Consider the following 144179-nt stretch of genomic DNA (forward strand, 5'->3'; position numbering starts at 1 on the left):
AGTGCTTATAAAGTCTTAAGAGAGACTGAAGAAACTTAAAATAGTGGACTCTGTCTTAGGATTCGCACGTGCTGGCCAAATTGACTCTAGGCGCAGGGATACTGAGGAAACTAGGAGTAGTTTGCATGGTCTCAACTATACGAAGTTGGTAGTATCTTTGTATAGCAGTTTAATTCTAAGAGTATTCAAAACTGGACTAAGTGTCATTGCTGTTTTTATTTTTTTTTATTTTTGCAATTGCAGTTTCCTCGTTAACAATCTTGTTGTGTCATTTACTTTAGTTTCGCATTATAATTGTTTAGTTATAATAAAGTAAATACACTGTACATTAATCCAAGCACTTGATATTGATCTTATAGTATATCGGTCTTGTACCACAACTATTATCAAGTGATTATCTTGTTATTGTATTGTATCGACTTCTTTGTCCATAGACGATTACACAAGGTATCATACTTATAGGTCGATATCGAAAAGATTGTGGTATTTGGTACCCTCGTCATTTCAGAGAAGATTTAAGGCCCTTTCTTGTAGTTGTAGAGTCCTTGTCCTAAATAAATAATGAATTTAGATTCGTACTTTGCTCAAACCCTAATTATATTTTCTTTTTTTTGTCAGACTTCGTCAAGCATGCTAGGTAAGCTTTAAAGGCGTGTCTCTAACTTGTAGAGTTGATATCTTGTGAAATGACTAATGAGAACTGGTTCAATTTCTTGTACTAATTGAACACCTCTTTTCTAAGAAAAATACTCACATTCTGGACTAAGAGTATTTTGGTCAAAAATATAAGGACCCACAAGCTGCTCAATCTCATTTGACTAGTTAAATGACAAGTTGTTGCGTAATTACTTAATTATAAAATTTGATCATTAATTATAATTATTAAATTGATGATTTTTACAAACTAATAACACCACTAGATAGATCTCGAACAATTATGAGAAATGGGCTGCTAGAACGCGTCAATCGGATACCGAAAAAGGAAGATATGACACTCAGAAGATTAGTGCAAAAGTTTGACTTTTCTTTGACTTTGACCTGACCTGACACCGACAACAACCTCCGAATAGTCAAAAGAATAGCTGACCTTCCCTTGCCTTATAAATTGAGCTATCCCTTAACTAATTCACATAAGTGGTGATAGTAGTATGGTGTACTAATAATTTAATTTTAAATACCATTAGTTTATAACTTTATGAAGAGAGTTATCTTCATGCAAATTAAGGAGGAGTTGTTGGGTAAATGATGAAGAAGCAAACTAGTTTATAAGAGTGATTTTTGTGGGTAGATATCTTGTAAGTTTAAATACTATTTTGGACAGAAAGTAGGGAGGCTTAGTTGTGAGAAAGAGTTAGGAGGTGTTGGAAATAAAATAAAGAAAGGTTTTTAGTTGATTATGGTGATGATGATTGCGATGATGATGGAAATAAAATAAAGATAAAGAAATTATAATATAAATTTGGAGTTGGAATTAATGAGTGATTTAGTTTGTTTCAATTGAAAAACAGGATAAAAACTAATGAAGTATATTGTTATAGACCATCATATGATCTTCCTGGTGATGGAGATGGATGATGAATATGACTTGACTTATAAATCAAGGTTGAAATGACGAGGGTATCAAGTACACCACAATCTTTTCGATGTAAACCTATAAGTCCGGTACCTTGCGTGATCTAATATACACAAAAACTGTCAAGAAGATAACAGCCACAAGATATACACTTGGTATATAGTATCTAGTTCGAAACCGAACCTTAAATTATGTGGATCAACCCAAGTGTTTGGGATTAATATACAATTATTTTAATTATAACTTAAACAAATAATAATGTGGAAAGTGAAATAAAAGCACATAACAAGATTTTGTTAACGAGGAAACCGCACATACAGAAAAACCCCGGACCTAGTCCAGTTTTGAATACTCTTAGAATTGAACTTATATACAAAGTCACCACCAACTTCATATAGTTGAGGCCAAGTAAACTACTACCCCTAGTTACCTAGTTTCCTAAGTATCCATAAAAATACAACCAATCTGGCCAACGTAAGCGAACCCTAAGATAGAGTCCACTACCTTAAGTTGCTTCAGTCTATCTGAAGACTTTATGCACCCAACCCTTTCGATTGTCTTCCAAACAATAAATGACTAATATGTTCGGTAACAACTCTCGTATCACATCAATCATAGATATGTGTGCCGAGCGTGATAGAGGATTTTCTGTTTAAAATCAATTAAACTCCTTTGTCGGGTTTAGATCTTCCAAGAGATGGATTAACAAGTTAATCAGATCGAGTCAAATAGAACTACCAGATTCGTATACTTAAGAGTACCACCAAATGATAGCTTGTCGATTTAAATACGACTAACAATAACAAGTTTATCAAAGAGAATCACAAATATTCGAACCAATAAGAAAAATATTCTTGTCTTCAAATATTCAATGGTCTTCTATACCTGTACAAAAAAACTTGATTTCAACTTATGATCGATCACGCACAGAATAAAATCTATTAATAATGGATGATCACAAGTCAACGCCAAATCTAAAGACATATTTTTAGTGACCTTATGTAAGAAGATAACTCTCTCAATAATAATCAAACTAGGTGCAATTAGGAGTTAACAAACCGTTAATCAATCAAATCAATAATTGAAAACTAAAATAACAATGCAATTCTAGTTTCCCATTGTTAGAGCATTGCTCGGCCGAACTCGCATGCGTTGCTATCTCAAGCATGTTTGTCAATGTTAGTGATAAAAACTATAAGTCTTTATTTCTAGCCTATTTGTGGATGTCTCGGACTAGGACGTAGATAGTGTAGTTGAGCTTGTGTAACTTCTTCGACAAAAGGTATGTGGAGACTTGAACCTACCTATCACTTGGAAAGTCTATTTCTACTATCTCCTATATTGAGACATAAGTCGTGTTACGATATAGTTTTCTCTATACACATTTGAGATTTCGAGGTGAGTATATCTCGCTTACATATTTCTCGAAATATGTGTCGGTAAGCTTTCTCTTCGACCAAGTTCATATTATATCATGAGAAAATAGCCGAGTAACATATTACAAGGTTTGTGTGATACAATCATTTGGTGTAAGACTTGGAAGGTTTCAACAATGATTATTTCAATATCTTGAAAATTGCTTTGATGCTAATAGTGTGTGAAAACGGCTATTGACATTATAGAAGAATGTTTCAATGATTGATATAAAGAGTTGATGATGTAACCATCTTTGGATATAAGCATATATAGTATGTTCGCATATTAGTGTATAAGTCCATAAACCGAAATCCAAGAGTATGCATATGTGTGTATACGCAATTGGTGAAGGAGACATGTTAAATATGAGAACCCGTACGCATACGGGCGGAAGTTATCGAACCGAGAATTTCTGCTATCTTTCGTTTTGGAAAAACTCTTAACTAGTCACCTTAGGTATGCGTGCCCGTACACATACTGGCGGAAGTTTATTTCTACCGAGTTTGGGAACTTTACAAACTCAAAAACCGGTTGCTTAAGTACGCATACTTCAGCTGGTTACTTTGTCAAATCGGTCAAGTCCGTGAACTTAAACATTTAAATCATAAGGAATGCAATCTTTACAAACTGTGGCTATAATGTTCATGATTGATTCAAGTGAATCAAACCGATTTGATTTCGATTGTGTTTTCTAATCAATTGAACAACTCTTAACTAGTTTCATTTGAATCATTTGAACTAGTTACGGTTAAGATGAATAAGGTTGATATGAGAGCAATCATATGGCTAACCTCGGTTAACTATTTGTGAAACAACATGGTGTACACATTTAGGTACGGTTACATAAACCTAAACGAGGGTAAATTTCATTTGTGTGTAACAAGCTAAGTTCGATCTAACGGTTGAAAGAGATATTATCTTGGTTGAATCAGGTTTTTCATCCAACGGTGAATATTGAATACTTTGTTACCAAGGTAACTTGGATCGCAAACCCTAATTTGAAAACTATATAAAGGAGAACTCTAGCAACTGGGAAATCTAATCCCCACACCTCTTGTGTGTTACTAGTTGCATAACTAGAGTTAGTTCTCCTTTAACTTTAGGTTTCTTGTCGAGACCTTGTAGGTTAACGACTTCAAGATTTCATTGGGATTGCGAAGCCAGACCCAACTATTATCTTTGTAGTTGCTTGATCTGATCTTGCTGTTTCTATCGAGTTGAGTGCAATTGAAATAATTGGCTCGAGATTTTATATCTCCAATAGGAAAGATAGAAAAGTAATCACAAACAAACTTCGTCTCATCGTTTGTGATTCCACAATAACTTGTTTCGGTAGTCGATTAAGCTTATTATGAGGTGATTGATAATACTAGGTTGTTCTTCGGGAATATACGTCCAGTATATCAATTGGTTCATGTTCACCTTGATTTATCTAAAGACGGAACAAAAACTCTTGGGTATTTCTGTGGGAGACAGATTTATTCAATCCTATAGACTTTTCTGTGTGAGACAGATTTGTCTATCAAGTCTTCAACTTTGGGTCGTAGAAACTCTTAGTTGTGGGTGAGATCATCTAAGGAAATCAAGTGCATAGTATCCTGCTGGGATCAGAGACGTAAGGAGTGCAACTGTACCTTGAATCAGTGTGATATTTATTAGGGTTCAACTACAATCCATTACGAAGTTAATTGGTAGTAGGCTAGTGTCTGTAGCGTCTAAATACAGTGTGATGTTCAATCTGGACTAGGTCCCGGTGTTTTTCTACATTTGCGGTTTCCTCATTAACAAAATTCTGGTATCTGTGTTATTTCTTTTCCGCATTATATTTTGTTATATAATTGGAATATCACAGGTTGTGCGTTAAGATCAATCAATTAGAATATCCAACCTTTGGTTGTTGATTTACATTGATTGACACTTGAACATTAGTCTTTAGTACCGTTCATGTAACTCATCTTATTTTCAATCAGGCTTGCAGATTTCTATTTGCTGATCGCGAATTGAATTAAGAGTTAGAGATATTAAATTCTTTGATATACTTTAATCTAGACTGAGTCTGACTGTCTAGTTGATTCTCTAGAAAGTGTATTCCAGCAAGTCCTCTCAGATTGCCAAACGAATTATTGGGTGTGGTTGTTAGACCCCCGCATTTTCAATTGGTATCAGAGCAGGAAAACACATTAAAGACCTCATAAGTCTGTGTTTGTAGCGATCTGATATGGACAAAGGTGCTATCTCTATAAACGTATCACCAATCTTCGATGGCTCTAATTACTTATGATGGAAAATTTCTATGCGTTCCCTTCTTCAAGAGCGTGATTTTCAATCATGGGTTTATATAGTTAATGGTTATGATGGTCCCATTGTGGCAGTAGGGAATGTGAGCGTTCCAAAGAACATTGGTGAATGCAATGCTGCCGAGATACTTGCTGCAAAGCAAAACTCTGACGGTTTGAGTGCCATCATACATGCCATTACCCTATATCTTCAGCACCATGTGACTACGTGCACTAGGTCTAAAGATGCTTGGGATATATTAGAAACCGTATTCGAAGGTAATACCAGTGAAAAGGAAGATAGGATTCAAAACCTTAATTCCGATTGGGTGAACCTTCGTATGGCAGATGAAGATTCATTTGATGAGTTTAATCACAAAGTGTCTGAAATTGTTAATGCATCTTTTTCATTGGGTAAGACTATTCCTGAAAAGGACATTGTGATGAAAATTCTCAGATCGCTGCCATCTAGTTACGATTCTAAGAAGCATGCCATCGTTGAAGGAAATAACCTTGATGCTCTTTCCAGAAACACGTTGGTTGGAAAGCTAAAGATCTTTTATCATGAGCACACATCCAAAATCGGAAGGTATGTTGCCTTCAAAGCACAAAAGAACACTAAATTACTTGACTAAAGTAAAAGTGTTTATGTCTCTGAGGATGATCTTCCTGAGATTGATTCGTCATATGAAGATCTTGACAAATCAGTCTCTATGATCACAAGACAGTTTAGGGATCTTCTATTGAAGAGAAGTAAACGGTTTTCAAGAGACAAACCTAGATCGTCAATTAAACATCACAATCGCGTTCCTCGTAAAAACAGGGATGTTGACGAGGCTGATGACGAGGATATGCCATAGTGCTTTAAGTGTAAAGGTTTTGGTCATTTTGCGAATGAGTGTCCAAATTGTAGAAAATATACTGGAAACAAAGGTCTTGCTGCAAATCTTGATGAAATGTCTGATCACTATGATTCCAATGAAGACAAAAAATCAAGTGTTGCAGTTCTTTGTGAAGATATCGACTTTGATAACTGTAGCAATAAATACATCAATCTTGATATTCTTCCAGAAAGAAACTCAACCAATCTGGAAGAAGAAATTAACCTTTCTGTTGGAAACTCTCTGTCTGATTTTTCAGGTTCCACTTTGTGCCTAACCGCTTGCACATCTCGGGAGTCCGAATCAGCGTATCCATTGACATGTTCTTATTGTTCAATCAAGGGTCATGAAATTTCAAAGTTTTTCAAGTATAAACACAAGATGAGACATGTCAAGAGACTTCAACGAAGAGAAAATCGCATAGCAAACAAGTTCAAACTTGTTCAAAAAACCGCTGAGGTATGTAATATTTTATCCTCTTCAAAGAAGTTGGTTTCCAAAGATAGGTCAAGACCACTAGAGAAAATAATATGGTCTAAACACTTTGATAGACATGGATCTATGAATTCTTTTCAAAAGGGTCATGGTAGACAAATTGTTGTTCACCACAGCACAACTTAATTGTGTTGTCTTTGTGCATCTTGTCTCATGTGCCTGATTAAAAAGAGACAAGAACTTGCACACTTCAGGTTTAAAAAGAAAAAATGAACTTTTTTTGTTTTACTTTTCTTAGATTTTCCGAATGATTTGGAATTCTTTCATATCTAATTGATATTGGAAGGAACCTCCTTGTTTATCAAAAGAGGGTTATTCTCGACTATTCCACTCTTTTTAGGGTCGTGAATCGAGCGTGCGTGAACCTATATGGTTAAAAGGTTTTATAACCCTACATTCCTTTTTCCTTCTCTGAAACTTTTTCATCTTAAGACTGCCTGTTGAGTTTATATCGTGATTTTCTCTTACAAACCCCTACACGTATGGAGACTCCAAGCATCATGCGTTCTGATGGAAAATATGTTAATATGATTGTTAAGCCATCAATCATGAAGGAAAAAAAAAAGCTCAGTTGCCTCCAACCTTGAAAAGAAAAAGAAGGAATGTGAGGAAGCCAAGAGTTGTTCCTTCAAATTCTCAGAAGTTTTCTGATGTTCTTGAAGAGTTGAAGGAAGTAAGGAAGGAGATTAGGCAAATAAAGGCTTTTGTTGTGAGAACTCTCGAAATTCAGAAGGCCCTGGTTCGACATATCCAGCCTAGAAGGTTCGTTGGAATCGACTCCTTTCTCCATGAACCCTATGTTCCTATGGTTGTTGACGACAAGGATTTCGGGAATGATAAATAATTCTTAAGAGGTCTCAGTGTCTAGTAAATATTCTTTTTAGTTTTTAGAAGAATAACTATGATTTGGAATAGCCATTATTGTGAGCACACATGGCTATGTCCAACGAGTTTCATCTTTATTGTTTTTAGATTTATTTATTTAAATTCTAAAGTATTTTTTGGAAGATGATTTTTGCAATTTTAATCGTTATGATTTTATATTTTTCAAATTGTTATGGGATATGTTGTTTACGTCTGTAAACCTGTGACTATCCCATACTTGTTCAAAAGTTATCTCTATTATGTCGATATGAATGTATTGATGGAAGATAGAATAAACTTTTGACATTACAAAAGTTAAAGCCTTTTATGTCATGTTTTGATAAAAAGAAAGGATAAAACTTTTGTTTACAAGGACTAAGTCTATTATATGTCATTGTGCAAATAGTGATGAAAAATAGAATGACTCCTTGTCTATTCCGCAGTATTTGGTCGATCTCCGATCCACAATCTTTGTGCATATACAGTGTTGTTCCATAAGGTTTCTTATGTTGAGCACAATTGACTGAGTTGTTCATTCTTATGATTAACTTAGTTGTTCCTCCGTAAGGTTCCCTATGTCGAGCATGATCAACTAAATTAATCATTCTCTTTTGGTTATTTTAGTAGTTTCTCCGTAAGTTCGCTTATGTCGAGCATGACCAATTAAATTGATCGTTTTTTTATGGTTAATTTGGTTGTGTATTCCAATTGAATTAATCATGGATTTTCTTGTGATTAATTTGGTTGTCATTTTTCGATTAAACTAACTATGGATTCTCTTGTGGTTATTTCAATTGAATTTTCTTTTGATACAAATTCATGTTTTCATGTGATTTGGTTGTCCAAAAAAATCCTTATTTTCTTGTGAAAGTAAGGTCGCCTTTGTTGTTCCTTCGGGGATGACATTTTATGGGGGAGAGTTCTTTTGAACTTGTGCTTGATTGCGAAATCTTTGTGGGGAGTGTGGCTGTGGAATTTTTAGGGGTTATCTTGTATCTTCATTAACTCATTGATGAATGCATCTAACTTCGGTTTTATGATTGCATCTAAATTTGTTGGTATGTTAATACACCTTTTGGTCATGATGTATCTCCGTGGAAATTTCATTTGGATCCCACTAGTTTTCGTACCTTTGCCAATTTTTTTGACAAAAAGGGGGATAATTAATGTGTAGTTCACACTACAAATACATATGGTTTTACGGATCATTATGTAAGGGGGAGTGGCATTCATGTTGAGATATGTATTGACTAAGGGGGAGTGATGCATATCACCATAGTGTTATTGTCAAAGTTGTGATACAATTGAACTTTAATGTTTTATAATAATACTATGACGTTGTATAACAATGATTGAGAGCATTTTGTTTTCTCATTGTTATAGCTACGGATCTCCAACAACAGTGATGCTGAACTTACAACCTTTAGGATCATAGAGTACTTGGAAGTGACGAAGATTTCGAGTCGCGTTGAAGATGCCAATGAGATCAAGCATGTAGACAAGAAGCTACATTTTTTTTATCTTTTTTGTAATCCATATGTATTGATAGTTTTGTCACTAAAATTGATAAAGGGGGAGATTATTAGAGCATTGCTCGGTCGAACTCGCATGCGTTTCTATCTCAAGTATGTTTTTCAATGTTAGTGATCAAAACTATAAGTCCTGATTTCTAGCCTATTTGTAGATGTCTCGGACTAGGACATAGATAGTGTAGTTGAGCTTAAATCTCTCGACGTTCATCTCTTGAAGACGAAGAACTACTAATGGGAGCTTGTGGAACTTCTTCGACAAAAGGTATGTGGAGACTTGAACTTATCTATCACTTGGAAAGTATATTTCTACTATCTCTTATATTGAGACATAAGTCGTGTTACGATATAGTTTTCTCTATACACATTTGAGATTTTGAGCTGAGTATATCTCGCTTACATATTTCTCGAAATATGTGTTGGTAAGCTTTCGCTTCGACCAAGTTCATATTATATCATGAGAAAATAACCGAGTAACATCTTACATGGTTTGTGTGATACAATCATTTGGTGTAAGACTTGGAAGGTTTCAATAATGATTATTTCAATATATTAAAAATTGCTTTGATGCTAATAGTGTGTGAAAACGACTATTGACATTATAGAAGAATGTTTCAATGATTGAAATAAAGAGTTGATGATGTAACCATCTTTGGATATAAGCATATATAGTGTGTTCGAACATTAGTGTATAAGTCCATAAACCGGAAGCCAAGAGTATGCATATGTGTATACGCAATTGGTGAAGGAGACATGTTAAGTATGGTACCCGTACGCATAGGGGCGGAAGTTCTCGAGCCGAGAATTTCTGCTAACTTTCATTTTGGTAAAAATATTAACTAGTCACCTTAGGTATGCGTACCCGCACGCATACTAGCGGAAGTTTATTTCTGCCGAGTTTGGAAACTTTACAAACTCAAAAACCGGTTGCTTAAGTACGCATACCCGTACGCATACTTAAGCTGGTTACTTTGTCAAATCGGTCAAGTCCATGAACTTAAACATTTAAATCATAACGAATGCAATCTTTGCAAACCGTGGTTATAATGTTCATAATTGATTCTAGTGAATCAAACCTATTTGATTTCAATTGTGTTTTCTAAACAATTGAAAAACTCTTAACTAATTTCATTTGAGTTATTTGAACTAGTTATGGTTAAGATGAATAAGGTTGATATGAGAGTAATCATATGGCTAACCTCGGTTAACTATTTGTGAACCAACATGGTGTACACGTTTAGGTACGGTTACATAAACCTAAATGAGGGTACATTTCATTTGTGTGTAACAAGCTAAGTTCGATCTAACAGTTGAAAGATATTAGCTTGGTTGAATCAGGTTTTTCATCTAACGGTGAATATTGAATACTTTGTTACCAAGGTAACTTGGATTGCAAACCCTGATTTGAAAACTATATAAAGGATAACTCTAGAAACTGGTAAATCTAATCCCCACACCTCATGTGTGTTACTAGTTGCATAACTAGAGTCGATTCTCCTTTAATCTTAGGTTTCTTCTCGAGACGCTGTAGGTTAAAGACTTGAAAACTTCATTGGGATTGTGAATCCAGACCCCAACTATTATCTTTGTAGTTGCGTGATCTGATCTTGTTGTTTCTATCGTGTTGAGTGCAATGAAATAATTGGCTCGAGATTTTATATCTCCGATAGGAAAGATAGAAAAATAATCACAAACAAACTTCGTCTCATCGTTTGTGATTCCACAATAACTTGTTTCGTGAGTCGATTAAGTTTATTGTGAGGTGATTGATAATACTAGTCTGTTCTTCAGGAATATACGTCCGGTTTATCAATTGGTTCATGTTCACCTTGATTTATCTAAAGACGGAACAAAAACTCTTGGGTATTTCTGTGGGAGACAGATTTATTCAATCCTATAGACTTTTCTGTGTGAGACAGATTTGTCTATCAAATCTTCGACTTTGGGTCGTAGAAACTCTTAGTTGTGGGTGAGATCATCTAAGAAAATCAAGTGCATAGTATCCTGCTGGGATCAGAGACGTACGGAGTGCAACTGTACCTTTAATCAGTGTGAGATTGATTAGGGTTCAACTACAGTCCAGTCCGAAGTTAATTGGTAGTAGGCTAGTGTCGGTAGCGGCTTAATACAGTGTGGTGTTCAATCTGGACTAGGTCCCGGTGTTTTTCTGCATTTGCGGTTTCCTCGTTAACAAAATTCTGGTGTATGTGTTATTTCTTTTGCGCATTATATTTTGTTATATAATTGAAATATCACAGGTTGTGCGTTAAGATCAATCAATTAGAAAGTATATTCAAGTAAGTCCTCTCAGATTGCCAAACGAATTGTTGGGTGTGGTTGTTAGACCCCCGCATTTTCACCCACCAATGGTAATAATGGACGTTTTTTGATCCCTAACAAGTCTTTAAACCAGGTGATGTACGAGATTTCACCTAATTAGGTTACTCTTCTCTCCAAATTAGTATTAGAGAATAGTATTAGTCGGCTATACCAGAAACAACTAAGATGAAGTTTGCATGTCTTAGGATAAGTTTGTAAGAAGAAAAAACTTCACTATTTATAGACCAAAGTAGTTTGGACACCAAGGAATTTCCATAATCTAAAATATTGTTAAGATGTACAATAAAGCACCTAAATTCGGTTTTGTTTATTCCCAACCAATATCCAATTGCATAACCAAAATCTTCATGGACAACTCAATATTAGCTAGCACTTAACGAATATATCTTTCCATAGGTATGTTTTGATTGCTGGCAAAACAAAACATATTAATTTTGATAGTCTCAGAAATATTCTCTACTATTTCGGTTTAGGATCTCACCTTGAGTATCCAGGAATATCTTTGAACAATTAAGAAATAAGATTTCAGCACATGTTCAAATTTCGCATATGTCGACATCTTGAATTTTCCTATGTTGCAAACCAAATTTCCAAGTCACACACACCCTAAAGTGTATGTGGCTTAGAGAAATCGGTTTTTTCTATTGGGACTGGTTCTACCATGTCCCCCAAAACAAGTTAGGATCTGTTCCACCCTAAATCACAATATAGACAGGGATCGGTTCTACCTTGACTCCAACATAATCTAAGATCGGTTCTATCCAGATTCCTTATAAAGGTTAGAATCGGTCCAACCTTAAGATCATCAATGAAAACCGGACCATCAATCCTCTTGATTTCCTTTCAACTACGAAACAATTTCGTACGTCTACTTCATTAAACTCGGGTAATTGAACATAATATTCTAGGTATGAAATCAAACCTATGTTCACTACACAATCTAGTAACGAGTTACAAAGATTATGCCGATATCGTAATTACGAAGTTCAAAAGATAAGCATTATACTCTGTAAATAAATATACCAATATAAAGTACTTATCACTATTGATATGTTGTTCCTTGACCCTTTGATCACAATACGAATATCATGTCTCTTATACTAGAGTTTCATGTATATAATTTCGTATGTTATGTTTACAATCAGAAACGACTTGAAAGCTTACGATATAGAAATTAAAAAAATTCAAGTCATGAATTACTAATCTCAAGTGGAAGGACGCTATCATCGTCGATGTCGACATGTCTTCAGAGTAATACTTGTATGTCGCAATATTTCTAGACTTCCTAGTCTAAGCTAACTAAGTTGACTCTAGCAATCTAATCAAGCGACTTATGAGTTTTGATACTAAAATATGACAACCAACTTTCACATACCAACGCATGGTGGGTTCAACCGAGCAATTCTCCAAAAAAGGTACCCTTTTATTTGATTCTAGTATGTTTATCATGTTTTGTGTAGTCTTTAGATACTTCAAACAGTTTAGAATCAATCAAATATGAAAAAAAATTAAATCATGATTTTGTACGGGAATTTATGTTATTGCCCTGGATGTAGAGATTTTTTAGGCACCTTGATGAGAAACAACTCTATAAAGATAAGTTTTAGTTCATTTTTGGTGGTTCTGTGGATATAAAAGTTTGTATTATCGGTTAGGAAACGAGTGAGACATGGTTGTTAGAAAATGACTTGTCACAGCTTAAACCATGTGTAATCAGCCATGAGTAGTCATAAGTTTTTACATTTATGTATAGGTTTGAGTTGGATTTTGAATATAGTCAGTAGGAAAAACTTATATAGGGGTCTTAGAGATTCTAATGAGTCATCAAGTGCTCCATTTAAATCTAATCCGAGTCATATCGAAACCTTCAAAATATTCCCCTTGAGCTGTGTTTAGTGTTAAAATCACTTAAAAAAATTTCAAGTTAAGGTGAAGACAATGACTGATCAGACTAGCTGACTCAGCTATCTCATTTGACTGGGTCAGACCAGTATGCGGGCTAGTCGGGTCAGTTTACCAGTTACCGGGTCGGTTTTACGGGCTAGGGTTAGGGCCAGATTTCTTATTTTGGATTTCGGATCCCTTCTGGTCCGAATTAGCTTTCGTTTCCTTCTGCAAAGTTGTAGAGTTATTTGACTAAGAAATTTCCAGTGACACCAATATTGACTCCATTGGGATAAGTAGATATTGATATATGCCAAAAATAAAAAATAACAAGTTATAGAAATATTGATGAAATAGAACCGTCAGTAATTTCACTTTCCCCATAACTGTGAACTTTTATGATATTGTGCTATGAACATTGCATGAGTATGTTGGATAAATCCTTAGGATTAACAATATGAATTTATTAATAAAAATCGAGTCCAAGGATGAACCAGTAGACTGTGGATTTCGAGGTAGGCGTAGCTTGTCATCAAAGGAGGTGGGAACTATTACAACCACCATGCAATCATTAATTTTTCTTAATCATTAAGTTTTGTTTTTATTTGCAAGCATGATGTATCTAAACTACTTTCAAGTAGGGTTGTGTGTATTGAATGGGTATGTTTGTGTTACATACATTGTGTATTTTCCACACGGGGAGAGTCTATGGTTTCCAGTAACTCATTGCTAAGCTGATTAGGGGCTTAAAATTATACAGGCCCCGAGGGTTATCTGGTGGCGGCTGAGGTGTCCAATATTATAAATAAGGGTGTAAATGCTTCCAATATATTATTTTATATAAATATATAGATAGGATTGAAAGGTTGTCTGGTGACAGTCGAGGTGTCCAATATTATAAATAGGGGCGTAAGCTTTCCAATATAATAAATAGGACGTAAAAGCAGTCAATAATATATATATATATGGGGAGATTTGTCGTATGTATGTTGCGTTTGAATGTTCGGCCTTATTAGTAAGACTGGGTTATTATAACGTTATTTTCAGAAGAAATTATTGTTTCCTGATGTGTTTAGACACGCTATGAGATTGTTATGCGGAGGAGAGTCAGAATAACATCTATTCCTTTCTTAAATGTTATATTCTCGGTAACTTGCTGAGTGCTAGGTGCAAATGATGTTAAATATATTTCTCTGTTTTCGAAGCTAAATTAGTTATTTTTTAGAACTGTGAAGCATGTTAGTAATTACTTGAGATTTATATGTTTCCACTGAACATCACTTTGGGATGATATGCTCACTCGTTTCCACTTTGATTTTCAATATCATAAGAGATGGTGCACGTGAAGATATCTGTCCTCGTAGCTTAAACCGTTAACGATCTATTAATGTTTGTGAATCAATTTATGCATATACATTTTATGCATACATTTTGTAAAACACAATACATTATTTTATTTCTATCACTTAAGAAATTTTTATTTATAATTATACGAGTGTTAGATTTTAGTGGTTTGAGTTACTTTATGTAGTTAAGATTTTAGAACGATAATGTAGATTTTTAATGCCTCCTAGCGTAGATTAATCTCCTAGATTACTAAGTAGCTGGATTTTGGGCCGTCCCCGCTTCTGGGAGATTATTTTTATTTATTTTACATTGGAGGAGGTGTGAACGCCTCCAGACTGGTCACATTGTGCGACATGGAATTTTGATGTGTTTTAATACTCCAAAATTCATTTAATTTCTTGAAAATTTATAGCTTGAGCTTCTCTATTTGAGTCAAATTCACTTAATTTCTTCCAAAATTCCGACTTTTTGTATTTTTCTCAAATTGTATACTCTAGAAAACCAAAGATATTACATCCATGTGAATGGGGCTAACGTCGTGAGTAAACAGAGAACTAATCACCCCTTTTGAAAGAAAACCATCCTCTTTTAGAAACATCTAAAATTTTTAACTAAGGATATTTTCGTCAAAAACTCTAATGAGCTCACTCTTGAGAAGAAGGGGAAGGCTTGAGCGTCATCTGAGGTTGATCACATCGAGCCTTAAAGCCTAACCTGGACTAATATTGGAATGTGAATAGCTTAACTTTCTTTGTTTGGGCCAGATTCCTCTTTCGATCTGAAGTAGAACTCATATCGCGGAAAACCCGTTTACTATGTTTAATGCTTGAATTCATTTCCAGATCGCTAGATTTTAATCATGACATGAACATTATCACTCAACTATGTCAGTTCTTTGCTTACGTGATAGTTATGTTTGTAAAACGATAGTAATCTTCAACCTGATGATGTGGAAGTTAGTAATAGTCTTGAACTTGTTGTTATGGAGAATTATCTTTCGTCGGTCATTGAGGTATCATTGGTAAGCTTTACTCTTCATTCTTCCTCGACCAATGACGTGTTGTAGCCAATGGTCGTGGAGATATACGACTGAAGATAATGTGCTTTTGAAGTTTACTATCAAAGACGATAAGGATATTTTTACTTGGTTTTATAAAATTCTTTGCAATGTGTATGAGGAATCAGTTTGAAAGGGAGTTACTGCGCGACTTATTAAATGAAAAAATCACTTTTCATTTAATAAATTAGATTTAAAATTAACAACGTTTTATCACTACGTTTTTGAGAGGATAGTTGGGCATTTACCGATCATTCACCATCTTTTTCCTGTAATTTATTCTGCTATATGTATTTCTACGCGCTCAGTTGTTTCTATACGCGCGAACGGTTCACATACATAATGGTCAGCCGTTGTGAGTTGCAATAACTGAAAACAGTTACAAATTTGTAACAGTAGTGAGTCACTGCGAAATATTTCGTAACGATCATTTTTAGATGCAAATTCACAACGACTTATAAGTCGTAAAGAATATCGTTGTTAAAATATAATTTTGGTGTAGTGCGCCAGATGATTAGACCTTGTGAAAGATTTCAACTAAAGTGTTCAAATAAATTATAATGATGCGTATGTTATTTAGTGGAAGTTGTCTTTTCTAGCTGCCAATGACGTTAGTCATAAGAAATTCTTCTTTATCTGGTGGATCAAAATTCTTCCCAAAATCTCGTTCTTCCTTTGGTGTCATGCGTGTCAACAATTAGTCTTCAAAATTAAAGTATGGTTATCCCGAGCTCTTGTTTGTTAAGGCGGCCTGATGAAACTACCTCGCGTCTTTTTCATCTTCCTAGGAAATCTGGTCTTACTCTACTAAGGAGGTGGATTGTTTTTCACTGCGCCTTTAAATGTCAAAAATACATTATTGTCTTGGCACTACAGTTTAGGAGCCTTTGGAATCCAGTTCCACATGTTATCATGTGGTGTTATTAGAGGCAATATAACTTTTAGATTTTAACAGGAGAACTCAGACTACCGCTCAGTCATTAAATGGAAAGTACATAATCAATTCTCGGTTTTTGTTTTCCGAAGTATAGATTCATATAAAAATGTGACGTCCAACTGGAAACATTTGTTCTCCAAATCACCTTGATTCTTTTATTAATTTATTTCCTAGTTGCTTTCTTACACTTTTACCGTTATTTATATATTCCACGGTAGATGGTATTCTCTTATACCTAATGTAGTCAATCTCGTTCTCTGACGGAGAAAATCACCGACACGGCCGGGATCTCACCAAGACAAGTTTAACATGTGAAAATTTAGTACTAAATAATCAGTCCAACCATAAATATATTGCCTAGTTTGGGGCCTAGGGCATGTATTTGGGGGGCCTGTTACTAAATGACAAAAAGGGGTCATTAGAAATTAATTATACATAACTCCTTATCCAACTATTCTCTTTCTACTCATTTTACCACTACAAGAAAATTGGTATATTGCAACACGTGAAAAGTGTGTCAAGAACCCCCTTTTCATGTGGCAAAATCCTTTTGCCACATAAATTTTTTTTGCCACACCCTGTGACAACAACCTGTGTGACAAAAAGTTATTGCCGCACCTTAGGTACACTGCGGTAATAGCTGGGTTTTTTACCACACCAAATGGTGAGGCAATAAGATGAGGCAAAAAAGTATTTTATTATTTTTATTTATTTCTTTATATTCATAAATTTATTTCTTTTAATAAATCTTTGGGGACACCAACTATTGAGGCGATTTTGTTGTATTTTGGGCGCAATTTTTGTTTCCCATTTTGGTTTTATTTTGTTGTATTTTGGGCGCAATTTTTGTTTCTCATTTTGGTTTTTATTTCCGTATTAATCTTTCCGATATTATACAGTTCCAATTTTCTAAGTCGTTCCATGAAAATAAGAGATGAAAAATTCATAAGAGAAAAACTCTCTCATTTGCTATATTGATTTTATTGAGATACAAATTTAGCACATTAAATTAATTTTCTCAATACATTAGATAATGATGCATCATATAGAAAAAAGACATAATTTTAGGGGAAAAAAGAGAGAAAAGGGGAAACAAAACTTCATGCAAATCTTCTTCTTCTCCTCCAAATCTTCTTCTTCTTTTTAAGGAACCTTTTCTGCAAAACCAATGTTCAAAGGAAAATTATTATTTTCATAATCAAGAATCATTCTTAAAATCTATCCATATTAAAATCATAACCAAAAAAAAAAAAATTCTATACATAAAACATAATAGTTGAGATATGAGAATTATCTAGGGATGCAACATCGCCGACTTGATTAGCAGTATGCCTATGCCGTGATTTTTTTCTTCATAAACTAGATTCAATTGGTTAATAAATGAAAATCAATGGAAATTAAAATTCAAGGTTAAACATTGTCGATCCCAAAGAAACACCGAAAATGTTTATATAAAGTAAAAAATTCCAAATCAAATATTACATCTCAATTAAATAACTCCTTCGATTCTTGAAATTGTAGTAAAGACTATGGATTCTTTCAATAACTATCATCGGACCATTAAGAAAGTTTGGTAATCAAAAAACATTCCAAAATCAAAATCACAAACAAATTATTGCAGACACTATGGATTGAATAACCTAAGTTTTTTATCCCTATCAAGATAAAAACTTTAAAACTTATTTGGGAGACTACCTTTGATTAGTATGAATTATGAACCATTTCTCTTGGATATGAAAGGTTCCTGCAAGAAAAAGGGAGAGAGAACCCCGAGAGGGCATATAGAGAGAGAAAGCATGAGAAAGGGATATACAATAAAGGTTGGACTTTCACTATTTGATTAATATAAATAAATGTCTAATGTTTTTTCCTTTTCTATTAAATATGAAAATAATTTTTTATTTTTGGTAGTTAGGGGAACTAAATTAATATACTTACCTTTTTGCCGCACTTAGAAAAATGACTGCGGCAATAAATCAAACGTTAGTGTGGAAAAAACTAAATGTTTTGCCTCATCAATGGTTACCATGTGGCTATAAATGTGTTTTTGCCACAATATAATCTAAATGCAGCAATAGAAGTATTTTGCCACATGCCCTCAAATACACGGTGTGGTTACAAAGTGCTTTTCTTGTATACCCCTAATTAACTAGTATTAGTTAATCCTTTTAGGTGTTAATTAATCATGTTAGTTGTGAGATCAACTAATGTAAATGGATCTTCAAACCATCAAACAAGTGGAAACTTTTGATTTTTATTTTCTTCGAAAACACTACCAAGAATCGGTTTACGTTCATGCAGTCTTAAGCCGATTCTGGGTTGGTGTTTCCAAATTTACAAAGGACATACAAAATCGGTTCAGGTATGCATATATGAAATCCGCTAGTCATATATAAACCGATTATTGTATTTTCATAATAAAAAGAATTCATTCATACTTTCATTCACTTCAAATCATTTGAATGCCCTTTTACAGAGTAAATGAATGAACTAAACGAAGCTAAATCCTGTGAATACCCGTTTACGGGGAATCTACTCCTTTTCGTAGGAATCACGAATGCACTTAGCACGTGCATCAAGCCTTTCAGCCCCTAGGAGACCCTAGTGGACGATTTATAGTCTCGTGAGGGTTTACATAGAGATATACCCACAAAATTTACACAAAAACTCCCAAAACTATCAATCTTCGTTTGAGGAATCCGAGTCCGATTCACCCACCATAAAATCTGGTATTTTGGATACCTTGAAGTGATAGCTTTCATTAAATGTGAATGCTTTTCCTCTTAGTAGCGCGCTTTCACGACTTCATGCTACAAAAACACGACAAAAACAAACTTACTTTGTTAGTTACAAATTCATAAAAGTAGATTATGTAGAATAACCCATAAAAATACTTACAAATTGTTGAAGGGACAAGCTAAAGTGTCTAGCATTCCAAATCCGTTGCTGGATAGCTACGAAAGAAACTATCGCATTTTCGATGAATTGGTGCGTATTACCGATTTTTGAAGACTTTTTCTCTTCAGGTTCCCATATCTTGCCTAAATTTTTCATATATCCTCGCCCAAAAGGTTTCGGATTCTACCCTTACATGGGATTGATCTATAACTCAACTATCGTCTTTGATGATTGGCAAAACTTCAGCTGAGTCAAACGATAACATGCTTGTATGTGGAGGTGTGAAATGATTAGTTATAGAATATATGGAGTGGGAGTGAATAGAATGAGCAAGTTTGAGGCAAATTGGGTCCAAGGATGGGGTCTCTATATATAAAGAAAGACCTCGATGGCTAGTTTTTTCTAAAAAGGTGAAATAATTAAGCACAATTGGTCCTCTTGAATATCCTTAAAACCTGATTATTGTTTGATTCCAACAATAATCGGTCATTATGTGTAGCAACATAAATTGATTGTTCGTCTGTAAAAAATTGAAATTTCCACCGACAGTAATCAATTTATATATCTGCGCATGTAATCTGATTAGAAAAAAGATACAGAAAAACTGCATTTCTGAGGCTTGAAGAATCGGATTATACTGACACCCACATAAGACGATTCCCTAGTGAAGCCTCAATAATCAGTTTATAGGTGGAGTCGTATATCCCGATTGTGTGTCTATATTTGCAAAACAAAGTAAAAAGCATGCATGAACTTGTTTTGCCCTTAACCCATTATGCACATAACTATAATTAAAAATGTAAGTGCATTAAGTTCATAGACCTCTTAAACTATAATCATAAAAAAAAAGCACCATCTAAACCACTAAAAGTATTAAAAACTTAAAACTTAACACTAAGTATAATGTATAGAAGAGAGCATCCACATCATGGAGTTGAAGCATCACAATCAACACCAGGAGCAGCAACAACACCATCAGGAGCATTGGCAACTGCATCCATTTCTTCAAACATACTATTCAAATGCATGTTGTGTTCCCTCCGAGGTTCAATCACATCCCTCCATATCCTGGCAAACCTGATGAGCTCAATATGAAATCTTCCAATGCAAGCTTATCAGCCAGCGCCTGCTCCATACGGGTCTCACATCCAAAGTCGAACTTGTAAAAACTTCTTAGTAACATGGTCTGTGGTGTCCTACCAACATACTCCTGTTTGAACTATCGAAAATAAAAAGTTAAGTGTCCGAAGTTCATATCTACGAAAAAATAACTACTTCAACAATCGGTACATAGGACAACATATGTAAGCCGACCCTAACCACAAAAACACACAGGAAAATGAAGGTCCCACGATAGGTTTATATGACACATATATAAAAACTGATTCCTGGATGGGAATCTGAACATACAATTTCCAAAATCAGTATACGAACCACGTAAATAAAAACCGATTGTATGAGCACAGATTTCACAAAGAAAAAAAGTATCAGATTCAATTTATGTTGATGCACTTATAAACAGATTCTGATGATGTCTTTTGATATTATGATTTCAACCCAGAATCATTCAATGTTAATCATCCTATAAACCGATTCCTCTGGATGCTCTTCATGGAACGAAGCCTAAAATCGATTGATACGATGGATCTACATAAACCGATTCTGGGTAAGTCATAGATTTTCATTTTCAAAATTGGGATTTTAAACATGTATTAATGAATAAATGCTAATAATAGAACGGGTTGATGGAGATTTACCTTTTCTTGGTTGGATCGAAGATCGTTGGAGAAGAAGATCAAAAAAGGATTTTTATTAAGGTTTAAGGAATTTGGAAGGATTATATGTGAATTGAATTTTTTTTTTGTTTAGTTTTTTTTTTACTGAAAATGGTAATGTATTAGTATTTATATGGATTAACAAAAAGATTTTTTTTTGGGCTAGATTGGTCTTTTTATCAAGTTTGGCACTCCATAGCCATTAAGGATATTTTTGCTACACAACACAAAGGAAAAAGCAACTACAAAGAAATAATATCGCCTTGGATATGAGACACGATACAAGAAACGGGTTTAGAAGAGAACCATCACATATTGGAATGATAGTTTAAAGCATACTTAGAAAGAGTATGGACCACTGAATTCCCATCTCTTTTGTTGAAGATTATGTTAAACTCTGCAATTTTCTTTAGTTGAGCTCTAATTTGAAGAACAAGCTGATGCAGTCTTCATGGAATGTGGACTTTTCCATTAACATTCTGACCATCGTCTCGGCATCACTTTCAAAGATAACTTTCTGTTGTCTGGTCATTATTGCAAATTCAATAGCTAATAGGAAAGCTCTTGTTTCAGCCTCTGTAGGGTTTAGCACATCATGGGACATAGTGCCACAACCTTTGAACTTGATGTCATAGTCTCTTGCAACAACAACCCAAGCTCCTTTGAAATTTTCGAACGTCGCATCCATATTAAGCTTGGTCCAATGAGTTTCTGGTGGACTCCAATTAGTCGCAGGCTACTTAGGAAGACATAGCTGGACTTCCTGTTCTTCTTCAGGAAGAAGAGGCATGTAGTAATTGAACCAATACACAACTTCTTTAATAATACTCAGAACTTGTTGGTCTTTGTTGTCGAAAATAATGATATTTCTATTTTTTCAGAGGGTCCACATAACACAGTTGCTCATCTTGAATACTTCAAATTATTTAGGATAAAGCTGTCACGGTGTCTTGATCTTATACGAGACAAGACAAGCTCCAAAATTAACTACATTGCTTGTACCATATTTCTTCGAGTAACATATTAACTAGGACTAATGGATAGTTTTTACTTTTGTTTTCTTTCTTTTCTTGTACCAAGATTAAAAACAACAAAGACATCATTTATTAAGGGTGAAAACCTCATGTTGTATAACTTCTAAGAGCAATTCTTATGGAATGAACAAACTCAGAGTTTGTTCATTTTGCTCCCATTATGAAATGAACAAACATGGAAAATGGATGTTCAAATGAACAGATTTGTTGGTTTGAACACCGAGTCGGAACAACCAGCGCTTGTCTTTGGAAATGACGGGCGTCATTTCTACTAACGTTGGCGTCTGAAAAAATGACGCTAGCGTTAGAAGTTCAAACTCCCGTGTTAATGCCACAAACGCTGAGTGCAACTCCATTTCACGAGATTTCTTTTACTACAACTCACATGCTACATTTCATTTTTATATTCTTTAAATTATTATATTATAAAAATCTTACAACTCTTATAGTTTTAAAACTTTTATTATTATTATATTAAAATTAATGGGCGGGAAATGGAAGGAAGTAGTGCTAATGATTGAAAAGTAGCCCTGGGAAGCGCACGACTGATCTTTCGACGCCCGTGTTTTCTTTTTAAACTCCAGCATTTGTCTCCAGCTCGCGCGCTGGGTGCTTTACCATAATGGAAAAGCCAGTTTGGCCCTCCACCTGATTCAACAAAAAAATGGATTTGGCCACTGCCATAGGAATCGACTAAGTTTAATATATTTGCCTTTCATTAAAAAGAAAAAAAAATCACCTATTTATTTTTCTTTTTTGCAGCGACGCGAATCGTAACGGAGTCTGATTTGAGCCACGAGCCACTTCTCCGCAACAACGAAATGCCCGCAGCCGCGCAGCAGTGCATTTTATTACTAATTCACGCGAAGGACGCCTGTCCATAGTTCCATCCGTACATCACTATTGCTATATGTTCTCATCCTATCCCCTTATCCTGTGTGAGATAGAAAAACAAACAAACAAATACCTCTATCTGGTTTCAAGTTATTTTACGAGTCCAATTTTCTAGGTTTTTTTTTGTTTTGTTTATAGCACTCTTCTCAGATCTCTTTCTTTCCAGTTGGGTTCTCTCTGGTTTTTTCTTTATATTCTTCTTTACAAATCTACTCTGATGGCTACTCTACTGGAATCAATCACAATTCCTAGATCTTTTGGATTTTCAACAACCGTGTCTGGTCCAACGATGGCCTCATCGATTCGTGCTCTTTCAGGAAGCAGAAATGTGAGTTCTTTTGCGGGATTTAATGGGTTGAAGATTCAACCTTCTAAGCATACTTTAGCATCGGTTGGATTGAAAAATGCTACTGTTATTCGTCGAAAAGGAATTGTTTGTGAAGCTCAGGATACTCTTGAAGGTTAGGGTTTGACTCTCAGTGTTTTTCTCTTTCTTTTTTATTTGAAATTTTTAGAAATGGAGTTCTTTTATATTGCTTCATGGTTGTTTCTCAAAATGGCGAGATTTCAATATTTCATATTCTACCAAATATATCATGAAAAGTTGAGCATCTGTGTAGATATCTGAGTTATTGCTGTAGCTGTAGATGAAAATTTCCCTGGATATTAATTTAACTTTCGGAAAGGAACTCTGGAATTTTTCTTAGTTCTGCAAAGGATTAGCTTGTGTATCCTAGGCATTTAATTGTATATTGCAGTACGAAAGACGTAAGTTAGCTTCTGTTAGTAAAGAAAGTCTCGGCCAGCCATCATAGGAGGCCCTATTGTGGTGACTAGAAGTGGTTCCTGTCAGTAAGAAAAGTAGTGCCTCTAAGCAGGAGCCAGTAGTTAACGACAATTTCACCCGCTGGGGGTGGTTGCTAGTTCTGAAAGTTTATCGGAGTAGAGTGGTTCTCATAATTAAGGGAGTAAAAAGTTCGAGTGAAGTGCCATTCCAGTAGTTAACCATAGATAGCTAGACTTTAGATAAGTTGTTCATTCATTCAAGACTTAATATTTTGTTCAGTAAATTGGAAAGGCTTTGAATTGAGTTAAAGATTAAGTTCAATTCCGTGTATAATATTCACAATTCGGATCTTCTTGTGGTGGATGGTTGGGCAATATTTTGATCCTTTAGTAGTGCCGCCTGATCTGACTGAAATAGAAATGTTATTTCTTCAGAGTTGTGATACCTTTTTATGGTGCTTTCAGATTTCTATATAACTAATGATACACCTATTAGATATAACTATATTATTAACGATTTTGGTTCTGAGGTTTGATATTTTAGGCTACAACTTATGATTTGCTAAGCCCCTTTTCATAGAATTTATAAGCAATTGCCTTTCCTGAATCATTGCATTTGCATCCCCGTTTTTTTTTGCCGAACTTGCAGTGTAAACCTTGTTACTGTGACCATTGCCCAACCACCACTATCCCTGGACCTCAGACTTTTCTCCAGTGTATCTTGTCTGAACTTATCTTGACTAACTGGGAAAGTGTATCTGAGCATTCTCTCGGTCTTATTTAAACATGGCCAACTCTGATGGCTGTAACTCAACTGTCAATCCTCATTCATTGGCCGTGACATCATAATCCTAGACTTGTCATGTTTTTCTTTTGAGGTCTAATACATATAAGATGTGGTAAGGCATGCTGAATTCAACTCTAGAGATACGGTGCATGTTTAGCATTTTAAACTTGTATATTCAATCATGGATATGGATACGTCCGCTGTGTACTGGACAGCTTAATAAATATTTGAACTATTGAAATTTTATTTTTTATTTCAATTTTGCAGTAGCTGCAGTTACTGAAGCAGCATGGCAGTCTCAGGTCCTTGACTGTGATCTCCCTGTATTGGTTGAGTTCTGGGCACCTTGGTGTGGGCCATGCCGAATGATCCATCCTGTAATAGGCGAGCTTTCAAAAGAGTATTCAGGTAAACTTAAATGTTACAAAGTGAACACTGATGAGTGTGCTGCAGTTGCTACCCAATATGGAATTCGAAGCATACCAACTGTCATAATCTTTAAGAATGGAGAGAAGAAAGATACGATTATTGGTGCTGTACCCAAGACTACACTAACAGCCAGCATCGAGAAGTTCTTGTAGGAGCATTATATAGGCATTTGTTATGTTTATGGTCCCGCGACATTTGTTAAGGTTTCTTAGCATCATCATCAGTAAAGCAGGCCTAATAGATCTATATGAAGATTGTGTATAGTTAATGAGGTTGTGATTTGTCGATTTCTTTTGTATCAAGGCATCTCTGTCCCTTGAATTGATATACATTGAGCATCTCTTATTATAACGTTAGTGGGACTGTGAAAGAACAATTGCAATTCTAGCAAATAGGGTGTCAATGGAACCATGCTTGATGCTTTTCTCTGCATCTGAATCATTCCATGGAAGTTATGCACCCTCTCCATGTCTATTTTTTTTCCTATTTGGATCCTAGTATAGGAATAACTCTCAGTTTTTATCTGTCTTCTCATTACAGTAACTAAATGATAACAGGGTGCAAGCGTTTTAAGTAAATTTCAAAATGCTAGTCATTTGGACAGTGTTGAATCTCATCAAGAACACAAAAACAGACATGTTCTTTGCAGTTGATATATGAACGGTGAACCAGCTGAACCTCGCCTTTTAAGCTTCTTTTATTTTCCTTCGCTGAACAATTTTAGTTAATTGTACTCTCAAATTCACATTCAAAACCTTCTCACAAATCTATAATAACTTCAACATCCCGAGTATTCTTCCATCCAGAAAATAAAAAAGCCCAATGCATTGTATTGTTGTGCAACTGTGCATACGCATAGGGGTAAGCAACGGACGGACAGTTGCGGATTAGGGGTCACCCGCAACCAAACCGTCAAAGTTGCGGATTTGGGAATTCAAACCGTGACCGGCCCAATCACCCGCGGATTTGCCCTCTGCGGATCAGCGGATTTTGCGGGCCGGTTGCGGATTAACCGCGAATTTGATCACAAGACATCAAAAAAAAAAAACAACTAAGTACAGAAAGTTACAAACTAGAGTACAGACATAAGATAGTTAACAGTTACATTGGTTCCTAATTCAAAAGTTACAAACTGCTGTTTGTGACATTGGTTCCTTCGGCTTATGATTTTTAACACAAAAGAGTACTAATTCAGTAATTCAAAAGCAACAAAGGACATAAGATAGTTAACAGTTAACACAAAAGAGTACTAATTCAAATGCAACAAGTCTGGTGCAAAGCCATATGAATCTCTGATGCCAAAAACTGAAAAAGAGACCTTGGATTCGAGTACTAGTTTATTCAATCCATGATAGATATGTCTGGAATTTCCTGCAAGATTTCTGCCGCATCTGTAAAATGAGGAGGAGTTATAGATAATCAGTAAACACTAAATTTAGGCATCATTATGATCATAAGTTCCTAATTTGATCTGATATATCATAAGCCGAAGGAACCAATGTCACAAACAGCAGAAATCTTAAGGGGAGCAAAAATAAGCAATTCTCAAGCAATAGATGTGGCGCAGTTTCACTTAAGCATAATATTGACAATCTCTAAGCATGTTCAATAACAAATTACATATAATCAGGAAGCAATTGCGGCAAACAAAAGATATTTCTGAGTCATAATCAATCAAAATTGGGATTTCGCATTAATAACCGCAACACATATCTGAACTAAGCACCATTGAGTATCCGGACTACCATTAATCTAGTTGAGTCCGGACTATTAACAAACAGATATAAGGCAGCAATAAACAAGAAGAAACAAAAACCAATCAGCATTGGTTAGTAAAGACCATTTAAAAGGGCTGATCACAACTAGACCGCAGACCCAATCGACATTGAGGAACAACAAGCCAAAATTTTAAGATTGATTATGACTAATCAAATTTCAAGGAGACTAATAAAAAACACAATTTTGCGAAAACAGACAATGGCCTAAAATCAAGCCAAACAGTAGCAGACATGCTAATGTCCTAATACCACAAAGGACTAAATTTCATGAGAAGAATCCAAAATTCAGTTCAATATCCAAAGTATCCTAAAATCAAGCAGTTGTGATCAGCCCTTTTAATTAAAATATTCTGAGTATGTACATATGTGGTGCAAGATGCAGAACTATATAAACAGTAAGAGAGAGAGACCCACTGTTTGTACAACAAAAATTATGTCCATCTTATAAGAGAGATACATGTCAAACATCCACCACAGCAAGGATTCCCACTACCAAATTCATTCTCAGTGTACTACTATTGCGTCTACTGTCCAATATTCAGGGGATCTGTAAGTAAAAAATCACTTATGCACACGTAGAACCACAAAGACCTTGCAACGGGTAGAAAACTGCATATGAGCATGTAGATTATGATAATTTACTCCCACTGATACCAACAGTCAGAAAATAGTGACATATATCCTGATGCATTTCTTTCTTTTTTTTCTAACACATCCACGTTTGGTACCAGAAAATAATATTGCAAACCTTTGCCAATGTCCGAATAAACATGAACCCTATAATATACTTTTAGTATAACCCTAATTAGATACATCTGCTCATCAACAAAGCCAACTAATTTAGCACAATAACAACAATAACTTGTCATTATATTAAACACACAGTCACAAACAAAATTCATTTTCAAACCAAAAAACAATAACTTGTCATTATATTAAACACACAGTCATTAATTAGATCAACTAACAAAATTCATTCAAATAACAAACCCTAATCTCCATTCAAATAACAAAATTCATTTTCAAACCAAAAATTAGTAAACAGAAACTGAATTTTCATTAGTAAACAAGGGTTGTGTTTCATTACCTCACTTGTTTATCAATCAAGTCAACTGCAACTAAATCTCGTTCAAGGTATATTCTTCACTTCACCATTTTCTGAAACTAAATCTCTGCAACATGAAAGAGACATTGAAAGTTAATACCGAAGAACCAATGGTGAAGAAATTGATTGAATCCTAACATGCAATCGATTTGGGGGAAAAAAATCAAAAAACATAATTTCTATGTAATCAAAACTGAAGTTAATACTGAAGTTAATCGTTACTTACTTCTCTGCAAATCGATAAAGATGTTATAGAAAATTCCGGATTAATTAAACCTAATTGAAGAAGAATCGAAGATAGGAAGGAGAGGAGACTAAGAGGTCTGTTCGGTTCCTCTCGAAGAAAAAAATATCCATTAGGGTTTACAAATGTAAAGATGTTTATATATAAACATCCAACTTCCCATAGTATCCTTAATACATTTACTAAATTCCCTAATTGTCCTACGATGCGGTTAATCCGCGGATTTGAGATTGCACTCGCGACCGTAACCGCACCGGGTGCGGATTTGAGATTGCACCCGTGTCCGGTCCATAACTCTAGCGGATTGGTTTTCGCCCGCAAATTTACAGACGAATACGGATAAAAACCGCGGTTACGGTTTTTATGCTCAACCCTATACGCACGGCTTGGCCGCTTAGACTAAATTGAATGAAGGTTGATATTCGAATTTTGTAAGGGCAATCTATTTATTTTTTTGGGCTAACAGTATCACTATCACCTGAGAGCAGTGATCGAACCGGGATTCAAAAATTGGAAGGGCTTCGTCACAAATATTCATAAACTGATAAATATGTATAAGTAGGTCGTGCTTACAGCTTGTTCGGGTAACAATTCAAAGTTGTTGTTGAACTTTTGGAATCAAAAATTAGTTTGGGCACACAATTTCAGTTCGACTTCTTGAAATCAAAAAATTAACTTTTTTGTGAAGCAAAAACATAATTATATTTTTTTATGTTTTTGATTTCTGCTTCAAACATTTTTAATTCTGATATCCAAACAAGTTATTAATCATCTATCTTGTGTAGGAAATTAGGCTTACATTTTGTCTGACGGGCATACATTTGCCAAGGAAATTAGTACACTAACATTTGGTATATTTTATTTTTCTTCCGGAGGGGAGAGGGGTTAAAGCTCTGCCTCTGCCTAAGAGAAAAGACTAAAATGAAACACCTTAACCCTTGTGTTGTTTGGTTGATCCCTGAGAAAGTGAGAAGCCTATATCTTTCAATGTAATTTCTTCCTAGGAAACGAGGTAAAGGATCATATTCTGGAAGTAAATCCTCAGTTTTAGCAGTTAGGAGCAGACGTAAACCTACACGTCTTTTTTACTAGAAGAATTAGTTTAGAGTGGGCAGCAGAAAATTACGCCAATTTCAAATATTTAGTGGTTCCGTAACTTCTATTGACGAAACATGTAAAGGCCGTCCAAAAAAAAAAAAAAAAAACACGTAAAGGCATTAGCCGTGTTTTGACCGAATCGGACCGTCCAAGAAAGTCCTCGGCTCCGTTATCACCACCGACTGCCATTTGCCTCTCGTCACAAAATTACTGCTGTTGATTAGAAAAATAAAATATGATCAGTGTGCTACACTTGCAACCTAAATTTATATTATCATTTATCATATTTAAAGCAGATAAGTCAGGATTCGATCAGTTTGAAAAACCACTCAAAATTAAGAAAATGAACAGAATTACAAGTTGGATGACCGTAATGAAAGATATATGGTTCACCAAAAAAGACATGGAGAGCTTATTGTAAGAGTTGACAAGGTTGCAAAAGGTATTGGTTGCCGTTTCTTAGTGTAATGGGATGATCGTAGAAGGCGACTGACGGAAAGTTATTAAGATTGTAATTATACGTATACTGGACGATGTTGAACGACTTGAACGTATCTACGAGATAAAAAGTACCCACTCTGAGTCATAAGCCTCTTCTTGATTTCATTACCGGAAATACTTCGACTCCAATGCAAGTGGAATTCGAATTCCACACTTTACCGAACAACTGCCAAGGGTCTCACAACCAACATCAAGTGGTGAACACTCGCAAATTCCTCGAAAACTTTACAAATGTTCAATAGTCTCGTGTGACCGTGTCTGTGTGTATTGGTAAGCATATATATGTTCACTTTACACTTTCTTAAGTCGAGAAGACGATCTGATAGGCTTGATCCTTCATTAACCATCCACTGAACTTCGACCCTGAATACTAATTTGAATATTTAAATTATTGAATTAGTCTCAAGCATCTCAACCTACTTGCATTGATTACAAGAAGCATGAGAAAGAGGGTTTGAAACTTAGAATCGGCAGACCAAGACCAAATGCATATGGAATGAATGGGGACAAAACTTTAGGGTATACATGTTATCCATATCCAATAGTATGATTTATTAATTTTTTTAAGCATGCAATAATATGATATGTTAAAGCCTATCAAATTAAATATCTAAAAGACTAGAACAAGTTGTTGAGTTCAGCGAAAAGAAAACGATTTGTTGTGTATCAAGATTTTTCTTATCAGGAAACGTAAATACTTGTTTATGCCATGAGGCGATGACTTCTTTGGCCCATTTGGTTTGTAGGGATAACTGCCGGAGGTTTTTTTTTTGTTTTTTTTGATATGGCACGACTAGGCCCATAAGTAGACCTAACAAGTTGGACTAATCTTATCGTTAATCCGACCGCCACCCCACCAATAAGACCCGACCTCAGCTTCATCCATAGAGTAAACTGGTGAAAATGAGGGATCTAACCTATCTGGTAGGAATCAATCTTCATACCTCTCACACGCACTATGAACGAAAAGAGGTGCCTTTACCATAATACTAGAAAGTTGTTGGCAACGGAAGGCACATTTTCACAAGACTAAAAAGTAGGTTCCAAAATTGCATGTGAAACTTGAGATTTGTCACGGTACCTAAAACTCTTGAAAGTTGTTATTGTACCTAAAACTTCCTCATAAATTATAATTTTGTTTTCAACATTTATTGTGATTGTGCCTTTGCGAGCATCTTCAATAAGACATTGAAAAGAGCCTCAATTTTAAGTCGATACGAAATTTTTAACATTTGAATAAAATTTAGTTTCCAACGGAAACGTGAAGGGAGAATGTGAAGATGATGATAGTTATATAGACATCCTCAAAGCTATCCTCTGGTTTCAGAGTATGTAAACATTATAATCAGCAGTACCAATGGTTATTATGATGTGGATTGATTCAGGTTTTAGATCAATGGTTAAAAAAGCTCTTCAAAAAAGTGAAATCTTTTATATTTGGAGATGTTCTTTTTCGTTACTTGAATTAAGAAAATTTTGATCTTACGTAGGATGCACACCACAACCACGTTACCATTGGAGATGCTCTAAACTTGTCACATGTAAATTCTAACCCATGCTCCAAAACCAATCATGTGATCCAAAAAAATTTCAAAATGAACCACACACCAACCCCAAATCTTATTATGACCCAAAGTTGATATATTACCCAAAGTTTGTCTGTGTGACCAAAAATTTATATGTTGCCGAAAAAATGTATTCATGACCTAAAGATTACCTGATAGCACATTTTTTGTGTCTGATTTGATTCCAATTCTCTAGATTGTTAGTGCTCATTTTTGTACTTATTGTATGATATTTTATATCTTTCTAGGTGTTTTTGGAGAAATAAACTTTTGTGGAAAAATTTGCTCAAAAAGTGGCATTTGAACCTCCGAAGAAAATTACTAAAGGCACTCCGAAAAAGAGTTAAAGGCACCCCGAAAATTGTGTTAAAGGCACATGGAATAATTGATAATAGCACCCAGAAGATTTACTACTTACACCACAAAATTACTATTCACACCCTAGGAACAAGGGCTAAAGGGACTCCGACCGAGGATAGGGGGAGGCCAGTCTTCTTACCAAATTCAAATTCTGTTTTTGGAGGAGAAAATTGATTCGAACCGACAGATTTAGGGTTGGAGATTTGGACGATTTTTAAGGAAATTCAATCGCGGGTTTCTTTTGGAATGGATATGTTATAGATAAACAAAGATGATATGGGTGATAAAGTGGATCAACTTGGGATAGATAACCGGGTAGAGACAAAACAAAGTGTGAAGCTTTTCTAGGGTTTCTGTGGTTTTATTTTTGGGAGTTGCATGTGGAGATAAGGCTAGAATATCTTCTACAAGATTTATTTCTATCATAGAGGGAGTTTGACAACCCACATACGCGTAAAGAAGAGAAGAAAGAGTAAAAGCCCGAGACTTTGCAAAATGAAAAGGGAGATATTTTTGGAATTTACTCGAGTTGTAGAAGTATCGGTTTATATAAAAGGGTTGGTTCGAGTCATAAAAGGGATTATGCAAAATTTGGAGTAGTTTGGACGCAAGAAAAGAGAGAAACCAAGAGTTGCATAAATCAGGTTTTGTTGGTGCTGAAGAACACGAAAAATATTAAGCTGTTCAGGATTGTTGTTCATTCGGTGGTATATTCATTCAAATCTAACAGTCCTGTAATAGTGTTCGCAATGCTTATCTTTGGGTTCGCAACACGTATCTAGGGTTTCCTTTGTAACAACGAGTTTGTTGCGCCAACACAGCGTTGCAAATTCCCTGCTTTATACTTTTTACCTATGTTAATCAACTTTTGATTTATAAACCATTATTTTGAGCAAGTGATTAACATGAGGAGCTAAAACCTTTTGTTGAGGCGACGGAGGAAGCAATTGCTCTAAGAAAAGTGGTATATTTCTATTTTAATTGATTTTAATTTTTTAATTTCTTTGATGATTATTTGTCTTGATTAGAAGTTGATTTAAGGATTATTATTGAGAAGTTGTGATTTCTTTTGATAGAGCATGCTTAGCCTAGGGGTTTTGATGTTCTATGCTTTCGATTTACAATTATTACTTTGAAAATCTACTTTTGCAACATATTAGAATCACTTTAAACGTAAAGAATTGCATAAATATAATTAGGTTGAATCATTTTAATTGGTTAATGGTGGAATCCTGAGTCTCAGTGCTTTTTATAATCTTGATACCAATATTTTATAATCATGCTTTCATGCTTATTCTATTAAGTAGAGTTTGTTAGCAAAGATCTGTTGGTGAAAACCTAACAACAATTGAATTTTTAGATTTGAATATATAATAAACATGCCATCCTAGATCAAGAACATATACTTGAGCATATCGATCATCGTGTCATCATTTATAGCCAGATTTGTATTTATGCGATCAAAGATGCTTAATTAACAATATATTTGTATTTCTATCTCATTAAAACATTTGTATCATCTAGATATGGGATTTCTATTCATACAAGATCATGAATCAAGTAACGCTTCGACATTTTTTTTAGGAATCTTGAAGATTATAGATCTAGAGTTGAAAAGTTCTTTTCCGCCAAAGATTTTACCATTGGTCGATAGATATGATTATGGTTGATATGTTTAAGAGACTAAAATCATTAAAATCAGCAGGTCAAGGTTCGATCTGATTCAGAATCATCATTTATGAGCTAATAAACACACAAATCATCAATATTTGAACATATCATGCTTAATCATGCAGTTTACCGAGTAATTATACTGTATCATGCATCAGAATTATGATAGTGATCTATATCATGTGAAAAAATCATGAAGTTCCAAAATATTAGTCAACGCTAATGACGATACGTGAAACTCGTACCTTCACAAATTTCGATCGTTGTCCTTGATTATAGAATGCGATCTTGATTATCACTTTGTTCTCTGATCTCTTATCACGATTCTGGCGACGCTAGGTTTGGATTTCCTGATTATCTTCTAAGTTGATTATGGTTCAAGGCGGTTTAGAAGAGAATCAGAGAGAAAGGAGGGAGAATTATCTGAAGTCTATTTTCTATTATCATAATGAACTTGTTTATATCATCAGCCTTCCTGGCTATTTATATATGATATGAGCATGATAATTACATGTAGATGACTAAGCACTTGACAGCCTGGACTCTAATAGTTTCCTGCCTCGTGCTTGTACCGACCTAAGATAGGTTTCCAGGTCTCCCCTCAGCTGACAGCATCGAGAATCTTCTTAGATTCACATCTGGACTCAGGTTTTCTGCGCCTAACTTCGTGTCTTTGTCTTGTTTGGTCGCCTACGTCTCGGTCCTTGGACATCTGGCTTGGGTCTTCTACATCTAACCTAGAGTCTTATTTGATATCTCAGTTGTATTAATCTTGAGCTGCCAGTTCTTGGGTGAATGATATATTTTGTTATCTACAACAACCTGAAGTACAAAGACATCAAAATTTTCTTTTATATTTATTATCCCTCTTGAATTACAAAGACATCAAAATTTTCTTATACCAAGCAAATAAACGAGTCATAAGGTAACCCCAAATGGTTGGGAACCTAAATATTATAAAACTCTTTTTTTTGTTGAAAGGTTACAAATCGTATTTTATCATGTCTTTATAATTTTGTTCGCGGTAATAAAGGTAATTTGCGTCATCATTAATCCTGGTCATTGTATATTTTCTTTTAATGTTCGTTTGATTCTTAATTTTTCTAGAAATATTAGGGGAAAATGATCACCTATTGAAAACCCAATTTGAAACCTTAGAAAAGGAAAAATCAAGGTCGGGTCACTGGAAGGGAAATTTGAAAGAAGGAAATCTAGAAAAAGTTAATACTCTAAAAGATTCGGGAAAAAAGAGTGAGTTTGGGACTCAATCTACTCAGAAGAAAAGAAAATAAGGAAACCGTGACCAGATTCCGAAGAAATTTAAAAGTGTTAGAGCATTGTTTGGTCGAATTCACAAGTGTTTCTATCTCAAGCTTGTTGTCAAATTTAGTTGTCAAAACTATATCTTGATTTCTAGTATACAATTAGTTAAGTCTCGGATTAGGATACAAGATGTAGTTGAGAAACGGATATCATGACAGTCATCATTGCATTCTACCGTTTGAAGGAGAAGATCAACTGAAGCTTTTGGAGAACTTCTTTAACAAAAGGTAAGTGAAGACTGTACCACCTACATTTTAAGTTATATTCATCTTTCTATCTATGCGAGTATGTCGTATAACTAATTAGACTATCATAAGCATATCAAGAATTTCGAGTCAAGTTTATCTTGGCAATTAGTTATCAAAATATATGACTAAGCTTAATGAACATTTGTTCATACTTGTTAAATTTCGGTTAAAGAAAATTTACTGTTCGTAATCTAAATTATGATTCAAGATTACCATTTGAAAATAGCCTGGAACAGTGATATGTGTCATTGATATTATTTGGGAATGTTTCGAATTGATTTAGAGAGAAATATAAAAATACTATTATTCTCAGATACAAGACAGTATGCATACCAGTCCTACAAGCTGGGAGAACTGTTATAAGTCTGGAACCGTAGTTGATGTACCTAGTACACGTACTGAAGTAGCTATATGTCGATAACAACTTCTTGGTATGCATACCTTGAAAAGTCTGTGAACTCGTGAACCCGGATAAGTAAGCATACCCGTATGCATACTAGAAAAGAACTGTCGTTCCCGGAACCGGTTTGTGTTAGAGCACTGCTCGGTCGAACTCGTATGCGTTGCTATCTCAAGCATGTTTTTCAATGTTAGTGATCAAAACTATAAGTCTTGATTTTTAGTCTACTATAGCTAAGTCTCGGACTAGGATAGAAAGTGTAGTTGAGATCAAGAACTCCATGGCGATCATCATACAAGAGAAGAAATACTCAAGGAACTGGTGGAACTTCAAAGACTAAAAGGTATGCGGAGACTTGAACTTATCTATCACTCAAAATTCTATCTACTCTATCTCCTGTCTTGAGACAAAATTCGTTTTACTATATAGATTTTGATTATACACATTTGCTATTTCGAGCCGAGTTTATCTCGCCTATCTATTTATCAAAATATGTGTTGGTAAGATTTCGGTTTTTCCAAGTTCATCTTTACCTAGTGACAAAATTCATGTTAAGTTTCAGTCACTTGAAAATGGCTTTGATGAAAAATGGTTTGTGAATAACAACTATATAACGTCCTCTAAGAATGTTTCAGTGATTGAAATGAAAGTTTAGAATATATAATCATTGTTGGATATAAGAATTGTGTGGTAACACATATATGTATAAGTCCTTATTCCTTGAACCAAAGTATACGTACTTTGCTGATCAGGAAAACCAGAACAGAGTCCGCGAACCCAGTCCGCGAACTGTCGGAGGTTCTCGTCCCGAGAAAATCTACTAGAGTTTGAGAATTGTTTACAAACTTATTCCGAGTACTTAAGTCCGAACTCAGTCCGCGTACTTAAGTTGTTTATTTCTAAAAACGATTATTCGTGAACTTATATAAACTAAGGAATGCAAGTTTGCAAACCGTGGCTATAAAGTTCATGAACCGATTCGAGTGAATCAAATAGTTTTTGCTTCGATTGTGTCTTGTATACTTCTGTAATATCTAATCAATTGAACAACTCTCTAACTAGTTCATTTGAGTCATTTGAACTAGTTATGGTAAAGAAGAATATGGTTGATATGAAAGTGCTCATATGGCTAACCATTTGGTTAACTATTGTTGAACCAACGAATGTACATGTTTGGGTACGGTTACACAAACCTAAAATCATGAATTTCATTTGTGTGTAACGAGATAAGTTTTCGATCTAACAGTTGAAAGATATTAGCTTGAATCTAATCAGGTTTTCATCTAACGGTGAATATTGAATGCTTTGTTATTAATCTAACATTGATTGCAAATCCTGATTTGAAAGACTATATAAAGGAGATATCTAGTATTGTGCAAAACTAATCCCCATACCTCCTGTGTGATACTAGTTGTATTAGCTAGAGTCGATTCTACTTTAACCTTAGGTTTCTTCGATACCCTGTAGGTTAACGACTTGAAGATCATTGGGATTGTGAATCCAGACCGATACTACTCTCTTGTAGTTGTGTGATTTGATCTTGCTGATTCTATCGTGTTGAGGTGCAATCGTAACGATTGGCTTGAGATTTATATCTCCGATAGGCAAGATATAAAAGTAATCACAAACATCTTCGTCTCATCGTTTGTGATTCCACAATACCTTCTTTCGTCGCGTCGATTAATATTATTGTGAGGTGATTGATAATACTGAGCTGTTCTTCGGGAATATAAGTCTGGTTTAGCAATTGGTTCATGTTCACCTTGATTTATCAAAAGATGGAATAAAACTCGTAGGTATTTTTGTGGGAGATAGATTTATTTTATACCGTAGACTTTTCTGTGTGATACAAATTTATTTATTAAAGTCTTCGACTTTGGGTCGTAGCAACTCTTAGTTGTGGGCGAGATCAGCTAAGGGAATCAAGTGCGTAGTATCCTGCTGGGATCAGAGACGTAGGAGAATAACTGTACCTTGGATCAGTGTGAGATTGATTGGGGTTCAACTACAGTCCAGACCGAAGTTAGTTTGTAGTAGGCTAGTGTATGTAGCGGCTTAATACATTGTGTGTTCAATCTGGACTAGGTCCCGGGGTTTTTATGCATTTGTGATTTCCTCGTTAACAAAACTTCTGGTGTCTGTGTTATTTCTTTTCCGCATTATATTTTGTTATATAATTGAAATATCACAGGTTGTGTGTTTGAATCAATCAATTAGAATATCCAACCTTTGGTTGTTGATTTACATTGATTGATACTTGAACATTGGTCTGTGGTACCGTTCAAGTGATTTCTCTTGTATTCAATTAGACTCGCAGATTTCTATTTGCTTGAGTAAGAATTGAATCGAGAAAGAGAGATATAACTCTTTGATATACTTTATTAAGATTGAGTCTTGTTGATTCTCTTGAAAGTATATTGTAGTTAGTCCATAAAGATTGCTAAGCAAAATGTTGGGTGAGGTTGTTGTACCCCCACTTTTTCAATTGGTATCATAGCAGGCAAACACGTTTAAAGACCTTACAAGTCTGTGTTAGTAGCGATATGACTCCATGGACATGAGTTCTATCTCCATAAACGTACCATCAGTCTTCGATGGCTCAAACTACTTATGGTGGAAAATTTGTATGCGTGCTTTTCTTCAATCTCGTGATTTTCATGCATGGGTACGTTTTGTTAATAGCTATGATCCTCCGGTTAATACAAAAGGCGATGTATCAATACCGAAGGATATTGGTAGATATACCCCAGAAGAAGTTCTTGTTGCAAAGCAAAATTCTGACGAATTGAATGTTATCATACATGCCATTACCCCAGATCTTCATCACCATGTGACTATGTGCACAAAGTCTAAGGAAGCCTGGGTTATGTTAGAAACTGTATTTGAAGGAAATACCAATGAGAAAGAAGCTAGGCTTCAAAACCTAAGTTCTGATTGGGAAAACCTTCGTATGGAAGATGAAGAAACGTTTGATGAGTTTAATCACAAAGTGTCTGAAATTGTTAATGCATCTTTTGCATTGGGTAAGACTATTCCTAAAAAGGACATTGTGATAAAAATTCTTAGATGGTTGCCATCTAGATACGATTCTAAGAAGCATGCCATCGTTGAAGGAAATAATCTCGCAACGATTTTCAGAAATACTCTGGTTGGGAAGCTAAAGATATTTGATCATGAGCATACGTCCAAATCTAGCAAGGACGTTGCTTTCAAATCACAAAAGAACACTAAATTATTTGATAAAAGTAAAAGTGTTTATATCTCTGAAGATGATCTTTCTGAGGCTGATTCATCAGATGCAGATCTTGACAAATCAGTCTCATTGATCACAAAACAGTTTAGGGATTTTCTTTTGAAGAGAAGTAAACGATTTTCCAGATATAAATCCAAGTCGTCAGATAAACCTCATAATCGTGTTCCTCCTAAAAATAGGGATATTCATGACACTGATGACGAGGATATGCCTCAGTGCTTTAAGTGTAAAGGTTTTGGTCATTTTGCAAATGAGTGTCCAAATCGAAAGAAATACACTGGGAACAAAGGTCTTGCTGCAACTCTTGATGAAATATCTGACAGCTATGATTCTAATGAAGACGAGAAATCAAGTGTTGCACTTCTTTGTGAAAATATTGATTTGATAAATGTAGCAATACATACATCAATCTTGATATTCTTCCAGAAGAAATCTCAACCAATTTGGAAGATGAAATTGACCTTTCTATTGGAAACTCTGTGTATAATGTTTCAGGTTCTACTATGTGTCTAGCATCTTGCACATCTCAGATGCCTGAATTATATCCAAGATTGACGTGCTCATATTGTTCACTCAAGGGTCATGAAGTATCAAAGTGTTACAAGTACAAACACAAGTTGAGGCATGTCAACAAACTTCAACGAAGAGCAAATCGATTAGCAAACAAGCTTAAACTCGCTCAGAGAACCGCTGAGGTATGTAAGATTTTATCTTTGTCTAAGAAGTTAGTTTCCAAGGAAAAAACAAGACCATTAGAGAAGAAAGTATGGTCAAATAGTTTTAATAGACAGAGGTCTGTGGATTCCTCACAAGAGGAACATGGTGGACAAATTGTTGTTCACCGCAACACAACTTGATTGTGTTGATTTGTAAATCTTGTCTCATGTGCCTGATCAAAAGAGACAAGGTTGTGCACCTCTCAGGCTTTAGTGAAAGCTTGTTCTCTTCTTTTCATAGTTTTTTTTTTGGAATTCTATGTCTATCAATAAAAGGAGGGTTATTCTCGACAATTCTACTCTCTCTAGGGTTCAGAGTTGTTCGTGCACGAACCTGTTAAAAAGGTTGCGTAACCCTACATTCCTTTTTCCTTTCCTGAAACTTCTTTTATCTTAAGACCACTTGTTGAGATAATGATTTCCTCTCACAAACACATACGTTCATGGATACTCCAAGCATCATGTCTTCTGATGGAAAAGATGTTAATATGATTAGAAAAGACAGTATGAATCATACACTTTGGGAATGTCAGTTCAGTGTTGCTGTATGGAGTTGGCTTAATATTGTATTTGGTTTTGCTAATCCAGCATCATTTGAAGAGGTGTGTAAAGCAGCTGAAACTAAAAGTTCAATGATAAAACAAATATGGATGACAACGGCCTGTGCAACCATGAAAGAATTGTGGTTTCAGAGAAATGCAAAATTATTTGAAGAGAAAACTCCCAATTTGAATAGGTTCAAATGCAGAATTATGCAATTGGTGTATGAAGGTGGGTACATAATGAATGAAGTCAGATGGCATAATGCATATGACAGTCAGATAACGAATTTTTTCGAAATAAGTGCAAGGGCTTGACTTTTCATCTTAAAAGCTGGTAGTTTTCTTTGAAATTCTTGAACTGTAATTGTCAGTTCATTGGTCTGTTTTTAGTTTCTTGTTATCTTGTGATTGTCAGTTCATTGTCTGCTTTTAGTTTCTTTTATTGAGTCAGTCATGTTCCTTTAGCTGGCTTTAGCCTTTCAATAAATAAAAAAGTGTGATTCAGCAAAACAAAAAAAGCCATCAATCATGAAGGAAAAAGAGAAATCTCCGTTATCTTCGACATTGAAAAGAAAAAGAAGGAATGTGAGGAAGCCAAGAGCCGTTCCTTCAAATTCTCAGAAGTTTTCTGATGTTCTTGAAGTATTGATGAAGATGCATAAGGATATTCAACAAATAAAGGCTTTTGTGTTCAAGACGCATGAGATTCAGAAGGTCCTGGTTCGATATCAGTCAAGAAGGTTTATTGATATTAACTCCTATCTTCATGAACCTTATGTCCCAATGGTTGTTGACGACAAGGAGTTCGGGGACGATAAAGAATTCTTCAAAGGTCTTATTGCCTAGTAAATCTTCTATTGAGAATTTTTTTTTCTTGTTTTATTTAGAAGAATAACTAGAGTTTGGAATAGCCATTATTGTGATTACACACAGCTATGTCCAAAGTTTTCATATTCATGTTTTTAGGTTTATTTGTTTATATTCTAAAATTGTTTGGAAGATGATTTTTGCAGTATTAATCTTTATGGTTTTATATATTGCAATTTGTTATGGGATATGTGTGTTTGCGTCCGTGAACTATGATTGTCCTATAACTTTACTTTACAAAAGTTTGAAGCCTATTATGTCATTATTGATGGAAGATAGGATGAACTTTTGTTTGCGAGGATTATGTATATTGTATGTCATTGTGCAAATAGTGATGGAAAATAGAATGAATCCTTATCTATTTCGCAGTATTGATCTTCCCTGATCCATATTTTATGTATATATTGTGCGGCTCCGTAAGTTCTCTTATGTTGAGCACTTATGATTAGATTAATCATGGGATTTCTTGTGGTTAATTTAATTGAGTATTATTTGGATTCAAATTCATATTCGTATGTGATTTGTTATGTCCAAAGAAATCCTTATTTTATTTTGAAATTAAGGTCGCTCTTGTTGTTCTTTCGGGAATGGCATATTATAGGGGAGAGTTCTTAATTGAACTTGTGCTTAATTGCCAAATATTTGTGGGGAGTGCAGCTGTGAATATTATAGGAGTTACCTTGTATCTTTATAAACTCCTTGATGAAAGATTTTAGTTTCTGCTTTATGATTGCATCTAAATAAGTTGATATGTGCTTGCTTTTGGTCATGAAATGTCACTTTGGAAATTTCATTAGGATCCCGTTTTCGTATCTTTGCCACTTTTATTGGCAAAAAGGAGGAGAATTAATGTGTAGTTTACACTACAAATACATATGGTTTTTGGATCATTATGTAAGGGGGAGTGGTTTCCATGTGAGATGGAATATTGACTAAGGGGGAGTGATACATATCACCATAGTATTATTGTCGAAGCGGTGCTACAATTGAACTTTGATGTTGTATAATAATACTATGACACTGTATAACAATGATTGTTAATTATTGTTTTCTCATTGTTATAGCTACTAATTTTCAAGAACGATGATGCTAAACTTACAACCTTTGGAATCATTGGAGTACTTGGAAGTGACGAAGATTTCGAGTAATGTTGAAGATTAGGCATGTGGAATAAGAGCTACAAAAGTTTATTTATTTATTTTTGTATTCCATATGTATTAATAGTTTTGTCACTAAAATTGACAAAGGGGGAGATTGTTAGAGCACTGCTCGGTCGAACTCGCATGCGTTGCTATCTCAAGCATGTTTGTCAATGTTTGTGATCAAAACTATAAGTCTTGATTTCTAGTCTACTATAGCTAAGTCTCGTTCTAGGATATAAAGTGTAGTTGAGCTCAAGAACTCCATGGCGATCATCATACAAGACGAAGAACTACTCAAGGAAATGGTGGAACTTCATCGACTAAAAAGTATGTGGAGACTTGAACTTATATATCACTCAAAAGTCTATCTACTATATCTCCTATCTTGAGATAAAAGTCGTTGTACTATATAGACTTTGATTATACACATTTGCTATTTCGAGACGAGTTTATCTCGCCTATCTATTTCTCGAAATATGTGTTGGTAAGCTTTCGTTTTGGCCAAGTTCATCTTTACCTAGTGACGAAAGTCATGTTAAGTTTCAATCACTTGAAAATGGCTTTGACGAAAAATGGTTTGTGAATAACAACTATATAACGTCCTCTAAGAATGTTTCAATGATTGAAATCAGAGTTTAGAATATATAACCATTGTTGGATATAAGCATTGTGTGGTAACTTATATATGTATAAGTCCTTATTCCTTGAACCAAAGTATACGTACTTTGCTGCTCAGGAAAACCGGAACAGAGTCTGCGAACCTAGTCCGCGAACTGTCGTAGGTGCTCAACCCGAGAAAATCTGCTAGAGTTTGTGAATTGTTTACAAACTTATTACGGGTATTTAAGTCCACGAACTCAGTCCGCATACTTAACTTGGTTATTTCTAAAAACGATTATTCGTGAACTTATACTTATATAAACTAAGGAATGCAAGTTTGCAAACCGTGGCTATAAAGTTTATGAATCGATTTGAGTTAATCAAATCGTTTTTGCTTCGATTGTGTCTTGTATACTTATATAAGATCTAAGCAATTGAACAACTCTCCAACTAGTTCATTTGAGTCATTTGAACTAGTTATGGTAAAGAAGAATATTGTAGCGCCCCTAAGTTAGAAGCTGACTAAACAAGAGATTAACTATATAAAGAGGCACTATGAATCTAATTCAAATACTTAAACATTCAATTAAGAAATCTGCGACAAAACTTATCCCAAAACTAACCCCGCTCAGAATATATATACATGAACTTCTCTCAAATGATACATATACAATAGTCATTTGGTTTACAGATACAATAAACAACATAATAAACATAGCACAAGTTAACTAATTAACGGAGTCAACACTCGTGGCTTTCGCTGCGCAACTCTGATCTGTCTCTGAAAACTAAAAGTGGAAATGGGTGAGCAAATCATCCCTAGAAGGGGTGCCCAACAGGAATAACATTCAACTTTAAAGAAATCAAGAGCAAGATTTGGAAAACAATACATATTTTCCCAAAAAAAAAAGTTACTAAGTCACCGGTATTACTCAAACATGTATATGGACAAACTCCTTCCTCAAACAATGTATACTATGGTTGTGCAATTCCGAACTCGCAAATCCACACCTAACTGTAAGTATTGATGTCGACAATTCCGAATTCGCAAACTGCCGACCAATATATCATAAAAGCTCTAGGTATAAATGTGAAGGAGCGTATCTTATATACCACAGGTGGAAATTCTTATTTCTCATAACAATTCATGACGACAACAAAACATTACAAGTCCTTTCCAAACCATGGAAAGATTACAAAGAACCAAACAGAACACTCATAATACAAGTTGAACAATGTATGAAGTGCACAAATATACGATGCACGAGTTTATAAACATAAATCTTTGTAAAAGAAAAAAGAATGGTTTCAAAAGAGTTAAATGTATTCCCAACAAAATTGATAAAGAAGCCCATCACTTGGATATGGACAGCCAGGAGGTTAAGATTAAAATGATAATTCTACCTTTCATAATAATATGGTGATATCTTGTCCGTCCGGTGTCCGAATGATACGTTCGAGTAATCCATTCCGCGTAACCTTTCGAGATCTGTGCAACTGTACTAGTTTCGTATCTAAATCGTTGTTAAATTAATTTCTATTAATTAACATTCGTGTTAAACTAATCGATCTATTAGTGGCTAATACGTCCCTTGACTAGTCTAATAGCGTTGACGAGCTTGAGGGTCTTTACATTCTCCCCATCTTATAAAATTTTCGTCCTAGAAAATCAAACTATCCTTCTGGTCTTCAAAACTCCCCACCTTATAGAGAAACTACTATCTCTCATCTAAGTGCAATCAATAAGAAAGAAATCACAAACCTATATGGTTTTCTACAACTAAGATTTGTGGCTCTAGGTTCAACTACCCTGATTTAAATTTTATCAAATAGGGAAGCCTAAGTTTCTTAACTAATTTCTATTTTATAAAATATTTATCTCTAACTTTAAGGAAGAATCCTATGAATCTTTCTAAGTGAAATTATTAACTATCGGTTTTCTAAAAGATTTATACCAAGCTGCTATGATCGGTCATCTCTGAATGCAGTTGCCCTGTCAAGGTTGGCCAAGCCCAACAATGCCTTCCTACGAACAGAGAAAACACAACCTTCACTATTCCCCGGTGCTAGATTACCCAAGTATTAAGTTATTACAATTAATTGGTCTCTAAACTTTTATCATAACTTTTAACATTTAAGAAATCTAATCATCAAAATGTATTTTATTTTATTTACCGTTATTATTATTATTATTTATTTACTTTATCATTATAAGTAATCTACATTCTATTCCTGTCAATTTATAATATCTGACATTTTAACTTTAGTGTGATATCATATATAAATTTTCCAAATATAATCTACAATAAATTTCTTACTAGCCTTATTCGAATGCTATTATCACTACTTCATGTACAATATTTTTTCCATTTTAGAAATTTACTGGATCATTCGTTAGACTAAAGATAATTTCGGTACATTTTATTTTCACCCTTTTACGTCCCTAACAAGTGTCATATTAACCGTCTAGTTTAAACGCAAAATATCTATTCTTAATTTTTCATTAGTTTAATTTACAAAACTTAATCGTAGATAAGTGTTACTAATTTTTTTCCATTTATTTTTTTTCGTTATATATCCTTTTTGAAATTTTAATTAAGTTTAATGTGATAATAACTGGTAAATGCTAACATTACTTTATTAAAACTAGTATTACTGTTATTATCATCTATAATTACTATATTAATATTTTTATTATTCACATCGGTGGTCGGACTATTATTCCAACTACTCTCCCAAATGTTATTGAGTCCCAAAAATATTATTAACATTTATGTGATTGTAAATTATTGACCCTACGTATAAGTCAAGGTGCTTAATAAGTCTATAATACTAATCACACTATTTATTTATTTATTTATTTTTATATTGGATTGTCTACGTGTTTATACTTTTTAGATTAATTATTCTCAAATCCTTATTAGCTAAAGTTATTGGTGTACCCTACAATTTTTTTTTACTTCATTATATATACGAACAACCAAACAAATAAATCAATCAATCAAACAATTGTTTTAATTATTTATAGCTTTTAGTGATTAAGATTTATCTCACAAGCCCAATTCAGTTCTAAACTAATTTAGTCCACTAACTGGCACTGGCTATTTCTATTGTTTCCCATATAAGATCTAATAGTGAGCTCTAATACCATCACTGTAGCACCCCCTAAGCTAGCAGCTGACTAAACAAGATATTAACTATATAAAGAGGCACTACGAATCTAATTCAAATACTTAAACATTCAATTAAGAAATCTGTTACAAAACTTACCCAAAACTAACCCCGCTCAGAATATATATACATGAACTTCTCTCAAATGATACATATACAATAGTCATTTGGTTTACAGATACAATAAACAACATAATAAACATAGCACAAGTTAACTAATTAGCGGAGTCAACACTCGTGGCTTTCGCTGCGCAACTCTGATCTGTCTCTGAAAACTGAAAGTGGGAAAGGGTGAGCAAATCATCCCTATAAGGGGTGCCCAACAGGAATAACATTCAACTTTAAAGAAATCAAGAGCAAGATTTGGAAAACAATACATATTTTCCCAAACAACAAAGTTACTAAGTCACTGGTATTACTCAAACATGTATATGGAAAAACTCCTTCCTCAAACAATGTATACTATGGTTGTGCAATTCCGAACTCGCAAATCCACACCTAATGGTAAATATTGATGTCGACAATTCCGAACTCGCAAATCCACACCTAATCGTAAATATTGATGTCGACAATTCCGAACTCGCAAACTGCCGACCAATATATCATAAAATCTCTAGGTATAAATGTGAAGGAGCGTATCCTGTATACCACAGGTGGAAATTCTTATTTCCCATAACAATTCATGACGACAAAAAAACATTACAAGTCCTTTACAAACCATGGAAAGATTACAAAGAACCAAACAGAACACTCATAATACAAGTTGAACAATGTATGAAGTGCACAAATATACGATGCATGAGTTTATAAACATAAATCTTTGTAAAAGAAACAAGAATGGTTTCAAAAGAGTTAAATGTATTCCCACCTCTTTTGATGACAAGCCACGCCTACCTCGAGATCCACGATTCACTGGCTCATCCTTTGAATCGATCGTTGTTAATATAAACTAATTGTTAATCACACAAGAAATCTAAGAATCTAGCCAAAAGGCTCACACAAGAATCATACAAGTATTTCTAATGACTCTAGGCCCATTTAAGATTCTACACCTTCCATTTTATACTTTAACTCATCTAAGGGTTTACTAACACACTTAGGTTGATTCTATAATTTATTAGCTCAGTCTTATGAATGTCTACAACTTTGTAGTAGAAGTCAAAGTCTAATTCGGACCACAATAGGTCCAAAACATCTAATTAAGAAACTACCCTAAGCCCAAGTCCATTAAAGTCAACTAACAGTCGAGGGTCAACTAATAGTCTACGTCCAAGGTCGGGTCAATGTCCAGGGTCAAATAGTCAAAGTCTAAAGTCTAAATCGGTCAAATGGTCTGGTCACTGAGTCAAACCTATTCAACTCAGACTGACAAGATAACTCGACTCAGTCAGATTAACTGAGTCAGGGTAAGCTAGAGCAGTCAGCCAACTATCTAGCTGAAATATACATGACCTAAGCCAAAGCACAAACTAAACTCAAGTTGAGCAATCACCTCCCTGTCATAGTTTTCAATTCAACTCTACTTCATTAACATTTCATTTCTATCAAACTTAAAATTATACATTCATTCTTAAACAACTTTGAATTTCAATTACAAATGTAACTAAGTTTATCTGCAAAAGCATCTCTAAGCCAAACTCAGATCAGCTCCACTCAAACAACACTAAAACCTCAACTAAAATTCCCATTTGATTACACTTCAGTACTAACTGAATTCCAATCTCAGCATAAACAGACTCATCACACAAGCAATATCAGTTACTTCAAACAAATTAATCCACCACCTGCACATTCATATATTCACTTCAGTTCTAGTTCTAATACACGCACACTTCACTTCAGCATTATCAACAATTCTCACATCCATAATAACTCATTCTAATTAAGCCAACAGCCATAATTGAGGCTTAACACCACTATCAACTGAGTAAAAACACAGTTGCATCTCATACCACTTCCTTAAACTCAATTAGACACCACCATTACAACCTGCACCACCACTAGCAATCTAAATTGCAGTCATAACCCACAAAACATCTGAGATCACAATTGCATCCACAACAGGCCATAATGCATCTTCACCTTCAAATCCAATTACACAAACAACACCAACAACATTACCATCTCATTCCACCTGCAACTTAGCACCAACAACAACTCCAACTCCACAACCTTGCACTTTCTTCTTTCATTCTAGTTCATAGTAATTCAACACAACCTACTTCATCAACAATTATACCACATATCCATCATAACACAATTTCAAAAAAAATTATACAAACTTAACAATTCAATGGTTCATCCTTCAAATATCAAAATTCAAGAAATTAAAAGCTTACCTCAGTAACAACATCCACTGCATTGACATTCCTTCGTCTGCATCTCAAACCCATAAACCCTAAGTCTTCATTTTATTAAGAACCCTAACTGAACTTGCTCCATCCTTCTTTCTCAAATCAATTTCAGAAATGTTAACTCCAAACATCCATCTCCTACTTCCATCATCATCATCTGCTCAGTCTTGATTTCTTGTAAACCCTAATTTCTATCAAATCTTCACCAATACAGCTCCAACATCTAAGTAACTTCACCTTGTTCCTTAATCGACTAAACCACTCTGTAAATCTTCTTATTCATCATGAAATCAACCTTAAAACAATTCCTCTAAGAAATCCTAATTCTCAAAACCTTAATCAAATCAACACCAACTCGTCAATCAGACAACAACCCTCTCCATTTACATCTAACAACAACCCTAATCACTTTCAACATGCATTCAACATCAATCTCAAATCCTAATTCTTCAATTCATCATCTGAACCACTTCAAAAATCAATTAAACGGTAACCCGTTTCTTCTTCATCAATCAACAACCTAATCAACCAATTTATTCCATACGAATTCAATTAGACAGTTTTACAAACCCTAACTGGATTTCCTCTGATTTAATACTTCGATTCTAAATCGTATTCCATCGTGATTTATAATCACCTCATCTTCTCCTTCATCAAATTAAACTGATACGTCAAAAATTCTATCAATTCGATTCTTAGAATCGCCAGTGACGAGAAATAGAAGAATAAAGAAGAAGAGAGAAGAAGAAGGAAGAAGAATGAAGAAAAAAGAAAGAAGAAAAGAGTTTATCTTCACGGTCTGGGGATAAGGCCAACAAAATTGATAAAGACGCCCATCACTTGGATATGGACAGCCAGGAGGTTAAGATTAAAATGATAATTCTACCTTTCATAATAATATGGTGATATCTTCTTCGTCCGGTGTCCGAATGATACGTTCGAGTAGTCCATTCCGCGCAACTTTTCAAGATCTGTGCAACTGTACTAGTTTCGTATCTAAATCGTTGTTAAATTAATTTCTATTAATTAAAATTCATGTTAAACTAATCGAGCTATTAGTGGCTAATACGTCCCTTGACTAGTCTAATAGCGTTGACGAGCTTTAGGGTCTTTACATTCTCCCCATCTTATAAAATTTTTGTCCTCGAAAATCAAACTATCCTTCTGGTCTTCAAAACTCCCCACCTTATAGAGAAACTACTATCTCTCATCTTAGTGCAACCAATAAGAAAGAAATCACAAACCTATATGGTTTTCTACAACTAAGATTTGTGGCTCTAGGTTCAACTACCCTGATTTAAATTCTATCAAATAGGGAAGCCTAAGTTTCTTAACTAATTTCTATTTTATAAAATATTTATCTCTAACTTTAAGGAAGAATCCTATGAATCTTTCTAAGTGAAATTATCAACTATCGATTTTCTAAAAGATTTATACCAAGCTGCTATGATCGGTCATCTCTGAATGCAGTTGCCCTGTCAAGGTTGTCCAAGCCCAACAATGCCTTCCTACGAACAGAGAAAACACAACGTTCACTATTCCCCAGTGCTAGATTACCCAAGTATTAAGTTATTAAAATTAATTGGTCTCTAAAATTTTATCATAGCACAAGTTAACTAATTAGCGGAGTCAACACTCGTGGATTTCGCTGCGCAACTCTGATCTGTCTCTGAAAATTGAAAGTGGGAAAGGGTGAGCACATCATCCCTAGAAGGGGTGCCCAGCAGGAATAACATTCAACTTTAAAGAAATCAAGAGCAAGATTTGGAAAACAATACATATTTTCCCAAACAACAAAGTGACTAAGTCACTGGTATTACTCAAACATGTATATGGACAAACTCCTTCCTCAAACAATTTATATTATGGTTGTGCAATTCCGAACTCTCAAATCCACACCTAATTGTAAGTATTGATGTCGACAATTTCGAACTCGCAAACTGCCGACCAATATATCATAAAAGCTCTAGGTATAAATGTGAAGGAGCGTATCCTATATACCACAGGTGGAAATTCTTATTTCCCATAAAAATTCATGACGACAACAAAACATTACAAGTCCTTTCCAAACCATGGAAAGATTACAAAGAACCAACATAACACTCATAATACAAGTTGTACAATGTATAACATGCACAAATATACAATGTATGAGTTTATAAACATAAATCTTTGTAAAAGAAACAAGAATGGTTTCAAAAGAGTTAAATGTATTCCCACCTACCTCGAGATCCACGATTCACTGGCTCATCCTTTGAATCGATCGTTGTTAATATAAACTAATTGTTAATCACACAAGAAATCTAAGAATCTAGCCAAAAGGCTCACATAAGAATCATACAAGTATTTCTAATGACTCTAGGCCCATTTAAGATTCTACACCTTCCATTTTATACTTTAACTCATCTAAGGGTTTACTAACACACTTAGGTTGATTCTATATTTTATTAGCTCAGTCTTATGAATGTCTACAACTTTATAATAGAAGTCAAAGTCTGATTCGGACCACAATAGGTCCAAAACATCTAATTAAGAAACTACCCTAAGCCCAAGTCCATTAAAGTCAACTAACAGTCGAACTAACGGTCGAGGGTCAACTAATAGTCTACGTCCAAGGTCGGGTCAATGTCCAGGGTCAAATAGTCAAAGTCTAAAGTCTAAATCGGTCAAATGGTCTGGTCACTGATTCAAACCTATTCAACTCAGACTGACAAGATAACTCGACTCAGTCAGATTAACTGAGTCAGGGTAAGCTAGAGCAGTCAACCAACTATCTAGCTGAAAGATACAAGACCTAAGCCAAAGCACAAACTAAACTCAAATTGAGCAATCACCTCCCTGTCATAGTTTTCAATTCAACTCTACTTCATTAACATTTCATTTCTATCAAACTTAAAATTTTACATTCATTCTTAAACAACTTTGAATTTCAATTACAAATGTAATTAAGTTTATCTGCAAAAGCAGCTCTAAGCCAAACTCAGATCAGCTCCACTCAAACAACACTCAAACCTCAACTACAATTCCCATTTAATTACACTCCAGTACTAACTGAATTCCAATCTCAGCATAAACAGACTCATCACACAAGCAATATCAGTTACTTCAAACAAATTAATCCACCACCTGCACATTCATATATTCACTTCAGTTCTAGTTCTAATACACGCACACTTCACTTCAGCATTATCAACAATTCCCACATCCATAATAACTCATTCTAATTAATCCAACAACCATACTTGAGGCTTAACACAACTATCAGCTGAGTAAAAACACAATTGCATGCCTGAATAGCTTAACACAAAGCAGTGATTGAGTGAATTATAAATTATAAATTAGAGACAATAAAATAGTTACCAATTATTCATGCCTGAATAGCTTCCTCATTGCCTTGGTTGTGGGAGAATTAGCTCATCATCATGTTGGAAACACACTCAGAATTCATTTTTACTGCTCAAAGGGTGTTTACAAAGATGAAATGGAGAAAAACTATTAAAAACCGGGTTTGTAACAGTTATAAGTGTTAAAACCGGGTTTGTAACAGTTATAAGTGTTACAAACCGAACTGTTACAGGGAACGATAGAACCTAACTGTCGTTGTTACTGTAGAAAAACCACTGTCTCTGTGGGTTTATGTTCTTCGTGTTCTTCAGCTTATGCAATAGCAGAAAAGATTTCTCTGCAGCTCTGATTTACGCTCTATTCTTCTCCAAACTCTCCGTAACGGCTCTATTACTCCTTAACTCCTTTTATAGCCTCTCGCGCACAAGAAATATCCTCCATAACTCCATGTAATTCTCCACTAATGACCTTTATTCTCCAAGGAAGTTCACAGGGAATAGTTACCATTCTTAATTCCTTCACGCGTCTGCTGTATGCAGATTCACTCCTACACGCTGGCAAAATAACTTAGATTGTATTTATCTCTTTCTAGCACACGGAACCTTCCCAAAGGCACGACCAAAATCCCATAATATCTCGAGTAAATATTCTTCGTTGTCCTAAAGAGAATACGTGTAATCATCCTTCCTTTTAGATCGTACAACACATATAAACCATGTTTAAGTGTAACAGGGTGTTTCCAATTCAGAATTGCATCCAAATCCGACTGAAACTTCCCAAATTTATCATTAACAGAGACCGAAACTTCTCACTCTCTGTTTTTCTTCTCCCGGCTTATCCAGCCTAACTGGATCAAATCCATCGAGCATACCAAGCCTGTTAAGACGAAACAGGCCCATCACAATAGATTCCAGTGATTGAATCTCTTTAAATCCAGTCCAGGAGATGAACCCTAATTTCAGCCAGCTTCACACACCGTTTTCTCGCCAAAAACATTCAAACCATGGGGAAGAAAGGGTTGCCCCCTATCTAGAGTAGGGGTGCGAATAGTAGGTGCATTGAGGGGAGTAAATAGAAACTGAGGTGCCCCTTAGTAATTGAGGTGCCCCTAATCAATATCGAGAGTCCGAATAACATGTGTCCTCCGGGTGCAAATAACAACTTTTCGAGCCGAATTTTCCAAAAATGTTTATTTCCCAAAAATACCTACAAACACATAAAATACCATAATAAGTACGAAATCGAGTACCAACAATACAGAACATTGAGGACAAATTAGACACAAAAATGTGTCTATCAAATACCCCCAAACTTATTATTTGCTAGTCCTCGAGCAAAACTAATATAGAAAAATAAATTCCTAACTCGCTAGGTGGACCTAGCGACCGAGATATAGTCTCGGGAGGGTTTACCAGAGGTGTACCCACAAAACCATTACTCTAGGCCCTAGCTATCTACGCAGAACCTTGGAAGGCACTAAATAATCTCCTTGGTTGGCAAACAAACATTGACTATAGGAGGAAGTACCCTGATGCGAAATTCCAATTGCTGCACACGAGTTTGCACTCAGCATACTATAATTCATATATAAATGACAGAGCTCTACTCAGATAGTTTCTAGACATCATAACCGGAGTCAACCAATCACATGGAAAGATTAAGAAGATGGATAAATAGAAAAATAGATGGTTTAAAGTAAACAGTGTTTCCCATATCTGTCTGAAGGCCTATGCCAAGATGAACCTATCCTAACGGACTGGGATACCGGTCTGACTAATATCAACACAACTGGCATATACAAGGGGACCAGTGGTCGATAAACCTAATTCTAGGTCAACACAACTGGCATATACAAGGACACCAGTGGTCGACTTTACTGAATTTATTCTGGTTGGTCTGATGGTCTAGTCTCAATTTTTTTCTTCTCAATCACTCTATTTCACTCAAGCAATGGTAACAACTTGAATCGTGTGCCACACCAAATCACTTAAGAAATAAAAACATAAGGGATTAGGTTCAATGAGATATGGCGAAACTACCATGTTTTTTTTTTTTAATTCTAACACCTGAGCTCTGTGCTTTTATGAATAGACTCTTTAGATGTGTCCATCTAATCAGATTGGTTCCTCAACTCCTACAACCAAGATGTTCCCATCCACTTAGATTGGTTAGTGCCAACCTTAATAAGCATAAATTTCTAGGCTCTGGAGTTTATTTATTGCAACTAAAAGCTAACAAAAAGTTTCTTCCCCACCCCCAAACTTAAATCTAACATTGTCCTCAATGTTTCCAATGAAAGAGAAATACCAAAAAGTAAAGTAACATGAGGAATCAGTAAAGAGAGAAGTCGGAAAGATAGTACCTGGGTGAAGAGAGAAATCAAAAACTAATATACAATATACAATCGCCTCGATGGTCAATCAATGGTAAACAGAGTCCTCCAAAGGAACTTCCTCAACGTCACTTGTAGGAAAGGGCTCTAAAAAGGGTTTCAATCTCTGACCGTTAACCTTCGAAGAACTACTACCATCCGGTGTCTCGATCTCAACAGCTCCATGAGGAAGGAAAGTGCGAACAATAAAAAGGACCCGTCCACCGAGAACGTAACTTCCCAGGGAAAAGATGCAAGCGGGTATCATACAGAAGAACTTTTTGACCTGGAGAAAATGACTTTCTTAAAATATTCTTATCATGCACAAGTTTCATTTTGTTATTATACTCCTTAGCACTATCATATGCATCTCTACGAATCTCTTCCAACTCATTAAGCTGGAGTTTCCTATGGGCTCCTGCCTTGTCTAGTGAAAAATTTAGCTGCTTAACAGCCCAATAAGCTATATGTTCTAACTCAACAGGTAAGTGACATGCGTTTCCATACACAAGTCGATAAGGTGACATTCCAATGGGGGTCTTAAACGCAGTATGGTAAGCCCATAAGGCATCAGTAAGCCTAGACGACTAGTATTTCCGATTAGGATTAACTGTTTTCTCTAATATACGCTTTATATCCCTATTGGAAACCTCTACCTGACCACTAGTCTGTGGATGATATGGGGTAGCTACCTTTTGTGTAATACCATATTTCTTCATCAAAAGCCTAAAAGGTCCATTACAAAAGTGCGACCCTCCATCACTAATTATAGCTCGCGGGGTGTACCAAAACGTGTAAGTATATTATCTTTCAAGAACTCAATCACAACCCTATGGTCATTAGTCTTACACGCAACCACCTCAATCCACTTAGATACATAGTCTACAGCGACAAGGATGTATAAGTTACCAAAAGAATTAAGAAACGGACCCATAAAGTCAATACCCCACACATCAAAGACCTCAACAATTAGAATCAAGTTCAAGGGCATCATATTCCTACGGGAAATGGTTCCTAATTTCTGGCAACGGTCACAAGTAACACAGTGACTATGGGAGTCTTTAAACAACGAAGGCCAATAGAATCCACACTGCAATATCTTAGCAGCAGTCTTCTTAACACTAAAGTGACCCCCACAAGCATGATCATGACAAAAGGAAATAATACTGGACTGGTCACTCTCAGGTATACATCTCCTAATAATCTGGTCTGGACAATACTTAAACAAATAAGGATCATCCCAAAAGAAGTGCTTCACCTCGGCTAAAAACTTAGAACGATCTTGTTTACCCCAATGTTGGGGCATTCGACCAGTAACAAGATAGTTCACTATATTTGCGTACCAAAGTAATTGGGTAACAAAGAACAGTTGTTCATCAGGAAATCTATCCCTTATAGGAAGGAGATCATCAGGGGAATCAACAACTAGCCTAGACAAGTGGTCTGCTACTACATTTTCGGCACCCTTTTTGTCTCTAATGTCTGGAGAAAACTCTTGCAACAAAAGGATCCACCTAATCAATCTAGGTTTCGTATCTTTCTTAGACAGAAAATATTTCAAAGCAGCATGATCAGTATATATTACGATCTTAGAACCTAAGAGATAGGGTCTAAACTTGTCTAAGGAAAACATAATGGCTAATAGTTCCTTCTCCGTAGTGGTATAGTTCAACTGGGCATCATTCAGAGTTTTTCTAGCATAGTAAATCACATGAAGTAACTTATTTTCTCGCTGACCTAGTGATAGACGCATTTATGTGTCTAATATATCTCAATTGTATATAGTGTTAGTGCTCGATTCTATACTTATTTGGTTATTTTATTTATTTGTAGGTGTTTTTAGAAGAATAAGGATTTGCGGCGAAATTGGCTGAAAATGCGGCGTTTGGACCTCCGTTGATAGAGTGCCGGAAGCGCCCCAGAAGTGTACCGGAAGTACCCCAGAAATACCCTGGAGGAACCCCGAAAAAAGTGCGGAAGATGCCCCAGAGGACACTTGCTATACGGACCCTTGATTCTGGATAAGGGGTAACCTAATTACTAAGGGGCACCCCATTTCAAGGCACATGCTAAAGGGACTCCCAGTCTGGTTAAGGGGACACCACATTCAAAGTTCAAATAATGGAATTTGGCGGGAAAACTAAAGTTCACGTCTGATAACTTGATGTTGGATTTCTGGGCAGTTTTGAGGGAGATTAAATCCCTGAAATCAATTGGGCTAGGCCTGTTAAGACTAAACAGACCGTATGCAAGTGATTTTATCGATCAACTTGGGCTGGAATGGCTGGGAGAAGCGATCAAAGTCCAAACATGATACATATTGTTCTGTCCAGTTTCAAGGATTTGTATGAAAGATTTTGTGAGAGTTTTACGCTGGATAGTTACGTACTAGGTCCTGTTCAAGTCTTGATAAGAGTTTGGTGGAAAGTTTATAGCTAACAGAAGCGTACGAATAGCTTTGAGCAGTATTTTCCAAGACTTTGGAAGAAAGAAAAGTAAGACTGCTGTTGACGCCTTCTTTTAAGACCCACGGCCGCTAGTCTTTCCACTATTCAAAGAACGTCTGTCTTTGCAGGTGTGTTCTTCGTGTTCTTCGAGCTTTGTTAATGGCAGCAGCAGCAGCAGGTACAATTCCTGCAACTCCTCCTGCGCCTCTCTGCTGGCCTCCCAATCGACCCCTAACTCTTGATAATCTTCTCTCACTTCTCTCCACCTATTATATACTTCACAGCTCAAAGAAATCCCGATAGAAAACATAATGGCTAATAGTTCCTTCTCCGTAGTGGTATAGTTCAACTGGGCATCATTCAGAGTTTTTCTAGCATAGTAAATCACATGAAGTAACTTATTTTCTCGCTGACCTAGCACAACACCAATAGCATAATCTGAAGCATCACACATGATCTCAAAGGGTAGGTTCCAGTTGGGTGCCTGGACTATGGGGGAGGTAGTGAGTAAAGTCTTAAGCTTCTCAAAAGCCTCTAAACAGGCATCATCAAGGACAAACTTAACATCTTTCGCAAGCAAATTGCAAAGAGGTCTAGAAATCAAGCTAAACTCCTTAATGAATCGACGATAAAAACCTGCATGCCCTAAGAATGACCTAATATCTCTTACGGTTTTTGGGACCTGTAAGTTTTAATAAGGTCAACTTTGGCTCTATCTACCTATATACCCTTCAAAGATACAATATACCCTAGAACAATTCCTGAACGAACCATGAAGTGACATTTCTCCCAATTAAACACTAAATTCTTTTCCTTACACCTAGTCAAAACTAATGACAAATGATGCAAGCACTCATACAAAGACGAACCAAACACTGAAAAATCATCCATAAAGACCTCTAAGAACCGTTCTACCATGTCAGAAAATATGCTCAGCATACAACGCTGAAAGGTCGCAGGGGCATTACATAGCCCGAAAGGCATGCGTCTATACGCAAAGGTGCCAAAGGGACAAGTAAAAGTGGTTTTCTCTTGGTCTTCTGGGGCTATTACAATCTGATTATAACCGCACTATCCATCTAAAAAGCAATAATGGCTACGTCCAGCTAATCTCTCTAGCATTTGGTCGATGAAGGGAAAGGGAAAGTGGTCCTTCCTAGTGACCTTGTTCAATTTCCTATAGTCAATACAGACACGCCAACCCGTGGTCACCCGGGCTGGGATTAACTCATTGTTATCATCCTGGACTATAGTAATACCGGATTTCTTGGGAACAACCTGAACGGGGCTGACCCATTTACTGTCTTAAATGGGGTAGATAATGCCTGCATCTAACAGCTTAAGAACCTCGGTTCGAACTATTTCTTTCATATTAGGGTTCAGTCGACGTTGCATCTCCCTAGAAGGTTTGGTGCCACTCTCTAAATAGATATGATGCATACAATCAGTAAACTTATACCCTTAATGTCTGCTATGGTTCACCCTAAAGCTTCCTTGTTATTCTGAAGGACAATCACTAGCCTACTTTCCTGATCACTATCCAAGTCGGATGCTATAATCACAGGTAAAGTTTCAGATGGGCCTAAAAACACATACTTCAGGGAATCTGGTAATGGTTTAAGGTCCAACTTAGGAGGCTTTTCTAACGAAGGAACTAGGGTAGACTTAGAAACGAGTAGAGGTTCAAACTTAGGTTTCCATCCATTACTAGTGTCTATCAAAGGGGTTGAATCTAACAAAGCATTCACCTCATTAATCACATCGTCATCATCAAAATCAATCCCAAAGTGGGCTAGGCATTTCTCTAATGGATCTTCTAACAAAGTGTTTGGTAATGACTCCTCGACTAATGTTCCTATCATGTTCACCTCTTCTATGCTCGAGTCATCTAGTTCAGAGGGTAGCTTACTAATATTAAAAATGTTCAGCTCAATAGTCATATTACCAAAAGACAAATTCATAATACCATTTCGACAGTTAATGATCGCATTGGATGTAGCTAAAAACGGGCGACCTAAAATCACTGGTATTTGGTTCTCTGGGTCAGGGACAGGTTGGGTATCTAGGATAACAAAATCCACTGGATAAATAAACTTGTCGACCTCAATAAGAACGTCCTCGATCACACCACGAGGAATTTTAACGGACCTATCAGCTAACTGAAGTGTCATCTGGGTAGGTTTCATCTCACCAAGTCCTAGCTTAAGGTACACATGGTATGGAGTAAGTTCACACTGGCTCCTAAGTCAAGCAAAGCTTTCTCGACACGGTATTTACCTATTGTGCAAGAAATAGTAGGGGACCCTGGGTCTTTATACTTAGGAGTATGGTATTCTGAATAATAGAACTCACATGACTAGCTAGGAAGGCTTTCTTCTGGACACTAAGTTTTCGCTTTCGCGTACACATATCCTTAAGAAACTTGGCATAAGCGGGAATCTGCTTAATCGCATCTAACAATGGGAGGTTGATAGTAACCTGCTTAAAAACCTCCAATATATCATTAAAGTTGGACTCCCTCTTAGTTGGAACTAGCAGCTGGGGGAACGGGGCTCTGGGAACAAAGCCGGGCTCACAGACCCTCATTGGTCTCTTTGGAGACTCTATCAGTCTCCTCATTTTCTGGCTCAGAAGGGTGAACTAACATGTTCACTATCAGGCATGGCAACCTTATTGTCAACTTTCTTTCCACTCCTAAGGGTTGTTATAGAATTCACATGATTGTACGATTTCTCTCCTTTAGGGTTAGGATCAGTTTGACTAGGGAACCTTCCATCTTCTCTTTCACTAAGAAACTTAGCTATTTGGCCGACTTGAAGTTCTAAGTTAGCAAGAGACTGGGAATTATTCTTAAAATTCTGCCTGGTTTCTTCTTGAAAACCATAGTGGTTCTTTGATAACATCTCATGGTTCTTTGCTAACATAGTAAGGGTTTCTTCTAAGGTGGAGATTTTTCTCATTCTGAAACTGGGGTTGACCTGAAGAGTTCTTAGCATAACCAAAACCTGGGAGGCTGAGAATTACTAGACTGTCCTTGATTCTGACCCTTAGACCAAGAAAAATTAGGATGGTTTCTCCAACCAGGGTTGTAAGTCTCTGAGTATGGGTCAAACTTTGACGGTTCTCAAACCTAGCATTGTTATAGACAGCATGGGCTTGCTCTTCACTAACCTGACCTTCCCAAAACGAGTTATTGGGTTCTACTCCACAACTAGACACTTGAGAGGCTCTAAACCTATCATCAGGTTCAACAAGAGACCTATGTTTAGGATGATTCAATTCCAAAGCTTCTAACCTTCTAGACAAAGCAGCAAACTTAGCATCAGACCCGAAGCTTGTATCTACCACATTGGTGCTACTTCTATTGACCAAGAGTCTTTTGGGGGGTTCAACACAAGACTCCCACTGTTGGGATTTTTCAGCGACAGCTCCTAAGAAGGTAAAAGCATCATCACACTTTTACTAGTGAACTCACCAGCGCACATAGACTCAACCATGGCTTTGGTTGAATAGTCTAAACCATCATAAATAATCTCTACGAGTTTCATCTTATCAAATCCATGGTGAGGACACTGGGATAGGAGATCATTGAATCTCTCTAAAAACCTAAAAGAGACTCTCCCTCTTGTTGCACACTAGCACTAATTTTCTGCCTAACAGACGCAGTTTTATGCTTAGGGTAGAATTTCATATAGAAAGCAGCAATAAGTTCCTGCCATGTTTCAATGGATTCAGATGGTAGGTTGTTCAGCCAGGTCTTGGATTTATCTCTTAAGGAAAAGGGAAACATCTTAAGTTTCAAGACTTCATCAGTAAGGTCTTTTATTCTAATTGTCCCATAAATTTCCTCAAAGTCCCTAATATGAAAATAAGGGTTCTCATCATCTTTCCCTAAGAATATAGGGATCATCTGAAGAATACTAGGTTTTATCTCGAAATTAGCCGTAGTGGCTGGGAATTTAATGCACGAAGCTCGGGTGGACCTAGTTGGGAACATGTAATCTTTCAAAGTTTCCATTGCTGGCACAGCTGAAGTACTAGGGGTATTTTCCTCACGAAGAGACAGATTCTCAAAACTGAAGTTTCAAACAGGGCTCTCAAAAGAAGAGTCTTCGAGCTCCCCGCTTCCACAAGAAGAACTACTAGGTTTTTCACTAATAAATCGACCTAGATTATCTCTTTTCCAAGCCCGTTTTCTAATGACCCCGGGCATACACTAGAAAAACAAAAGAAAAAGAAAGAAATCCTAAAAGGAAGGGAAGTTCTATGCAAACACAAACAAGGCTGACTCCACCACAGCAAACCTATTGATTTCTAGCAAACAAAAAGCATGATGGTTCCACTTAGATTGTTTCTAGACCAGCTTCTAATCCTTCGAAAGGGAATTCATTACAATTTAAGTAAACCCCTCTGGAATCAATCCGAGTTAAAGTAAGTTGAATCGAGACGAGGGAAGCTCAGTGGAGCTTTGATACCCAAGGCCTCACCAGCGTTACAAGGCGGTGTATTCAACTCACAGAAACCATCATGAACTTTGAAGCATGCTTAAAAGAGTAACCAATATTTTTCGAATAACTTTCCTATTAAGCTCGTTACCCTATAGGTCTCGTTCTAGTCAAATTTTAGGCTTAGGTTCGCGTTTGGTTTCGTTTTCTTAAGGCGGGCAAGAAGGGAACGGTGATCAAATCCGAACCCTTATCTTGTATGGCCAGTCCTTGCCCTTTAATAGGAAATTAAAGCAGCCGTTTTCAAATCCTGAGCATATATGCAAACGAAGGAATACAGTAACTCACTGACAAGGGATTCACGAGTGTTTCAACAAACTTACCTCCCGTACCAGACGGGGGATGAACCACTGAAGTCGACTCGGGCCACGACTCCTATGTCATGTACGAACCCGAGGGGCCGAGGCGATATCGTAATCGCCGTCCTTCTCTTCAAACAATTTATATTTAAACTACTCTTACGTAGAGTTAAAAAAAATAAAGTCCCAAAGTCCACAGTCCACAGTCCAAAAATATAGTGCAAAAGAAAAAGATAATCTAAAAAAATCTAAAAAAAAATAAAAAAAATGTCTATCTATCTCTCTCTCTCTTTTTTAATTAAATTTTATTCTCCTTTTCTTTCGCTCCTTTCGCTTTGCTTTTACTCCAAATCTTTAAGTATTCACCAAAAGCTTTGGCAAATTTTTCTTTCGCTCCAAACTCCAAAATCTGTAAGGAAAAGACAAAAACCCAAAAATGTAAAGAAGAACAAATAAAATAAAAATGACAAACAAATAAAAACCTAAAAAAATAATCTAAAAACTCTAGCCTAAAGACAAGTCCGCGTCGGCGGGGCCAAAAATTGATGTGATTTCAAGTTGTTGTAGTAGTAATAATAGGTTCGTTGAGACTTGTGAAAGCAAAATATTTTAGACTTATAAAACTTGAAAATAGAAAACTTATTGCAAAATTGATTTCAAGATATTAAAAATAACCAAGACACTGATTCCACTATCACACATGAATAAGTTATTGTAAATAATCCAAAACTCTAATTATCTTCTAAGTCCATTATTTCTTAATTCACAAATAATCAGGCATATTCTCAAACATTAATTGTATTCCCTAAGCATAGATTATCTGAACAAAGTATAACCTATCAAATTGAATCACAAGTAATTAAGAAAATCATGCAAACAATTTAAAACTCTGCAAAGTAGTGATTGAGTGAATTATAAATTATAAATTAGAGAGAATAAAATAGTTATCAATTATTCATGCGTGAATAGCTTCCTCATTGACTTGGTTGTGGGACAATTAGCTCATCAGCATGTTGGAAACACACTCAAAATTCATTATTATTGCTCAAGGGTGTTTACAAAGATGAAATGAAGAAAAACTATTAAAAACCGGGTTTGTAACAGTTATAAGTGTTACAAACCGAACTGTTACAGGGAACGATAGAACCTAACTGTCGTTGATATTGTAGCAAAACGACTGTCTCTGTGGGTCTATGTTCTTCGTGTTCTTCAGCTTATGCAGCAGCAGAAAAGATTTCTCTGCAGCTCTGATTTACGCACTGTTCTTCTCCAAACTCTCCATAACGAATCTATCACTCCTTAACTCCTTATATAGCCTCTCACGCACAAGAAATATCCTCCATAACTCCATGTAATCCATTAATGACCCTTTTATCCACTGAAGTTCACAGGGAATACTTACCATTCTTAATTCCTTCACGCGTCTGTTGTATGCAGATTCACTCCTACACGCTGGCAAAATAACTTAGATTGTGTTTATCTCTTTGTAGCACACGGAACCTTCCCAAAGGCACGATCAAAATCCTATAATATCTCGAGTAAATATTCTTCCCTGTCCTAAAGAGAATGCATGTAATCATCCTTCCTTTTAGATCGTAGAACACATACAAACCCTGTTTAAGTGTAACAGGGTGTTTCCAATTCATAATTGCATCCAAATCCGACTGAAACTTCCCAAATTTATTATTAACAGAGACCGAAACTTCTCACTCTCTGTTTTTCTTCTCCCGGCTTATCCATCCCCACTGGATCAAATCCATCGAGCATACCAAGCCTGTTAAGACGAAAAAGGCCCATCATAATAGATTCCAGTGATTGAATCTCTTTAAATCCAGTCCAGGAGATGAACCGTAATTTCATCCAGCTTCACACACCGTTTTCCCGCCAAAAACATTCAAACCGTGGGGAAGAAAGGGTTGCCCCCTATCCATAGTAGGGGTGCGAATAGTAGGTGCCTTGAGGGGTGTAAATAGAAACCAGGATGCCCCTTAGTAATTGAGGTACCCCTTAACCAATATCGAGAGTCCGAATAACATGTGTCCTCCGGGTGCAAATAACAACTTTTCGAGCCGAATTTTCCAAAAATGTTTAGTTCCCAAAAATACCTACAAACACATAAAATACCATAATAAGTACGAAATCGAGTACCAACAATACAAAACAATAAGGACAAATTAGACACAAAAATGTGTCTATCAAATACCCCCAAACTTATTATTTGCTAGTCCTCGAGCAAAACTAATCTAGAAAAATAAATTCTTAACTCGCTAGGTGGACCTATCGACCGAGATATAGTCTCGTTAGGGTTTACCAAAGGTGTACCCACAAAACCATTACTCCAGACCCTAGCTATCTACGCAGAACCTTGGAAGGCACTAAAGAATCTCCAGAACTGGTTAATACAGTGTGTGTTCAATCTGGACTAGGTCCCGTGGTTTTTCTGCATTTGCGGTTTCCTCGTTAACAAAATTTCTGGTGTCTTTGTTATTTCTATTTCCGCATTATATTGTTTTATCTTTATAATTGAAATAATACAGGTTGTGCGTTAGATCATCAATTAGAGTAATCCACCCTTTGGTTGTTGATTGTTATTCATTGATCCTTGGATATTGGTCTTTGGTACCATCCAAGTTATTCCTTGCATTTGATTAGAACTTGCAGTTCCTGCTAAAGTAAATCAAATCAAGAAGAGAGATATAATATCGTTGATATACTTTTAATTGATTGAGTCTTGTTGATTCTCTTAAAAGTATATTCGAGTTTGTCCATACATATTGCTAAGCGAAGTATTAGGTGGTGTAGTTAGACCCCCGCTTTTTGAATTGGTATAAGAGCAGGCAAACACGTTCAAGACCTTACAAGTATGTGTTTGTAGCGATCTGACTCTATGGACAGAGGTGCTATCTCTATGAACGTACCACCAGTCTTCGATGGCTCTAATTACATATGGTGGAAAATTACTATGCGAGCTTTTCTTCAAGGGCGTGATTTTCAATCATGGGTATATGTTGTTAATGGATATGATGCTCCCGTTATGGCAGTTGGAAATCTAAACATTCCCAAGAATATTGGTGAATATAATTCTGCCGAGATACTTGCTGCAAAGCAAAATTCCGACGGCATGCCATCATACATGCCATTAACCCAAATCTTCAGCACCATGTATCAAATTGCACTAGGTCTAAGATGCTTGGGATATCTTAGAAACCGTATTTGAAGGTAACTCCAGTGAAAAGGAAGCTAGGCTTCAAAACCTTAATTCCGATTGGGAGAACCTTCGTATGGAAGATGAAGATACATTTGATGAGTTTAATCACAGAGTGTCTGAAATTTTTAATGCATCTTTTGCATTGGGTAAGACTATTCCTGAAAAGGACATTGTGATGAAAATTCTCAGATCGCTGCCATCTAGGAGTCTAAGAAGCATGCCATAGTTGAGGGAAATAACCTTGATAATCTTTCCAGAAATACATTGGTTGGAAAGCTAAATATCTTTGATCATGAGCGTACATCCAAAATCGGGAAGGATGTTGCCTTTAAAGCACAGAAGAACACTAAGTTACTTGATAAAAGTAAAAGTGTGTATGTCTCTGAGGATGATCAGTCTGAGGGTGATTTTTCGGATGAAGATCTTGACAAATCAGTCTCAGGGTAATTTTTCGGATGAAGATCTTGACAAATCAGTCTCCTTGATCACAAGACAGTTTAGGGATCTTCTATTAAAGAGAAGTAAATGGTTTTCAAGAGACAAACCTAGGTCATCAGATAAACCTCACAACCGCATCCCTCCTATAAACAAGGATGCTGACGAGGATATTCCATAGTGCTTTAAGTGTAAAGGTTTTGGTCATTTTACAAATGAGTGCCGAAATCGTAGAAAATACACTGGGAAAAAAATTCAGGATGTAACACTTGATGAGATGTCTGAGATATATGATTCTGATGAAGATAGGAAATCAAGTGTTGGTCTTCTATGTGAAAACATTGATTTTGATTAGCAAATCAACCTTGATGGTTTCGGTGAAGAAGAGAATCCAATCAAGCTGGAAGAATCAATTGACCCATCCTTTGGAAACTTTGTTTGTAATGTTTCAGGATCTACTTTGTGTCTGGATGCTTACACACCACAGATGCCTGAATACTATCCAAGTTTGACGTGCTCGTTTTGTTCTCAAAAGGGTCATGAACTAAAAAGATGTTACAAGTACAAACATCAAGTGAGGCACGCCAACAAACTTCAACGAAGAGCAAATCGATTGGCAAGGGAGCTTAAACTTGCTCAGAAGACTGCTGAGGCATGTAGGATTTTATCTTCGTATATTAAGTTGGTTTCCAAAGACAACATAAGACCATTAGAGAAGAAGTTATGGTCAAATATCTTTGATATACAGAAGTCAGATGATTCCTCTCAAGAGGAAAATGGTGGACAAATTGTTGTTCACCACAGCGCAAATTAATTGTGTTGTTTGGTAAATCTTGTCTCATGTGCCTGATCAAAAGAGATAATATTGTGTACCGCTCAGGCTTTAGGAAAAGTTTTTTTTCTTAGGTTTGTATTTCCTGTCTATCAAATAAAGTAAAGGGTTATTATCGATAATTCTACTATTTATGGGGTTTAGAATTGGGCGTCCACGAACCTGTTTAAAGGTTGCGAACCCTACATTCTTTTTCCGCTCTGATATCCTTTATATCTTAAGACTGCTTGATGAGATTGTGAATTCCACTCAAAAAACCCAGTTGTTTATAACTGTTCTCTAAGCATCATGTCTTTGGATGAAAAAGATGTCAATGTGATTGTTTATAACTGGTTTGACATCATCATCCAAGACGGTTTGTTGGTATTGACTCCTTCCTCCACGAACTTTATATTCCAGTGGCTGTTGACGACAAGGAGTTCGGGAATGATAAGGAATTTCTCAAAGACATTGTTTCCCAGTATGTCTTATTTTTGGCTTAGTTGGAAGAATAACTAGTGCTTGGAATAACAATGATTGTGACTACACATAGCTATTATTTTTCATCTTCTTGTTATTTTTTAGGTTTATTTGGTTTAAAGTCTAAAAATATATGGAGGATGATGTTTTTGCAGTATGAATCTTTATGATTTGATATATTGCAATTTGTTATGGGATATTGGTGTTTACGTCGGTGAACTATGTTTGTCTCATACTTTGTCAAAAGTAAAGTCGTTCATGTTCAGTATTCACATACTGGTAAAAAAATGAATGGACTTTTGACAAATACAAAAGTTAAGCCTATATTGTCAAATATTTTGATGGAAGATAGGTTAAAATCTTTTGTTTTCAAGGATTATGTCTATTAATTGTCGTTATGCAAATAGTGATTGAAGATAGAATGAATCCTTGTGTAGTCCGCAGTATTGATCATCCCTGATACATATTTTTATATATTACTGTGAGGCTCCGTAATGTATCTTATGTTGAGCATTATACAACCAAGTTGATTTTCTTAGCTTAGTTGTTGTTCCGTGAGATATGTTATGTCGAGCATATTGAACTAAATTAATCATCTTGTTTGGTTATTTAGTTATTGCTCCGTAAGTTTTTTTATGTCGAGCAAAACAAATGACAATTAAATTGATTACTTTTTTAATTAGTTTGGTTGTGTATTTCAATTAGATTAATTATGGGTTCTCTTGTAATTAATCTAGTTGAGTATTTTCGTGTCTCTATAAGTTCTCTTATGTTGAGCACAATCAATTGAATTGATCACCTCTTGTGTTTAATTTGATTGCGTATTCCTATTAAATTAATCATGGGTTTACTTGTGATTAATTTGATTGAGTTTTTGGATATAGAAAATCATTCTTATGGTTTTCGGTGTCCAATAAAAATCCTTCTTTTCTTTTGAAATTAAGGTCGCTCTTGTTGTTCTTTCGGGAATGACATCAAATGGGGGAGAGTTCTTTTGAACTTGTGCTTAATGGTCATATTTTGAGGGGTGTGGGGCTGTGGAATTCTAGAGGGGTTATCTTGTATCTTTAAACTCCTTGATGAATGCATTTAGCTTCGGCTTTATGATTGCATCTAAATTAGTTGGTATGTATTTTTTCCTTTTGTCATGAAATGTCTCTCTCGGAAATTTCATTATGATCCCGTTCTTGTACCTTTGCCAATTTTGTTGACAAAGGGGGAGAATTAATATGTAGTTCATACTACAAATACATATGGTTTTCGGATCATTGTGTAAGGAGGAATGGTTTCCATGTGAGATTGAGTATTGACTAAGGGGGAGTGATACATATCACCATAGTATTATTGTTGAAGTTGTGATACAATTAAACTTTGACACTGTGTAATAATACTATGACACTGTATAACAATGATCGAGACCGATGCTTTTTCATTGTTATACCTACGGATCTTCAACAGCGGTGATGCTAAACTTACAACCTTTGGGATCATTGGAGTACTTGGAAGTGACGAAGATTTCGAAGAATGTTGAAGATTAGACATGTGGAAGATTATTAGAGCATTGCTCGGTCGAACTCGCATGCGTTTCTATCTCAAGCATGTTTGTCAATGTTAGTGATCAAAACTATAAGTCTTGATTTCTAGTCTATTATAGCTAAGTCTCGGAGTAGGACATAAAGTATAGTTGAGCTCAAGGACTTCATGGCGATTCATCATACAAGTAGAAGAACTACTCAAGGAACCGGTGGAACTTATCGACAAAAAGGTATGTGAAGACTTGAACTTATCTATCACTCAAAAGTCTATCTACTCTATCTCCTACTCTTTGAGATAAGAAGTTGTATGCTATATATATATACTTGGATTATACACATTTGGTATTTCGAGCCGAGTATACCTCACCTATCTATATCTCGAAATATGTGTTGGTAAGCTTTTCGCTTCGATCAAGTTTATCTTTACCATGTGACGAAAGTCATGATATGTTTGAATCATCTTGAAAATTGCTTTGACGAGAAAAGGTGTAACAACTATATAACGTCCTCTAAGAATGTTTCAATGATTGAAATGAGAGTTTAGATTGCATAACCAATGGTGGACATAAGCATTGTTGTGGAAACACATTTATGTATAAGTCCTAAATGATTTCTGCGAAATTGAGAAGGTTATATATCTGATGATGATTTCTGAACTTAAACTTAAAAAGACTAAGGAATGCAGTTTGCAAACCGTGGCTATAAAATTTCATGAACTGATTCAAGTAAATCAAATCATCTTTGCTTCAATTGTGTCTTGTGTAGTACATGAGATTTCCTTGCAATTGAACAACTCTCTAACTAGTTCATTTGAAATCATTTGAACTAGTTATGGTCAAGAAGAACATGGTTGATATGTGTAGATGGGGAAAAACAGTTTACTGGTTTTCTAGGAAAGTGGAGAGACGAGCGTGCTATCGAGACTCCTCAACCGAGCGAACTTCTGAACCTCACACAGATGTACCGCTGCAAAGGGGGTGCTTAAATTCGGAAAATAAATCTGTATGACTCCGACCTAAACCAAGACAATGGCCGTTCCAGAGTCAATTCGGTCACAAAGAGGAAGATGGGTTGATCTGTAGGAGGGAAGCTGAGAGTTGTGTGGGATCAATGATGATCAAGGATTGTGGGTGTGTTGAAAGTTTCTGCAATATTGCTGAACTGCTGAAGTTGAGTTCTGTGAATAAGTTTATATCGAGTTGTTGACGGTAATGATGATAATCGATGATTGATGATATCCCTGATGTCCTCGATTTAGACTTATTTTTATTGCAAGAACGATGTACCACTGATTCCTGTAAGTGTGACTGTTTCTTGAGTGAAAGAGTGGGAAAGTGGAAGATCGTGGTAAAGTCAGTTCCATGTCGTGCGGAGATTTGACTGATCGTGTACCCACTACTTTGCTAACTCCTTCAACCTTTTACACGACTTACGCACATTTCTCATTGTGGATGAATCCATGTGCCGTAGACCGCCAGACCAAAACCCTAAGTGATATTCCTCATTTGTGACGTGATTGAGATTTCACGAATCGTGGAGTCTGCAAGGCAGACGTGTATTAGTTGGTCAGTTGTTGACTGATTTAGACCGTGAATCTAATTTTGTTGAATCGAGCATAAGTGGTGAATGCTCGGAGATTCATGGATTTGAACATGTAGTTCTCTGAGATGTCAATGAATTACATACTAGAGACTGAGGAAGTATTGCTTAACTCGACGAATTGCCGAATATGTAGAGTTTGTCGAGCAACTGAGCAAGTATTGCTCAATTCGACTAATTTGATAATTTTGGTGTGCAACCGAGCAAGTGTTGCTGAATTTACCAAAACACTGAATATTGATAATTTGACGTGCAATTGAGCAAGTGTTGCTCAATTCGACAAACTACTGATGAGGTACCGAATATTGATGGTTGGATCAATATTCGAGCAACTGAGCAAGTATTGCTCAATTCAACGAATTATTTACTGGTGGTGCCGTGACCCAATAAAATATTAATAAAAATATTAGTGAATTACCGAATATTATTAATTTGGATGTTGATTACTGAATCAACATAATTTTGTGTTTGAACTTGCTCAAAATGGTGATTCGTGAAGCATTTGTTCGAAACCCTAATTTTTGATCAATCCTTCAATAATTGGTGAATTGCTGCAAATTTGTCATGAGTGAAGAGGGACCAACCACATGGGATGATGAGCGTCCATGTGATGCCCGGTGCTCGAGTGAGCATGCACCAGGGTTCTCAGTTTGAGAGTTGGTGAAATAACGATGATTCAATGGCGGTTTCACCATTTGTTGAAATATTGTTGGGTTCAACATTAGGTGATAAAACCTAGGTATGAGAGATGAGGACCGACCAAGAGGGAATGGGACCGGGTCTTGGTGGTCACGGGACCGGTTGTTGGTCATTTGGAGAATCCTCCAGTTGGTTGGAGAGAGCTCGGGCTCGGTATGAGCAATCGAGCAAATTAGGTTAGAATTATGAGAACGTGTGGGACTGGCCTTGTGCAAACCCTAGGAATGACTCTGGTTGGTCATGGAGGCATGCACGTGTTTCCGTGGTGTCCGTGTTTCCTTCTGAGAGTTTCAGTATTTTCTGATGCGCGTTCGAGCAACATAGTGAATTTTCAGAAGAGTTTCATCTCGACTGAGAATTCTTGATTTTTGTTGGAATGAGCATGTATGCTCAATTCATCAATATTTTGAAAATATTAAAATAAAAGTATTTTAATATTTGAAATTGCCGTGAGAGGCTATCCAGTCGTGTGACTATGTTGGATTTTCTTTTTTCGTGATTTGAGCAATATTTGAGAAAATATGGAGAAATCATGAATTTTGCTCAAACCTGGGAGTTTCATGAATTGAGGAAAATAATAATTATGGAAAATTAGGGATTGCAAGGTGTGGGACCGTCCATGGCCGGCCGGGTTGCCCGGTCCCGCACACCTTTCCCTAATTTATGATACTTATTTTTCATGAATCCTTGAAGTTATGGAGAATCCATGAGTTTTTGTTGAAACGAAGGAGTTTCGTGAGATTAGGGAATAATAATTATTATAAAAAGCTAAGGATTGTGAGGTGTGGGATCGGCTACGGCTTAAGCATGGCCGGCCGGCTAGGTTTCCCGGTCCCGCACACCTCTCCTTATTTTATAATATTAATTCGTGAATCCACCAAGTTATGGAGAATTCACGAGTTTTGCAAAAACAAGGAAAGTTGCTAAAACCAAGGAGTTTTCGTGAGTTCACGAAATAATAAGAAATAAGGAAAATAATGGGAGATGCACGGACCGACCATGGCTAGGGAACGGCCGGCCGTCCTGCTGGTGGGCCTGGCCTTGGGCACCTCTTATTATTTTATTAATATTCATTGTTTTCTCCTGTTTTGCGAAGGATTCCTCATTATTTCATATTTTTGGACACTCATTCGTGCATCCGGGTGCTCAGTCGTGCATCATTGTCGAGTACACTCGCACCATTTTTGTGGGTCTTACACAGTGATGGTCCAGATTCCCGATTGTTGGGTATTTATTACTGATTTATGAAATTCAATGGAGAATAATTCATGAAACTGAGTAATAAGATGAGTAGTTATTTATTATGAATCCATAAAATCAGCAGCGGATTGGTCTATGGATTCAGAATAATAAAATGATAATTTCATCACCATCTCATGAAATCGCAGATTTGACCATAAAATCGAAGTAATGAAATGAGCGATGATATTACCATTCCATGGGACCGTGGTGATTCGACCATGAAATCAGAGTAACATCTATTACCATTTCATGAGATCAGCCGTGGATTCGATCATGAAATCGGAGTAATAAAATAAGTGGTGATATTACCATTTCATGAGATCAGCCGTGGATTCGACCTTGAAATCGGAGTAACATCTATTACCATTTCATAAGATCATGCATGGATTCGATCATGAAATCGGAGTAATACATTAATCTATTACCATTTCGATCATGAAATAAGAGTAATGAGATAAGATAGATTATCTTCTAGGAATTAAGTGGTGAATATGACCTAGAATTTAATCTCTAGCGTATAGTCAGTAAATCATCTAGTGTTGCTATGTCCCGAAGCCGTTTTGCCCTCTCAACATTTCATGTATGGAGGACCGCCTGAGTCTATATACGGGTCTCTCTACATAGTCAGGAACAGTGAGTATCACCGTCCTGAAGACGTTATTGCTCTCAATCTTACGAAGAACCGCTCAATTGTTCTTCTATGTAGAGGAGAATTCCTCTATGTAGTCAGGGAACATTGAGTGTCACCGGAATCCTGAAGGCGTTAAGCTCTCAATCTTACGGAGAACTGCCCAATTACGTTATTCTACATAGAGGCTATGATGGAATTCCCAGTGTCGAACGCTCCGGAGGGGCCTTTCGAGTGACATATGCATCATACTTCGTAAAACACGAATCGTCACATGGATCCCTGAAGCCGTCTCAGAAACATGAAGTATCATGATTTTACGGTTTTGACCTTTGTTGAAAATCCACCATCTACATTAAGTCCCCTGCTTAGTGAGGAACAATCATGTTCCGCAGTAAGCATTAAATGGTGATTTTCAGTCGACGAGATCAGTGGTTGAACTTAGTCTACAAAGGTAGTTTCAGAATCCTCGATTTACCCCAATGATGTCATGTACGAGAAAATGCACAGATGAGAACCCTGATAGTAAGATAGAGTGTCATCCCGTGAGCATGGAGAGATGAGTCACTGCTGATTTGGTCGGTTGAAAGTCCAGTTTTGGTCAGTTCAACGTTTACAGGCTCGGCCAAAAAAAGGAAATCCTTGTTTTAGGAACAGACGTTCGTTCGTTAGTTTAAGAAACAAACAAAATAGACCTGAGTCTGATGACATAAAATTTTGTCTATGAGCTTTCATGAAAACCAAAATTTTATTTTGTAAATATGTGAGATTTTACAAAGTGTATAAACCCTCATTTCAAAGGTGGATGCTCGTACGAGAGAAAAGATTTTTTTTTTTATTAGACGTGCGTCTGTTAGTAATAAAAAAATTTCTATGATCTTTCATGAATTTTTTTTTTTTGAAAATATACTCTCGTTTCAAAGACGGATGCTCACGAGAGGGACCAAGAAAATACATATTTTCAAAGCTACATGAGTTTCACTTATATATTTTTGTAAAATCAATGTTTTGATTTTGAACAACTATTGAAAGTAGACAATTATTCACGGTCAAATAATATCTGTATGTCCAATTTTCGAAAAACCAGTGGATGTTCACTCAGTAAAAATTTACGTGGGTTGTTCACGGTTTTATGAAAATCAATTTATGATTTTTGAGCAATTGCTGAAAGAAAACAATTGTATTCGTGATGACATAATGTATGTATGAGCTTGGCGATTTTATAGTATATGCACACATGTAGAAAATCAGCGAATGTTCACATGAAAGATTATGTGACCTATTCATAGTTTTGTGAAAAGTAAGTGTTGACTCTAGAATGATAAGTTTTGCTCGTCTTCGCAGGTTTGAAAGAGTGAGCAAGTTTTCGAAGTTTCACGTCATCATTAAAGTCTAGTGAAATCGTAAAATAGGTAAGAGTTGGGGATTACTATTTTCGTTGTTGAAAATGGTATCATTAGGTCGTTTGTAATTCTGTGCTTCTGATTTGATTCCAGACAATGATAGTTTCCACCAGCAGCAGCAGCGATTACTCCTCCAGTTCTTCTGATGAGGATTCCAAGTCTTATGCAGCCAAATTGCGAGTTAAAACGAATTATGTTGAGGGAACTAAAGATAGCACATCCCTTAATGACTGAAGGATCTCTTATGAAGAGCTCATGAAGAGAAAGTCCCATGATGATGATATGGAGGATCTTCGACGTAGAAAGGATGGAATCCGGCGCAGGATACAGGCGGCTAAAGAGAGGCGTCGATTTGTTGATGGTGTACCCTTCGACTCTGACGCTAATGCCTCTGAAGTGGAAACTGTGTGGATGGTACGAAATTACGAGATTAAGCCAGACCGGCGTACCAGAGAACTTCAAAAGATTGCGAAGCAGGTTGAAGCTGAACTCGAAGCTGAGTACGAAGCAGAGGATGACTCGGACTCAGATGATCCTAATATCCACCCAGACTTCATCAATGGCCGTGATAGTGATTCTGATGAAGAAATCGAAGAGGATTCTGCAAAGGACGATGATGATGAATTTGATAATTCTGACAAGTCTGATGACTCTGACGATTAATTTGGCTCATAAACCTCTCTGAGATTATTTATTTTCCGTTGAAGTAGATGTTCTCTGGTTTAAGCATCTTGGATGTAGAGATGTTTCTTTAGAGATTATTATTTTTTGAACCGTAATTCCTTGTAGTATCTCACTTCTAAATTTTCCTCACATCTCAAGTAGATGGACCAATGTCCACATAGACAATAATTACCCGCAGAATGCAATCACATGAGCTGTCTAGAAAATACGTGGCCTACCAGACGATCACTCCGTAGTTGTGATGTTGATTACATCCGAACCATCAGTCCCCAGCATTGTTACTCTTCTCCCATCTGTCACGCATCTGATTCGAGATTTAGGGTTTCAGTAGAAACCGCAAACAGACTTGTTTATCAGTTAGGGGATAAGCATCCACATTGGATTTCGGGTTTTATTTGAACAGTCGACCATATGCTGCCTTTGTGTATCATCAAAAGAAATTTTGATCACAATCCTACCTCTCGTCACCATGTCCAGAAGCAGTGTTTCTTCCAGAAGTGAATCTCATGTCGAACATGCTGTGGCAGTATCCGTCCCGGTGAGTTACATTTCTTCTCTTGTCTTTTGCTCGATTAGGATGATTGATCAAAAGAAAATAATTTATTGCAGGATAATGAAAAGAATCAGCATTCCTCTCGTAGATTGAGACCTAAACAGACGGTTAAAGCTCCTGCCCGGAATAGGTCGGCTCCTGTTGATGCTGGAACGTTTGTAAATAATTTCATAACTTCTCGACTGCGATTTTTACCATGCTCAATGGTCAATACCATTAAATACTCCATTGTTTCATCACAGGTTGCTAGAAAAAGGAAGAATGGGAAATCCGTGGTTGTGATTGATGATAGCAACAACCGTGTCGATGAGAATTCCAGTGATTCTGTGGATACTGAGGTTAGATCTCGTGCTCTTGAGTATCCAACAGCTGGACTCCCATTTGAGGCTCACATGATCAACAATTGCCCGAATAATGAAGTGGTCGGGGGATTCGTCATTCCCAAGTGTCACGCGCCCTTGTACACCAAAATTTGGAGAAGGTACGGGCATATTGCTACGACCGAAGTATGGAAAGGCTTTCTACCAACCATCCTAACTACAGTTGCAGGGTTGTTACCGATCATTGAAGAGATGAAACAGACGCATCTGCGAGATGTCAAGAATCATGAACTGCACAAATAAGATGAGATGATTTCAAACTGTGAAACCCTGCTGTTTAACATAGGTTGGCTTCGTCATCGACTCGAGATGATCAAAATTCAAAAGGAGGCGGCCACTGCTGATGCAATTTCCGAGTCTACTGCCATATTGGAGGAGGAAAAGACACTCGCCTTGGAGTCAGCACGAGTTGAGAAGGCAGTTCAGGACTTGAAGGTGAAAACCAAAAATTTCCAGAAGAAGCTTGACAGGGTTTTCTATAGAGATTATCCTCTGTTGGATGGTTTGCTCTAAGTGAGAGGAAGATTTTACGTAGGTTTGAGATTTTGTTTTGAATAAATTAGGTTATTGAAAGATCTTTGTGAGATTCATAGGATATTTTGAATTTTGAGTGAATGAGCATATTGCTCTTTTGGAGAAAACAAAAATTAAATTTAGATATTTAATACTTCCGATGATTTTTCAAGCATAATACGCCTTGAGCCACTTGCCATTGATGATATTTCCTTCAACTCCTCCATTAACAGCTAAGATTTTGTAATATCCACTGGATACTGCCTTGATGATCACATGAGGTCCTTCCTATTTCGGAGAGAACTTGGGAGTGGAAATTTCTTGTTGGATATGATTTGTTGTTTTCAAAACCAAATCTCCTACTTGAAATGTTCGACGTCTTACCAGTTTGTTGTAGGCCTTGGAAACCCTTTGTTTGTAGGTTTCTACATATTTTTCCACCTTGGCTCTTCTTGAATCGAGCATGTCCAATTCAGCAATTCTCGAATCTGAGACTTCTGCTTCATCTCACTGTACTCCACTAGCTGCTGCGATTCTTGCGGAGGGAACCTTGATTTCGGCTGGGAGAATGGCATCGGTGCCATAAACGAGAGAGTATGGTGAGTTCCCAATTGAGCTTCTTGGCGCGGTTCGGTAGGCCCAAAAATCCATGGGCAATTCCTCATGCCACGTCCGTGGATTATCATGAACTGTTCGACTGAGAATCCGGATCAAGGTTTTGTTGGTACTCTACGCCTGTCCGTTTCCTTGGGGATAATATAGTGTGGAGAAAATCTGTTTGATTCTGTATTCTTCGAGCAATTCTGCAACATGTTTGTTGGCGAAAGGAGTTCCATTATACGTGATGATATGTTTAGGAACACCGAATCTGCATATGATGAACTCTTTGATGAAAGATTTGATTGTGACTCCAATAGTGTTTCAAAGAGGAATAGCCTCGACCCATTTGGTGAAATACTCTGTTGCTGTGATGATGTATTCATGCTGCTTTGAAGATGCCGGATTGATCTGTCCTATGATATCCAGTCCCCAGCTATAGAAGGGCCACGGACTGCTCACAGAATGTAATGGAAGACAAGGAGTGTGGATGAGGTGACCATGAACTTGGCATTGATGACATCTCTGAATGTAGGCAGCTGCGTCATCTTCCATGGTTGGCCAGTAATATTTATCATGGATTTGGAGAAACAATTTCTTCTTCCCTTGGTGTTTACCTTCATGCATTTATTTCAAAATTATGGCAATTTCATGCTCGGCCAAGCATCTCAGGAGATTCCCACCGAAGCTTTTGCGATACAAAATCCCTTCCAAGTAGACAAAATGTTTGGTTCTCTGAATGAGTTTGATTGCACCTCTCTTCTCTGACGGAAGATCGTTGTCACGAAGATATTTTATGTAAGGTTCTCTCCAGTCCTCAGTGTGATGAAGTGTTATAACCTCCAAATGATGAGGTGGTTTCTGACAATTGAGACATGATCCTTGCAGCATCCTCGACTGAGCTTCCATGGAAGGCCAATAGTATCAGAGCCTTTGAAGCCTTCTGTAAAATGTGACCACTAGAGTTTTCCCACATACTTCTTCATGTATACGTTTGAGTTGTTCACCGGCTTCTTCATCTCCGAGGTATCGAGACAGGGATCCATCAGGATTGCGATAATATAACGCTCCGTGCAGCAGGAAAAAGTTTGTCAACTCTTTGAGGCTAATTTTCCCCTCCGTAAGAGAATTGCTCAATTCATGAATAATGGGCGCTCGCCAGTCGCTTGACTGAGCATCTTCGACTTGAGTAAGCCAGGTGGATGACAGCGCGTCTTTGCACAGTGATGGATTTCTCAGACCCCTCAAATTGCAGTTTGGATGCTAGGGTCGCTAGACAATCAATGTCTATTGTTGGTGCGTCCGGTATGGACAATTGTTGCATCGGAAAAATGAGCTAATAGTCGTTGTGCCTCAGTCCTGAATGGAGCAAGTGTTATTTCTTTGAGAGAGTATACGCCATTCATTTGATTGACCAAACTTTGAGTCTCCCCTGATCTCTAGATGTTTCGCTCCTGCTTTCTTGGCCAAAGATAGCCCTAGGAGAAAAGCTTCATATTCTGCTGAATTGTTGGTGCAATGGAAATCCAGCTTGAATGAATGTGAGAAACTTCACCGGATGGAGATACCAGACAATACCCGCCCCACCGGTATCATTGCTCGGAGTGGCGGACCCATCAAAATATAATAGCCACGTTTCTTCCTGAATGATTGAAATTTCTGGAAACTCACCGGGCACTTCTTCATGCAACATCGTGATGTCTTCTCCAGGGAAAGCGGCAAGTAAGTCTGCAACTGCTTGTCCTTTGATTGCTTTTGGAGGGACACACGCTATGTCAAATTCTGACATTTGAAGTAGCCATTTCGCTGGTCTTCCGATCAGAGCAGGTTTCGACAGTAAGAACTTTATAGGATCAGCTTTGGCCATCAGCACGACCCTGTTTGATAGTAGATAATGTCTGAACCTCTGAATTGCGTGAACCAACGCCAGACACGCCCTTTCAGCCTTTGGGTACCGGAGTTGAGCATCCCTCATTGTGCGACTGAAGTAATAGATTGGGTGTTCGATACCTTCTTCATCCTCTTGAGCGAGGAGTGCTCCAATAGCTACGTCACTGGAAGCTGTGTAAAGTATCAGAGGCCGTCCTTGCACTGGAGATTTCATGACAGTAGATGATAACAATATATGCTGTATTTTCTGGAATGCTTCTTGTTGAACGGCTGTCCATGCAAAATTTGCTCCTTTCTTCAACAGAGAAGTGAATGAAGCAATGAGTTGAGCGAGTCCAGGAATGAAACGCCGGATGTAATTGACTTTTCCCATGAAACTCTAGAGCTCTTTCACAGTTCGTGGAGGCGGCATGGTAGTAATGGCTTTTGTTTTGTCTGGGTCGACCTTGATTCCTTCTGCAGTGACCAAGAATCCAAGAAACTTTCCGGAAGAAACACCAAAAGCACATTTCAGGGGATTCATCTTCAGTTTGTATCCTCTGCATCTTTCGAAGACTTGTCTCAAAATGTCTAGGTGGGACGCCCGGGTCTTTGATTTCACCACCACATCGTCGACATAGTCTTCTACTTACTTGTGAATCATGTCATGAAATATTGCAGTCATGGCCCGCTGATAAGTGGTTCCTGCATTCTTCAAGCCGAAAGGCATCACTGTATAGTGGAAGTTTCCAATGGGAGTTATGAATGCATTCTTGTTAGCATCATGTTCGTACATCTTGATTTGGTTATATCCACTGTAGCCATCCATGAATGGGAACATGTCATGGACACTGGTTGCGTCGACGAGCATATCAATGTTTGGAAATGGAAAGTCATCCTTTGGGCATCACTTGTTCAGGTTCCTGAAATCTACACATCACCGGATCTGTCCATTTTTCTTCCTGACTGGGACAATGTTCGCCAGCCATGTTGGATGTTGAATGGGTTTGATGAACCCTGATGTTAGTAGTTTCTGGATCTCCACCTTGATTTATTCCTCAACTTCGTGTCTAAATTCCCTGGGCGGCTGTTTGACGGGTTTGGAACCAGGAGTGATGTGCAGATGATGAGTAACCAATTTGTCGTCTAGGCCAGGCATCTCTTCATACGTACAAGCGAAGATATCTTGATACTCTTTCAACAGGCGTATCAATGCTTCTCGTTCCTCAGGTGAGAGAGCATAACTGATTAGAATTGGCCTTAGGTTTTCATCCGTTCCAATGTTGATAGTCTCGAGGTCGTCGATTGTGGAATCTGTGCCATCTTGCGGCTGTCGTGGTGCATCTTGAATTTCTTCATCGGGCGATTACTCACTCTGGAATGATTCTTCAGGGCGGGGAGACTTTTCATCGACCTCCCCTGTTAATTGCTAATCCTTACGATGAAGATAAATGACTCTCCCCTCTGCATCATAATCAGTAATAAAGTTGGACTTTTTCTGAGTCGTACCTTGACCTTGACGAAGCTTGAGTGGTGTGGTGGACAACTTGAAGGATTTAGCATCTATTGATGATGGTTTGTAGACTTTCTTAATAGCTTTCCAACTTGGGAGTGGAATACTGCTTATCTTGCTTGGAGGTTCGGGGATTCTCTTTGGATGTTCCAGGAACTCAACATCGTAAACCGGAGCATAAGGAGACACTGAGGCTGGGATACGGAAAATTTTGTTGTTGAACAAAGCTTTCATACATTGATGGTATGTCGAAGGAACAACTTTATTTTCGTGAAGCCATGGCCTTCCGAGTATCATGTGATAGTCAGGTTCTCTCTCATTCACGTGAAATTTTACAGTGGATTGAATCGGCCCTACTTTCAGATCCACATAGACATACCCGTATGTGTGACTCTGGCTTCCTTCAAAACCCATCATCAATATGGGATGATGAACGATCTTTCTTTGTGGAACTTCGGCCTCCTTGAGAGTCTTCATAGTGATAAGATTCGTGGAAGCACCTGTATTGATGAGAACTCTCCTGAATTCAGAGTCCCTAATTGAAGCAGTAACGAACAAGGCTCGATTATGCCCTTCCTCCACCATTCGGTCTTCCTCAGTGAAGGCGATGTTGTTGATTGAGATTCAGATACCATGGCCACTTTTTCAACCACCGGAGATGATGGAACTATTCGCACATCGGATGATATTTTGTTGAGAGCGACAAGCGTGTCTGTGCGCTGATCTCTGGATAAATGCATAAGTTCACATAGATTCTCGATTAGATGTGTGACCTCTTGTTCCACCGGATTTTCATAAGTGGTGAAGCTGTTGGATTGAGGGTTAGCGTCAATGGTGTCAAGAGATGAGCGTTCCACAACTTGAGCTCCTAAGATACTTGTTAGGTCCACCATGCAGTTAAACAAATTATCAATTGCTCCTTTCCGTGTGGGACTGGCCTTGTGCAAGCCCTAGGAATGACTCTGGTCGGTCATGGAGGAATACACGTGTTGTCATGGTGTCCGTGTTTCTATACTGAGAGTTTCAGTATTTTCTGATGCGCGTTCGAGCAACATAGTGAATTTTCAGAAGAGTTTCATCTCGACTGAGAATTCTTGATTTTTGTTGGAATGAGCATGTATGCTCAATTCATCAATATTTTGAAAATATTAAAATAAAAGTATTTTAATATTTGAAATTTCCGGTGAGAGGATAGCCAGTCGTGTGACTATGTTGGCTTTTTGTTTTTCGTGATTTGAGCAATATTTGAGAAAATATGGAGAAATCATGAATTTTTCTCAAACCTGGGAGTTTCATGAATTGAGGAAAATAATAATTATGGAAATTTAGGTATTGCAAGGTGTGGGACCGTCCATGGCCGGCCGGCTAGGTTGCCCGGTTCCGCACACCTTTCCCTAATTTATGATATTTATTTTTCATGAATCCTTGAAGTTATGGAGAATCCATGAGTTTTTGTTGAAACGGAGGAGTTTCGTGAGATTAGGGAATAATAATAATTATAAAAAGCTAAGGATTGTGAGGTGTGGGACCGTCTACGGCTTAAGCATGGCCGGCCGGCTAGGTTTCCCGGTCCCGCGCACCTCTCCTTATTTTATAATATTATTTCGTGAATCCACCAAGTTATGGAGAATTCACGAGTTTTGCAAAAACAAGGAAAGTTGCTAAAACCAAGGAGTTTTCGTGAGTTCACGAAATAACAAGAAATAAGGAAAATAATGGGAGAGGCACGGACCGACCATGGCTAGGGCACGGTCGGTCGGCCGGCTGGTGGGTCCGGCCTTGGGCGCCTCTTATTATTTTATTAATAATTATTGTTTTCTCCTGTTTTGCGAAGGATTCCTCATTATTTCATATTTTTGGACACTCGTTCGTGCATCCGGGTGCTCAGTCGTGCATCATTGTCGAGTACACTCACACTATTTTTGTGGGGCTTACTCAGTGATGGTCCAGATGCCTGGTTGTTGGGTATTTATTACTGATTTATGAAATTCAGTGGAGAATAATTCATGAAACTGAGTAATAAGATGAGTAGTTATTTATTATCAATCCATAAAATCAGCAGCGGACTGGTCTATGGATTCAGAATAATAAAATGATAATTTCATCACCATCTCATGGAATCGCAGATTTGTCCATAAAATCGGAGTAATAAAATGAGCGGTGATATTACCATTCCATGGGACCGTGGTGATTCGACCATGAAATCAGAGTAACATCTATTACCATTTCATGAGATCAGCCGTGGATTCGATCATGAAATCGGAGTAATAAAATAAGTGGTGATATTACCATTTCATGAGATCAGTCGTGGATTCGACCATGAAATCGGAGTAACACCTATTACCATTTCATGAGATCAGGAATGGATTCTATCATGAAATCGGAGTAATACATTTATCTATTACCATTTTGATCATGAAATAAGAGTAATGAGATAAGATAGATTATCTTCTAGGAATTCAGTGGTGAATATGACCTAGAATTTAATCTCTTGCGTATAGTCAGTAAATCAGTGAGTGTTGCTAATGTCCCGAAGAAGTTTTGCCCTCTCAACATGTCATGTATGGAGGACCGCCTGAGTCTATACACGGGTCTCTCTACATAGTCAGGAACAGTGAGTATCACCATCCTGAAGACGTTATTGCTCTCAATCTTACGGATAACCGCCCAATTGTTTTTTTATGTAGAGGCGAATTCCTCTATGTAGTCAGGGAACAGTGAGTGTCACCGGCATCCTGAAGGCATTAAGCTCTCAATCTTATGGAGAACCTCCCAATTACGTTATTCTACATAGAGGCTATGATGAAATGCCCGGTGTCGAACGCTTCGGAGAGGCCTTTTGAGCGACATATGCATCATACTTCGTAAAACATGAATCGTCACATGGATCCCTGAAGCCGTGTCAGAAACATGCAATATCATGATTTTACGGTTTTAACCTTTGTTGAAAATCCACTATCTATAATATGGAATGCTCATATGGCTAACCTTTTGGATAACTATTCTTGAACCAACAAGTGCATACGTTTGGGTACGGCTAACAAACCTAGAAGCGTGCATTGTCAAGTGTGTGTAACAAGTTAAGTTTTCGATCTAACGGTTGAGAAATATTATCTTGAATCTAAATCAGGTTTTTATCTAACGGTGGATATTGATTTCTTTGTTACCAAGGTAACTTAATTGCAAACCCTGATTTGAAAGACTATATAAGGGGAACTCTAGTTTCTGTGCAAAACTAATCCCCACACCTTACGTGTGATACTAGTTTGCGTGATAGAGTCGGTTCTCCTTTAACTTTTAGATTTCTTCTTCTAAAACCAGGTTAACGACTTAAAGACTTCATTAATTTTGTAAATCCAGACCGATACTACTTTTATCATAGTTGTGTGATCTTATCTTGCATCTTCTATCGTACGAGTAAAATCAGATTGATTGACTTGAGATTGATATCTCCTATAGGCAAGATATAAAAAATAATCACAAACATCTTCGTCTAATTGTTTGTGATTCCGCAACATCTTGTTTCTCTACCATACGATTAAGATTGTTGTGAGGTGATTGATAACTCTAGGACGTTCTTCGGGAATATAAGACCGGATTATCAATTTGTTCATGTTCACCTTGATTATTATCAAAAGACGGAACAAAACCTTTTAGGTTTTATCTGTGGGAGACAGATTGATCCTTTGATAGACTTGTCTGTGTGAGACAGATTTGTTTATTGTCAAGTCTTCGACTTTGGGTCGTAGCAACTCTTAGTTGTGGGTGAGATCATCCAAGGAAATCAAGTGCGCAATATCCTGCTGGGATCAGAGGCGTAGGGAAGACAATTGTACCTTGGATCAGTGGGAGACTGATTGGGGTTCAACTACATCCAGTCCAAAGTCAGCTTGGATTAGGCTAGTGTTTGTAGCGGATTAATACAGTGTGTGTTCAATCTGGAATAAGTCTCGGGGTTTTTTTGCATTTGCGGTTCTTCGTTAACAAAATTTCTGGTGTCTGTGTTATTTCAATTTCCGCATTATATTGTTTTATCTTTATAATATAAATAATACAGGTTGTGCGTTAGATCATCAATTAGAGTAATCCAACCCTTGGTTGTTGATTGTCATTGATTGATCCTTGGATATTGATCTTTGGTACCATCCAAGTTATTCCTTACATTTGATTAGAACTCGCAGTTCCTGCTTGAGTAAATCAAATCAAGAAGAGAGATATAAACTCGCTGATATACTTTTAATTGATTGAGTCTTGTTGATTCTCTTAAAAGTATATTCGAGTTTGTCCATACAGATTGCTAAGAGAAATATTGGGTGGTGTTGTTAGACCCCCGCTTTTTCAATTGGTATCAGAGCAGGCAAACACATTCAAGACCTTACAAGTCTGTGTTTGTAGCGATCTGACTCTATGGACGGTAGTGTTATCTCAATAAATGCACCACCAGATCCAGGGATTTCAGAATTCTCTTCCATGACTGATTTAATAAAATCTGTAGAAGAAATTCTATCTAAACCTCCACCAGGTTTAAAATCCCTTGAAGTGTTTTCAGGGCTTGAAAAGAAACTTGAGAGATTATCTCTTGATGTTGAGTTATACCTCCAGAAAGAGCAAGAATCTCTTGACAGGATAAATCAAGTTATGATGAATAATATTCATGTTGAGGTTGATATTGATTTACTAATCAGTGAGAGCAATGCTCCTCCTCTGCGTAATCCAATTAGTTGTGATAAACTAAACTTATTATAAGAGGAGTTTAAATCTCAGTCATCTGAGTGTATCACCTCAAAGCATGAATTGATTCGTTGCTCAATTCCTGATACTTCCTATCAATATAGTAGTATTGTCTTCTTTTATGAAGAATCTAGGACGTCTCTTTTTATCAAAAGAGTTTCCCTTCGCAGTACTAAAAACTATCTGCGGAAACTGTTTTTTATAAGTTGGAAAACGAGAAACCAGAAACACAAAATCTTTTTGGGTTCTCTTGAAGTTCTTTGATAGACTTATAAAAATAGTTCCTTGGGTGTTTCTCAAAACTACAAGATTTAAGAGTTGTTGGAAAGAAACTCTTTCTTGGTGGCATGGTGAGCAAGACATTGTTCACATCAACACAACTTATTTGTGTTCAAAGTGCATCCTCACCAAGAAATTCCCTGTTATGTATACGTTGAGGGAAGCACAACAACTGGGGCACAAAGATTAGATTCGGTAAGGCTGTAGAATTCAATTGGACTTTTCTAAAAAGGTATGTCTATAAAATTGAGAAAGTTTTATGTTTTTATTACTTGTTTGGGTACTTATAATGATCTATGTACCTTGATTATCGTTCATTTTTACTTAACTTGATCTGTGTTTAAGGTTCTTAAATGTTTAGGTTTGAAAACATTAGTTTGGGATGTTTGGACTTCATGGTACACATTCCAAGTATGCATAACATCATTTAAAACCAAAATCCAGGGGTTTAAGTTCGCAAACCCCGTCAGCATACTGCCCTAGGATACGGAAATTAGTTTGCAAACCCGTATGCATACTTGACGTCGATATTCGATAAACTTGTTTTGGCCATATCTTCTTCGTCCGAACTCGGAATGACCTCATTCTTTTTTGCATTCTCTTCCTCTTTGAATTATCTTAAAAATGGAGGTGATAATTATTGAATTTGGATGATTTAAGATTTGTATTTGTCCTGTCTCTTGTTTTTGAGTGTTTTGCTCCGTTTCGTTGCACTTGTTCCACTTCTATTGGACTTGGGCACTTGGATTCATGGAGTAGTACTCTTCTAAGATCATTTGTAGCTTTTAAAAGAATGTTGTTTGTGAATCACAAAGAAGGAAGTTCAAGAATGGGCAGTAGTACGCATTACTATGGGATTCTTGAATGATTCACAATCATTTTATGTGAACTATGGTGCATGGTCGTTAATGACTTTGTATGTTCTTCTTTGAAAATATTTTTATACGCCTTTGGTAGCTATTCTTGGTATAAATCCGGGAGAAGAAGATTGATTCTACTCTCTAAGGACAAATCATCTTATGAAAATTTATTCTTGTTTTCGAGAAGGATTACTAGAGTTTGGAATAACCATTATTGTGTTTACAAATAGCTATGTCCAACGTTTTCATCTTCATGTTTTTAGATTTATTGGTTTAAATTCTAAATTTGTTGGAAGATGATTTTTGCAGTATTAATTTTTATGGTTTTATATATTGCAAAATTGTTATGGGATATGTGTGTTTGGGTCTGTGAACTATGATTGTCCCATACCTTGTCAAAAGTAAAGTCTTTCGTATATCGATATGCATGTATTGATCAAAGAATGAATAGACAGTTGACAAATACAAAAGTTAAGCCTATATTGTCAAATATTTGATGGAAGATAGGTTAAAATCTTTTGTTTTCAAGGATTCTGTCTATTAATATCGTTATGCAAATAGTAATGGAAAATAGAATGAATCCTTGTGTATTCCGCAGTATTGATTATACCTGATCCATATTTTATGTATTACTGTGAGGCTCCATAATGTATCTTATGTTGAGCACTATACAACCAAGTTGATTTTTTATCTTAGTTGTTGTTCCGTGAGATATGTTATGTCGAGCATATCGAACTAAGTTAATCATCTTGTTTGGTTATTTAGTTATTTCTCTGTAAGTTTTCTTATGTCGAACAAAACAAATGACAATTAAATTGATTACTTTTGTGATTAGTTTGGTTGTGTATTCCGATTAGATTAATTATGGATTCTCTTGTAATTAATCTAGTTGAGTATTTTCGTGTCTCCATAAGTTCTCTTATGTTGAGCATAATCAATTGAATTGATCACTTTTTGTGTTTAATTTGATTGCGTATTTCGATTAAATTAATCATGAGTTTACTTGTGATTAATTTGATAGAGTTTTTGGATATAGGAAATCATTCTCATGGTTTTTTATGTCCAATAATAAACATCATTCTTTTCATTCGAAATTAAGGTCGCTCTTGTTGTTCTTTCGAGAATGACATCAAATTGGGGAGATTTCTTTTGAACTTGTGCTTAATGGTCATATCTTGAGGGGTGTGCGGCTGTGGAATTTTATAGGAGTTATCTTGTATCTTTAAAATCCTTGATGAATGCATTTAGCTTCGGCTTTATGATTGCATCTAAATTAGTTGTATGTATTTTTTCTTTTAGTCACGAAATGTCTCTTTCGGAAATTTCATTATGATCCCGTTCTTGTACCTTTGCCAATTTTATTGACAAAAAGAGGGAGAATTAATATGTAGTTCACACTACAAATACATATGTTTTTCGGATCATTGTGTAAGGGGGAGTGGTTTCCATGTGAGATGGAGTATTGACTAAGGGGGAGTGATACATATCACCATAATATTATTGTTGAAGTTATGATACAACTAAACTTTGACGTTGTGCAATAATACTATGCCACTGTATAACAATGATCGAGACCGATGCTTTCTCATTGTTATAGCTACGGATCTTCAACAACGGTGATGATAAACTTACAACCTTTGGGATCATTGGAGTACTTGGAAGTGACGAAGATTTCGAGGAATGTTGAAGATTAGACATATGGAATAGGAGCTACTAAAGTTTCTTTTTTTTTTTTTTGTATTCCATATGTATTGATAGTTTTGTCACTAAAATTGACAAATGGGGAGATTGTTAGAGCACTGCTCGGTCGAACTCGCATGCGTTGATATCTCAAGCATGTTTGTCAATGTTAATGATCAAAACTATAAGTATTGATTTCTAGTCTATTATAGCTAAGTCTCGGACTAGGATAGAAAGTGTAGTTGAGCTCAAGGACTTCATGGCGATTCATCATACAAGTAGAAGAACTACTCAAGGAACCGGTGGAACTTCTCGAAAAAAAGGTATGTGAAGACTTGAACTTATCTATCACTCAAAAGTATATCTACTCTATCTCCTACTGTTTGAGACAAGAAGTCGTATGCTATATATATATAGACTTTGATTATACACATTTGGTATTTCGATCCGAGTATACCTCGCCTATCTATATCTCGAAATATGAGTTGGTAAGATTTTCTCTTTAACCAAGTTTATCTTTACCATGTGACGAAATTCATGATATGTTTCAATCATCTTGAAAATTTCTTTGACAAGAAATGGTGTAACAACTACATAACGTCCTCTAAGAATGTTTCAATGATTGAAATGAGAGTTTAGATTACATAACCAATGGTAGACATAAGCATTATTGTGGAAACACATTTATGTATAAGTCCTATTCCTTGAACCAAAGTTTGCGAACTTTGTTGATCAAGAGAACCGGAAGAATGGCGTGAGCCAAGTCCGCAAACTCAGTCCGCGAACTGCCGAAATTCTCAAACCCGAGAATTTATGCTGGAGTTGACAAACTACTTGCGTGAAACTAAGTCCGAGAACCCAGTCCGCGAACTGGCGAAGTTCTCATACCCGAGAATTTCTGCTGGAGTTTGTAAACTCTGCCCGGTAACTTAAGTCCGCGAACCTAGTCTGCGAACTTGAGAAGATTATATATCTGAAGATGATTTCTGAACTTAAACTTAAAAAGACTAAGGAATGCAGTTTACAAACCGTGGCTGTAAAAGTTCATGAACCGATTCAAGTAAATCAAATCATCTTTGCTTCAATTGTGTCTTGTGTAGTACATGAGATTTCCTTGCAATTGAACAACTCTCTAACTAGTTCATTTGAAATCATTTGAACTAGTTATGGTGAAGAAGAACATGGTTGATATGGAATGCTCATATGATTAACCTTTTGGTTAACTGTTGTTGAACTAACAAGTGCATATGTTTGGGTACGGTTAACAAACCTAGAAGCGTGCATTGTCCAGTGTGTGTAACAAGATAAGTTTTCGATCTAACGGTTGAGAAATATTAGCTTGAATCTAAATCAGGTTTTCATCTAACGGTGGATATTGATTGCTTTGTTACTAAGCTAACATTGATTGCAAACTATGATTTGAAAGAATATATAGAGGAGACATCTAGTATTGTGCAAAACTAATCCCCACACCTTACGTGTGATACTAGTTTTCATGCTAGAGTCGGTTCTCCTTTAACCTTTGGTTTTCTTCTTCTAAAACCAGGTTAACGACTTAAAGACTTCTTTGGAATTGTGAAGCCAGACCGATACTACTTTTATTGTAGTTGTGTGATCTGATCTTGCATCTTCTATCATACGAGTACAATCAGATTGATTGGCATGAGATTGATATTTCCGATAGGCAAGATATAAAAAGTAATCACAAACATCTTCGTCTCATTGTTTGTGATTCCGCAACATCTTGTTTCGCTACCATACAATTAAGATTGTTGTGAGGTGATTGATAACTCTAAGCTGTTCTTCGGGAATATAAGACAGGATTATCAACTGGTTCCTGTTCACCTTGATTATTATCAAAAGACGGAACAAAACCTTTTAGGGTTTATCTGTGGGAGACAGATTGATCCTTTGATAGACCTTTATGCGTGAGAAAGATTTGTTTATCGTCAAGTCTTAGACTTTGGGTCGTAGCAACTCTTAGTTGTGGCTGAGATCAGCTAAGGGAATCAAGTGCGCAATATCCTGCTGGGATCAGAGGCGTAGGGAGGACAACTGTACCTTGGATCAGTGGGAGACTGATTTGGGTTCAACTATAGTCCAGTCCAAAGTTAGCTTGGAGTAGGCTAGTGTTTGTAGCGGATTAATATAGTGTGTATTCAATCTGGAATAAGTCCCGGGGTTTTTCTGCATTTGCGGTTTCTTCGTTAACAAAATTTCTGGTGTCTGTGTTATTTCAATTTCCGCATTATATTGTTTTATCTTTATAATTTAAATAATACAGGTTGTGCGTTAGATCATCAATTAGAGTAATCCAACCCTTGGTTGTTGATTGTCATTGATTGATCCTTCGATATTGATCTTTGGTACCATCCAAGTTATTCCTTACATTTGATTAGAACTCGCAGTTCCCGCTTGAGTAAATAAAATCAAGAAGAGAGATATAAACTCGTTGATATACTTTTTGATTGAGTCTTGTTGATTCTCTTAAAAGTATATTCGAGTTTGTCTATATAGATTGCTAAGTGAAATATTGGGTGGTGTTGTTAGACCCCCGCTTTTTCACACATTTCTCATCGTAGGTGTACACATGTGTTGTGGGCCGCCATACCAAAACCCTAGTGAATATCCCCTCATGTGACATGATTGATGTCTCATGAATGTGAAGTCTGCATGGCAGACGTGTATGTAATTGGTCAATTGTTGACTTGACTAGACAGTTTTAACCATGGTGAGTCGAGCATAATGGACGATTGTGATATGCTATGAGACTCGAAGTTTAATGTGAGATATCTATTGAGACAAAATAATGCATAGACGTTGAGTCTTGATGAATTGTGATATATCATTTTACCAATTGAGGAAATAATGATGTTCTTATAATTTGGATCAACACTCGTCCGTTGAGATTGCTCGTTCATGGACTTATTCTGATATGTCGAGTATGTTAGAGCATTGCTCGATCAAACTCACAAGTGTTGCTATATCAAGTTTGTTGTTAAAATTAGTTGTCAAAACTATATCTTGATTTCTAGTCTACAATTAGTTAAGTCTTGGTCTAGGATATTGGAGTTGAGAAACGAACCAGTCATCATTTGCGTTCTACCGTTTGAAGGCGAAGATCAACCGAAGCTTTTGGATAACTTCATCAACAAAAGTTAAGTGAAAACTGAACCACCTATTTCTCAAGTTATATTCACCTTTCTATCTTAGAGACGATTTTCGTATAACTAATTAGACTAGCTTGCATAGACAATAATTTTGAGTCGAGAACTAATTATTTAGTTTACGAATTTCTTGAAATATAATGACTAAGATTAATGAACATTTGTTCATACTTGATCAAATTCGTTGGAGAACCATTTATAGTTCAGAACCAAATCATGATTCGAGTTTATCATTCATTGATGTTATTCAGGAATGTTTCGAATTAATTTAGAGAAATATAGAACTACTATATTCGGAATACAAGACAGTGTTATCAGTCTTACAAACTGAGAAAACTGTTATATATCTGAAGCTGTATTACATGTATTCGTACACGTAGTGGAGTAGATATATATCGACTTTCAGATTTGTGTGATATACATATTCGTATGTACATCATGGGAAAATCTGTTTGTTTCATATACAAACCATTTTGGAACTGTGGTAAGGGAACCGGGTTAAAATAATCAAACCGGTATGCGAGCCAAAACAGTTCTATGTTCCCAAACCGGTATGCAAGCTGAAAGTTGTGTGAACTCCGGAACCGGCAAAGGTCTCTTAAGTTTGCAAAGCAGTACGTGAACTAAAAAGTTCTGTAGACTCCAGAACTTTGAGTTGATTCAAAGTTTGCAAACCGATATGTGAATTGAAAAGTTCTATAGAGTCCACAATTCGGCTATTGCATATGTTTGGAAACCGGTTTATGAACTGAAAAGTTTTGTGGACTCCGGAACTCGGTAATTGCATACAAGTTCGCAAACCAGTCAGCGTACTGTGACTCAGCCGATTCACGAACGATTCAAGTAATTGTACTTTATACATTTACAAACTATGTCGATTATGATTCAATTGCGATTAAATTATTTCTATGAATTAGTTTGCATTTGATCAATTATCTAATTAACACTAGACCCATTTGATCACATAATTGTGACTCAATATGAATGTCTTAGTGAACATGAAAAATGAGTGTTAAGCTTTTAAGTTCAAATCGGCTAGTTTCGGCGAACATAGTCTTTATACACAGTTTGGTTACGGTTTACCTAACCATAGTGTATATCTTGTATATGTGAATAAGATTCAAAGCTGTCATCTAATAATGTATAATGATTGCTTAGTTCCAAATCTATCTTAGCTTAAACCTAAAGCAACCTAGGCTTTGAAGTCTATATAAGGGAAACTCCTGGCAACTGATATCTTTGAATCCTGACACTACTTTTTGGTGTATCCTAGTTGTATCTAGAGTCGTCCTCTCCATAAACTCTTTTAGGGTTTAGCGACTACAAAGACTTCATTGGGATTCGTGAAGTCAGGTTCAGTTTCTTTTATCTTGATAACTTGAGTATCCTGATATTGATTGTTTGTAGATCTTTGCTCCATCAACAAAGTCTCTTCGACTCATACTTTATTGATTCCGCAAGTTTTATACTTGTGAGGTGAATAATAATCTAGGCTGCACTTCGGGTTGCATAATTCCGGATTTTGAGGATAGCCATATTTTTGTCTAAGTTGCTATCGATTTTCATCACCTGGATCTTTCGTTTGATATGATCATCCGTTTAGATCGTAAATCAGGAAATCAATCATAGACTTAATCTATGAGAGGCAGATTTTGTTTAAAGTCTTTAATTGAGTTGAAACAACTCTTAGTTGGTGTGGGACCATCCAAGGGAATCAATTGCACGGAGTCCTTCCAGGACTCAAGAGGCGTAAGGAGCACGACTGTACCTGAATCAGTGGGAGATTGAGTTTGGGTTCAACTACATTCCGGATCGAAGTTAATTGGTAGTAGGCTAGTGTCTGTAGCGGCTTAATACAGTTTGGTGTTCAATCTGGAATAGGTCCTGGGGTTTTTCTGCATTTGCGGTTTCCTCGTTAACAAAATTTCAGGTGCCTCTGTTATTTCTTTTTTCGCATTATATTATTTTTCTTTATAATTGAAATATCACAGGTTGTGTGTTGATCAATCACAGTAGTTAGGTCCAACTTTGTTAGTTGGATAAAACTTGATTGATCCTTAGAAACTGGTCTTTGGTACCATCTAAGAACTCTCTTTATAGTTAGGTTCACGGATTCAATCTAATAACCAGAGAGAGAGAGAGAGATTTAACTCTAGGCACTTTCCTTGATTGATTTTTTACTGTCGGAGTTGTGTTGAGTTTTTCCATACAGACTGCCTAAGGAAAAGTTGGTGGTGTATTTTGGTACCCCCATCACTTTCAGGAAATCAGATGTTGTTGAGTTATGAGTTATCTAGAGTACTCATTTCTGATCCACTATGTCATGAGTTGTTGAATAACAAAATAAGATTAAAATATTAGTGAACATTAGATGATCGAACGTTCAATTGCATGATCGACCAAGTTGATGGTTATCCAATTAGGGTGCTCTCTTATGAGCAAACAATGTTGGTAGCAGGACCGAACATTAAAATTAATTAAAAATATTGATTGTTGGATGTCGACCAACCAATGGGTATGAGAGCCGGACATTGGTGGTGAATGGACGTCCGAGCGTGCGGAGGTATCCCTGATGGAAGATTTATTAATTATTGGAGAGTCATGAAAGATATGAATTATTATTATGGAAATAATAATTGAGAAGCGTAGGACCGTCCGGCCATGATGGACAAGGGACCGGAAAGGTCCGGTCATGGTGGTGCACGGGCCACCATGACCTTCACACGTTAATTCCTGAAAATTTTAGGTATTTTTGTTGCTCATTTGAGCAATATTCTGGAATTTCAAAAGATTTTGATCTTTGACTAAAACTCTCAATTTTGCATGAATGAGCAAGTAGGACTTTCCTTGTGCGACCAATATTTTAAGAATATTAAAATAATGATATTTCAGTAATTGCCGTGAGAAGCCCGGAAGGTCATGGGACCATTTGACTTTTTTTGGGTTTTTTGGAGATTTGAGCAATATTGGAGAAATATGGAAAAATTAGTTTTTTTGCTCAAACGAGGGAGTTTCAAGAGATGAGAGAAACAAATAATAATAAAATAAGGAATTGGGTAGGCATTGGACCGGCCATGGTCGTGGCATGGCCGACTGGTTGGTGGGCCCAGTCCCGTGGCGCTCTTCCCTACCTTTTATTATTATTTTTCTAACTTGTGTAAAGAAATATGGAAAACCAGGAGTTTTGCTCGAACGAGAAAGTTTGATCAAACAAGGGAGTTTTCAAGAGATGAGGAAAAATAATAAAATAAGGTAAAAGAAAATAAAGATGAAGAGGCGTGGGACCTGCCACGGCGACATGGACGGCCGGCCGGTGGGCCGGTCAGTGCATGCCTCTTAATTTAATTTTATTTTATTTTCCTTTCCTATTTTGCATAGGTCTCCATATTTCCTAGTTCGTCCATATTTTGGGTGCTCGTTCGTGCATTATTGATAAGCACACTCGCACCATTTTCTCGAGGTTTACCCGGTGGTGGCCTTAATGCCCGAAAGGTGAATATCTACTACTAATCCATGAAATTCAGCTGAGAAAAGCCATGAAACAGAGTAATGAGATATTATGATAAAAATAGATCATTTTTTTAGGAATTCAGTTGATGAATATTGCGACTAGAATTAATCAATTGATGGCTCTATACTAGCAGGCAATCTGTCTAGGAGCATTATATTTATTCGAGAGTTGATGTATGAGATAGTAGAAGCATCATACTCGCTCTGAATGTTTATTCTATATAGTCAGCGAACATTGCGACATCCTGAAGACGTTATTGCTCTATACTAGCAGGCAATCTTTCTAGGAACCGTCCAATCGTTTTCGATTCTATATAGAAGTGGATACTGAAATTGTTCAATTAATGAAATATGCTGAAATCTCAGTTGAGAGACTTTAATGACTGCATATCCATGTGTTCTCTGAGAGGTTTGTACGCTCATTTGAGATCATGACATGAGGTTTGGACGCTCAGTCTGAATCCTAAAATATAAATTTCACATACGCATTTGAAGCAGGTCAGAAATCTGCAAAATTATGATTTTACGATTTTAGCCATCGTCAAAAATCCACCATCAACACCAGGGTTTAGGTAAACATGACTCTCAAAACAACTTGGTGGATACTCTAAACAAGGAGAATCTTGATATTCTCTTATTGTCTAAAACAAGCAACAAAACAAGAAATGATTACCATACTAAAACGAATAAATGTCTATAATTATCATCTTGTTCCTCCTAAAGGAAATGTAGGAGGTCTGTCTCTCATATGGAAAAGTAATGTAAATTTGCAAATGAAGGATTCTGCCTATAATCACCTAAATGCTATGATCACAGACCATCAAAACAATAGTACATGGACTCTCACTTGTTTCTATGGGAGTTCCTATAGTCAACATAATTGAATTCTTGAAAATTATTGAAGACATGTCTGTTAATAGGACAACTCCCTGGATAGTTATTGGAAACTTGAGTGTAGTTCTCTATAAAAAAGAAAAAAATAGCAACTTTCCCTTTAAAAAAAGTGGAAATGAGGCTAGAATATTTAATAATCTTATAAACAAATGTGACTTGATAGACCAGGGATTTTTTGATACGAATACTTTGGAACAATCACAGAGTTAGTATGAAAGATATATAGTAGAGACTTGATAAGGATTTAGTAAACTCTAAGTGGAATAAGAAATTCCCAAATTCAAGTATAAAATATCTGGTACCCCTGACCTCTGAACATGTACCAATTAGATTAAACACATATAACCACTGGAATGAAAGGAAACTCCCTTTAGATACTTAGGGGAGTGGATAAAACATGAGGACTATAACCTATTATTTAGTAGAATTGGAATCTTCAAGTGCAGGGTTCACCGACACATAAAATAAACATATATTTTTTTTTCTTTCACCAAAGAAACCAACAATTTTATATTACTAATAACCCATATAGGACTATTTGAATAAGCATCCAATCCATTGCCGATTGGAAAATAAACAAAAATCTTTCTACTATTTAATATATTCTAAAGCTTTGGAACAAAAATAATTTCAGAAACATTCATAGTAATATTAAGGAATACTAGGAAGGAATTATGTAAAACTAACAAAAGGACTAGCTATTCTAACAAATCTATTGATTTATGCAAACTTAAAAAGGATTTAGCAACGTGGTATGTCATAAAAAGAAAATTTTTGGAAAGATAGAAGTAGAGATAAAAACATAGCTCTATGAGATAGAAACACGAAATGTTTTCGTAGTAAGGCTAAACAAAGGTTTCGAATAAACAGAATTGAAACTCTTAAGTCTGAAAACAACGAGTGGTTAATTAAAATAACTGATATTGTTTAATGAATAATAAAACATTTTTATCAAATAGCTACAACTGTAAAACTCGATAGACCAAAATATGATAAGCCTAATTCCTATTTGTATATACCAGAGTGATAATGATATTATATGTAGTACTTCTATGGAGACTGAAATAAAACGAGTTCTCTTTTCGATGGAACCTGACAAAAGTCTAGGCTTAGATGACATCCCGCCTAATATTTTTCAACAACATTAGGACATCGTAGGGCCTGACCAATTCAAAATGATCTAACCTTTCTTCATTTTTAGGAACATTTATAAGGAGGTGAATGCCTCTTTTATCTCTTTAATTTCTGAATCTCTAAACCCTACCACTCCGTCGGAGTCTGGACCTATAGCTTTGGTTGACACTACTTATAAAATAATTTCTAAACTCATGGAAGGGAGAACGAAAAAGTTGCTTGATAAAATGAATTCGCGGTACCAATCTTCCTTAATTCCTGGAAGGCAAATTCTTTAAAATATAACTATAGCGCATGAAGTTATTCATAATATGAAAAACTCCAAATCAAGAAAAACCTTTATAGGTTTAAAAATTGATATGTACAAGGCACTCGATATAGTCAAATGGACCTTCTTGGTGAAAACAATGTCTAAATTTGGTTTCAACGAGAAGTGAAGTCAGCTGGTTCACCAATGCATCTTAATAACTACTTTATCAGTTCATATCAGTGGGTCTGCCACAAAATAATTTAAGCCTATACTAGGGGCCTGAGATAGGGAGATCGTATCTCCCACACTTGTTTTTATTTTATATGGTGGCTTTTTCCAAAACAAATACGCATGCTGATAACTCTGCCTTAATGAAAAGCATCAAAATTGTTCACAAAACACCTCGATCAACCATTTACTGCGTGATGACGATTGCTTACTATTTTGTGAGGTCGCTGAGAAAACTTGTCATAATTTAGTTAAAATGTTTAAATATTTTGGTTTGGCTTCGGGAAAACTAATAAACCTAAATAACTGAGTTTTTTTCAGTCCGATAAAGATACAAGTATTAGAAAAATGGTAAAACAAATCTTGGGAGTGATAAATACTTAGGCTCACCACTTTTTACTAATAAATCTACGATCACTTGTTTTGAACCATTGATTGAAAAGATGAAAATATATTACTGAGTTGGAACAGTTCTAATCTGAATAATGTTGTTAAAACAATGATGATAAAGAGTGTAACTACGTCGTTATATATCTATCAAATGAACTGTTTTAAGATTCTGGTAAAAATATGTACTAACTTAACAAAACTTCAATGAGATTTTTGGTGGGGAAAATTGAAAAAGGTCTAAATGATCAAGGTAAGAAATAGGTATATCTTAAAAACTGAGACTATTATCTAAATCCCTTGATGAAGGGGGACCGGGGATAAAAAATGTTAAACATTTCCACTTAGATATGATTGCTAAAATGGGATGGCGGTTGAAAGAACAACCTGATTCACTTTGTGCTAGTATTCTGAAATAAAAATACTATCCTAACAATGATATTCTTCACATAAACATCGTCCTTAATATAAGGGATAACTGGATTTGGAAAGGATTGCTAACTGGTATTCAAAAGAAAAAAAAATACTGCTTTTAGAAGTTAGGTAATGGCACAAATATAGATGTATAGGAGGATTTTTGGGTTCCAGACACCAAACCTCCATATTAGAACCCAAATTAGTAACTGAAAATCTAATAATAGTGAGTGATCTTATCACTCCAACGAAAGAGTGGGATATTGATATGTTAAAAAGTACATTGATAATTGCTTAGTCGAAAAGATTAAGGAAATAATAATTCCAATTGTGGATAGAGAAGACGCCCCACGTTGGAACCTTAATAGCACATGCATCTTCACAGTAAAATCCCCATATAATCATATCAACTCAACAAGTAACACAAACCAAAATTGGAACAACATTTTGAGAATGAACATTATACCTTCTCTTTAGAATTTCATTTGGAATGCAATGCACTCGGTACTTTCTAACACTATGAGAATCGCAGTTGTAATCCCAAACATAAACACAACCTGCAACTTGTGTAACAACGGTCAAGAAATGTTAACCTATTTATTTCTGAAATATAATTTTGTTGTACAAGTGTGGATGCACTTAATTTTGACATGCAGTTTATATGTAATGGCACAAATACCTTTCAAGAATTGTTGAATAATGTTTTGAAAATCCGGGTAGAGGGGGTTATGGAATAGACTGGCAGGTGTTATGTAGTGTCACTATTTTGCATATTTGGAATGCAAGATACAAAATAACTGTTAAAAAAGAAATCCAAAATAGTGTAATCATGGTTAACAAAATTGTAAATATATGAATAAATACACGACAATGAACAATCCCGAGTACAACATAACGCAATTTCTTTTTCGTAATCCTCAAAATGATAAAACTCTGAAAGTGACTACTCAACAGACAGAAGGGAAAACATGACAAATGGATTCACATTGCTCTGACAATGATGAATTGCGATGCTAAGTCAAATATTGGGCTGACTTTGTGTGATTATACATGACATACCAAAGAAGCTAAAGGATTGTATTCCACTACAACAACCAGAGAGCAACTAGAGATTGAAGAAGCTATCTAAAGCATCTTTCAAATGGGACACAGAGTGGAGCGTACACAAAATCACTTTTAGAAGTGATTCGGAAAAAGTATGCTAAGGAAAGACAACAAAGATATAAGATCAGTGGTGGATTTTGCAACAACACTAAATTCGACATTAATTTTTTAGTTCAATATTTTGTTTTAGTAATGATATCAAATATATTTTGGGCGGCCAATGTACCAGTTCTTTATAACAAGTTCTCAATCAAACATGCCTGGACATGATATGCTTTATAGGCAATTTTAACTTATTTGAATCTTCAGAATTGAGATCAATATGTAATGATTTATAGAAATTATGGACAATATGGGCCATTCTTATCTATAACACGAAGGAAACCTCTTTTTCTATATAATTTTTTTTTTCTATAAAGAGGAAGCCTTCTAATTCTTGTTGAAACTCTCAGATTTTCCTTTTACCATGTTGTTTTTGATCCATTTTTAACTTGTTTCGCCATTGCGTCTTGAATGCAAAACTAGGCATCAAGCAGGTATAAGCCCTTACACGCCATTGTTGTTAAAATCTTATCTGGTAGATATTTTTGTATTTTTTTTTTCTTTGAAAAAGAGGCTAACTTCAAATTATTTGATCAGTCCATGTGGATGAACTGCCCTTTCTTACCTAGCCACTTATTCTTAATATAATGAAATTGATAAACAACCCCTGCTTCACATAATCACAGAGTTAATTTTTTTTTGGATAATTTTCTTTATTAGTACTAATCAAACCACATGTGGGATGCACATGGTTGAATTTTACTCTTTTAACAACACCTAATTTGGTTAATTTTACAAAAATCTGGTGTGTATTTCGGAAGATATATTTGATACATTTTTTAAATAATGGCATTTCTATGAATTTTTGAATATGTAAATAAAGTTTTAATGTACATTTTCACCCTTGAATATATACGAAGTGTTTTTTTTTTTTAAATCACAGGCTGCAGAAGAAACATCCAACAACAAAGCAAAACAAAAAAATTAACTAGAAAAGGTTACATCTTCTACAAAAATAAGATGGGAAGAAATGCAGGGAGGTTGGGAAGTTATCCACCATTGGTGAATATCATGCTTAACAGCATAGGTAGCGAGCAGATGAGCAACTTCATTTGCCTCTCGAGGAACATTAGTGAAGACCACCTGATCAGGCTTGCAAGCCATCTGTTTGATCTGGTTAATATACCAAAGTAGTCTCCAAGGGACCTTATGAAGAGCATCATTTAAGGCTAGAATCACAATCTGGGCGGCCCCGTCAATAATAATTCTGTTGAACTTCATCTCAACAACAAGTGTGATAACTAACAAGGCGCCCGAAGCTTCTGCTAGCATTGGGCTCATGTTATCCGCTATGTCAGTTTCTGCAAAAATAAACTTACCAGCATGATTTCTAGCTACAACACCACAAGAAGATCCAATTCTCTGCCAGGATGCATCCACATTAAGTTTTATCGCATCAGCAGGAGGCGGACACCATTAAGCTGAATCCTAATGGCATGAGTTAATATCTGAGGTGGTATCGTGACGTGACCATCAGGCTCTTCCTCAAAAAAATACAATGTATTGAACCAATACATTTCATGCGCTAAAACAGATTGAAAATTGATAGGTTCTCTCTCAAACACCAGTGCATTTCTTCCTCTCCATATGGCCCATAACATATACACTCCAAGGTTGAATGTGTAGTTATATCTTGCACCAGTAACCAAGAAGCCAACAAATCTTTCACACTGCCAAACGAGTTATCTTGCAGTCTCAAGCTAAGAGGACAAGCAAATAGAATAACTTGAGTAACACGTTACTGAAGAAAAAGATGAGAGACATATTCCGTACGGTTGTCACATAGTAAACATTCAGTTGGTACCCCTTCGATAAATCTACGAACTTTACTTGAAACTCCAAGTCCTTCATGCACCACCCTCCAAGAAAAATTTAGTATTATAGGAGCCAGTTTCTTCACAACCCAAAAATTTTTCCACGGAAAAGAATCATATTTAAACATAGAAGACTCTCCCTAGTTTTCATGGAGAACTTTCTGAAAAGATTGAGCAGTAAAATCATGGTGTGAAGTAAGAGACTAGATTAATTTATCTTCCTCCACTCTATTAATATATATTTGAAGAATCTGCTCAGCTTCATATGGCTCAAAAACCTGCACAATCAACTCTTAGTTCCAGGATGTACCATCACTGTTCATCAAATCCCCAACCAACCGGACATTGAGAGCATTAAGCAACGCATCGTAGAGTGAAACCAGGTAAGCAAGAAATCCACTAATCATTCCAAATGCTGACCTTGTTGCCTTTCCCAATAAGCCACATACACCCTTCCTTTAATTGAGGTCTAGCACCTAGCATTGCTGCCCAAGTGGATGTGCACTTCGGTGGCATCGTAGCTGCCCAAAATGAAATATCCCTCAAGTATTTAGCCTTCAAGATTCCGCACCACAGAGCCTCTTGGTTCTGTAAAACCTCCAAGTCAATTGTTACCAAAGCCTTATTTAACTCTTCCAAGGATCGTAAGCCAAGACCACCCACTCCCACTATGTGAAGTGGTAGTTGATATTCAAAAGTTACACCAAACTATTTTGTCCTTTTGTGACCAATCAAAATACCTCTTCTTTTTTATATGAGTATAAGATCATTTCAAAAAGGTCGTGAAACTTAAAATAAAATCCATTGAAAATCTGAAATTAATTTAGATAATTTTATCATAATAATTACAATTATTTCAAAATTCATCTAATAGCTCGTCCTATAATTTAACACCTCTGGATGAAGACTGGATCAATAGTTGCCAGATGATAAAGGAAAAACGAAATCCAATGTATCTGTACATGAACGTCCGAAATTGTTTTATGTCATGACAGGGATAACATAATTATCATTACACTGAGAGGCAAATATGTGTCTAACAATCGATTAAAATAAAAGAACTTTATCGATCCAAATATATGTTTTAACATAAAACTGCAACTGCTTAAAAATAAACGCATATTTATTAGAATTGACATAGCACCACATTGTGGCCTCTATTTTTTTTTCTAAATTAATTTCAGATACAAGTTTTCTTCTTATTTCACACTTTTCTTTTATGCAAACCACTTTCTTTTCATGATCCATCGTTTTCAAAACAATTAAAATTGTGCAATATATGCAAGGTCTTTTAATACTAGTTAGGAATTAGTTCAATTGAGGATCATTGATTAGATTGAGAAGCAACCTTGTAAACGATTTACAAGTTTTAACGATCACACACTGTGGTGTATGTCATGGATAACAGTCTAATTGATAGTGAAATCCAGCTAGGCTAGCATCATCAACCGATCTCCTTTGCTTCAAAAAAAGAAAAAAAAAACGATCTCCTTTGCAAAATTTCTTAGTTTTAAAACGACCCTAGAAGAAGCCGTCAGCTAGCACGCGCCATACCTTATCAGTGCGTGGTTTACGCGGGCCAGTTGCTATAGAGAGAGAATTTTCACACCTTGAGTGAAACCAAAAGACGTTTCTTTAAACTTTTACAGTTACACCGACTTTTTTTTTTACATTATCTTATTTTTTTCTATATATACACACAAGTTGAAGATCTTTTCTTCCTCAACACATTTCTCCCGCTTCAAAATCTTCATTTCCACTTCTCCTTCTTCATTTCCTTGTACCACTTTATCTTTTGATTCTGTTATTGATCCTCAATTGAAGTTTTGATTTCAGTCTCTTTTTATATCAATCGAACGAATCCGAATCGATCGAAGCAGCAGAAGACCTCTTCAACTCAAAGGTTAGGAATAGTAATCACTATTTTTCGTATTGAAATTTACCTGTGTTCGTTGAAATTTGTATTGTGTCTGCCTGTTATTGGTGGAGAATGTCGTTTATCTTTTGTTATTTCCATGCATAATTCAATTCTTCATTTGTGATTTTTATGGTTTATGACGATGTTTCTTGTTGTTGAAATGTCTGAATTTCATTGCTAGCTATTGAGAACAAATGGATGTTTCTGTTATTGATTAGATGCTTGTGATTGGCCTTAAAATCAATGATATATCAATCACAATAGTCTTTGCAATAGAAGACTTGAATGGTCTCCGTATTTCTGGATCTCTATCTGTTCCTTGGCTCTACTTTAGGGGATATAGTTGGAGCTATATCTGTCATTTTCCTCATGGACTATTTTAAACCCCGGAAGCTTCTATTCCTTTCTGAGTTGGATTCGTCTGTTTGGATTCTCAATAATATACCCTTGTCATCAAAAAATTCAATGTCAATTCCATCTTCTTCTTTTATTTTTAAAAATTGTAATATCGGGAAGAATCTCAATCTGATATTTGAATCAGAACTCAGTAAAATCTGAATAGATAACTCTTAGGAAGATATCCGTCTCAATTTCTCAATCGTTGTCAGTTTTCCGTCCACACCTTCTCAAGTCATCGTAATAAGAACGGTATCAACAGTATTTTTTTCTCTTGGAGACATATATTTAGGGCAAACTATCTCATCCACTATGACGACATCTTCGATCAGAGTTTAACAATATTTGTTTTGCTAAAAACTTATCTCTAGTGACGTTTATGAGACCTTGCCGTTTTTGTCCTGATCCTAATAATTATTGGCTCTGACTGAACACAGAAGCCATTTGTTTTAAAATAATTCAACATTTTTTTTTATTTTATTAAATATAATTAATCTTCATAAAGAATAAAGAACTTCCTAGGCAATTTTATTTAGAAATGTTTTTACGGGAATGAGTTGTGTATACAAAAACTGAAAACAATAAGTAGTTTATAGGATTTTTGAGCATTAGATTGTCTGTGAAACTTTATTCAGACGCATTTTCTTTTTTAACCAGACTGCCCATGTTTCTAGGAATTTGTATCCTAGAGTGTGTTGGATGAAAAAACAACATTTCAGTCTCAAGTTGTGAGGTGAAGGCTGCATATTGCCTAGACTTGTCATTTTCTAAAACATGAATCAGCATTGGGATCATAAGCTACAGATCATCTAGATTCTTCGGTGGCAAACTTTTCTCAAATCCAATCCTGTGAGCTTGTTCAGAATTACGCTTGTCCTTCATTTGTTTTCATATTGTTCTTTCCACTTAGTCTAATTAATATAATGGTATAACTATTCTGCGAGTAAATAGATAACGAGAGGATTCAGATAGTGTAATATTGATTTGATTCCGTGAATTTTAGATGTTATGTGATTCATTTGCTAGAGTAGTTCTTGTTAAGGACATAAGTAACAGTTTTAACCTTAACATATGTTGGAACACTTATAATTTTTTTAATAATTTAATCTCATCTTTCCTTTTGATATTTGAAATTTCAGAAGTTTTAAATTCTGAAAAGATTGAAAAGTTGAATCTTGAGAAATGTCATTATCTAACTAGTAAAGTAACAAAACTAATTGCTATCTTCACAACCGACCCACTTCTTAGTAGAAGAAAATAAGAAGATACATTTTTAGTAAATTCTTTATTTTTAGTTTTAGTTGAAGATGATAGTGGCCATGAACTTTTTACAGTTCTAAACGTGTGTAAGATTAGAACACCTACTTAACGAGTAAACCACACTTCAGGAAATATGTTTGCAAAATAAAGCACGTCTTATCTTGACTGTTTAGTTCACTTGTGATCCATCTCTATTTGTTCTATTGAAATTTGTTATGTGCGAGACAAAGTCGTAAAAATGCAATATTCATAAACACTGATCTGATGCTAGCATATGACCAGAAAAACCTGTCTGGGTGTGCACATAATTTATAAAATATAATAACACGGAAAGCATTAAAACTGAAATCTTTTAAGCATCTCCCAGTGATGCGATGGCTAGGCCAAGACAGACTACTAGAAGGATTTAAGAGGTGGGTTCCAATGTCCGTTTATTCGGTAGGCATTAGTTGCATTCCTCCACCCAGTGGGTTACGACCATTAGGTTGGTGGGACATTGTTGCATGTTAGCCTTAAGTTGTTAAATAGATTCAGATAAGTAAGTTTATGCTTCATGGGCACTTCTGTCTCATGAAAACGTTCGTAGATGGAATGATCTCAACGATTAAAGTCTTCAAGATCCTAGCTTTTCTCTGTGATCCTGGGTTGCATCATAGACAATTTAGAATTTTTGACAATTGGATATATAAAGAGTGTTGTTATTTCCCCCTCCTAAAATTTGAGGAATTTGTGAAGCATTATGGGTGAAGGGAGAACGGTGAATGTGATGCCCCACTGAGAGAGGAGAATAACATATTTTGTTTCTCCCTTCCCTGAATGCATTCTTACTCTCCTCCCAACTTTAGGTGTCACTCTGCTGAAACATGAAAAATTGAAAGTTATAATTTAGCTTAATCACCGTACACTCTTGGAGAAAGTAAGAAGAAGAATAAACAATCATTGGGTTCTATTTCTAAAGTTAAACTTGTCTACTTCTTATAGGTTTTGGGATTGGGTATCGTTGTGCTTATAATACACAAGTTGTCTACTTCTTAGTTCTTCTTCTTTGTGATAGAGTTTGTGAAGTTTCTCACTTACTACTAATGATTGTGCCTGTATAGGCACCTTTTGTTGACAAAATTCTCTTTATGGTCATTGTTGGATTGTGAACATCTTACCGTTCCTTTTACTTCGTTTGGATTCTTCTGCAATCACCTCTGCCTTGGTATTATTAATTCACACTTTACACTTTTTTTTCTTTTAGTAGGTTTGGTTGTTTCCCAATTCCAAACTTATGTTTCCATAATTAGTTCACTAACTTTAACACATTTTGGTTTTCTCTTCTATCACACTTAAGTTGCATATCATAGGTTCCAGTAGGTTTATGCTGGTCCCCAACTATTATTACCCCTCATCTCCTTTTCAATCTCAAGACTTAATGTGCCGACCATTTAACTTCACTTGTTTTCAACTAAGGAAAATATTCAGTCTAAGCCTGTAAGGTCAGCATCTAAATAGAATTTTGTCTGTACCATTTTGAATGAATAATGTTTTGCCAGGCAGGCACAAGTGAAGACTATCTTATTTACATCGTTAGATTTTATTCAAAAACTGGGGGGTATGCTCAAACAACAATGATGAAATGGACCAACTTAAAAACTGTTACTATTAGATCAACAATTGACTGATCTCTATAAGCTTTAGATCTGGTCATCATCTACCTTGAGCAGTGAAATACTTAGCTGAGAGGTAGAGAGGAGTTTGTTTCATATTTTAAAGTACTAAGATAATTGTACCTCTTCTTTCTTTTTCATTTGGTGTAAGAAGTTGAGAGTCTTGTGACTTACTAACACCACAATCTTGATTCTTTTTTAGAATATTTCTGTTTGTTAGATGCTATTTTTCTTTTTGTATGTGCCTTTAGATGATTATTTGATATACATTGAGTGCCAGTTGCGTTTATAAACTTGCCAATTGACTAGATTGATTAAATTAAGCTGCCAACTTGATACTTTGCTCTTTCAAAAAAAATTGATATTTTGCTAGAGGGGGCGTAAGTATATCAAATTTGTGTTCGTGTATTCTAGTTCCTTAATAAGGGATAAGGAAGTACGATTATGATAATAATAATTAATATCAGCACTTATAGCTTGATGGGGATTTAGTATTTGTATATTACTTCTATAGATGTCTTCTTCTGCTAGATTAGATTAACTGTGTTATTAATGTAGTATGAAGCATAGTGAATATTTGGAAAAAGGAAAACAGTTGTCCAATCAAAATTATCTTTTATCACTCCCTTTAGACTTAATATATGAGTCACTGGTCTCATGATCATCTTTTCCAAACCACAAAAGGACATCTTGGATTCGTTTGTATTCGAATGGCTCCACACGTTAGGAATATCACTTCCACTTTTATGCATCCTTGAGTATAGTTGGATACCCATGGTAGATATAGCGGTCCACAAGCTAGTGATTTGTTTAACTACTAAGTTACCTAATAACAGCTAAACCTTTGAGTAATTACCATTAGTACTTCACATGAGTTGCTTAAGATTACAGTAAATTCCATTGACTTGAATAATTTTGTTATTTGATAAAGACACGTGTATTACCGCTCTATAAACTTTCTTTCTTCCCTTTCCTTTTCTTACTCTTCTTTTGATTTGCACTTTTCAGCCGAAACAAGAGAATATTTGGCTATGGAGCAATACTTTCACGAAATCATGGCACAACAAGCAAATGGAAATGGAATGCAACCACCGAAGTGGAAATCAGTTTCAGCTGCCGCAGCTGCTGATGCAGTTACCACTACACCCTTAGACAGCTCAGTTGATGCTTGTTTTGACTGCAATATTTGTTTAGAAAATGCTCACGAACCTGTTGTCACTCTTTGTGGACATCTTTATTGCTGGCCGTGTATCTACAAATGGCTTCACTTACAGACAGCCACCAAGGAACCCGAGAATCAACCCTTGTGCCCTGTGTGTAAAGCTAGTGTCTCCTTGTCTTCACTAGTTCCTCTCTATGGACGTGGTCGTGGTCAGCCATCATCTGCATCTGAAGTTGAACCTGATAAGAAAGGACCTTTTCCTGGATTACAAATGCCATGCAGACCTTCAGCTTGTGGTGCAAACGCCCTGACGGCAGCTACACCATCACGAACTATTCCTCGTCAACTTCATCAACGAAATCTCATTGAATCACAGACACGGCAACAACATCAACATCGTCATGATCAACCCTATTTTAATCAGCAACCGATGTTTAACCTCGGTGGGACAACAACAATGAACGCATTTAATCCAGTGGTTGAAATGTTTGGAGATATGGTTTTTGCAAGAGTATTTGGTAACTCAGAGACGACCAATATGTATGGGTATCAATACCCTATGAGTGGTAGTGGTAGTAGTAGACCATCATACTATCAAGCAGGGAATAGTAGTCCTAGAGTGAGAAGACAGGAGATGCAAGCAGAGAAATCCCTCAACAGAATTTCAATCTTCCTTTTATGTTGCTTTGTTCTGTGCCTACTCTTGTTTTGATCACTAATAGCTCTTACCACTCCTGATATATCATCTTTATAAATCATCTTGTACACATTGTAAAAACGAGGGGTATATCATAAAGCTAATAGCAGTTGTAATGTAATAGACTAGTAGTGGAAACCAATACCAACCCGCATGGGTTTTTCTTCATTGTCACCGGACTGTTCTCGTAAATTATGAAATCGAGGCATTTCCTCTTTAGTCCACTAAACCCGATCCATCTTAATCCCTAGTCCAGCGGGACAAACAATTTAATCGCTAATCCAAAAAGGTTTGAAAACAGTAAAATTATTGTGCTAACCCTAATAACACGCGTGTCAGAGTCACAAACAGATTAGGCAGAGAGAAAAAACACGCGTTATTCAGTTTCTCCTAGTTTTCATCGACCTTTTTTTAGTTTTCATTCTTCTTCATCTACAGTTTTTCATTCTTCAGAGAATACAAAAATCAAAACTAGGTCAGTTCATCTTCTTTAATCAAAATCGAGATCTTCTTCTCCTAAATCGAAAAACGAAATCAAAAAACAAACCAGATCTGTTTCATCTTCGTCAAAACCAAAACCTGGCATCTTCTTCATGAGATTCAATTGAAAGTTTCCAATCGAAAAACAAAATCAAAACCAAAAATGGTTACCAATCGAAAAATTAAACAAATAATTACGGAAGTAATTGTGGAAGAAAGTGCTTCACGCTCAAAAAGTAGAAGAAAAATTGTTGATGATTCAAACAACAAAAAGAAAAGCCTGCTTCTAATTCACCAACAGTACATAATATATCCAACAACAGTTTATGTTTTTTTTTTATGTATCACATGCTTTTATGCTTTCATGTATTACATAAGGTAAAAGATTTCATACATATTAGTATGTATTACATTGTTTTTTTTATGTATTACATGCTTTCATTCAGTAAAAATATTGGTATGTAGTGCATGTTGCTTTCATGTTTTTTTATGTACTAAATGGTTCCATGCTTTCCTAAATATTGGTATGTATTGCGCTCTTTCATAAAAAATGTCCTAAAAAAAGTACATGTCAATATGTACTAGGTAACCCCTAATTCATGCTTTGAATAAGTATCAGTGCATATCAATATGTACATATATATTAGGTACATATCAATATGTATGCTACCTTGCAAAAGAAATAATATAATTGTTTTTGAGCTTATTGATATGTATTGATTGTGCTTATTGATATGTACTGATGGAGAAAACTGATTTATGATGATTGGGTACTAACAATTTGTCTTTGACCAAATGAACCTGTACATATTGATATGAATTTGGGGTTCATATTTTTTTGAGAATTTTTGTTACAACATTACTGCTATGAATTTGGGGTTTTTGTCTAGTGGAATATTGGAAGTTTCACAATTTTTTTCAATTTTTGGATATATAAATTTAGGAGTTTTCAGATTTTTGCTAAACCCTTAGTTCATGCTTGAATACATATAAATATGTAGTAAGACAAGGAGTGATTAGTTGATGATATGTACTGTATAAAATCCTAGCATAGTTTATGCTTGAACATATCCATATGTACTTAGGGAAAAGTGATTCGTTGATGTAATACATGTCAATATGTATCCTTTGAATACCAAAAAAATAATATGTAGTATGTGTTAATACAATACATAGCAATATGTATTGTAGTGTTGAATACAAGTAGAATTCATCAGCGCTGTATATCAATATGTATTATCGAATACTTGGATTGCATATGCATCAAGTACATATCAATATGTATTGTCGAATACTAATGGATATTTGGTTGTAGCGTGAATAACTGGATAGTTTTGATAGTGTCAACTGCCAGTACGTATTTGCCTGTATTGCGAAAAATGAAGTGCATATCTCCATGTACTTGTTGATGTATTGTTGTTACTTTTTTTTTCTTATGAATACCCTTGTTGATTATGCATGTGATATGAAAGAAAAATCCATATGTACTGGTAAATACATATTTGGTTGTACCGTGAAAAACTGGATGGTTTTTGATAGTGTCAACTTCCTGTATTGCGGAAAGTGGGTGGTTTTATTTTTCTTTCAATACATAATTGTTGCAACATTTTAGTTCTAACAATATGTTTGGTATTGCATGCCAGGTCACTTACTGTACTACAACAACAAGGCATAATATTGGTTTCAGTAAACTCATGCTGAAAACTCGAATATAACAAAATGTTTGGGATTTCTGCCAAAAAAGGTGTTGCTTATAATTTTAAAAATACAATCCAATATGTGTAATGTTTTCAGTTTTATTTTTGTTGATTTTTTATACCAATTTTCTATATGCTCCTAGCATACATATCAGTGTGTACTGTTAAATTCTTGATATGTACTGCTTACCCCCTTCTACTGCATGTTTATGTATGATCTTACAATATATATCCATATGTACTGTATATATGTTGTGTATAATCCTACAGAACATGCTGATATGTACTGCTAAAAGCCCTAGTTTGTAGTTGATATATGTAATATTGATGTAATTTGTTCTTGAATTAGTACATATCAACATGTATTGCTGGGTATATATATGACCACTGCAATAAATATGTACTGGGTAAACCTTTTTATGCTTATTATGTACTATAGGTAAACCCCCAATACATATTGATATCCAAAACACACTATCTTGACATTGTTCATTCTTGTTGCGTTACCAGCTTTGGTGCAGGGTTCCTTGGTTCTTCATGATACGCCTGCATGGTTGGGATCAGTTGGGAAGGCTTGGCAGATGGATCTAGAGGGGCCATCAAGTAAAATTTCTTTTCCTTTAAACATACTCTGATCTTTTAACATCTCAAATTGCGCAAAATCACTATGTGCAGTAGTTGGTATAATTAGAGACATTATGTAACTCTAATTATATCAATATGTACTAGGTAAACCCAACGATACATAACAATAGGCACCATGTAAAAAAACCTAATTTATGTATGTTTTTGATAGTACATATTGATATAATTAACTATCTATTTGTATGTAAAACATCATTTATTCTTGAATATAAGAACTAGTACATGTTGGTATGTACTGTTTGAACCCTTATTGATGCAAACAGTACATATCAATATGACCTGTTATTTTGCTTTATGATGCAAACAGTACATATCAATATGACATGTTATTTTGCTTTATGATAAAACAGTAATACCAACTTGAAAAGAGCATGTTATCTTGTTGTGGAAAAGAGCAACATGGTTAGTGTATGAGTTGTTTAAACACATACTAACCATGTTGTTTAAACCCAATATAACAGGTAATACCAATATGACCTGTTATCTTGTTGTGGAAAAGAACATGAACATGGTTAGTGTATGAGTTGAAATGAATAAGCGTTAGCACATATCAATATGTAGTGTAGTCGAACATATACTTTTGAAGTACATATTCATCAGTACATATCACCATGTATTTGTTGATGTATTCTTGTTACTTTGTTTTCTTATAAAATACCCTTGTTGATTATGCATGTGATATGAGAGAAAAATCCATATGTACTGGTAAAAATTGCAGTACATATTTGGTTCTACTGTGAATAACCGGATAGTTTTTGATAGTGTCAACTGCCAGTACGTATTTTTTTCGCTAACTCAACTGCAAATTAAATCATACGCATCCTACTGATCATATGTATTGTTGGGTACTAGATTACATATGTGATGTTGACAGTACATATTTATCAGTACATATCTTCATGTACTGATGGGTACAAATTACACAGATACTAGGTGCATATCAACGTGTTATTGTTACTTTGGTTTCTGATAAAAAATGACTTCACATATCAAACTTCGAGTATTCATAGAAGAAGAAAAAATGACTTCACAAAGCCAGAATTTTCATGAAGGCAACTCTTTATCGTCATATGTTTTAACACAATGTTAGCATTTTATTCTTTCTGTATTACTTTTATAGCCTCGTCAAAATCATAATCAACACAAATGATATATGCAGGCACCGTAGATGGAGGGGAATCTGCGGTATTCTGGGTAGTATTGGCTAGGTGAGGTTGTTGATGAGGAGCTTAAGAAACTGAAATTAAAAGATAATGGGGCAAATAAAGTAGTAGGTTCTGCTACTGGGGTGCTACTCCATTGCTGACCCTGAAGCAAAATCTGAAATCTCCCACTCTAACTTAAAATGACATGGGTGCTGAGAATAACTAGTTGAGAAGAGCTCTATTACGATCTGAATGGATGCATTCATGGACAGTTGAAATCCTTTTTATATTCAGTGTTTTTCTTTCTTTTATATTAGTTTCTTGGAACTGAGATTTGCTGGTTGGTCTCAATTTGTTATTTACTGTTTCCTTGTATATATATATGTGGAGACTGGAACTGAGAAACTATTGATTACATTCATCTGTGAAACAGTGTTTATTACTTTGATATTCATTTTTCTGAAAGCTGTGTATTAGAATTCCTGGTTTCTAGTTTTATATAAATGATTAAAATGAAAATTACATATATTACAGGTCATGTCTGAATAAAGTGATGCAAGGTTGAGTGCGGGCTAATTTGGCCATTTCGAAAAAATATACACGTGCGGCAAGATCAAATCATTAAGATATTGGACCTCCGGATAATATTTTTAGTCCAAAATCATGACTTTGGACTAGCGGTTAAAATATTTTTATGGGTGGACTACACAGTAAACAGGTTCCCTAGAAATGGATTAACCAGTAATTCCTAGTTATGAAATTGCAACTCTATTGGAGTTTGGGCCACCGCACCAAAGCCAAAGCAATTGAATCTGTTGTTGGTGGTTCTGCAAGTACATTCTATATATTTAACCTTGGTTATATGAACGCTCTTTTTTCTTTATAAATTGTTTACTAATGCCAAACCAGGTTCAGTAACGTATGCTGATCTTGCAAATTTTGTTGTTTTTCTGTTTTATTCATAATATGCCCACATTTTGTACTTTCAAACGAATTCTTCGTACAATTTTTTTTTTTTGATTTTATGATGAACTTATTAACCTTTTATTTGGGTTTCAAAATTGCAGGATGTCATGGTCAAATAGTAAGAAATTATCGACAACGAAAACCTCCAATTTCTTCGTGATCATTGTGTACATCAAGGTATAAGGATCCATGTATTCTTATTCTATTTACTGATGAAGTTTCTGTTCCATCAATTCTTTGACATACATTTATTTGTTTCTTGACAGGCGATGAGACAACCAAAATATGAAATGATGTTCCCAAGTAGTTGATCTCTTCGTAGTAATTTATTGAATGACAAAAATATTTTGGATTATAAACAGATGTAGGCTTGATATATTATCCCATAGATAATTATAGATCTGTTTTTTTCAAGTTTACAAATCTAGGCCTCCATCCATATTTCCATCTAAATCCGTTATTTTTGTCAATTTCTCGGTCAATTTGGTCAATGTCTCCTCAGATGAGACGAGAGACATTGACGTACTGATTACCCATTTACCCTCTGTACACATGTAATTATTTCCGTGTTTGATCTGGTATACTAGTGTTAATCCCGGACAGAATCAACGTGTTAGATTATATGGAATAGTCAGTCACCACGTGTCATAAACACAATTAATCTTCGAAGCTCATCTCGAAAATTATCAACGGCCACCAATAAACTGCATTTGTAAAACTTTGTTTTTTTAGCAGGGTAACATTAATTCGATCTTCCCATCTTCTTTTTCACAAAAAAGGCTTTCTCTGAGTTTTGTATTCATATCTAATTAGACTATTAGAGGATTCAGATTTATTAGGTTTGATAGCGAAATTTTGGTTTTTTTATCTTGTTCTCCTTCTTTTCCATGTTGTCAACTTCAATAATTTCTTTAGGTACCCTCAATTTAGTCCATCAGCGAAGGTCAATTCACATAAGTTAACCTAAACTCGATTCAATCTTCATCAAAACCTAAATTTGGATACCATTTAGCACTTGCAGCAAGATTCAACATGGAAACCTAAAATCGACATCAACTACATCGGTTCTTGAAGAGGATTTGCAATATCAGCAAAATCAATTCATTCGAAAGATAAGTTTATTCTTTTACTGTATTTTCAATTCATTCGAAAAACTTGATCAATCGGTTTTGAATAGGTCTGCAACTTATGAAAACTATTTCTTAAGGTTCTGAAAAACCTAAAAACCCATCCATTTGATTTGATTTAATTTGGGTACCAATTAAATTCATTTGTTGAGAAGAAATGAAATAAAGTAATTGCTCCAATAATTCGGTGAGTTGGGTACCAATTGATTTCATTATGAAGGTGAATCTGGAGTTGTTCTCGCTATCTGGTGTTGTCTGTTTTGATAGAGTTTCTGGTAATTGTGGAATTGAAGCTGAAGTGGTGCAGATGGTTTTCTTGTTGATGATTATGGGTATAAGATGATTTGAGCTCAATATCTGGTGTTGGCGGGGTTTCTTGACCTGAGATGGATGAGAACTTAGATTTGTTGGTTGTAGCACATCAGCAGCAAAATAAGGGTGTAACTAAGAATTTAGATGGATTCTCCTTTGGACCTGGGTTTGTCCAAAACATTTGGTGTCTTACTAATTTTGATGTTCCCGGTTGCCGTTTCCGCCACAAAAATTGGAAAGGCTGGAGTTGTAGATAAAGAACTCGAAAAGCTTAAGAATAAGCTGGAGATGATCGCGGCTGTAACATCGAATGCCGAAAAGAAGCAGGTGAATGACAAAGCCGTGCTAATCTGGTTAAGATGTCTTGTGTTGTGTGATTGTGTCTGTCTGTTTAATGGTGGATCCTGGATAGTTTTTGGGTACTAAACATTGCTTATTAACCACCGTATTTCTTACCTTTATATTTTATCGTACAGGTATAAGCAAACACCAGCCCAATTGAAGGGGGTGCCTACGATGTATGTTGCAGCAGGGAGGATATAGCTAATAAAGATATGTTTCTGGATTTATAGGTAGATTCATGGATAGCTCCTGCTAATGTGAGAGCCTCCCTGAACACTGTATTCTCCTTTTATGTTATTTCTGTATTATGGAATTTGCCCTCAACTTTCAGAGATTATATTAATAGGTGTTAAGGGAATTCCGTTACTAAATATTACTTCCTACCTGTAGAGAAATATTGCATCAACCATATTCTTATCAACATATAACCTCAAAGTTGATATCTTTTATAGTACGTAACGCATCTTAAAGGTTGATATCTTGTCAAAATTACTTTTTAGAATTGTGGAGTATACAAATATCAACCTATAAAAGTAATTGTTGAATATTGGCCCCTAGTTTGGATATCCACCTGACATAGTCCGAATTCTGTCTTTCCACACACTACTTGGACTGTTTGGTATATACGTTAAAGCAAGAGAAATGAATGGGAAACTTAAGGCTACTAGATGAGTTGGTTGACTAAGAGCAACTGCAGTGGACGAGTATAACCAAATTTAAAGTAAAAAACCCAGACACAGTGGAACGGAGTATCGACTAAATCCAGACCATCGATTAAACCCCAGAGTATATTTGGTCCGGGACCAAGACCAAACCCAAATATAATCGAGCGTTGATATAATCTCTGTTGTAGTAATTCGATTTGCGGTAAATACGGATTCGATGCTCGGTCTTGAATAGATTTATAAACAAAAATATATACAAAATTGTCAAAGGATCAAGAGATACCGGGACTCAGGATTTCACCAATTCTTATACTCATGCGATTCAATTATTAATTCTACACAATTAAAGCTTATTTTGATAACAAATATCGACTCTTACTTTGCCAAAAATAGATTTTGTAAGTATTATATGTAAATCATAAGCATGATGCATCAAGAATCTCATGGATTAAGCATACATCATCAGACAAAATCACAAATAATCAATAAAATTCATAATTCCATTCATAATAGTGCAAATAGTCATAAAAGAATTAAATAAAATTACTCATGCATAAAGAATGGTTTCCTCCATCATCCCAGTATTGGGGTTTAGCTACTCATAATAATCATGTTCTCAAAATACATACTTGATGCTCAAAATATGATTAAAAGAGTGAAAAATATAAAACAGTGGTTCTGTGACCCACAAAATTCGTCCAGAAGAAACGATACCAGTGAGATGCAGTAAAACAACGACACACAGCTGCTGCTGTTGACGCTGCAGGAAATAAGACTGCTCTGAGCAGTCCGTTCTTCCTGTTCTTCAAGGTTTGTTAATGGCAGCAGCAGCAGCAGGTACAATTCCTGCAACTCCTCCTGCGCCTCTCTGCTGGCCTCCCAATCGACCCCTAACTCTTCATCCCCCTTCTCTGACATAAAACCAACTATCTATAGGCTTTAAATCCCCTTGAAACTCGATCAAACCCCTTGGAAATCTCCATTATTCTTTACGGGTTGTTTGAAGAATAATCTTCTTCTTGTTGCGTTACAGGCTGTTTCTAGCTATTATCTCGTATCAAATATCTTCTAGGACTTTTACCCAACTGTTTTGATGTATATCCCACGCAAGATATCCCATAAATCTCTCAAACTAATCTCAAACCCTAAACAGAAACCGTGTGCACTGTCTTGACTTTGTGTGGATTTTCTGACTTATCCAGCCCAATTAGATGGGTCTAATCGCTTCTAACAGGTCCCTTATGTCTTGTAGAGTCCGTGGGTACCAAATTTGCCCATTTAATCGCCTCCTAGGTCGCTCAAATCATTGATCCAAAACTGTTGACGCTGCTGCCTTTTTTCCCGCCAAAATCCAGTTTTGAAACTTTGAAGATGACCTCCCCCTATCCAGTTCCGGTGTCCCTTTAGTACATGCCCTGAAATGGGGTGCCCCTTAGTAATTAGGTTACCCCTTATCCAAAGTGAGAGTCCGTATAGTAATTTTCTCCCACGAGCGCAAAAACCACTTTTTAGCCAATTTCGCCGCAAAAGCTTATTTCTCCAAAAACACCTACAAAGACATAAAATAACCAAATAAGTACAATATCGAGTACTAACAATATATACAAATGAGCTATATTAGACACATAAATGCATCTATCAATCTCCGTTTCTCAACGGGCGTTGATATAATCTCCGTTTCTCAACGGGCGCTTGTATAGAGTTCGTCCCACGACTAGGCGGCCATATAAACTACGCCCCAACGAAACGTTGATAAACTGTACGCCCGATGGAGCGTTTGCTGAGTTGTTCGCCTGGAATCAGGCGTTGATATACCAACCGCCCCATTCAAACGGAGGTAAAGTTTACGCTCAACAACATGCGTTGATATAGTATACGCCCCGCAACAGACGGAGATAAAGTGTACGCCTGCCGTCAAGCGGAGATATGTAAACGCCCAAATCAGGCGTTGGTTAAAGCTTCCGCTCGTTAATCTTGTAACAACTGAGGATGGGTTTCTAACAACTGAACTTCCTTATGGACATCACTAGGTTCAGGAAAACGAGTATGAAAGTAATCTTGTAAAATGGTTGAGGCATTGATGTCAAGTCCTAAGTGTGGGGACTTTCTGAGAGTTAAAGGTAAGGCACTAGGGAAGTGATAATCACCCCCAAACTTAGAGTTTTCAGTTTCTCTAGATAGACCTCTAATTTTTTCTTGAATTTCCGTATCTTCAGAGTCCTTAAAATATTCAAGAGATTCTTCTAAGTTATTATCAGGTAGTGCATCTTTACTCATCTCTACGGGTCTATCTTCTTCTTCCAAGACTATTGTTTCTAAGTCGCTAGACTCTAAAACAGTATTTTCGAAATGAACCCGTTCCTCTAAACCACTATCGGCTTCGTAATCAAAAGGAAAAACTACATCGTCTAAAACGGTGGTATCCCTAATCAAATCCTCGTCCTTTTGAATAGGTGAATAATCATAAAAATTATTTGGATTTGAAGTAGAAATAATATAATCACTATAAAGCTCAATTGGATTACTAGATTCCTGATTACTATGCCTACATGTTTCAGATTCTTCATCACTACTATCCTCATCATCATAATAGCACGAAGATGATTGAACCTTATCTAAATAAGTAGTGTTACCAATTATAACCTCGTTATCTTTATTATGTGAAAAAGTATCTTCATTCTCAAGGGTATTATTGGATACACTATATTGGCAATTCAAGTTATTTCGAGCAATACTTTCATTCGTCTCTAACTCAAGTCTACGTGTCGACTCAGCTATCCTCTCAAGGGTCTCTTCCAAAGAAAGTTCCCTTAGTGTAGGATCTAAGTTTTGAGTTAATCTATTGAGGATATCTTCTACAGATTCAGTTGTTGTTGCAGTTCTTTCTTCCATAACTACATTATTCACCTCATCTAATTTATACGTCGATTCAGCTAACTGACGTGATGACTTAGCTAAATTCCTGAGAGTCTCTTCTAGAGAAGGAATAGGAACTGAAGGATCATAATAAGGACTACTTTTCAAAAGTTTGATTGTATCCTCTAAAGACGAAGAACTAGTATTATAATCTTCTTGCTCGTATGACTGATGCGCGTGCGGATAGTAATTGGGCTCACCATGGTATGAACCATAACCTTGAAAAGGTTGGCGTCCCCAGTCACTATTCTCACTATGGTCATAATACTGATGATGTCCATATTCAAATTCAGGTCGATATTCATTGTATTGGCTTCTATCATACCAGTTCGACATTCTTAATTGCAGCGGAATTCTACGCAATCACAAACAAGTCCGACTCGACCAAATCAAACCTATAGAATCTAGCAAACAAAAAGCATGACTCCACTTAGATTGTTTTCTAGACCAGCTTCTATTCCTTCGAAAAGGAATTCGTTACAATTTGAGCACACCCCTCTGGAATCAATCCGAGCTAATGTAAGTTGAATCTAGGCGAGGGAAGCTCAGTGGAGCTTTGATACCCAAGGCCTCACCGCTATCACAAGGCGGCGCAGTCACGCATTCAACTCACAGAAACCATCATGAACTTTGAAATGTGCTTAAAGAGCAACCAATATTTTTCGAACGAGTTTCCTATTAAGCTCGTTACCCTATTGGTCTCGTTCTATTCAAAATTTTAGGCTTAGGTTCGCGTTTGGTTTCGTTTTCCTAAGGCGGGCAAGAAGGAAACGGTGATGAAATCCGAGTCCTTATCTTGTTTAGGCCAGGCCTTGCCCTTTACTAGGAAAATAAAGACAGTCCGGTTCGTCCTCAAACAATTATCACCTTAAGGCAGACAGTAACCCGCTTGCAGGAGATTCGCGGGTGTTTCGATTGGACTTACCTCCCGTACCAGACGGGCGATGAACCGTTGTCGTCGACTCGGGCCACGACTCCTATGACGTGTGCGAACCCGAGGGGCCGAGACGATATAGTAATCGTCGTCCTTCCCTGCAAACAGTTTGTATTTAATTTTTTTTTTTAATTTATAACCCTTCCGTAGGGTTTTAAAAATAATGTCCAAAGTCCAGAATAAAGTCCAAATAAAAAGTCCAAAATTACAAAAATTATGAAAAATAAAGCCTATTTACAAATTCTAAAAATAAATAAATAAAAGCTATATACAAAAATAATAATAATAAAAATTAAATCCTAAAAAAAAATTATGTCTTTTTCTTCTTCTCTTTTTTAGCTTTTAACTTTAGCTTTAAGCTTTTTGTTCCCAAGTCCTTAGTATTCCACTTCGAACCTGTAAATCAAAGACACAAAAAGAAACGTAAAAAGGAACAAATAATAGTAAAAAAAATAAAATAAAATAATAAACCTAAAAACAAATCTATATACAAGTCCGCGTCGGCGGCGCCATTTTGTTGTAGTAATTCGATTTGCGGTAAATACGGATTCGATGCTCGGTCTTGAATAGATTTATAAACAAAATATATACAAAATTGTCACAGGATCAAGAGATACCGGGACTCAGGATTTCACCAATTCTTATACTCATGCGATTCAATTATTAATTCTAGACAATTAAAGCTTATTTGATAACAAATATCGACTCTTACTTTGCCAAAAATAGATTTTGTAAGTATTATATGTAAATCATAAGCATGATGCATCAAGAATCATGGATTAAGCATACATCATCAGACAAAATCACAAATAATCAATAAAATTCATAATTCCATTCATAATAGTGCAAATAGTCATAAAAGAATTAAATAAAATTACTCATGCATAAAGAATGGTTTCCTCCTCCATCATCCCAGTATTGGGGTTTAGCTACTCATAATAATCATGTTCTCAAAATACATACTTGATGCTCAAAATATGATTAAAAGAGTGAAAAATATAAAACAGTGGTTCTGTGACCCACAAAATTCGTCCAGAAGAAACGATACCAGTGAGATGCAGTAAAACAACGACACACAGCTGCTGCTGTTGACGCTGCAGAAATAAGACTGCTCTGAGCAGTCCGTTCTTCGTGTTCTTCAAGGTTTGTTAATGGCAGCAGCAGCAGCAGGTACAATTCCTGCAACTCCTCCTGCGCCTCTCTGCTGGCCTCCCAATCGACCCCTAACTCTTCATCCCCCTTCTCTGACATAAAACCAACTATTATAGGCTTTAAATCCCCTTGAAACTCGATCAAACCCCTTGGAAATCTCCATTATTCTTTACGGGTTGTTTGAAGAATAATCTTCTTCTTGTTGCGTTACAGGCTGTTTCTAGCTATTATCTCGTCTCAAATATCTTCTAGGACTTTTACCCAACTGTTTTGATGTATATCCCACGCAAGATATCCCATAAATCTCTCAAACTAATCTCAAACCCTAAACAGAAACCGTGTGCACTGTCTTGACTTTGTGTGGATTTTCTGACTTATCCAGCCCAATTAGATGGGTCTAATCGCTTCTAACAGGTCCCTTATGTCTTGTAGAGTCCGTGGGTACCAAATTTGCCCATTTAATCGCCTCCTAGGTCGCTCAAATCATTGATCCAAAACTGTTGACGCTGCTGCCTTTTTTCCCGCCAAAATCCAGTTTTGAAACTTTGAAGATGACCTCCCCCTATCCAGTTCCGGTGTCCCTTTAGTACATGCCCTGAAATGGGGTGCCCCTTAGTAATTAGGTTACCCCTTATCCAAAGTGAGAGTCCGTATAGTAATTTTCTCCCACGAGCGCAAAAACCACTTTTTAGCCAATTTCGCCGCAAAAGCTTATTTCTCCAAAAACACCTACAAAGACATAAAATAACCAAATAAGTACAATATCGAGTACTAACAATATATAAAATGACAATTAGACACATAAATGCGTCTATCAAATACCCCCAAACTTATTATTTGCTAGTCCTCGAGCAAATCTAATCTAAAATAAAATGACTACACTTAGCACGTGCAGTAAGCCGTTAAACCACTAGGTGGCCCTAGTGGCGGAGTGTTGTCTCCGGGGGGTTTACCAGAGGTGTACCCACAAAACCTTAATACTCCAGAGCTTAGCTATCTACGCAGAACCTTGGAAGGCACTAAAGAATCTCCTTGGTTGGCATACTTATTGACTACAGGAAGAAGTACCCTGATGCGAAATTCCAATTGTGTACACGAGTTTGCACTCAAGCATACTAAAATTCATATAAAGTGACAGAGCTCTACTCAGATAGTTGCACTATGGACATCATATTCGGAGTCTAAACTAATCACATGGATAGATCAAGAAGATGGATATAGAAAACATAGATGGTTTTGATGTTTACTAAGTGAACGACGTTTCCCATATCTGTCTGAAGGCCTCCGCCAAAATGAACCTATCCTAATGGATTGAGATACTAGTCTGACTAATATCAACACACTGGCATATACAAGGGTACCAGTGGTCGATAACCTAACTCTAGGTCAACACAACTGGCATATACAAGGGTACCAGTGGTCGACTTTATTGAATTTATTCCTTTTGGTCAAATGGTCTGGTCTCAATTTTTTTTTTTTTTTTTTTTTTTTTTTGGTAACTACCATTTTTTTTTTCATTTTTTTTTTTCATCTTTTTTTTTTTCATCTCTTTTTCTTTTTCAACTTTTTTTTTTTTTCATGGTATCTCAATCACTCTAATTCACCCTAGCATTGGTAACAACTTGAATCGTGGGCCCCCACCTATCACTTAGAGAAACATAGTTTAAAAACAAAATAAAATAAAAATAGAAGTGAAAAGGACTCAACGAGATATGGTGAAACTATCATGTTATTTCTAACACCTGAGCTCTGTGCTTTTATGAATAGACTCTTTAGATGTTTCCATCTAATCAGATTGGTTCCTCAAACTCCTACAATCAAAATGCTTCCATCCACTTAGATTAGTTAGTGCAATCCTCAATAGGCATAAATTTCTAAGCTCTGGAGTTTATTTATTCATACTAAAAAGTTTCTCCCATACCCCCAAACTTAAACCTAACATTGTCCTCAATGTTCTAAAGATGAAATTAAAAGCATGAACAAGGAGAAACTGTTACCATTTGAAATGAAAGAGTTACGGAAGGATATTACCTGGTTGCATGAGATTGGGTTACCTCCCAAGAAGTGCTAAGTTTAAAGTCTTCAGCCAGACTAAGAAAAGTATTAGTCAACTCGAACCGTATAACAGTAGCCGGAATAACTGTGGGTCTTTAACACCAAAAAGAGCTGACAAAAGGAAACTGCAGTGAACCAAGAAAATGTACAAGACTAGCATGCCCTTACCTAGTTTCCTGATTAAGATATCTATATCTAATTGTGGTTCAGGTTCAGGTTCTATAAAAGGGTCTAAATATATTTCTTTAGGCTGCAACTCCTCAAAATTGAGATCCGAATTATTAGGTCCTAGAGTCTGTAAGTACTTAAATAAGAACTTAGAAGCACAAAATAATAACCTAAATAATTGAGGATCCTCTAAGTCAATCAGGTTTGACTTACATAATTGACCACAGTGAGAGTAGTGGTCATTCTTAAGAAAATGTGTCGATTCTAATATCCTAAAGTAATTAGGTTTAGTCTCAGAACTTAATAATTGACACATTTGAAATTTATACGTTCCCACAATTGTTTGAAAAATATTTGGTGGGAAAACAAAGTCGATCTTAGTATCATAGCCTGGTCTAACCTCATCAACCAGAGGATGGGTTTCTAACAACTGAACTTCCTTATGGACATCACTAGGTTCAGGAAAACGAGTATGAAAGTAATCTTGTAAAATGGTTGAGGCATTGATGTCAAGTCCTAAGTGTGGGGACTTTCTGAGAGTTAAAGGTAAGGCACTAGGGAAGTGATAATCACCCCCAAACTTAGAGTTTTCAGTTTCTCTAGATAGACCTCTAATTTTTTCTTGAATTTCCGTATCTTCAGAGTCCTTAAAATATTCAAGAGATTCTTCTAAGTTATTATCAGGTAGTGCATCTTTACTCATCTCTACGGGTCTATCTTCTTCTTCCAAGACTATTGTTTCTAAGTCGCTAGACTCTAAAACAGTATTTTCGAAATGAACCCGTTCCTCTAAACCACTATCGGCTTCGTAATCAAAAGGAAAAACTACATCGTCTAAAACGGTGGTATCCCTAATCAAATCCTCGTCCTTTTGAATAGGTGAATAATCATAAAAATTATTTGGATTTGAAGTAGAAATAATATAATCACTATAAAGCTCAATTGGATTACTAGATTCCTGATTACTATGCCTACATGTTTCAGATTCTTCATCACTACTATCCTCATCATCATAATAGTACGAAGATGATTGAACCTTATCTAAATAAGTAGTGTTACCAATTATAACCTCGTTATCTTGATTATGTGAAAAAGTATCTTCATTCTCAAGGGTATTATTGGATACACTATATTGGCAATTCAAGTTATTTCGAGCAATACTTTCATTCGTCTCTAACTCAAGTCTACGTGTCGACTCAGCTATCCTCTCAAGGGTCTCTTCCAAAGAAAGTTCCCTTAGTGTAGGATCTAAGTTTTGAGTTAATCTATTGAGGATATCTTCTACAGATTCAGTTGTTGTTGCAGTTCTTTCGTCCATAACTACATTATTCACCTCATCTAATTTATACGTCGATTCAGCTAACTGACGTGATGACTTAGCTAAATTCCTGAGAGTCTCTTCTAGAGAAGGAATAGGAACTGAAGGATCATAATAAGGACTACTTTTCAAAAGTTTGATTGTATCCTCTAAAGACGAAGAACTAGTATTATAATCTTCTTGCTCGTATGACTGATGCGCGTGCGGATAGTAATTGGGCTCACCATGGTATGAACCATAACCTTGAAAAGGTTGGCGTCCCCAGTCACTATTCTCACTATGGTCATAATACTGATGATGTCCATATTCAAATTCAGGTCGATATTCATTGTATTGGCTTCTATCATACCAGTTCGACATTCTTAATTGCAGGGGAATTCTACGCAATCACAAACAAGTCCGACTCGACCAAATCAAACCTATAGAATCTAGCAAACAAAAAGCATGATGGCTCCACTTAGATTGTTTTCTAGACCAGCTTCTATTCCTTCGAAAAGGAATTCGTTACAATTTGAGCACACCCCTCTGGAATCAATCCGAGCTAATGTAAGTTGAATCGAGGCGAGGGAAGCTCAGTGGAGCTTTGATACCCAAGGCCTCACCGCTATCACAAGGCGGCGCAGTCACGCATTCAACTCACAGAAACCATCATGAACTTTGAAATGTGCTTAAAGAGCAACCAATATTTTCGAACGAGTTTCCTATTAAGCTCGTTACCCTATTGGTCTCGTTCTATTCAAAATTTTAGGCTTAGGTTCGCGTTTGGTTTCGTTTTCCTAAGGCGGGCAAGAAGGAAACGGTGATGAAATCCGAGTCCTTATCTTGTTTAGGCCAGGCCTTGCCCTTTACTAGGAAAATAAAGACAGTCCGGTTCGTCCTCAAACAATTATCACCTTAAGGCAGACAGTAACCCGCTTGCAGGAGATTCGCGGGTGTTTCGATTGGACTTACCTCCCGTACCAGACGGGCGATGAACCGTTGTCGTCGACTCGGGCCACGACTCCTATGACGTGTGCGAACCCGAGGGGCCGAGACGATATAGTAATCGTCGTCCTTCCCTGCAAACAGTTTGTATTTAATTTTTTTTTTAATTTAACCCTTCCGTAGGGTTTTAAAAATAATGTCCAAAGTCCAGAATAAAGTCCAAATAAAAAGTCCAAAATTACAAAAATTATGAAAAATAAAGCCTATTTACAAATTCTAAAAATAAATAAATAAAAGCTATATACAAAAAATAATAATAATAAAAATTAAATCCTAAAAAAAAATTATGTCTTTTCTTCTTCTCTTTTAGCTTTTAACTTTTAGCTTTAAGCTTTTTGTTCCCAAGTCCTTAGTATTCCACTTCGAACCTGTAAATCAAAGACACAAAAAGAAACGTAAAAAGGAACAAATAATAGTAAAAAAATAAAATAAAATAATAAACCTAAAAACAAATCTATATACAAGTCCGCGTCGGCGGCGCCATTTTGTTGTAGTAATTCGATTTGCGGTAAATACGGATTCGATGCTCGGTCTTGAATAGATTTATAAACAAAATATATACAAAATTGTCACAGGATCAAGAGATACCGGGACTCAGGATTTCACCAATTCTTATACTCATGCGATTCAATTATTAATTCTAGACAATTAAAGCTTATTTGATAACAAATATCGACTCTTACTTTGCCAAAAATAGATTTTGTAAGTATTATATGTAAATCATAAGCATGATGCATCAAGAATATCATGGATTAAGCATACATCATCAGACAAAATCACAAATAATCAATAAAATTCATAATTCCATTCATAATAGTGCAAATAGTCATAAAAGAATTAAATAAAATTACTCATGCATAAAGAATGGTTTCCTCCATCATCCCAGTATTGGGGTTTAGCTACTCATAATAATCATGTTCTCAAAATACATACTTGATGCTCAAAATATGATTAAAAGAGTGAAAAATATAAAACAGTGGTTCTGTGACCCACAAAATTCGTCCAGAAGAAACGATACCAGTGAGCTGCAGTAAAACAACGACACAGCTGCTGCTGTTGACGCTGCAGAAAATAAGACTGCTCTGAGCAGTCCGTTCTTCGTGTTCTTCAAGGTTTGTTAATGGCAGCAGCAGCAGCAGGTACAATTCCTGCAACTCCTCCTGCGCCTCTCTGGCCTCCCAATCGACCCCTAACTCTTCATCCCCCTTCTCTGACATAAAACCAACTATTTATAGGCTTTAAATCCCCTTGAAACTCGATCAAACCCCTTGGAAATCTCCATTATTCTTTACGGGTTGTTTGAAGAATAATCTTCTTCTTGTTGCGTTACAGGCTGTTTCTAGCTATTTCTCGTCTCAAATATCTTCTAGGACTTTTACCCAACTGTTTTGATGTATATCCCACGCAAGATATCCCATAAATCTCTCAAACTAATCTCAAACCCTAAACAGAAACCGTGTGCACTGTCTTGACTTTGTGTGGATTTTCTGACTTATCCAGCCCAATTAGATGGGTCTAATCGCTTCTAACAGGTCCCTTATGTCTTGTAGAGTCCGTGGGTACCAAATTTGCCCATTTAATCGCCTCCTAGGTCGCTCAAATCATTGATCCAAAACTGTTGACGCTGCTGCCTTTTTTCCCGCCAAAATCCAGTTTTGAAACTTTGAAGATGACCTCCCCCTATCCAGTTCCGGTGTCCCTTTAGTACATGCCCTGAAATGGGGTGCCCCTTAGTAATTAGGTTACCCCTTATCCAAAGTGAGAGTCCGTATAGTAATTTTCTCCCACGAGCGCAAAAACCACTTTTTAGCCAATTTCGCCGCAAAAGCTTATTTCTCCAAAAACACCTACAAAGACATAAAATAACCAAATAAGTACAATAGAGTACTAACAATATAAAATTGGGACAATTAGACACATAAATGCGTCTATCAAATACCCCCAAACTTATTATTTGCTAGTCCTCGAGCAAATCTAATCTAAAATAAAATGACTACACTTAGCACGTGCAGTAAGCCGTTAAACCACTAGGTGGCCCTAGTGGCGGAGTGTTGTCTCCGGGGGGTTTACCAGAGGTGTACCCACAAAACCTTAATACTCCAGAGCTTAGCTATCTACGCAGAACCTTGGAAGGCACTAAAGAATCTCCTTGGTTGGCATACTTATTGACTACAGGAAGAAGTACCCTGATGCGAAATTCCAATTGTGTACACGAGTTTGCACTCAAGCATACTAAAATTCATATAAAGTGACAGAGCTCTACTCAGATAGTTGCACTATGGACATCATATTCGGAGTCTAAACTAATCACATGGATAGATCAAGAAGATGGATATAGAAAACATAGATGGTTTTGATGTTTACTAAGTGAACGACGTTTCCCATATCTGTCTGAAGGCCTCCGCCAAAATGAACCTATCCTAATGGATTGAGATACTAGTCTGACTAATATCAACACACTGGCATATACAAGGGTACCAGTGGTCGATAACCTAACTCTAGGTCAACACAACTGGCATATACAAGGGTACCAGTGGTCGACTTTATTGAATTTATTCCTTTTGGTCAAATGGTCTGGTCTCAATTTTTTTTTTTTTTTTTTTTTTTTGGTAACTACCATTTTTTTTTCTTTTTTTTTTTTCATCTTTTTTTTTTCATCTCTTTTTCTTTTTCAACTTTTTTTTTTTTCATGGTATCTCAATCACTCTAATTCACCCTAGCATTGGTAACAACTTGAATCGTGGGCCCCACCTATCACTTAGAGAAACATAGTTTAAAAACAAAATAAAATAAAAATAGAAGTGAAAAGGACTCAACGAGATATGGTGAAACTATCATGTTATTTCTAACACCTGAGCTCTGTGCTTTTATGAATAGACTCTTTAGATGTTTCCATCTAATCAGATTGGTTCCTCAAACTCCTACAATCAAAATGCTTCCATCCACTTAGATTAGTTAGTGCAATCCTCAATAGGCATAAATTTCTAAGCTCTGGAGTTTATTTATTACTAAAAAGTTTCTCCCATACCCCCAAACTTAAACCTAACATTGTCCTCAATGTTCTAAAGATGAAATTAAAAGCATGAACAAGGAGAAACTGTTACCATTTGAAATGAAAGAGTTACGGAAGGATATTACCTGGTTGCATGAGATTGGGTTACCTCCCAAGAAGTGCTAAGTTTAAAGTCTTCAGCCAGACTAAGAAAAGTATTAGTCAACTCGAACCGTATAACAGTAGCCGGAATAACTGTGGGTCTTTAACACCAAAAAGAGCTGACAAAAGGAAACTGCAGTGAACCAAGAAAATGTACAAGACTAGCATGCCCTTACCTAGTTTCCTGATTAAGATATCTATATCTAATTGTGGTTCAGGTTCAGGTTCTATAAAAGGGTCTAAATATATTTCTTTAGGCTGCAACTCCTCAAAATTGAGATCCGAATTATTAGGTCCTAGAGTCTGTAAGTACTTAAATAAGAACTTAGAAGCACAAAATAATAACCTAAATAATTGAGGATCCTCTAAGTCAATCAGGTTTGACTTACATAATTGACCACAGTGAGAGTAGTGGTCATTCTTAAGAAAATGTGTCGATTCTAATATCCTAAAGTAATTAGGTTTAGTCTCAGAACTTAATAATTGACACATTTGAAATTTATACGTTCCCACAATTGTTTGAAAAATATTTGGTGGGAAAACAAAGTCGATCTTAGTATCATAGCCTGGTCTAACCTCATCAACCAGAGGATGGGTTTCTAACAACTGAACTTCCTTATGGACATCACTAGGTTCAGGAAAACGAGTATGAAAGTAATCTTGTAAAATGGTTGAGGCATTGATGTCAAGTCCTAAGTGTGGGGACTTTCTGAGAGTTAAAGGTAAGGCACTAGGGAAGTGATAATCACCCCCAAACTTAGAGTTTTCAGTTTCTCTAGATAGACCTCTAATTTTTTTGAATTTCCGTATCTTCAGAGTCCTTAAAATATTCAAGAGATTCTTCTAAGTTATTATCAGGTAGTGCATCTTTACTCATCTCTACGGGTCTATCTTCTTCTTCCAAGACTATTGTTTCTAAGTCGCTAGACTCTAAAACAGTATTTTCGAAATGAACCCGTTCCTCTAAACCACTATCGGCTTCGTAATCAAAAGGAAAAACTACATCGTCTAAAACGGTGGTATCCCTAATCAAATCCTCGTCCTTTTGAATAGGTGAATAATCATAAAAATTATTTGGATTTGAAGTAGAAATAATATAATCACTATAAAGCTCAATTGGATTACTAGATTCCTGATTACTATGCCTACATGTTTCAGATTCTTCATCACTACTATCCTCATCATCATAATAGTACGAAGATGATTGAACCTTATCTAATAAGTAGTGTTACCAATTATAACCTCGTTATCTTGATTATGTGAAAAAGTATCTTCATTCTCAAGGGTATTATTGGATACACTATATTGGCAATTCAAGTTATTTCGAGCAATACTTTCATTCGTCTCTAACTCAAGTCTACGTGTCGACTCAGCTATCCTCTCAAGGGTCTCTTCCAAAGAAAGTTCCCTTAGTGTAGGATCTAAGTTTTGAGTTAATCTATTGAGGATATCTTCTACAGATTCAGTTGTTGTTGCAGTTCTTTCGTCCATAACTACATTATTCACCTCATCTAATTTATACGTCGATTCAGCTAACTGACGTGATGACTTAGCTAAATTCCTGAGAGTCTCTTCTAGAGAAGGAATAGGAACTGAAGGATCATAATAAGGACTACTTTTCAAAAGTTTGATTGTATCCTCTAAAGACGAAGAACTAGTATTATAATCTTCTTGCTCGTATGACTGATGCGCGTGCGGATAGTAATTGGGCTCACCATGGTATGAACCATAACCTTGAAAAGGTTGGCGTCCCCAGTCACTATTCTCACTATGGTCATAATACTGATGATGTCCATATTCAAATTCAGGTCGATATTCATTGTATTGGCTTCTATCATACCAGTTCGACATTCTTAATTGCAGGGGAATTCTACGCAATCACAAACAAGTCCGACTCGACCAAATCAAACCTATAGAATCTAGCAAACAAAAAGCATGATGGCTCCACTTAGATTGTTTTCTAGACCAGCTTCTATTCCTTCGAAAAGGAATTCGTTACAATTTGAGCACACCCCTCTGGAATCAATCCGAGCTAATGTAAGTTGAATCGAGGCGAGGGAAGCTCAGTGGAGCTTTGATACCCAAGGCCTCACCGCTATCACAAGGCGGCGCAGTCACGCATTCAACTCACAGAAACCATCATGAACTTTGAAATGTGCTTAAAGAGCAACCAATATTTTTCGAACGAGTTTCCTATTAAGCTCGTTACCCTATTGGTCTCGTTCTATTCAAAATTTTAGGCTTAGGTTCGCGTTTGGTTTCGTTTTCCTAAGGCGGGCAAGAAGGAAACGGTGATGAAATCCGAGTCCTTATCTTGTTTAGGCCAGGCCTTGCCCTTTACTAGGAAAATAAAGACAGTCCGGTTCGTCCTCAAACAATTATCACCTTAAGGCAGACAGTAACCCGCTTGCAGGAGATTCGCGGGTGTTTCGATTGGACTTACCTCCCGTACCAGACGGGCGATGAACCGTTGTCGTCGACTCAGGCCACGACTCCTATGACGTGTGCGAACCCGAGGGGCCGAGACGATATAGTAATCGTCGTCCTTCCCTGCAAACAGTTTGTATTTAATTTTTTTTTCTTAATTTATAACCCTTCCGTAGGGTTTTAAAAATAATGTCCAAAGTCCAGAATAAAGTCCAAATAAAAAGTCCAAAATTACAAAAATTATGAAAAATAAAGCCTATTTACAAATTCTAAAAATAAATAAATAAAAGCTATATACAAAAATAATAATAATAATAAAAATTAAATCCTAAAAAAAAATTTATGTCTTTTTCTTCTTCTCTTTTAGCTTTTAACTTTTAGCTTTAAGCTTTTTGTTCCCAAGTCCTTAGTATTCCACTTCGAACCTGTAAATCAAAGACACAAAAAGAAACGTAAAAAGGAACAAATAATAGTAAAAAAAATAAAATAAAATAATAAACCTAAAAACAAATCTATATACAAGTCCGCGTCGGCGGCGCCATTTTGTTGTAGTAATTCGATTTGCGGTAAATACGGATTCGACGCTCGGTCTTGAATAGATTTATAAACAAAAATATATACAAAATTGTCACAGGATCAAGAGATACCGGGACTCAGGATTTCACCAATTCTTATACTCATGCGATTCAATTATTAATTCTAGACAATTAAAGCTTATTTTGATAACAAATATCGACTCTTACTTTGCCAAAAATAGATTTTGTAAGTATTATATGTAAATCATAAGCATGATGCATCAAGAATATCATGGATTAAGCATACATCATCAGACAAAATCACAAATAATCAATAAAATTCATAATTCCATTCATAATAGTGCAAATAGTCATAAAAGAATTAAATAAAATTACTCATGCATAAAGAATGGTTTCCTCCATCATCCCAGTATTGGGGTTTAGCTACTCATAATAATCATGTTCTCAAAATACATACTTGATGCTCAAAATATGATTAAAAGAGTGAAAAATATAAAACAGTGGTTCTGTGACCCACAAAATTCGTCCAGAAGAAACGATACCAGTGAGATGCAGTAAAACAACGACACACAGCTGCTGCTGTTGACGCTGCAGGAAATAAGACTGCTCTGAGCAGTCCGTTCTTCCTGTTCTTCAAGGTTTGTTAATGGCAGCAGCAGCAGCAGGTACAATTCCTGCAACTCCTCCTGCGCCTCTCTGCTGGCCTCCCAATCGACCCCTAACTCTTCATCCCCCTTCTCTGACATAAAACCAACTATCTATAGGCTTTAAATCCCCTTGAAACTCGATCAAACCCCTTGGAAATCTCCATTATTCTTTACGGGTTGTTTGAAGAATAATCTTCTTCTTGTTGCGTTACAGGCTGTTTCTAGCTATTATCTCGTATCAAATATCTTCTAGGACTTTTACCCAACTGTTTTGATGTATATCCCACGCAAGATATCCCATAAATCTCTCAAACTAATCTCAAACCCTAAACAGAAACCGTGTGCACTGTCTTGACTTTGTGTGGATTTTCTGACTTATCCAGCCCAATTAGATGGGTCTAATCGCTTCTAACAGGTCCCTTATGTCTTGTAGAGTCCGTGGGTACCAAATTTGCCCATTTAATCGCCTCCTAGGTCGCTCAAATCATTGATCCAAAACTGTTGACGCTGCTGCCTTTTTTCCCGCCAAAATCCAGTTTTGAAACTTTGAAGATGACCTCCCCCTATCCAGTTCCGGTGTCCCTTTAGTACATGCCCTGAAATGGGGTGCCCCTTAGTAATTAGGTTACCCCTTATCCAAAGTGAGAGTCCGTATAGTAATTTTCTCCCACGAGCGCAAAAACCACTTTTTAGCCAATTTCGCCGCAAAAGCTTATTTCTCCAAAAACACCTACAAAGACATAAAATAACCAAATAAGTACAATATCGAGTACTAACAATATATACAAATGAGCTATATTAGACACATAAATGCATCTATCAATCTCCGTTTCTCAACGGGCGTTGATATAATCTCCGTTTCTCAACGGGCGCTTGTATAGAGTTCGTCCCACGACTAGGCGGCCATATAAACTACGCCCCAACGAAACGTTGATAAACTGTACGCCCGATGGAGCGTTTGCTGAGTTGTTCGCCTGGAATCAGGCGTTGATATACCAACCGCCCCATTCAAACGGAGGTAAAGTTTACGCTCAACAACATGCGTTGATATAGTATACGCCCCGCAACAGACGGAGATAAAGTGTACGCCTGCCGTCAAGCGGAGATATGTAAACGCCCAAATCAGGCGTTGGTTAAAGCTTCCGCTCGTTAATCAAAACATTTTAGCATGACCATTGCATCAAAAATGGCATGCAAATATTATGAAAGCCAACTAACAACCCTCACACACAAAATGTACCTTACACATAAATCACCAACAACTACTACCACACACACAAGAAAAATAAGTTGCCTGGAAGTTGTCACTGAAAATATCAAATCCATATAATTTTCCTCATAATTCGATCAAGTCAAGTCCAAGTCCTTTTGCATTGACTTTAGCCATAACAGTAAATCAATGAGCTCTAAGTTAATTAACCCAAGTCCAACAATCATTTAGGCGTTGATTATACATCCTCCCGGCTTCGGGCGGATTCTTTACGTGCGTCCCATGGGGCGTTGATTTTACATCCGCCTGCCTTCTTGCGGTGACTTTATGCACGCCCCATGGTGCGTTGATATATACCAACGCCCGTTCGTCGAGCGTAAACTTTAATTACGCCCCACATTGGGCGTAAACTTTACCAACGCCCCACACCGAGCGTTATCTTTATCAACGCCTGAATGGGGCGCACTTTATACCACCGTTCCATAACGAAACGTTGATTATAACCCCGCCCGATTAAATGTAGTCGTCGCCCACTAAGTCACACCACGGACTAAACTAAAGTTTAGTCGCCGATTTTACTCTTTAGTCTTTGATTTTAGTCGCACCACTGTGGATGCTCTAAGACTCACATATATTATCTTTTCATATAATCGTCGATCTTATGTCAAGAAATATAAGACTAGTTACTATTTTTCATTTTTTAATTCTTGATATCGATGAAATAGGAAGCCGTGCACTTTCTCTTCTTTTCTCAGAAATAATACCTGGTTTTATCCTTTTTGACTGATGTGTGGTTCTGGTGGAACGGATATGGAGTAGAAGGAGATGGCTGCTGAGAAAATGGGAATTGCAGTTGCAGTTTGTTAGTTGCAGCTTAAGAGAAGATTGGTGCTGTTACTGCAATGGTTGATGATAGGCAATACTGAAATGAAATTGGTTGCTGCATTGAGCTGGTGAACGAATGAACAATGTAGATGAATGCTTAGGTTTGCAGGGGTGTCGTTATTCGGGAGAAATTGGTTTTGATGAATTTTTGAAGAAATTGGTTTTGATGAATTTTTGAAGATGAGAATGATAGAGAAAAGGTAACGGAGATGCTGATACATCCGTCACAAAGGTTTCCAGAGTTTGTGATGTCAAGAATAAATAGTGGTTGCTTAATAGAAAATTCGTGACAGAAATAACGTCAAGAATAAATGGTGGTTGCTTAATAAAAATTCGTGACAGAATTTTGAAGCCAATTCGTGAGTGACATGTGTCAAATACGTGGTTGATGTGATGACGTGTATAAAATACGTGTATTACACCGTTAGAACCGAGTCAATATGCAGACTCGGCGAGTTGAATGAGAACTCAATGAGTTGGAAGGGTTTCAAGGACTGATAAGTCTTTTTATCCAACCCTAACGGAGACAAAAAGGAGGATAACTACTGTTTAACGTTTTTTTCATTCTAACGGTCAAAACCGTCCTATATTTGCAAAGTTCAAAAAAAACGGACCTATGGATGTAACCCTCAAAAAAAGAGAGGCCTAGATCTGTTTTTTACCCAAATATTTTCTAGTCCTATATTTCGAATCTTTGTTATATGGACATGAAAATGATAGCAAATTATGGGGCCTGCGGTTTAACTTTAATCTGATCCATTAACCTTAACGAAGTTCTGTATCTGGGTTAAAAGAAGAAAGTTCTGTATCTGGGTTGCACAAATGCCGAGCATAGACGCGGACACGACATGACGTTGACACGGACACTACAAAATTCTCGAATTAGGACGCGGACACGTATATACATATTTTATTTATATATATAATATGGAAATTTCTGAGGAACCCAAATTTGCTTCCTCTATGTTCTATTAGCCCATCATTAGAGAAAGTCTTATGGTGGAATCCAAATTATTCCAAGTGTGGAAAAACCATGGAATGTCAAGTCTAGTGGCTTCCAAGTTGAGGTCTTCCACAGAAAATCCAAGCAAGGTTCCACGGTTTCGTGGAATCCATCTGAACGCCAATAAGAATAGCGTTAAATGCAATTAAGAATGGAGCTAAAAAAACGCAATTAAGAATTGCGTTTTTTTTTATCAGTAGATTTAAAATGAGTTGTTGAAATCTAACGGCTGAAAAAAAAGCTTCATTCTTAATTGCGTTTTTTTAGCTTCATTAAGAATAACGTTTCTACTATTCCACCATTACACTTGCGCTTCCATCCACAGTTCCAAGTGTTGAAGTAGCGTGGAAGATGGAAGATGGATGGATTCCACCGTAAAATTTGCTCTTAAGATAGGATATATGTGTAGCCAAAATACAAGATTTACGGTTTAGATTAGTAGTTTCAGATTGGATTTATATTTTCATATTTTCAAGATGACTAAATTAACCATAATTAGCTAAAATATTATTACCGAAATATATACATGTTTTAAAATCGGATGATGACATGGGCGTTTTTTATGGGTGTAATCTGTGGTCAAACCATTAGTTTGGTTCCCTTAATTCCGGCCGTTATAGTTATCCCTGTCAATTAAATTGATTCCTTTATTTATGGGAAGATGTGACTATTTAGGATCTCAATTCAATGGTTATTTACTTTACAAAAATTTAGGTGGTATAATATTTCGGCACATTAATGTTCTTGCCTCTCCTCCTTAATTTGCAGCGATGGGTCCAAATATTGTCGCAGTAGAGCAACCAAAGATTCGTGATCATGCTAAATGGAATTAGCGCTACTGGGCTGTGATGACACGTAAAAATATAGGTTATCAGCCGTTAAGATTCGTGATCATGCAAATTGTTAAAGTTACAATGTGAAAAATGAAATTTTCATCAATTTTGTAGAACTTTCACTTTTTTTTTTTATATTTTTCTTTGATCATATAACATTTTTGAATCATAATTTTTGCTTTTTAGAATTTAAAAGAGCGAAAATATATTTTCAAGAAGCATAAAAAATAAAAATATGAAAGTAGACTTTTATGGAGATTTTTTTGGGATTATTGTTATCACATTAATTAGAATAGGTTTTTAGAAAAAATCCACGATTTTGGAATTATTGTTATCACATTAATTAGAATAGATTTTTAGCGGAAATCCACGACTTTAGGGCTTATTCACAATTTTGGATGTTTTGACTTTTCAATGTTTTAAATAAAAAAAATCGGAAATATTTTTCCTAATTTATATAAAGGTTGTTTATGTAATCTTAGTAATAATATAACTAATTATGGGCTATACATATCTAATATCTTAATGATGGGTTTCTTATATAAGAAAAAATTTAATTGGGCTACAAATAAGTTTCCCCTAATATGATCATGTATTTATACATCAAAGTTAAATGTTTTTGAAATACCTTTTTTTCACATCTTTAGAATGATTTTCTCTCATCTTTAGGATGATTTTTTTCTCGTCCGAGGACGATTATCTTTTTCATTCTAAATCCTTCAGTTAATTCATCTTTCTTTTTCTTGGTGTGTTTGTTTTGTTTTGCAGGTTAATCAGTTCTTTTGTTTCTCTCTTTCTGTATAACTTGGCGTGTTTCAAAAGGGTTCACATGGAGGCTTCTTCATCTCAATCCTCAAATCCAGGATATGAAGATCTAGCACACAGAATGGCCGCTTTATCACATAATGAAGAAGAAGAAGTTTTTGAGGTGCCGGAAGACATAGTTGAAACCCCATCATCACACAAATACTCTCTTGTCATAACCACTATCACCAGAAGAGAGTATGGGATTAACATCCTTTACAATATGCTCATCTGATCCTGGAGACCATCTGGTAATATGGAAATATCAAACTTCGGGAAGGCAATATACCTAGTTCATTTTGATCTGGGTTGTGGCTACAACACAGTCCTTACTAGGTCGCCGTGGGGACTAAATGAAGATATCCTTCTCATGGAAATATGTGGTCCTGATAAGCTGCCAGAAGAGTATGAGTTCAGATTTACAGATTTTACAGTTCAGGTCCATGGACTTCCGATTATCTCTCAAACGATCAAGATGGTCGAGTTCATTGCAAGTAAGATAGGGATTCCGTACCCTATAAGTTAAGTTGATCGTGCTAAATGTGGGAGTTTTGCTAGAGTTAGAGTTAAACTGGATGTCACGGAAAAGCTCAGACAAGAGCTAAATTTCACACTACCATCCAAGAAAAAATGCAAGGCCATGCTGAGGTATGAAAGGCTACCAAGAGTATGTTTTTTCTGTGGCATGTTTGGTCACATCATGAAGCAATTCCCAGAGCTGTCCAGGAAATGTGAGAAAATAGGGTTCTTCTCCCCAGAAACCTTCATGGAAAAGATGCAGGACATGAAAGTTGCAAGCCTCACCGAGGAGATCAATGCGAACTATAAACCTAAACCAAATCAGAACATGCCAGCTTCAAGGTTCGGACGAAAGTCTCCAAATCTCAACAATGGAGAAGAAAACAGGCATGAAAACCCTACTTTCCATTTCCAGTCAACCCACCAACGATATTTCCTCCTGTATTCTCGCCTCAGAAAAAGCCATGCAACCAGAAAGTCCCAAAAATACCTCACCAACAGATAATCTCCATTTACTCACGGTAACTGCCAAAAATTCCCCCAATCTCAATAATAAATAGAATCAGGCACCGAATATCTCTGCTATTAATGCAGTATCTCAAGCAGTGGAAAACCCTAAATATACCCAGAAAAAGCCGGGAATGGTTAAAGAGAAAATACCCACCCACTCACCAAAAAAACCCACTCATCCACCAAAAGAACCATCCATAACCCAAAACCCTGCCAAACCTATTCACTCTGTTGTCGAAGTGAATAAACCCATCCCACCAAAGAAACAAAACCCACTCCCCCAGCACCAAACCATTCTGCCAAATCCACTGAACCTAAACCCACAATCAGGTAAACCTTCCCCAGAATCCACTTTCCTCGAGCAAACCAACCTCAAAAACATGAGACAATGGAAATGATTTGCAAGAAACTCCCAAGGATCGGTCTCTCCTGAAGATACTATCCACTTCGGCAGTAAAAGACAAACAGAACCAATGGATTGTGATCCTCCATATAAGCAACAATGTTGTACTACTTCAGAGGCTATGGAGACTTTCCCCAAAAAGTCGCAAGATAAATGTTAATACAATCATGGAACTGTCGTGGTCTAGGGGACGAGACGATAATTCTGAAATTAAACTCGTTCCTGCGCAGCTGCAATCCTTCCATCCCTTTCTTTTCCGAAACAAGACATAATGATTCAAAAAGCGAGAGGATTTGGAGTTCTTTAAACTATAAGCATTTTGCATATGTTGCTGCTATTGGTAGAAGTGGATGCCTTGCACTTCTCTGGAATGACACTGTGGACGTAACCATATTATCTAAAACTCCTAATTGCATTCACTGTGTCATTGAACCTCATCTGTCGCTACCAAGGTGGGATCTTTTCTACGTCTAAGGACCACCAACACACCAACACAGGAATGCTTTTTGGAGACATATGAATAATGATCTCGAAAATGTTGAAGGCGCTTGGTGCATGATTGGTGATCTAAATGCTCTTATGCACCAATATGAAAAGCAAGGCGGCTCATCAACTACATATATTAGTTGCGATGAATTCAGAGCTATGATAAGGGAGAGAGATATCATTGATCTAGGGTATGCTGGACCTGCCTTCACTTGGTCTAATAATTCTTCTCAAAATACTCCTATCTTTGAGAGGTTAGATAGAGCAATCTGTAATTCAGAATGGAGAGTCCTCTTCTCCGATGCTGCAGTGCTTCACTTACTGAGAATAGAAAGTGATCATGCCCCCCATATTACTCAACACCATGAGAAAACATCCTAAAAGAAAACTAAACTACAAGTTTGAGTTTTACTGGACTGACCAATCCACAATTCAAAGAGGTTATGCGGAACAGCTGGGGAAATTCTATGGGAGATACAATAGAAAGACTAACAACTGTGGGCGATAGTCTATGGAAGTGGAGCAGGGAAACCTTTGGAGACACAAGAAGGGAGATAGAAATTGAGAAACAAAAGCTGATTGATCTGCAATCATCTTCACACCAGAGAGACACCAGAGAAGAAGAGAAAGCCATTTGTGACAACATAATAACTCTTGAGAAAAGAGACAGAATGTTCTGACAACAAAGAAACAAATCCAAATGGGTTTATTGATAAAAATACTCAGGTATTCAACGTTTCCACTATCCATCGAAGAAGTAAAAACAAGATTTTTTCTTTAAAAAATTCTAATGGTAACTGGATTTCTGACCCTAAGCTGATTAGAGACAATCTTATAAACCACTTCCAGGATATGTTTACAAAAGATACAAATGTATCTGATACAGACATAACTGGTCAATGCTAATAAATTGAGTTGAGATGATTGCAGGTTTTTAAGCTCAATTCCCAGCGCTGAGGAAGTTTTCAACGTGATAAAGAAGATGGGCTCGTTGAAGTCGTCTGTCCCTGATGGCTATCCAACCCTTTTCTTCAAGAAATATTGGGAAGCTGTAGGCCAAGAGGTAGTGCATCTAATCCAAGACTGCTTCAGATACTCGACTTCCCTCCCGGCTTAAACCACACGTAACTGACGCTGATTCCCAAAAAGAAACACGCTGAAACTGATGCAGATTACAGACCAATTGCTCTCTGCAACGTTCTCTACAAGGTGGTCACAAAGATCATCACAAACAGACTCAGTCCATTCCTTGACAACCTCATCGAAAAGAACCAGTCGGCCTTTGTACCTGGGAGACAGATTATAGACAATATCGTGGTGGCTAAAGAAATATTTCACTCCATGAATAACTCCAACACTTCCCAAGGGTCCTTTGAACTGAAACTGGACATGAGCAAAGCATATGACAGAGTAGATTGACATTTCCTGAGTAAAGATCTCTCGAATTTTGGAATCACAGATAGGGCACACGATCTCATTATGAATTGTGTGAAATCTTTTTTCTTCTCAATAATTCTTAATGGCAAGCCTGAAGGATTTTTCTTTGGGGAGAGAGGCATAAGGCAAGGCTGCCCTCTTTCGCCATATTTATTTATCATTTGTGCTCAATTTTTGCAGGCATTATCAATAAAATGGAAGATGAAGGAACCTACAGCGGCTACAAGATCAATAGATGGGATCCAAGCATCTCACATATAATATTCGCAGACGACGTGATGATCTTTGGAAATACTGATACTAGAACAATAAACTCTATCACCTCAGTCTTACAACAGTATTATAACATCTCAGGCCAGCTGGTTAACTACTCAAAAAGCTCTATTCACTTCATTAAAAGTGTCCCGGACACTTACGCAGAAGAGATCATTCAACAATTGGGGGTCAAGAGAATGCAAAAAGAGGAGAAATATCTCGGAGTTCATATTCGGCAACAAAGGAAACAGGGTATCAAACTTTAACTTCCTCATTGACAAATTTGATACAACTCTTGCAGGAAGAAGAAAGAACAATTTATCCCATGCTGGTCGTACAGTGCTCATTCAGTCAGTACTTGCACTCATCCCAGTTTTCTACATGACCACGACAATGATACCAAAAACCGTCTTAAAAAAGTTAACACAGATAATTAGGAATTTTTGGTGGGGTCACGATAGAAAGAAGAGGAAAATGCATCACTTAAATTGGGAGTGGTTCAATCTGCAAAAAGAAAAAGGAGGTTTGGGCTTACGATCTCTTTATGAGCTTAACTTAGCTTGTGTAGCCAAACTTTCTTGGAGGTTCCTTAAAGAACAAGATACACTATGGGCTCAAATTCTGTGTGCGAAATACCTAAGGGACAGTTCTTTCTGGGAGGTAAAGAAGATAACTAACTGTTCAACAACTTGGGCCGCAATGCTTGACAGTAGAGAACAACTGAAGAAAAGCTGCATCTGGCTCGTGGGAAATGGGCAATCTATCAATATTTTTTCAGATCCATGGGTTCATACTCTAACAGGCTCTGTGCCAGAGAAGCTTGTAGATGGAAATAACAAGCACAAGAAGGTAAGTGATCTAATTGATAGCTCCACATGCCAATGGAACCTAACTGTTCTTCAGAATGTCACAGATCAGTATGCCTGCAATCTGATCAAAAAAAATCTCCCCCAATCCTCATTCTGTTGACAAACTGATTTGGAAGTTCACTAATCATGGTGATTTCACACCACAGTCTTTCCAGAAAACGGTCCAAGAACACCAAGGAGAGACTTCTGCATCTGGTGAAAATAACTTCCCTTGGAAGAAATTTTGGGCAGTAAAGACTGCTGCTCCAAAAATGAAGACGTTCCTGTAGAGAGCTATACATAAAGGTTTGGCAGTGGCTCAGAAAATCGGTAGATTCATCGACGGAGTTTCAACCATTTGCAGCATATGCAATAATGATGAAGAGTCAGTAGAACACCTTTTACTACACTGCAGCTTCGCCCAAGCTGTATGGTTCGCCTCTCCTCTTGGCCTCCAGCTTCAAGGAAGCAATCAGTTGACCCTCACAAGTCTCATGGAATCTCTATTCAGATCAAATGATAACAACTCTTCTCTTGCTCTAGGAATGTCCATATGCTGGGCCATTTGGAAATGACGCAATGCAAAAGTTTTTGATCAAAAGAACATGAATGTTCATGATGCTCTGACAATTGCTCTTTACTGGTTCAATCTCTATCACAACTACATTAGGGAAGAAGAACTTAATGGGATGGAAAACAACCACCATACTGCAGTTGTACCGACCAACGTAACCTGGACTCCTCCGGACCATCCCACCATCAAGATCAACGTCGATGCTGCTTGGATAGATGGAGCTTTTGCTTGTGCAGCGGTTGCTAGAGACAACACTGGTTACTGTCACGGTGCTGGTACTATGCTGGGAAGATCAGACTCAGTTATATTTTCAGAAGCTACTGGCTTTCAGCTAGCTGTTGACTTAGCATTATGGCTGAATTTGAACAACATATTGATAGAAGGAGATAGCCAGATGGTCGTAAAGAGCTTAAAAGGAGAACTGCGGAAAATTCCATGGAGAATCTGGAGTCTTAAGGATGATATTACCCACAAGATGGCCTCCCTAAACAATAGTGGTGCTTACAGCTTTGTCCCGAAACCAGCAAATAAAGATGCCCATTCGCTGGCAAAGTATGCTCTCACTCACAACGTCCAACACAAGTGGACCAGTTCAAGCATTCCGGCTAGGATTGCTTCTCTCTTTGTAAATAACAGTTAATTCTGTTTCTTTGTTTTGTTTACATGCTCTATACCAAAAAAAAAAAGTTAAGTGTTTTGTCCTAAAAATTAGAAAATAATGCTACATGTGTATAAATTTCAAAAGAAAAAAAGATATAGTTTGTGTATACATGCCGAAGGTCAAACAATCAATCATTATTAAACATATGGCACAATCAAAATGCATTCTTAGAACAACACATGCCCAACTAAGGGTATATGGGATGTCATTTCCAATTACAAAACCCTAATAAAGACCTAAATTATTGATCTAAATGTTTATCTTTCTTCATTTGGTTAATAATAGTAAAAATAAAGAAAGAAGTTTAAATGAAAATGAAAAAGAAAATGCGTTAAATCCGAGTCACCGGTGCGTCCAAACCAGACGCGCGCAGGACACATAAATTGGTGCGTCGGACACGGACAAGGCTCAAGAAATGGAGCATCCGTATAACCCAGTTCTGAATTTTTCAGATTAAGAGTGTGGGGCCTGCGGTTTATCTTTAATCTGATCCATTAACCTCATCAGTAGTGTAACGAAAATCTGAATTGTTCAGGTTAAGAGTATTTTGCCATGCACGGTTGAAAAAAATGGGCTTTTGTTAACTTATATCACAGGATACATGTTAAGAAAGAGTAAAATAATATTTATCTGTTTCGGGTGTTGTAATTTTATTTTGGTATTTGAAACTTTTTGGAATTCTGATTTGTTTTTTCTAGAAATTATTTGTTCCATTGTTATCCTTTGAAGATAATATTTTTTTATTCTGAGACAGGTTTAAACAGAAAATTGAATTCTTTATTTTGTAGACCCTACTTGAGATCTACGACCGTGATTTAATCCTTTTAGCAATGTTCTTCTTCTTTTTTTTCTAATCATAAAAAACATATAAATTAAAAAATTTAGTCAAATTTTGACTTCATCTTACCCCAAAACAATTTAATAACAAGATGTTTAACTAATTGAAATAATTTTGTTGATAAACCACAGTTGATAAAATCAAAAAAAAAAGTTAAAGATCATTTGTGCATGCCTCTTTTGATTTTCTCCATCACTTTTATTATATTTACGGATCACCCCTTCACATTTGTTGTTGATCTGATGTTTTTAACCTCGGATGAAAATTTATTTGAAGTTTGAAAATAGAAGAAAACAAAATTGTGTATTTCTTAAATTCCTCACGCGAGAGGTTTTGAGTTTCTGTTCAAAACTTTACTGTACTAAATAAGTGGAGAAGAAAACGTAAAAAGGAAGAAGAAGAGACAGGGATATTCGCGTGTGTTTACTCTCTTTATCATCCAATTCATTAATTAATAACAAATCTAACAGGGGTTAGTCCACGGGTGAGTTGGAGGGAGTTTAATGTATTTTGAATCTTGGGAATTTTGAGGAGTGTAAGAAAGTATTGAGAGTTTGAGAGAGTTTGGTGTGTTGAGTGTAGGGAGTTTGAGAGACTCTCCCAAAATCTCTACTTTTTTGAGAGATTTGGAGTGAGGCAAAAATACACTATAAACTCCCTAGAACTCCCCAGAACTCCCCAAAAAAAACAAACTCCCTATCATTCTAATTTTTACCACTAACAGGGAGTTTAAGAGTTTCTTTCAAACTCCCCCACGACTAACGGGGTTTTCTAGGGAGTTGGGAAGACTCTTCTAAACTCTCCCACGACTAACGGGGATTTTAAGAGACTCCCTCGAACTCCCTCACGACTAACGGGAAAAAACACAACTACATCCAACTCCCTTGAGGACTAACACCCTGTAAGGGTATTAAGTGGAATGTAAATCACAACTATAAAGAAAATTCGGCGGTTATTACTTTGGTAACTAATTTCAATTTTCAATGCAACTGAAAGACGATTATACCCATGTTAACTTGTATATGGGTATACAAGTTAACAGGACCCAAAAAATGCTACAAAAGATGATATCAACAGCTTGGGACTGCAAATGAATGATTCTTTAGTTTGAGATAGTGGGTAAGCTATCAACAATTATGTATCATATTCACAATGGTTTTTATTTTGAGGGCGGCACAATTCTGTCAACCCTAAAAACCATTCTTCTTTGCCGCCTTTCATCTCTCGCCTCTTTCCTTCTATGTTCTTCTTCGATTTATTTTATCCAAAGAAGTTACTTTTGACATGAAGTGGTTATCAAATAGACCACAATATTTTCGACATTAACCTACATGATAGAAATCTTGCGTGATCTAATATGGACAGAGATTGTCAAGAAGATAGCAACCATAAGTATACACTTGGTATACAAAATAGGTATCGAAACTGAACTAACTATAGGTATCAACCCAAATGTTTTGATTAACGTACAAGTGAAATTACTTTATTATAATTAAAACAACAATTAAAATGTGAAAAGTAAAGAAAAGGCACACAACAAGATTTTGTTAACGAGGAAATCGTAAATGCAGAAAAACCCCGGACCTAGTCCCATTTTAAATACTCTCACAATTAAGCCGCTATACAAAGACTACTATTAACTTTGTATAGTTAAAGGCCAACTAAACTAACCCTATTACCTAGTGTTAGAGAAATGCTCGGTTGAACCCACAAGTTTTGCTATCTCAAGCTTGTTGCTAATATTAGTTGATCAAAACTATATCTTGATTTCTAATTTACTAAGTCAAGTTTCAGACTAGGTTAGAATTTGGTAGCTGAGTATCAGACATCACCTTCAAGACTGAAGATCAACGAAGACATTCAGAAAAATTATTTTATCAGGTATGTGAAGACCGAACCATTTTATTTCACTCACTATCTTACCATTTCATCATTTGAGACTATGTCGTATGAATTTTAGTAGATTTACAAAGAAGAAATTTCGAGTCAAGCTTGCCTTGTTAAAAATCTCGAAATATGAATCAAGCATGGATGTTCGAAGGTCCTTAACAATATTAGTTCAAAACAATTTATTTTTTGACAATTAATATGTGGATTAATTGAAAATTTCCCATACAATTGATTTCATTTAGGAATGTTTTAAACATTAAAACAAAGAAATCAGAACTTTTATTATTTCTGCTCAGAGTAGTATGGCGAACCACTTCGCAAACCATAGATATCTGAGCTTCATAAATACAGGGAAGGTTGGCGAACCAGTTCGCAAACCGTACATTCAGATTGCGAAAGAACCGTGGTGATATGAATTTTATGTTGGTATAAAAGGATAGCAGTTGGAGAACCTAGTT

The 144179-nt window shown here is 36.3% G+C and overlaps 3 protein-coding genes and 4 long non-coding RNA genes across 7 annotated transcripts; 4 read left to right on the forward strand and 3 right to left on the reverse strand.

Annotated features, from left to right (window-relative positions):
• Positions 1 to 17534: 17534 nt before the first annotated feature.
• Positions 17535 to 18431, reverse strand: LOC113285698. The gene is made up of 2 exons (XR_003328870.1): positions 18295 to 18431; positions 17535 to 17756 (listed from the first exon to the last, which is right to left on the reverse strand). It is a non-coding gene; the product is annotated as an uncharacterized LOC113285698 (long non-coding RNA).
• A 4805-nt stretch (positions 18432 to 23236) lies between these two features.
• LOC113287709 (thioredoxin 1-like) lies at positions 23237 to 25661 on the forward strand. The gene is made up of 2 exons (XM_026536529.1): positions 23237 to 23661; positions 25041 to 25661. Exons 1-2 carry the CDS (start codon positions 23418 to 23420, stop codon positions 25352 to 25354), a joined length of 558 nt encoding a protein of 185 aa, XP_026392314.1. The 5' UTR covers positions 23237 to 23417; the 3' UTR covers positions 25355 to 25661.
• Positions 25662 to 26267: 606 nt separating this feature from the next.
• On the reverse strand, positions 26268 to 28435 carry LOC113285699. The gene is made up of 3 exons (XR_003328871.1): positions 28312 to 28435; positions 28068 to 28152; positions 26268 to 26593 (listed from the first exon to the last, which is right to left on the reverse strand). It is a non-coding gene; the product is annotated as an uncharacterized LOC113285699 (long non-coding RNA).
• An 18863-nt stretch (positions 28436 to 47298) lies between these two features.
• LOC113287710 lies at positions 47299 to 48907 on the reverse strand. The gene is made up of 2 exons (XR_003330267.1): positions 48126 to 48907; positions 47299 to 48004 (listed from the first exon to the last, which is right to left on the reverse strand). It is a non-coding gene; the product is annotated as an uncharacterized LOC113287710 (long non-coding RNA).
• Positions 48908 to 73402: 24495 nt separating this feature from the next.
• LOC113290839 (calsequestrin-1-like) lies at positions 73403 to 73810 on the forward strand. Its single transcript, XM_026540429.1, has one exon. It carries the CDS (start codon positions 73403 to 73405, stop codon positions 73808 to 73810), a length of 408 nt encoding a protein of 135 aa, XP_026396214.1.
• Positions 73811 to 101480: 27670 nt separating this feature from the next.
• Positions 101481 to 107069, forward strand: LOC113287711 (E3 ubiquitin-protein ligase RMA1H1-like). Its single transcript, XM_026536530.1, has 2 exons — positions 101481 to 101713; positions 106045 to 107069. Exon 2 carries the CDS (start codon positions 106068 to 106070, stop codon positions 106908 to 106910), a length of 843 nt encoding a protein of 280 aa, XP_026392315.1. The 5' UTR covers positions 101481 to 101713; positions 106045 to 106067; the 3' UTR covers positions 106911 to 107069.
• Positions 107070 to 112605: 5536 nt separating this feature from the next.
• LOC113285700 lies at positions 112606 to 114063 on the forward strand. Its single transcript, XR_003328872.1, has 2 exons — positions 112606 to 113594; positions 113744 to 114063. It is a non-coding gene; the product is annotated as an uncharacterized LOC113285700 (long non-coding RNA).
• Positions 114064 to 144179: the final 30116 nt, after the last annotated feature.

The sequence above is a fragment of the Papaver somniferum genome, chromosome 6 (genome assembly GCF_003573695.1).
Source record: "Papaver somniferum cultivar HN1 chromosome 6, ASM357369v1, whole genome shotgun sequence".
In the NCBI taxonomy this organism is placed as follows: Eukaryota; Viridiplantae; Streptophyta; class Magnoliopsida; order Ranunculales; family Papaveraceae; genus Papaver; species Papaver somniferum.

Coding starts and splice junctions, on each gene's coding strand:
- LOC113287709 (XM_026536529.1), top strand. CDS start 23,418: ATGGCTACTCTACTGGAATCAATCACAATTCCTAGATCTTTTGGATTT. Junction 23,662..25,040: donor AGCTCAGGATACTCTTGAAG/GTTAGGGTTTGA, acceptor TCAATTTTGCAG/TAGCTGCAGTTACTGAAGCA.
- LOC113290839 (XM_026540429.1), top strand. CDS start 73,403: ATGAAGAGAAAGTCCCATGATGATGATATGGAGGATCTTCGACGTAGA.
- LOC113287711 (XM_026536530.1), top strand. CDS start 106,068: ATGGAGCAATACTTTCACGAAATCATGGCACAACAAGCAAATGGAAAT.